Below are 119,328 nucleotides of genomic sequence, written 5' to 3'. Positions count from 1 at the left end.
TTTTGTGCAAGAAACTGTTTAGTTTCATGCAGCAAACCCATATCATTACTCGCAAGAAGAATATCATCTATATATAAGACTAAAAAAATATATTTTCTCCCATTTGTCTTAAGATATATGCACTAGTCAATGATATTCTCTACAAAATCAAGTGAAGAGGCAACATTGTGAAACTTAATATACCATTGATGGGAAGCCTATTTTAGTCCACATATAAATTTTTTTAACTTGCAAACAAGTTGATTGTTGTCATTTTTGACAATACCCTCAAGTTGACACATGTATACCCCTTTTTCAAGATCCCCATTAAGGAACGCCGTTTTCACATCCATTTGATGTAACTCCAAATCAAAGTGGGCTACTATTGCCATGATAACACATAATGAATCCTTTTTTGAAATAGGAGAGAAGGTTTCATGGTAGTCAATGCCTTCCTTTTGAGTGAAATCTTTTGCTACTAGTCTAGCTTTATATCGTTCGATATTACCCATTGAATCTTTTTTAATTTTGAAAATCAATTTGCAACCTATAATAGAGATCTTTTTGGGTAATTCAACGAGATTCCAGACTTTATTTTTAGCCATTGATTCCATTTCTTCTTTCATGGCATTATACCAAGATGTGGAGTTTTCTCCATTCATGGCTTGTGAAAATAAACTAGGGTCATCCTTATGTCCAACATCATAGTCAGACTCTTGGAGATATATTTCATAATCACTAGAAATTGCTGGCCTTCTAATTCTTGTGGATCTTCTAACTCCCATTGTTTCATGGGGAGTTTGATTAGTGGGATCAACTATTGTTGATTGTTCGTGTTGTGGTTGCTCAGGTGGAGGTTGCTCAATTGGTTGTTCTTCAATTCTTTGAATAACAACTAGATCATGTAAAGGTAACATAGGTGCATCCTTTACTTCTTCTAATTCCACCTTTTGAGAACTGCTCCCACTGATTTCGTGCCCCTCAAGAAACCTAGCATTTCTAGCTTCAACAATATTTAGAGTGTGTGAAGGACAGTAAAATCTAAACACTTTGGAGTTAACAGCATAGCCTATGAAAAAGCTGCTAACTATACGTTTCATCCAATTTTTTAATGTGTGGCTTATATACCCTCGCTTCAACTAGACAACCCCATACGTGTAAATGTTTTAAACTAGGTTTTCATCCATTCCAAATTTCAAAAATATCTTAAGAATAGCCTTGGATAATACCTTATTTAACATATACACAGCTGTTTTTAAAGGTTTGCTCCATAAGGATAAAGATAAACTAGTGTTGCTAATCATGCTTCTAACCATGTCCATGAGAGTTTGATTTCTCCTTTCGCCTACACCATTTTGTTGTGGTGTGCCAAGCATTGTATATTGAGCAACAATACCTTGTTATTGGAGAAACTTAGCAATTGGACCATATGCTTGTCTTTTATTGGTGTGCCTGCGCCACCCCTATCTGATCTAACAATTTTGATTTTTTTCTTTTGTTTCTCTACCTCTAGTTTGAAAATTTTAAAAGCATTAAGTGCTTTTGATTTATCAAACAAAAGATAAAGATACATAAATCTTGAATAATCATCTATAAATGAGATAAAATATCTCTGGCCATTCAAGTAAGGGGTAGGAAAAGATCCACAGATATCCATGTGTATAATCTCAAGTAATTGAGAACTTCTTTTGGCACCTTTTGAGGTCTTGTTAGTTTGATTACCCTTTATGTAGTCTATACAAGTACCAAAGTCAGTGAAATCTAAAGTCTCTAGGACTTCATCATTCACTATCCTTTTGATTCTATCATTGGAGATATGTCATAATCTCTTATACCAAGCTCTAGGGAGTTCTCATTGATAATACTACATTTAGTACCTGTACCATGCATAGTTAAAAGGCTATATTCGTATGTGGGGTCTAACTTAAGTTTAAATAACATTCCATCTAAATTGGTAGAACCAATAATTTTATTATTTTTCAAAAGATTCATGGTTGAAAGATGAGAATTAGAATCATACCCAATAATAGATAGTATAGAAAGAGAAATTAAATTTCTAAAAAAGGATGGAACATAAAAGGTATTTTCAAGATTTAATTAAAAGTCGGTCTTTAAAATGATAGGTCCCCACATCTTCAACAGATGAACGCATCCGATTTCCAGAATAGATGCTTTGTTCACTTCCCGACGACTTTCTTAGGCTCAGAAAGCCCTGCATGGTTTTGAAAATCTAAATTGTAGAACCACAATCAATCCACCAAGTATTATTAGAAACTTCAGTAAAGTTAGATTCATAACACACAAAACTAAGATTACCTTTTTTTTCGAGCTACTTCTCGTACTTGAGGCAATCTTTCTTCCTTGCAAAAATGGGATTTGTCTTTATTGCCATCTTTTTTGATAGGAACACTCTTGTCTCTTCCTTTCTTTGCATTTCCTTTACCATGAGTCACAAGATGAAAACTTTTTGGTATCTCATGTTTCAATCTCTCCTCCTTTTGAAAACACATGGTCAATGGTGGAGTATCCAAGTTTGTCTAAGTCAATCCTAGCACTTGAGTCGGGTCTGTGATAGTCTTGACGAGTCTGATTACGCAAGCTCGAGCCAATTGCCTCAATGAGTCATTACAATCCATGGTTCGAGTAGTCCAAGATTTAATTGGAGTGTCAAGCATGGGTTTAAGTCTTGTTAATTTGCTCCAAATCACAGTTGAAGATGAATCTTGAGGTCGAGGTTAGTTTGTAGCTAGGCATACTTTAATTCGTTACATTTGGGCTTGAATTAGTAGCTAAATAAAATGGTCCGGCCTTGAGCTTGGATCCGCGGGTAGTTGTTAGGGCTTTGGGCCAAGTGTCCATGTCCAATTAGTTGTGTCATTACTAGTCCAGTTTAGTTATGCATTGTATCAAGAAACATAAAACATCATTCGTCGTTCATGAATAATAAATTATGATATTTTTACAAAACCTGAGAGACTGCTTTCTTGGCTCCACGAGCTATCCTTGAACATCTAGTTTCGTTTAATATTCGCTCGGCTTATCAATCAAGAATATCATCCTTGATTGTGGCACCTTCTAACAATTCCTAAGGTTTACTAATTCATAGGATTGAGGGTCAAGATAGTATCAACGTTCCAATCACAGGGATTAGAAGGGTCCGGAGTAGGAAATTCCGTAAATTCCAAGCCTGTAACAATCGCCATCAATTCGGGGTTTGTTGTCACGAATTTCATCATCAACGGAATTCCTATCAGCTGGCATCAGAGTTAGTTGGTGATTTTTCAGGTTATATCCTTCATTTTTTTCCAATTCGTAGTCTTTTTGGTTTTTAAAAATCAATCCATTGCTATCTAGAAGAACCACTAGGGTTTCTTCATTCGTCGCGTCTTAGTTCTTTGTTTATCGTGAGTAAATTCCATTGTTTATAGTTGCAATTCTGTTGTGTCTTTGTGTTGCTTGTTTCTTCGTGTTTCTGGTCCAAAATTTAATGTTTATTTGTATTGTTTCTCATGGAATTCATTTCAGAAAATTGACAAAAAATAAATAAATACAGCCGCTAGGGTTATTTGTTCCATTGCGTCTTGTCCTTGTTCTAGGCGATTATTGTTGCAATCTATCCAGAACTTGTAGTCATTACTTTCTCTTGTTTTGTCCGGATTGTAGGGTTAATTTGTGCTATTAATCCATGTCAATTGTTTGTGAAACAATCCAACAAAAATTCAGAAAATTTTTTTCTAGCCGTTAGGTAATTATTGTCACGCCTAAATTAGGGTTTCGGTTGTATTGATTCTGTCCGAATTGTTCTTGCTATTTTCATCCATTTTCTTGTTCTAGAATTTCATAATATTATTGTTTCTTGATTATAGTTAGGGTTTCAAGTTAAAAAAAAGTCAATCTGTGAGACCCCGATTGCCCTATATTGTGATTTTATGTGAAAATAATAAGTTTTACTGTGATTATGATTCCAAATAATCCGAAAATCCCTAATTGGGAATTTGAGAAACCCTAATTGCTCAAAAATCAAAAATTTTTAAGCGAAACCCTAGATAGCCATTTCTATTGCCATTGCATGTTTGAATGAGTATTAGACATGTGTAGGTATGTGTTTGTATAGATTGATATAGGGTTAAGTGGGTTTAAAAGGTTAGAAAACCCTAAACGAGGAGAAACCCTAGTTAACCCTTGGTTTAAAGTGTTTAAGTTAGTTTATACTTTAATTTTGGCCTTGACATAAAAGTGGTTATGTGGTTAATTTTAAGTGTGATAAGGATTGTTTTAGAATAGGTAAGTAAAGTTTAAGGGTGATTAGTGCAATTGCTAAGTGAGATTAGGGCATTTGGATTAAGCTAAGATTAAGTCCTATGGAGTATAATGATAGGAAATGAAAGTTATTAGGGCAAGAGTGGAGAATTTGACAAGACAAGGTTGCAAGGACTTAAAGGCAATTCCTATGCTATTTTGTGATTGGTTGAGATAAGAAAATATCTTGAGTTGTTAGATGTGTTTGTCTTATAACCCTTAAGTCATAAGACATAAGGAACCATAAGTGATATGAGTCAAAACAACAAGAGAAAGAAAGAGAGAGTGAGCCGTGGGAGAGAGAAAAGAAAAGGAGAAGAAACTTTGCAAAATTCTTGCACTTGGAGCTTTCATCTTTGGTCTTGAAGCTTGCTAGGAGCACCTTGGAGCTTGGTGGAGGTTGTCCTACTCTTGTACTATATCTTGGTTGGAGGTAAGAAACTCCTCTTGAAAGTTGCTAGGAGGATTAAGGCTTGTAGCCTTTGAAATTGTTGATTCTTGTTGTTAGTGCTTTTGTTGATGATATGGTTGTAATTCTTGGTGGTTTTATGGTTTAATTTTGCTTAAATTGGATGTCTTCATTTTCGGTCAAGCTAAGACAAATTAGGGTTTCTATGGTTTATGTTAGATTAATGCTTTGGTGGTGAAATTAAGCTTATAAATGACTTGCTTAAGTTGTTAATTTTGTTTGTTGGGTGAGGTGTGATGATGTCCGAAATTTGGGTAAGAAACCCTAGGTTGAGGGGCTGATGTTTTGGGTTTGTTTAGGGCTTAAATGATTATGCCTTGGTTAGATATGGATTAGCTTTGGTTAGAGAGGTTAATGAATGTAGAACTTGCCTTTTGGTTAGAAAAGGTTAGGGTTAGGGGCTGTTTTCATGAGGTATTTCGGGAGTCTTGTTAGGGCAATTAGGGAGTGTTTTATATGTGTTAGAATGGTGTAGCCATGGCTTAGAATCTTGTGTGTGTGGTGCGAATTTGTTTCACGCGATTGCGCGCGTTGGTCCAGCAAAACAGCAAACCAGGACAGTTTACAACTGGAACTTTGGCTTCGAATTTGACCAGGTTACAAGCTGATCGGGCTCGTGACCAAAACACCAAACTTATAGCCCTATATCAGAGCTTTCCAACGCCTTTGGAATTTCATGAATCGGATTTATAAAACCTGAGATATAGCCAATCAAACAGGGCCTGTCCGCGAAAATGACCTTAAGCTGTCCGAACCTGTTTTGGTCTAGATGACCTATTTACGTTTGGATTCCGGTTTTCCAGCCTTCATAAAAGTTGTTCATCTTGGAATGAAATTTCTAACTGTCAAGTTTCAGATCAATTGGATAAGTGTAGCATATAAAACGGCCAGCACCCCTGAAACTGACCATTTGACCTTGGACAGCTTTCGTGACCCAATTTGTTTGGTTCGCTTGGTACTGAAGATCCCAGTTTCAGTTCTTGAGGTCTCCATAAAAGTTATAGTGTATCCTCTTAGCTTCGAAACGGCGCCTCATACGCCTTAAACGGACACTTGTAGCCCAACTTATGATGAAAATGAAAAGAGGTAGCAAATCTGCCGTTTTCGAACTAACGGCCGTTTCCGTACTAACGGCCGTTTCCGTTTCCGTCTGTCGTTTCCGCGCGCACACGCGTCGTTTTTGCCGTTTTGCTTATGATTTGCTATTTGATAACCGTTTATGGTCTTATGTGACGCAATCATCTATTGCAGACCGCGACGAGCTAGAGGCGGCTGCTGGGGCCCGCTAGCGGAGTGGACGACGCTTTTACTTAATTGTAGCTTTTTGTACTTTGGTAAGTATCTAGGGCTATGTGTCTAAGTCAACGCCTTTATGTGTTATGCTTTGAATGAAAGGAACTTTAGGCGAGGGTGTACTTTATCACACTCGACCTAAACTCTAAAATATACCCATACTTGTACTTGATATGTGTAAATAGCATGCTGTTGGGGCTGAACCCTAGAGCTTGTAGCTCGGGGTGACATTTGCGATATGTGTGACATGTGATATGTGTGGGGCCCGATCTCAGGACCTAGTTGGACTATTCGAGCCGGCAGGGGCTTGGTCGAAGCTAGTCTAACTTAGGCTTGAGATCATCAGGTTAACTAAATATATGAATTGGTTTATGAACCAAATATGTGAACCTGTGTGGATGAACCAACCTTGCTCGAGCTATTATGTGTGTGTGGGTGACTGGCCAGTGTGGGTGCTAAGGCGGACGGCGGGTTGACAAGTGGAGCTCTACGGACCATACTTTGCGGTCGACGGAGTGTCGGCAGGTGGTCAATCATGACAAACTACTTGGCTTTGAAGCCAATCTGTATCCTACATCTGTGTTATTATTTTGCTTTTAACTTGACACTATGTGACTTTAATTACTCCCACCATGTGAAATTTACGCTTTTACCCCTGCGTACTTACTAAGCGTTTAGCTTACCCCTTTCCTTTGTTTTCCTTACAAGGGTCGACGCGGGGACCACTTTTGGGCGTTCGACTAGTTTAGTTAGGTTTAATACCTTTCTTTGGGCAATTGATATGTGTGTAATAGTAATAGTGATAAGTGTTCGGACCCACCTTAGGGTCCACCTTATGGTTATAGTTGTAGTGATAGCATGAAGCAGTAGTTCGGACTTCTACTTTTGAACTGTACATAGAACACTTTTGCTGCTGTATATGATGTACATAGTGAACTTTTGAGCACGTATATAATGTGTATAGTAACCGTTTGGGTGTGACTAGTTGTTATTAGTTTTTGATTTCGAGTCCTGGCGCGAGTTAGGCAGACGGCCTGCTAAGCCCTTTGGTACGCCTCTGGGTACGGTGGGGTCGTTACACAATCTAGTTCTTGGAAAAAAATTTCTGGTGGTAACTTTCTTAAAGGACCGAAGTAGTTGCTAGGGTTCTTGATTGTTTGAGCTGTGAATTTGGAATAAAAGTGGACTAACCTGACATAATCTCTTGGAACTTTGAGTCGAAATTCCAGATTTCTTGAAGTTCATGATTGTTCAAACAACAATCTTGAAGTTCTTGAAATTTTTGTCTCAATTCTTGAAGCCTTGTATAACCCTAAACTTGTCTTGTTGCAAACCGAGAAACCTTGGCTGTTTGAGGGGAATTTTCCAGAAATTTCTTTGTTTCTTGAATTCTGGGATCACTTTTCTTGAATATTCATTAATTCTTGATACATTCTTGAAGTTTGTTTGGGGTTTGGGAATTGAAGCTTGTTCAAATCAAAGCTGCAAATTTTGTCAATCCACAACCTCTTGTTCATCCAAAGTTCTTGGCTGTAGTGTGAAAAAAAAAATCACAGGTTTTGTGCGTCGAGTCAAGTCATCAGCTTTCTTTGTGTCGTTAATTAGCTTTCTTTTCTAGTAGTTCTAGCCAAAAAATTCATCCTTAGAAGTCTAGAAATCTCGTCCAAAACTTCCAATAGTTAGGTCCTAAAGTGCAGGCAACATTACAGATTTCTGTCAAGCATCAAAATTTCAGCTTCTAGGTATCAATCTTACAAGTCTTTGTGTTGCAACATTGTTAGTGTTTGAGCTGTTAATTATTAGTTAATTCCAATAATCTCCAGCTTTGAATACATCTTCAAAGTTCTAGTGGTCTAATGTTAAAATTTTCAAAATTTTAGTCATCCTTTGAACTAATATGTTGAGTCGTGTTCACTAGTTGTTAACTCATTATTTCCCAGCTTTGCACAAATAGAATTTCAAGCATCATTGTTCTTTATCCAAATTTCCTTATCCAAATTTTCAGAATTCGTGTCTTTTCTTTGACTTACCAAGTACATTCATTAGTTCACCAATGGACTTGATCATAGAGTTTGAATTAGAACATTTTGAAGGGATTCTATGTTATTTAAGGGAAGCAGCCAAGAGTCATTAAAGAGTTTTGGTGAGATTATTAGAGGAAAATCTGAGTGTAAACATGAGTGTTGAGTGCATACACGTAATGGAACGAGAAAGGATATATTTTCTTTATACTAACTTTTCTTGCAGGGTATCTAAGCGATGAAGGGACATGAGTCTAAAGTTGACCTAACCCTTAAGTTAGAGGCCTTATTTGGAGATTTTTCTAGAAGAATATATAATGATATGAAGGCCTTGCATAAAAGAATGGATTGCATGGAGTTGTCTCAAATGCCATCTAAGGGGCGACTAGACAAGAGTAAAGTTGGAGAATTCGAAAGCTCTAATAACGAAAGGTCTAAACAAAAGTCAAGACCAATGAAGGAAGTGATCCTATAAAAGGGACCAAAATGAAGATTCCGGTGTTTCAAGGGAGGTTGGATCCCGAGGCATACCTCGAGTGGGAGTGAAAGGCAAAAATGATCTTCAAATGTCTCAACTACATCAAGGAGCAGAAGACCAAACTTGCAGTAATCGAATTTATTGATTATGCAATTGTTTGGTGGGACTAGTTAGGAGTGGAGAACCCGTCATCACTACTTGGGCCGAGTTTCGAGCAATTATGAGGAAGAGATTTGTCTTGAGCTACTACTACAGCGACTTGTATCAGAAGTTGCAGACCTTATCCCACGGAGGACTACAAGGAGATGGAGGTCACAATGTTGAGAGCAGATGGTCAAGAGGACTGTGAAGCCACCATGACTTGGTTTCTCAATGGACTACAATTCGACATAGTCGAGCGACTTGAGCTACAACCATACATGGATATTGGGGAGATGGTTGACAAGGCAGTGAAGACTGAGTAGAGACTCAAAAAAAGGGGTCAACCACAATGAACGAGCTACACATACTCGACCCCACCTTCCAGGCAGAGCTAACCCAGGAGAGATTTTACTGATCCTAAGTAGACGATCAAGCCATTTACCCAAAGGCCGAAGATAGAGCCACCCAACCAAGACACTAAAGCAACCCCTAAAGTGTCTTCAGAGCCACCAAAGAGAAGAAGTCAAGGCATTAGATGTTTCAAGTATCAGGGATGGGGACACATAACTAGTCAATGTCCCAACCAATAGGCAATGAATATGCTCCCTAATGGTGAGATAGTGTCAAACGATGAAGCTGAGTATAAGGGTATGCTACCACTTATAGATAAGGAGGAAAAATCGAGGGAAGAGTACATCATCGATGACCAAGTCGGGTTAGGACCTGTTGTCTGGAGAGTGTTCACCACCCAATTCAAGGACAACGAGGCACAATGCGACAATATCTTCTATACACGATATCTAATCAAAGATAACGTGTTTAGCTTGATAATCAACGAAGGGAGCAGTATTAACGTGGCGAGCACACTAATGATCAAGAAGTTGGAGCTCGCTACCTCAGACCACCCGCAAAACTACATGCTACATTGGCTCAATAGTAATAGTGAGATTCATGTCTCCAAATAGTTGCTTGTTTCATTTAAGATTGGTAGATACAAGGATGAGATTCTATGTGATGTAGTGCCTATTCATGCTAGTCATATTATACTTGGTAGACCCTGGTAATATCATAGAAAAATTTCTTTTAATGGGGTTAATAACAAATACACCTTCACACACAGGCGTAGGAAAGTCATATTTGTTCCTCTTACTCTTAAGCAAGTACATGAGGATTAACTTAGCTTACAAAGAGAGTTTCAAAAGGAAAGTGAGAGAAAAAAATCATTAACTAAGGCTGAAGTTAGTGAGTCTAAAAATCACAAAGGGGATTTGGCCAAAATAGGAAAATTAGGAAAGAAATCAAGTTTTTTTGTGAAAACCAAGATAGTGAAAAAGAGCTCCAAATGCAAAGCAGTGTTTCCTTGTACTTTTTAGTAAAGAGATTTTATTGTCTACTAATGAGCTAGATCCAACTTTTGTCGAGAGAGGTAGTATCTCTTTTGCAAGAGTTCGACGATATCTTCCTCCAAGAGATACCAAGTGGATTGCCACTTGTCAGAGGAATCAAACATCAATTTGACTTCATCCCTAGAGCAGCCACTCCTAACCGACCAGCCTACAAGAGCAATCTTGAAGACACAAAGGAGCTTGAACACCAAGTCAATGAGTTGCTGACCAAAGATTGGGTGAGGGAAAACTTGAGTCCGTGTGCAGTGCCAATCATTCTAGTGGTGAAGAAAGATAAGTCATGGAGAATGTGCACCGACTGTCGAGCAATCAATGCCATAATGAAAAAGTATCATCACCCTATTCCTAGGTTAGACGACATATTAGATACACTGCATGGTGCAATTGTGTTCACTAAGATAGATTTAAAAAATGGTTATCATCAAATTAAGATAAAGGAAGAAGATGAATAGAAAACTACATTTAAAACCAAGTATGGGTTGTATGAGTGGTTAGTTATACATTTTGGGTTGATTAACATACCTTGTACTTTCATGCACTTAATGAATCATATACTACATCCACTCTTAGGAAAATTTGTTGCAGTGTATTTTGATGATATCCTTGTCTACAGTCATAATTTAGATGAACACTTGGAGCACTTGAGGTCTGTTTTTTATGTATTTCAACGATAGAAGCTATATGTCAATCTTAAAAAGTGCACCTTTTGTACTAATAAACTTATATTTCTATCTTTTTACAGTTAGTGCACAAGGTATATAGGTGGATGAAAGCAAGATCCAGGCCATATAAGACTGGCCAACACCTACATCCGTGAGTGAGGTTCAAAGCTTCCATGGACTTGCGAATTTCTATTAGCGATTTGTGAAAGATTTTAGCATTTTGGCCGTATCATTGACTACAGTTGTCAAGAAGAATTAGAGATTCATCTAGGGAGAAGTTCAAGAACAGGCATTCCAAACCCTTAAGCACAAACTCACACACACACCTGTTTTGACTTTACCTGATTTCAACAAAATTTTTGAAATTGAATGTGATGCCTCAGGTATTGGAGTTGGTGCTATATTGATGTAAGTAGGGAAGCTGATCACCTATTTTAGTGAGAATTTTAGTGGGATAGCACTCAGTTACTCAACATATAATAAGGAGTTGTACGCCCTGATTCAAACATTAGAGATGTGGCAGCATTACTTGTAGTCCAAGGAATTCGTAATTCACCCTAATCATGAGTCTCTGAAATATCTAAAGGCGCAACACAAGCTGACCAAGAAGCATGTTCGATGGATCGCCTTTATTGAATCATCCCCATATGTCATCAAATACAAGTCTAGTAAGACAAATATTGTTGCTGATGCACTATCGCGTAGGTACACCCAAATCACCACTTTAGATACTAAGATACTATAGTTTGAGTTTATTAAGGACTTATATCAGAATGACAGAATTTGGGGTGATTTATGAGTCTTGTAGAATATCTCATAAGAGTAAGTTTTTCATTTCTGATGGATACCTTTATTATGTTGATAAGTTATGCATTCCCATCTGTTTGATCCGTAAATTGTTGTTACAGAAATCACATGATGAAAAATTAATGGTACATTTTGAGATATCTAAGACTTATTCTATTTTGCAAGAACACTTCTATTGGCTGCGTATGAAGTAAGATGTGAAGCGGTTTGTTAACAAGTGTATCACATGCCGACAAACTAAATCTATGGTACATCCACATGATATTTACACTCCTTTACCTATACCTAAGGAGCCATGGGTAGATCTTTCTATAGATTTCATATTAGGATTGCCTAGGTCTAGGAGGGACAATAATTCCATCTATGTTGTCGTCAATAGAGTTTCTAAAATGATGCATTTCATTGCTTGTCATAAGACTGATAATACATCTCATATAGCTAATTTGTTCTTCAAAAAGACAGTAAGATTGCATGGTGTTCTTAGATCCATAATGTCTGATAGGGACATTAAGTTCGTTAGCTATTTTTAGAAGACCTTGTGATCTAAGTTAAGCACTAAGTTGTTATTTTCAACAACTGGTCACCCACAAACTGATGATCAAACAGAAGTAGTTAATAGGACTCTCTCTACCTTGTTGTGTGCCATATTGCATAAGAATCTTAGGGCGTGGGAAGAGTGTTTACCTCATGTCGAATTTGCATATAATCGAATTGGTCATTTTGTTACACAATATTCGCCATTTGAGATAATTTATGGTTTTAATCCACTAAAGCCTTTGTATTTAGTGCCTTTACCTATTTCTGAGCAAGTGAACTTAAATGGTAAGAAAAGATAGAGTATGTCCACCAGCTCCATGAGAAAGTGCGAGCAAACATCGAGAAGTGGACGATGCAGTATGCTACATAGGCCAACAACGGGTGCAAGCATGTGGTGTTCAAATCAGGTGACTGGGTTTGGTTTCACCTCAGAAAGGAATTTTTTCCAGTCCAGTGTCGCAATAAGTTGCTACCACGTGGAGAAGGACCATTCCAAGTACTCGAACACATCAACGCTAATGCCTACGAACTCGAGTTATCAGATGAGTACAGAGTGAACCTTCAATGCATCTGACTTAAGCCCTTTTCTTGCAGGCGATGAGGCCAATTTGAGCACAAATCCTTTTCAAGAGGAGGGGACTAATAGAATATCCAAGACTGTTCAAGTTGATCCTAGCACTCAAGTCGGGTTCGTGATAGTTCCGAAGAGTCTGACTACGCTAGCTCGAGCCAAGCACTTCAACGAGTTATTACAAGCCATGGTTCGAGTAGTCCAAGATTCAATTGGAGCGCCAAGCATAGGTTCAAGTCTTGTTAATTTGCTCCAATTCAAGGTTGAAGATGAATGTTGTAGGCCAAGTTTAGTATGTAACTAGGCATACTTTAATTCGTTGCATTTGGGCTTGAATTCATAGCTAAATAAAACGGTCCAACCTTGAGATTGGATTTGTGGGTAGTTGTTAGGGCTTTGGGCCGACTGTCAAGGTCTAATTAGTTGTGTCATTACTAGTCCAGTTTGGTTATGCATTGTATCAAGAAACATATAACATCGTTCATCATGCATGAATAACAGATTACGATATTTTCACAAAACCTTTCTGAGAGACTGCTCTGTTGGCTCCACGAGCTATCCTTGAACATCTAGAATTCTCTAGTATTCGTTCAATTTATCAACCAAGAAGATCATCCTTGATTGTAGCGCTTTCTAACAATTCCTAGGGTTTGCTAATTTGTAAGATTAAGGATCAAGATAGTATCGAAATTCCAATCGCAGGGATTAGAGAGGTTCAGAGGAGGAAATTCAGCCATTTCCAAACCTATAACAATCGCCATCGATTCGGAATTTGTTGTCACGAATTTCATCATCAACGGAATTCGTATCAATCAAGAGTTCATTAATTGACCATTCTTCTTTATGTGTGTTATAAGAGATCTTAAACAGAGTATATTTCAATGGGAGAGAGTTGAGAATGAAATGCACAAGAAATGACACAGAAATCTCAACTTTAAGGGACTTTAGTTTAGCAGCAATATCCTTCATTTCCATAATGTGCTCACGCACACTCCCACTTTTGTCAAATGTCATGCGTGCAAATTTCTTCATAAGACTGCTAGCCAAAACCTTGTCAGAGCTTACAAATTGTTCATCAATTGCTTTCATGTAAGCTTTGACTGGGTCACAATCAGGGATTGAACCCTTAATGCTTTGATTGTTATGTGACTTAATGAGCTTCAAATTTAAGTGATTAGATCGCTCCCACCGCTCATAAGCAGCCTTTTCATTTGACAAACTAGAATCCATGGGAATGGGTGGTTCATTCTCATGAAGTGCCAAATCAAGATCCCTACACCTTAAGTCAGAAGAATCTTGTCCTTCCATTCAGTGTAGTTTTTACCAAATAGCATTGGAATATGAGATGAATCATTAAAAAGAGTAGTGGTAGAAAAAACTGCAATATCCAAGAATAAATATAAATTATTGCTATGAAATTTAAGACATAAGGATTGAATTAACCAATGTTAATTCAAATCTTCTTGTGGGTAGAGGTTGCCAAACATGCATTGACTTTACTTTCCTTATAACAAGATTGGTGAATTAAAACTATAAAAATAGAAATTTTCCATACCTGTGGGCCTAGGAAAATCTCTTAACACAATGTTAAATTTATTGTCTTAGTTCAACTAATCTTATTAAAACTACCATTTTCCTGTGGACCAAGTGATAATTGTAACAAGTTAATTGCTTACTTAATTATACATTATTCATTTAATCATTAGACACTTATGTGATTAAAATTCTAAGCATCTAGTATCTAAGATGCTGTGGCCACTTTTAAATATAAGATACAAAAATCTTTATGATAACATCTACATAGGTGATAAAAGAGAAAGGTTGAAAGATGTCACAATTTATATTTTTAAATAATTAGGCAAAGGTGTAGCAAACAAACAAACTGCTGATGCCAATTTTTAATCACAATTTCAAGAGGGATGAAGTTATTTAAATAGAATTCATAAAATGCCCCAAAAGCAAAGTTTAACCTTTTATGATATTTTAGTATACATGATGCAAAATCAAAAGGCATAAGTATACTAACCATAATTCATGTAAGATATAATTAGTTATATTGTCATATACAAGTATAACCAAATGAAGATCAAATATCATACTAATGATATAAGTATGATAGATACTTGCATGACCAAATAAATCATCACAAGAATGATACATACACATGGGATTAGCCATTAATTCTCAATAATTGAGATAATGGATACTTAGATCCCATGACAAATTGGATTTGATTCATTTAACATTCAATGAATCTATGTAGCTTTTCTCATATTGCCAACAAACCATGAAGTTATATGTTAAACAACATGGCTAGAGGGTGGCTCTGATACCACATGTTAAACCAAATAAGTACAAATGAGTTGTACAAAGCAGTGAAAATTTAAATGATTTACCTCCAACCATTGTTGTTGAACAAAGATTAGTCCTTACAGCTCCTTGTCTTCTTGCCTTCTTCTTGTCTATATTAACAAAGAAACTATGTAAATGTGTAGAAGAAAAAAAGTAGGAGAATTTAGAGCAAGGATCTTCTAACCTATACCAAACCAAAAGTGTACAATTGATGTAATACCACATGTTATTTATAGGTTAGGCTAGGGACCCTTACTGGAAAATACAAAAATCCCTTGGGTTTCCTTCCATCAAGGAAATCTTGCCAAAATTTATAATTGAAATAACATTTTCTGACTAATTGATCATTTGATTGATTTACTAATTGAATAAGATATCAATTAACAAAAGATACCAATCAATCATTAACAAATCAAAGATACTAATTAATTATTGATAAAATGTCAATCAATTAATCAGGATATCAATCACCAATCATTATCAAATGGGAGATGCTAATTAATTATTGACAAAATGTCAATCAATTAATTAGAATATCAATCACTTTAGAATCAATCATATGAGTCATAATTGCCTCTAAAGGATGCGAGTCATACAAATTGTTGCAATTATGATATACTCGGTGAGTGAATCATTTTGGTGTAAAGGATGCATGATCAGAAATATTTTTATAGTTTTATTCTATAATTGAGGGTGAGTACTCTGATTTTGAATATCTTTCTATATGTAAAGCATGAGGCATGATTTTTGGTGTTAAAATTTGTTGTCATTTTTTGTTATACCAATTTGATCCTCATATAAGTAAGAAACTGCACTTAACCACCACTAGAGGTGTTAAAATGGATGATTTGGGTGGGTTTAAGTTGGTTAAAATGGGTAATAGATATAAGTGAATCAACTCATTTATACCCATTTAATTAGATGATATAAATGGGTAAGTCAAAAAATGAATTGGGTAACCCAATTATCCATTTATAACTCATTTATTTTAATTTTTTGTAAACTCATTTAAACTCATTTTTACAAACTAAGTTATCAATTTATACCACCCTTTGCACCTATCATTAGTTTTAAACATTTACTTATAATGCTTAATAAGCCTAATTACCAATTTTTTTCCATTCCTACTCTATGTCATAAAATTACATACTATTTAATAATTGAACAATAAGAATATAAAAATTTGAACTAAGTACTATAAAAGTTAACATAAAAACTCAAAAAAAAGTTAATATAAAAACTTAATTCAAAAATTTTGAACCCCTAGCATTTTTTCGTGTGTAAATTTAAAATTTCATTTTAGAAAGATAGGAAAAGAGGATAAAACTTGTTATAAATTGGTAATGCTAAAAAATGAGCAAGTTAACAAACTAAGAGAAAATAAAATGATAAGATAAAACCAACAAATAATAATAAAAATGAAACAAAAGTAATTAACATCACGACAAAATGAAAAATCTAAAAAAAAATTGGGTGGGTGAAGAGAGGAAGCATGGGGGAAGACAATTCTAAGTTGGTTAATTGGGTTTGACGGGTTACCCATTTATACCCATATGCAAAAATTTATGAATTTCAATCCTTTAATTGCAATTTCCAGCCTAATTAAACCCTGTTATCAAGTTTAATAGCTACGCTGCTATTATAATCAATCTAATTACAAACTTACAGGCTACAACACCAAGTTGCTTTTAATAGTGAAAGCCAATACACTAATACATTGATTTGCAATTCATATGTATTCACTTAGACTGCTTGGTTGTCTTGTCTATGCTTAAAACCTTAAGATTAGTTAATAGAGAATATGAATTTTTATGTTAAATATGTAATGTAATTTTAGAGTACACTAATACTTGCAAATTACAAGTTACGCATTCAAATATCAATAATTCAAACATGAATGATATTCCAAATTACCAATATCTAAATTCTAATTACTAATTATGTTTATTGTTTAATATTTAGTATTATACCTCTACTTATTAATTATTATCTAATTCAAGTCATGTATAAAATAATAAGTATTAAAGTTATGTTATGTATTGTTGTATATTTGTATTATTATAATCATATAACAATTAACAAATACTAAAATAGTATATTGTACATCATTATATATTTTATTATCATAAATACATGATAATATCATATAGTAACTATTATTAATAGCATTTACCTATATGATATAATAATATATTAGTAGTATATACTAATACTAAATGGCATTTATCTAGATATTATATAATTTTATAAACTAATTTGATATTCGAATGCGATAATATGGTACCCTATTTCATTTTACCAAATTTGAATTCGAAATCGGTTATTATCAAATTCATAATCTTATTACCAATTTCATACCATATTAGAATTTGGTAAATTCGGTAAATACCGCTTTTGTACCAAATTACCAAATACCCGATTTCAAATTACCAAATTGAATTTGAATTCGGGTATGAATCCGGTACGTACCAAATTTGCTCACCCCTAGATTTGTTTGCCACCTATAACCACCCCAAACAAATTGTTCGTAGCTATTAAATTTCAATAACTTCTTCTATTTTTATTTTAAATTTTCAAATTTTTAAAATTAGATTTCTAACTATTTCTACTCTTTTATTATAAATATAATTATTTTTTAATGTGCACATCCCATTTGCCACAAGTTTAATATAATTTTGGGCACTTAGCTAAATTGTTATCCTTATCATTTGCTCAAACAATTCAAATATAGACTAAAGTATGTAAAATGGACAGTTTTGATCATTCAAGTGTAATTTGAGACTAAAAATAGATGAAGAATTAAAAGAAAGTATGAAATACATTTAGAACATAACTACTATTTAAGAAGTTTGTCATGTTAACTAGAATGATTTTTTCTATATAAGATCATAATTTCATTCATGAGATATGCATTAATGATAGAAAATGCATTAAATACACCATAAAAATGGAAAATATAAAGATCTATAGAAACACCAAATTTCAAAAATTAACAAAATTATGTTTTGGAACTTTAATATATTCTAAATTGATATTAATCGCTTTGAATCCAACGAACATCCATGCAACAATCAACTACTTAAAAAGAAAAAGAAAAAGCGTTCTACTTTTTCTCTTCTCTGACTTCTCTCTACTTAATATTTTTTTCTCTACCATCATGATCTTTCTCCCACGAATTTCATTTTTACTTTTTTTAAGGGTTTCCACCCAAATTTATTAATAATGAAGAAAAGGAGAAATTGTGACCCATAATTTTATTATTTCAAAATATTGTTAAATTGGTCATTTTAAAAATATTTCGTACTCGAGTTACCCAAAAAAAAAAAACTAAAGTACATGAATTTCTCGAAAATAAATTTTACCGATTGGTACTTTACGCGCATATTATTTTAATGCCCAAATTTATTCAAGATGAATTGCTTATCGTGATTTTTTTATTGTTATATATATATATATATACTTGGATTATCATATTTTAGAGTTTTAGAATCGAATAAGTCGAATTTCCAAGTTCAAACGAGAAAACCCTTAAGTTTGACCTTTATACGCGCGCGTGCCTAAAAGGCCCCGATAGGCACATTAATTTGATTAATTGGAGATTTTAAGAACATGATATTAGACTACTAGTAATGTACTATTAATGTACTAGGGAAATTACCTCAGAGGTTTAGTGCACAAAAGTTGCAAACGAGCGCGAAAATTGGACACGCGAAAACCCTAAACGGACCTAGCATGAGTTGACACTTAGACTTAACCATTAAGTCACCAATTCTCTCCACTTTCGTTACAAAATCTAATTTCACTCTCTCGCCTCTCTTCACTCCCTCTGTTTGGCCGAAAATAGGAAGAAGAAAAGGGAAGAAAAATCTAGCCAAAATCCTTACAAAATTACTTCAATCCACTTCCAAATTTCATCATCCATTAGAGGGCTTTGATCCTAGCTTGGAAGAGGGGGCTGTTCATCGGTTTTCTTGGAAGAATTTCGGTCAAGATTTCTGCCCTAAAGCTGTCCAACTAAGTTCTTGAGGTAACTCACTCACCCACACTTCAATCTTGCAAAATTATAGCTCAAATGGAGCAAAGGTAGCATGGGTTTGCAACCTATGGTAGAATTTGGATTGATTGGTTGAGTAATTATGTTCTTGAAATTCCATGACATGCTCGAGGGTTTGAGGATGTTTATTGGTGGCTGATGTGATGAATTAACATGTTGTGGTTGCTGATATTGTGCTATGTTGCATGTATATAGAATGATTGATGGAATGAAGTTGGAAGAAAGTTAGAAATTTGGAAAAGGTACTGTCTGAAATTTCTGACTTGCTGCCCGACTTTCTTGTTTGCTGCTGCCCTGTAATTTCGAAAATTTTCTGGTGTTAATTGAGCTTCCAAATTGGTGTAGATATGTTGTGCTATGTGTATTGTGGTTGTCTACCAAAAATCAACCCAAATGGTTGGTTAAATTTTGAGTTACAAGTAAAGAAGCAAAACTGGAACAAGCTCCAGAATTTTCTGACCAGCAACATTTGTGTATCTATAACGTTTTGCTCGTTGATCGAAATTGAGTACCGTTTGCGGCATTTGAAAGTAGACTCTTAGAGCTTTAAAACAGTACCAAGATCATTTTCTAGTTCGTCCTGAGCGATTCGTGGCGAGTTTTGAAAGTTGGCTGTCTGTTTATTACTGTTCATCCGAGACTGTCCAGAAAATCCATTTTGTTGCTTGATTTTGATCCGCTTATGTCTGGATTTTGGAAATGATTTCTTCTACATAAATATATCCTTGTGAACCTAGTTTCTAACACCACCAACCATTTTCAATATCACTGAGAATCGAGTAAGATACGGCCTAATTAGCGAAGTGCATTAAATCTGGAAAATTTCTGGAAAGGCCAACAGTCCAGGAATTTTAGCGAACTTCAACTTTTTATTTCTTGAGCTAGGAACATCGGAATCGAGTTCTGTTTTTTTCATTTGAAACCTGGATTGGTACTTTACATGCATATCAAATTTTAAAGGCTGGTTTTGATTCTATGATTTTTAGTGAAATTCCAAAATTATTGGAAAAACTTGGACTGTTTTGACCTATCTTCAATGAATAGTAAACTTTCTTGGAGAAATTGACTTGTTTCTGATTTGATTCTTGGAAAGTGACCTTCTACAAAGTTGTTATGCTTCAAATGAAGTTTTTGACGGTGTAAAATTTGCCATTTTTAGACTTTCCGAACTTTCGGACTGATATTTCCAAGAATGACTCGAAAAGTGAAAATTTCCAATTTGGACCTAAATGTTCTTTTAAGGGCCTAGGTTACATTTTTAGAACTCTTAGAGCATTTCAAACCTATTTTCATGGTGAACTTGAGTTCACCTATCACTTGAGACCTCATTTGAAAATCGGTTCCTTATGAACTAAAATACTTTGGAAACTTGAATTTTGGAGTCAAAATTGACTATTTCTTTTCTTTACACGAATACTGTATGGCCTAGAATTTGAGATACAATGCATTATTGCATACTTTCAGGATCTCAAGAGGACTTCGAGGGAACTCCCGGCGAAGCGTCTTAGAGCTAATTTCTCAAACTTTGACTTTTGATACTTGGTGAGTATCAAGTGCATGTGAAGTGTTTAAATGAAATGATTCTTGTACTTGCTAGTTAATGAGGTTAGGGCGTACTTTATCGCCCTTGTCCTCTCTTTCATGAAATTGCTTGCTTGATAAGTGATACGTGTTACATGTGAATGCAAATGAAAGTGTTTTTCGTGAGCATTGAGAGGCAGAATGTATCATGCCCTTTTAGGGTAGGAGGTACCGCTCATCCCGTCTCAATGCTATGATCAAATCTTGTCGATTGGAGCTTTGTCTCATCGACCTAAAAGTGAATGGGGGGGGACGCCCCAACCCATTGGCTAGCCTTGTAACTCGAGCCAGCAAGGGATTGGTCGAGAAACTTGGTGAATCTTGGGAAGTGTTATAGCTTGATCCAAATAAGGGGTCTTGCTAGGTATACTTGTTAAGTGATACCACCTACATGCTTGTTTGGTTACGGATCCAAGAGGGTGTCATGGTGGCTGGAGGTAGTAAGTGGAGTTCTACATGGATAACTGTGAAAGTTGACGGAGGGTCAACTACCTGAGCTTGGATCGCGCGTGGATTAGCTCCTGAGAGCTCCCGTATCCTTTTATTGTGATCAAATTCCCTACTTGCTTAATGTTTCGCAGTTACTTGTTACTTGAGTTATTGCTTTATATTGTGTCTTTGCTCGCATGCTTGTATGTTTTTCCCTTGGCCTCACTGAGCGTTAGCTCACCCCAATTTGTTTTCCTTAACAGGTTTGGAAGTGGAAGTTCTGAGGCTTAATTAGTGACCCCCAAAAATAATTTTTCCCCACAGGGATCGAGGCCAAAGAAAGCGCTTGTATTGAGTTATTAGTGCCTGAAGGGATATCTCATATATAATTTGAATTCGATTCACTTGATAAGTATTTGATGTAATTATTTGAGAACTGAGGACTTTTGTCTTATTCGGGGAATGATACCCTTACTTGAGATTTGTAATGTATCTTATCTCGTTCTAAGTTTGAAAAATGTTATTTCGTTTATTCTTGAGGTTGTACCCTATGTTATTGGATGTGATTGATGTATTTTATTTGAGGACTGTAGTGAGTCCCGGCGAGAGTTGGGTAGACGGTCCGCCGAGCCCTTTGATTCGCCTTAGGGGGAGGTGGGGCTGTCACAGAAATACAAGGAGGGGGGCTATACCTTACCTCCAAGAGCTTAAAAAAATAACTCCAAAGATCTTGGTGACCACTATGACCTAGGCACTCAAATAGACGGAATTCCTTAGTGAGAGTCTTCTATTTCTCTTAGAGGTTCCCAATGAGAATTTTTTGTTCTCTAAGGATTTTCTAATGAGATTTTTGTATAGTCTTTTCTCATTTTGTTATTAAATTTGAATCTATTTCAAATATGATTTTTTTAATTTTGGGTCTATATTGATGGACGTTATGATCATTATTAGAATTTAAAACAATTGCTTAGCGGATTTGAAGATTGCAACATGTATACAAGAGAGCTACAATGATTTATCTCATTAAAAAACTTTTTCAGATATATTTTTCATATTTTTTTATCTGTTAAATTGCATATTTGTTATTTCTAATGCAGGTTTATCATTCCAATAGTAGAGATTTTTATGATGGAAATCAAATTGTATGAACGATTTTCAACAATTTTGTTAATAAAATTCACTTTTTATCCAAAAAAAACAGAGAGAGAGAAAAGGAGAATGTCTGTGCATGTCTTCAACGCTAGATTTACTATTTAACTACTTCTTGTTCAAAAATCTGGTTGAGACTTGACAATATAGACATCAGAATTTCCACATCTGATAAATAGATATGAAAAAACTAAGATTTAACGAAGAAAAACACAAATTAAAAGAAAATTCTTGGTAGTTTACTCTAAAAGAGAAGAAAACTCTTATTATAAAGCTATAGGAAAGGTTAGGGATGGCAATGGGGCGGGGGTGGGGCGGGGGATCCTTCCCCCGTCCCCCGCCCCATTGCCTATTAGTTAACCCCATCCCCCGCTTCGACTTCCCCCGCCCCGCCCCGCATCCCCCGCGGGGGCATCCGCGGGGGTTAAAAAAAATTTATTATATAATTTATTATAATTAAATTTGAACAAATAATCAAGTACTAAAATATCAACATATCATCAAATTATTATTCATCGTAACTTTACAATTGAAACTCATAAAAATAATTAAACAAAAGTTATTTAAATACAATCTAATATGATAAAAAAGTATAACTAAAATAATCAAATTTTCACTTTTGATACAAATACATTCACTAAATTGTTATTATGCTTTTTTGGAAAAAAATGTTATTGTATTAAGTGTAGTTAGAAATTTAATATAAATGTATTAATAAAATTAGTATAAATAGTTAATAATTTTTATTAATAAACATGTATAATTAGTAATATAATTGATAATATCATTATATATATAATTATGTATATATATATTTTTTAAATTTTAAACGGGGGACGGGGCGGGGGTTGGGGCGGGGGAATATACCCCCGTCCCCCGCCCCGTTTCTAAACGGGGGGGAATTTTTTCCCCCCACCCCCGCCCCAAGCCCCGCCCCGGTAGTCCCCCGCGGGGCGGGTGCCCGCCGGGGACCCGCCCCATTGCCATCCCTAGGAAAGGTGAATACTCTCATTAGAAATCCTAGAAGAGACTTTGTTGTGTACCAAAACAAATTGAAAGATTCAATTAAAACGATTCTCAAATTAAGTGTAAAAAAATTCGGTTTGTTCAATTAAAAACTTGGGTTTGATACAATACTACGTTTAAGAAAACGATCAATGTACTAAATACATACATACATACATATATGTATATATATATATATACATATACATATACATTTACATTTACATACATACATACATACATATAAGAGTAAGAAGATTTTGAATTTGGACCAAGTTTGTTCCCGAAGCAAATAAATTCAAAAGGCCAAACTTTGTCTATAATGATTTGAGCCCAATTGAGAGCCAGATCCAGGTCTTTATCTAATGTTTTTCAATAGAGCCCCAATTTAGACTTGTAAAAACCTGATCCAGAAATCAAAATTGACACGCCTACCAGAGAGCAAACCTGGGACTTTAAATCCAAATACAATACTAAAATATTGTGGTATGTAACTAGCTTTTAATTTTTTTTTATTTTATCATTCTCTGATCGGATCTGTGAGATGCTATCTAGCTGTCTAATCCGTGCTACTTTAATAAACCGCAGTCTCATATTTTGAGGGATTTCACTGTATATAGATCCATTGCAGAATACAAATGAAATTTGGTGATTTTGCCTTTTAGCTGATAATCCACGTTGACTAGCCATCAGTTCATTCACCTAGTTTTCTTAAACCAAAAAAAGGGCAAAATGACATTAAACCTTCTAAGTCAAGAAACAATCATCAGATTGACAAATGGGATTAATGTGCAATACATCACTGCTCTACACCTCACCTTGATAATCAAACATCCAAACCATTGATTATTTTCGTAAATGATGAAGATGTGGCTTCAAAAGTCCTTCAAAAAAAAAAAGGCTTCAAAAGTATATCAGTTTTTAGGATGAGTTGTTTTGCTTACTTCTTATATTTTTGTCATGCCTGATTAGATACACTTATTTCTTATGTATCAAAGTAGTACATGCTTTATTTCACTTGGTTCATTACCATATATCTTTCACCATGAATTTTGAAGGCAATGACACAATTCATGGTACTATGCACCCCTTGACTATTTAGTTTAATTTGGACCTGAAAAACTTTAACCATTGACAGATTTATTGTGGTTTTTTTTTCGTTTTATACGCATATTTTTTCACTTAATTAAAAGATGTAAACTCTTTCGTGCTTTATAGCAGCAGGCTCACCTGTAAAATGACATGAAAAACTCACCATAAGGCAAACAATTTGCCGCCCTCATATCTAACAGCACTTTGTAGATTTTGGGATGCAACTTGATCATTCGATTCAATTCTTTATAGGGACAATACTAGAAACCTCCCTGAGATTTCTCCATGAGATTTCTGACTATTTCACTGGTCTCCTTTGAGGCTTTAAAAATTATACTAACTTCCTTTAAGGTTTATTATCTTGTAACATTTAAGTTTAACCAATAATTAAAAAATGATATTAGGAGAGAAAAGATAAACTAATTCTACCATTGTTTCTCATCTATTATAATCTAATACCAGTCCACACATTAACAAAAATATTAGAATTTGTTGTTTATCATCAGGCTCAAATCACATATAATATAAAAGAAATAGTATATCATTCTATATATTTCTTTTAATGTAAGATCCAAATTACCTTTTTCAATTATAGACTCATTGTCAAAATATGATCAACAACAAATAATCAAAAATCTATAACCAAAACATTACAATGAGTGAACTTTAATACCATAATAATCTTAGCAACCAATCTTAATATGTTGACAAGGATATTTATGATGTTAAAATTTGCTCTCTATAATGCTTCAACAGCAAATTCTTTTGATTATTTATTATTGATCATATTCGAGAATAGTATGTAATTAAAAAGAGTAATTTGGACCTTCCATTAAGTAAAAAATATAGAATGATATACTATTTTTTGATGTTATATGTGATTTGATCTCGAATGAGAAATAGCACATGTTAGTGTTTTTCTTTAATGTTTGGTTAGGTATTAAATTAACTACATAATGTAGTAGATAAGGAGCAATAGTGGAATCATGTTATCTTTCTCTCTTAATATCGCTTTTTAATTATTGATTGTGTCTAAATGTTATAAGATAATTAATTTCAAGAGATGTTAGTGTAATTTTCGAAAATTGAAGGGAGTTCAGTGAAATAGTTAAAACCTCAAGGGAGGTTTCTGAAATTATCCCTTCTCAATATCTTAGCGATTACTCCATAATAATTGACAAGAGAATTTGCGCATCAAGCTATATGAATTGCTAATGAGTAGTAAATGGCAATCATACTAAGTAAGTTGGGGTCTATAAAGTCCATTTTGATCCAAAGTCCAAACACACCAGCAGTGTGGGCAACAGAAAGCCAGCTGCACCCACACATTTTTCACCTGAGTCTATTGCTGCCTATTTCTGCATGCCCTTTCTCCAACACTTGTTAGTTGTTACACAATATTTTGCTCTGTCACCTGCTGGAAAATTGAAAAGTTCACAATTTTAACTTGTAAGAAATGGAGTTGTCCATAAAGTTCAATATAGGATCACTTACTGAGTTGAGCTGTCGCATTTCACTACTAGCTTTGCTTTGTGTTATGAGCTTTTCCTCAACAGGTTAGTCCCTTTGTCATCTCATGTCCTAATCCATTTTTATAGTGAAACTTTTTTGCACTCTTGGATACCTAGCGCTGTCATACTCTCAGAGTTTGGACTAAGTGCACTTACTGGCAATTGGTTTATATTGCTAAAGGGCATCTAGAAAAGTTGAAAATGAAACTGAATAATCTAGTCTGGGAACTTAGAAGACAATATTGTGAGAAGTTCAGAAATGCATATGGCTGCAGGACTTGGATCAGAAAGAAGGATGGTGCTTTGGAGGATTTGTAGGCAGCTAAATTCTTTCCTTCAATGGACTTGATTAGTTTCAACTTATTCAAGCTTCAAGAGTTTGTTTACCTGAGCATTATACTATAAAGCAACTAGGTTATTAGCCTTTCTCTTGTCTTTTGGTTCGAACCACAAGTCTGAGGAGACAGGTTTAAAGTACACTAGCACTTGCCTAACTGATAATATGACAATTTTTGCATGTTGCAGATGCATATGATGCTCTTGATCCCAGTGGCAATATTACAATCAAATGGGATATTATGAGCTGGACTTCAGATGGTTACATAGTGAGTAGCACATGAAACTTCTAAGAAATCGGTTATCCGCTCCTCTCCTTTCCCACGTTTCCTATTCCTAAGAAGCCTATGCTCTGGTCAATCAAAGTTGAGTCAAAAATGAAATTACTGAATTGTAATAGATACTGTAATACTAAAAGAATGGTACATGTTATTGATTTAGCAAATTCAATTTGTTCGTAGCTTATATATATCCTCTCTGGATTCTCATATATGAACAAAACAGTGAGAAACTATTGTCAATATGATGCAGAGAGGACAAGAATTACATATTACACAGACAAAAAGAAAATTAAGATTGTTTTGTCCTTTGCTGTCAATATTTCTTGAATACTGAAGATATTCTTCTATGCTAGAGACCCAATCTACTGCAGAATGATATTTTGTTCTATGAAATTTATTCGCGAAACTGACAGCTCTTCAGATTGGAAGTATAATGTCATATGGTGGTTGTTCTTCAACAGTTGAGAAAAATGAAGGATCTTTGATTAATTCTCTTCAAATTTGCAGGCCACTTTGAGCATTTTGAACTTCCAGAAGTATCGGCACATTGAAGCTCCAGGATGGAAATTAGGATGGACATGGGCTAAAAGTGAGGTAATATGGAGCATGTTGGGCGGTCAAACAGTAGAGCAAGGAGATTGTTCAAAATTCAAAGGCGACATTCCTCACTGTTGCAAGAAGAAACCCACAGTTGTTGATCTACTACCAGCAGCCCCATATACCCAGCGGATGGCAAACTGCTGCAGAGGTGGTGTTTTAAGCTCTTGGGTTCAGGACCCTGCCAATGCACTCTCCTCATTTCAACTCACGGTTGGTCAAGCTGGGACATCTAATAAAACGGTGAGAGCACCAAAGGACTTTACCCTGAAAACACCAGGCCCTGGATATACCTGCGGACCAACTCAATTTGTCAAACCAAGCAAATTCAAGACACCAGACAGGAGGAGGGTCACCCAAGCTTTGAGTAAGTTTTATTTGCTAGCTCTAATCTTCTTCCAGAAACTCTGTTTGGTTTGCAATTTTTGGGATAGTTTTTTGAACACCCTCACCAGTTACCAATAAACTTTTTGTGATTAATTGTATACTATCCTCAAGAAAGTGGTAAAGTCATATTCTTTTAAAAGTTCTTTACAAAAATGCAATCCAAAGAGGTTAAGATTTCAAATAATTGCAGAAAAATGACTAGTAGTACTTTCTAATTTGTTTCTTCATTTCACTGTACTTGGGAAGGATTTAGACCTATTGAATACTTTCTTTACAAGACATATGCAATGATCAACAGACTAAGCACAATGTCAAATCCAGTCAAGGACTCTAAATAGAAAAAAATCTGATCAGATTATTCAAAGTTATCGACAAAGAAGTTTCTAGATACAGAATATTTGAAGTGCATTTTGTCAGTTAATTCGTACTCTTTTCTGCAGTGTCATGGCAGGTAAGTTGCACATATTCACAATTCCTAGCCCAAAAGACTCCGACTTGCTGTGTCTCGCTCTCCTCCTTCTATAGTGAAACGATTGTCAACTGCCCTGCTTGCACTTGTGGTTGTCAAAACAAGGTACCTCAACCTGCAGCAGGAACCTGTGTTGGGTAAGACGGGAACAGTATTCGATCAGTCACTTGACAAAATAACATGATATAGTGTATAATCATGACCAAACTCTACTTCTTCATCTATCTTACAGATCGGTTTCTTCTTATCTGGCTTCAGCTCTTGCCATTCCGAGCAAGATCAATAGTTATACACCGGTTGTTCACTGCACTAGCCACATGTGTCCAATCCGAGTCCACTGGCATGTCAAGCAAAACTACAAAGAGTACTGGAGGGTGAAGATCACAATCACAAATTTCAATTACAAAATGAATTATACACAGTGGAATCTTGTCGTTCAGCATCCCAATTTTAATCATCTTACCGAGACTTTCAGCTTTAATTATAAGCCAATAATACCTTACGGTTTGATAAGTAAGCAACTAGAGAACAAGTCTGAAGTTTTGCAACACGCTAACTTATCTTCTATCATCCTACAATATATTTGATCATTGAACCATTCCCCTTTTCAGATGATACGGCAATGCTATGGGGAATCAAATACTACAACGACTGGCTTATGCAAGCTGGACCCGATGGATTTGTGCAATCAGAGCTTCTATTTAGGAAGGGCAAGTCTTTCACCTTCGACAAGGGATGGGCTTTCCCTCAGAGGATTTATTTTAATGGTGACGTCTGTGTGATGCCACCTCCAGATCAATATCCAAACCTGCCAAATGGTAGTAGTTCTGGAATAGCATCTTTGCTTGGCCTCCTGAAATTACCAATCCTGTCACTTTTACTCATATTTTTTAGTGCCCCCTAAGTAACAAGTCAGTATGAGGAGTTTTATTCCCTCCCTCATGCTTACACCCTCAAATGTTCTCGACAGTCAAGAGAATTTTTCTATAGCTGCATTCTGGTAGAAGGGCCCAATGTGTCCAACTGTCCATTGCTAAACTCCGAGCTACTACTTTTTGTTGGCAGCATTAGGCTGGATAGCCACTTCAAAGTTTTGCTTACACATGCTTTCATTATTAATGGCATTATCGTCATATATCCCTAGAAATGCATGTAGTCATGAAAGCAGGAATTTCCAAACAAAACTGTCAGCTAATCTAATTACCGTTATTCTAATTACCGTTATTCCGGCTGAGTAGTTTCTAAACACATGAAATGGAGAACAAGGAAACTTTCCATTTACATAACTGTATATTTAAAAGTACAAAAATATGCACAAGTTATTACAAAGAGACTATCTAGTTCTAATTGTTACAACAGATTAATTCAGACTTTAACTAATTAATCTAATACTCGTCACATCCTTGCAAGTTGTGGGGTTTCCCATTTAAAAAAAAAAACCATCAACTTGTCGTGTGAAAGATATTGTTTTAGTGAGAACATTGCCGATTTGGTTAGTAGTGGAGGTACATGATGTCTGAATTTCACTTTTAGCCATCATTAGGGATGGCAGCTAGAATATTATTTATATTTGTATGTATATATACTATTTAATTTAATTAGTTACAAACTTATAATAATGATATTATCAGTTATAATTATTATATAATGTATATTAGTATATATAATATAATAGATATTATTAATAATACTAATAATTATACATGTCTACTAATAGAAATTATTAATTACTTATACTAAATTTACTAATATATTTATACTAAATTCCTAATTACACATTACACAATAACACATTTTTTCTCAAAAAAAAAAATACAATAATGACTTAGTCATTGTATTTATTTCAAAAGTAAAAATTTGACTACTTTAATTTTATTTGTTTCATCATGTTGGATTGTATTCAAATAATTTTTGTTTGATTATTTTTATGAATTTCAATTGTGAAATTACAATGTATAATGATTTGATAATGTATTGATATTTTAGTACTTAATTATTTGTTAAAATTTAACTACAATAAAATTAAATGGCAAATTTTTATTCACCCCATAGGAGCACCCGCAGAGGAAACAGGGGACGGGGTGGGCGCGGGGGAAAGCAGTGGGCCGCCCCATTGCCATTCCTCGCCACCATTATCTTGCAGAAAGTCAAAGTCAACTTTCAAATACTTTGTCCATGAATGATACATTGGATTCATATTAAGATATGCGGCTTTAAAATATTTCATCCTAATGTTGGCATGGTTGTACCGTACTTGATCTCATGAAGCATAGATGCAATTTTTCGACATTTAGCTTCTACTAGAAAGTGCACCTGGTGCTTCGCATGTGTCTGAATTATGATTAACTTCAACATATGAAATTAAAATGCCATCGTGAGCAAAAGCAAAATCGTGAAATAAATGGATGATTAAGTGGACAATTATTTTCATATATCAAAGTCGTTAATAGTTGCAGAGATTGATATTTCAAAAGCCCACATATATTGAAAAAAAAATCGATTAGAAAGGAAAATTGAGCTTTCTTGAGTAACGTGTGCTCGTGGCTTCTCCTTTCTGATCCTCCTGCAAATCATTGCTAGCTTTCATTGCCTCGAGGATTCTAACTATATCATCATTCTTTTGTTGTTTTTGATTTATTATTCTATGTCTATTTTTCCTTGTTTTAAGGGTTGGTGACTTTGTGTGATCTATTCCAGAGTCAATCCTTTTTCTTCCTGGAACTTTTTGGCTATGAGTAACTGCAGTCCATACCTGATTATTTTGCTTTTGTGAGCCTACAAGAAGATGAAATCATATATATATATATAATAAAGTCGTATTCTCATTCTTATCCCTTCATGTTTTCGCTTTCCTACGTGGCTTAATGAGACGGCAAGTAGTTTCCTAATAGGATTCTTAATAAATCATATATATATATATATGTATATAATAAAGTCTTATTCTCATCCTTATCCTTTTAGTTTATCTCTTTCCTACGTGACTTATCGACATAGCAAGTAGGTGCAACGCGCTCTATGAGTTAACCTCCTAATAACCTACGCTATTCTATCTCTCTTTTTTCTCTTGACTTTACAATTCTAGATAATCCTTCCATAATTATCTCTTCCATTCTCTCACGTTTTTTCCCTTAACCCTAATCGTCAAGTCTAAATTTTCAGGGGATTAGTATAAATAATTTTGAATTATGTTTTTAACTCTCTCTCATCTTCAACTCAAAAGTTCGAAATATCAATTCAAATATTAGATTATCTTTATCAGATTATCGCTATCGAAGATACTCTACATTTTTACTCATATATATGGTTATTGATCTATTACTTATCACTTTACCAAGCAGTGCAGATGTTTACACTTTTCCACAATGTTTTTGGAAATTTTTTTTTCAATGCAAGGACCGGATTTGGAATTTCGTTTTTATTCCTTTCAATGCAAGGACCGCATTTGGACTTTGTTTGTGCTCGCTGTATGTGGTCTATAATTTCCTACACCTTTTTCATAACTAGGTCATTGAATTTGAATTTTCTAACTCTTCAAAAGTTACAGTTTGGTTTTTATTTCTGGCAAGGTTTTTGTAATTAATTGTTATTTCAATTTATGGATTCACTCTTCAATTTAAGTAGAACACATATTGCTTTTTTGGTTAGTGATTTAGAAGTGGCATTTTAAACTATGTGTTTTCACACGATTTTTTAATTGCCTTTGACAATTTATTAATTGTCTTCAACAACGTATTAATTTTTTTTATTTTCTGGGTTTCTGGGGTTAAAAAAATTTTGCGCAGTTTTCAATGTTTTTTTTTTTTAGACTTTGATAGAAAGCTTCTAAAGAACAAGAAGGTGTCATTGATTACATAAATGGCAAGGCATCAAGTTTATTGTCATACAGCAGTTCACGTCATGCAATATACATCAGACTATTTAGATTTTTTATATTTTTGACTTAATAGCAAAATACATCTTATGTTTTCGTTTTGGTTTCTATTAGCCATGATTAGATTTAGAAGGTTGCTATGTTCCTGTGACTTGATTGATTCTGAATTATTATCTTTTATTAATATTTCACTCGGCTTCTTTTCTTTTCACACTAACCTTTAAGTCATTTATATTAAGTACCAAAATTGATGTTTTGGTAACGGGTTGGCCATTCTTTTGTTTACAGAAGATCAGCCAAGATTTGATCTTCCCTATTTTCAAGTTTTTGAATGTCATCATATTGTCGATTTTTTTTTTTTTGCATTTCAAATTATTAATCACTGAATTAGGTGTTTAAATATACATTATAAGACTATTTTTTAATAACAATGTATTTACGAAAGGTTATAATAGATTATACAATAAGTTTGTATTTTATGAAAATATTTTTATGAACTATACTAAATAATTTATTATTTTTAGGCAATTCCCATTCACCGAATGGGTACAAAACTAGTTTGATTATGAATTTAGTAATAGAATGTGGTAGGAGATAATGGTAGTTGGTTGGTTCAAAAATGCACTTCCACCATTCCTACAGTTGGTCGTAATTTAGCCTGATTGGTTTTAACCATAACATGCTGAAAGCGTTTTATGTACAATATCTGTGGCTTCCAACCGTCTCGTAGCAGAAAAGGTTTTGTCAAGGTTTCTTTGTGTTAATGAAAGAAGTAATTATCTATTATTCATATTTGTCACGGTTTTACAGTTGTTGAATAACAGTCTCGAACTTTGTGGAGAATTCTGTTCGATTTGATTTCTGTGTAGAGTAGAGATATACATCTATATACACATTTTTTGTTGTCAATGAGAAAAGGAAATCATCTAGTGAAAACTGAATGATATTTGCATATCATTTCGTCACCCTTCATGTCAGCAATATCATTCTAACTAATGAAGTTGTGAGCAATAAATCATCTGTGAATGTTTTCTTTCGCTTGGATGACGTTATCTTTTTTCAAAAATTGAATTCAACAGATGAGATTGGCATTATCATATATTTTATTCATCTTATTAACCATTGGACTCAATATTATATAATGTTTTCTTTTTTAGTTTGGAACAGCCATATAAGTAGGAGTGATATCGGTTGAGTCGAACTCGAGTATCGCCATACTTGAGCTCAAACTTGATGCTCAAAAGCAGTACTCGAGCTCGACTCGAAGTAGTGGGAGGGCTCGAGCTCAACTTGATGGAGCTCGAGAACTTGGCAAGCTCAATATCGAGCTAAAGTACTCAAGCTCGACAAACGATTTCCGAGAATATGAAGCCCAGCAGCAGCACTAATTTGCACTAAACATTGACCTATCAGATAACATGGCCTATCAAAGTCCACTGCAGCTCTAGCATCTTGAACATTAAGGAGATTTCAGCAGGTCAAACACTTCTGTGGCTGTAAGGAAGCTGTCCAGCAGTCCAAGAGAGACCGTAAGGAAAGAGAAACAAGACTCAAGACTGTTCAGCAATCCAACATCATAAAATCATGACTATAAGGAAACAGAAACAACTCAAGCTAATGAAAATAGCAAAGTCAAGACTCGAGACCAAGATCCAGATTCCACGAAAATAGCAAAGTCGAGACTCAATCTCATCATCCTTTGATCAAAAAAAAAAGAAGAAAGTGGGGCATTTTGAAGACCCTCATTTGATCAAAATAGCACTATACAGAAAGGGCCATAATCCAGATTCCTATTTTCAGCAATATACACAAGTAAGAACGTATTGTCAACCTCATCATCATTTCATCAAAACATAAACAACAGTGCAGATTCCAAAAACGCACGCAACAAGAAACTCAGTGGCCATGGTCCAGATTCATATTTTCAGCAATATACATAAGCAAGAACCTGCTCTCAACCTCATCATTATTTCATCAAAACATAAACAAGAGTGCAGCAAATTATAAAGAAAAATTGAAGCAAATGGACAAGACTTAGAAGCATTTAGTTCCTTCTGACAAACATGATACTTAACAGTTATATAAATATAAATCAAGGTCAACTTGAATTTGACTGAAGAAATAACCAAAGAACCAAACTTCACAGCTAGTCATTTAATAGAGATGCTCCCCTACTCTAGCCCCTGGTGTGCCGACAACTGAATCACTTGTCCAAGGAATTGAGCTACCCTGCATTTTCTTGGCTGGTTCTTACCTCCCACTCCTCCCCCCCCCCCCCCCCCCCCCCCCCCCACCACGAAAAAAAAGTCAGACTCAGCTACCGAGCTCTCCTCTATGCTCAGAAAGTCCACTAAGGCCTCTAGGCCCTGTACGGTTGCGCCCCCCAATTTTAGGTGTTCGGGTTTCAGGCTTAACAAATTTTACCTAAATCAGAAATATTAAACTAACAATTCACATATTTGCTACAGAAATATATATTAAATATCTCAATTTGTAGAATGAAGGTGCCGTTACTTCACATTTTTAGCTGCAACCTCCAGTCCTCTATCTCCCCAATTTCTGCAATCTGCTGCTTCGTGTCAGTCGCAGGTCGCCGATGAAGCAGTGAAGCCAAGCAGTGGCCGTGGAAACGAGATTCGAGCAGAGCTCAACCAGTGAAGCTCGTTGGATGGAGCTCACTCAAAAAAGGGTTCAATCTGCTCGTAGCTCGAACGAAGAAGAAGAGGAAATGAAGGGGGAAGATTTCATCTCTCATTTCTTTTTATGCTAATTCTATTTTTTTTTTACCTAGGGAAATGACTCATTCACCCTTCACTAATATTAGAAGAAAGCTGGTTATGATCATAAATATTGCAAATAATCAACTTAAACGAATAATTTAATTATTTATAATATATTAATTAATTATTATGTCGAGTGTCGCGCCCCACTTTTTGATTGAATTGTTATGTGTGTGAAGTGTGGTGTGAACGTGTGCAACATGAAAAGTAAAAGGCCATGGGACTTTGGAAAGCGACGGTTTGGCCAAATGAAATTTAAAAAGGGTTTTTTAAATATGAAAACGAAGTCGCCACTTGGTATAGATTCGGGGTGTACCAAGTCACCCAAAAAAAATGTTTTTTTTAAAGACAAAGTAGTAAAACCCTTTTTAAAACGACTCCTAGTCCACGTAAGCCAAAGAAAAAGGTTCGGGGGTCACGTTTGATAAAGGGGAAGGCAAGGATAAAAATCCAATGCACCCCTTCGACCTAGCCAAGGCTAGTTGCGTGACTTAAACCAATTTTTCCTAATTTTTCTACCCATGGTATGTATCGCATATTGGATATGTCTACATGAATGCAAAAACCTAGACCTAGGGGAATTGGGGGAAATTTCTCTTCAAAGGTTGAGTGGTGCCAATCACATTAATTGTGAAGCCCAATAATGATCCTCTTGGAGAGGTCACACCTAAACCTAAATGACGTGAAAAATGAGTGGAATGCATGCCATGTGAAAGTGTGAGTTTGTATGAAATGAGAAAAATGATAAAAGTAATAAGATAAGAGTGAAGGCGTGCAAATGTAGATGAAAGTACTCGTGTGCGAGTGAAGATAAAAAGGGTTCGTGTGCAAGTGGAGACAAAAAAGTGTTCGTGTGCAAGTGAGGGTGATAAAAGGTGCATGTGTGCAAATGAGACAAAAGTGAAAGTGTAATGATAGAGTGGATTGAGAATGCATGAGCCTAGGGAATTCATGCATATTGGGACGGGGAGACCTAAATCGTGACTTGATTTTCCCTTTGATTAGAAGGCAAAACTAGCGTGCTAAGGCTATCGAGTAGCCACACTCGCTCGTTTCCCTTATCGGAAGGGGACCCTCAAGCAAATGGACCCTACAACTATCATGATATGCAAAAATCCTAAAATGAAGGGAAAGGGGGTTCAAGGAGCATGCCAAGTGATAAAACTAAGAAAAATGCATGATATGTGGTGAACAAGCAAAATGACATGCTAAATGAGGGGAAATCCCTAAGGGTCTAGCGTTGGACTAGCCCATTCTATGAATTCCGACTAGCGTTGGACTAGCGGAAACGTACATTCATCCATTCCATTCATTCATGGCTATGAAAGCAGGTAGACATGCCAAAATACTCGTAAACACATAGCACATAGCATTTAGCATGCTCGACTAGATGCAAGAGCCTAATAAAGCAATTAACACATAGCAACTAAGCATGCAAGCCACATAAGCTAATTAAAACCCTAACTATTACATTTGCTAGCTAGGCACATGACTTCGACAGGTCTCCATTGAATGCTCCTCCAAGCCCTATCTATTACATTAGGGAAACCCTACTACAATCTAAAAGGGGGAAAAGAATAAAATAATTAAATCCCTAACTATTACAAGCCAAGAGGTGTACACATACCCCATAATGAATAACTTAAATAAAAAGCAAAAGTAAATGAAGAAAATGAAAGGAATTAAAGAAAGGCAAAGAAAGCAAAGTAGACATGCATATTCACATAACACGTAGAAGCACGTAGGAAAAATAAACTCAAGAATATAGAAGTTACCTCCCTTGCAATGGAAATCGAGTAAATGAGATATTAGCTTCAAAACAATAAAAAGGTCAAGGTACCAATTTATTTGACAAATAATCACAAAGGATAAAACATAAACATGAATTTGAATCAATTAAATCATGTCAACAAACCACATTTAAGAAGTCAAAAGAAGAAAGGACTTGATTGCAAAAATTAATAAAGTCTTGGGGTCAAAATTAAAGAAAAATAAAGTTCAGGGACTCATTTGCAATTAAAGTAAGGACCGAATTGAAAGAAATTGAAGACATCCAGGGCCACAGTACAGTTAAGGAAAAGTCCGAGGACTGATTTGCAAATTCATTCTCTGATTTCTTAATGGATCAAGCTACTGGGCTATTCTGTTCATTTCTTGGGCCAAAAACCCTTACCAGCCCACGGAAGTCCAAAACAAATGGAAATGGGCCATCTTATTTATTTATTTGGGCCAAAACCTCCCTAGCCCAACAGAAATCCAAGCAAAACAAATGGGCTAGTCTAATATTCTGATCCCAAGAACGATCCAATTAAATTAATCACAAACCCAATTCTAAAACCCAACCAAAGGTGTTGGGCTCTATCTTCCTAAACCCAAGTCAGAAACCCAACAAAATAAACCAAATCCACTTCCTTGAGCCCAAACAAAATAACCCCTTAATCCAAAACACTTATTTCACTAAACTCAACAAGATAAACAAATCCACAAAATTATTAACCCACAATTATAATCTAACATTAAGAATTAATGTATCCAAAGGACTATTTAAACATTAAAAGATGATTACAATCTAAAAGAGTGAAATGAATTCAACTTTTCGATTCTTTGGGCTATGTCAGAATAAGAGGGAAACTTGAGAGGTTCAATCACAACAAAATAAGGACCCAATGGAAACAATTAAAGAAGTTAAAGGGGCCAATTTGATGGATTTGTCAATTGTTTGGGCCATAGTGGATCAAGGGGAAACCTGGGGGTTAAACTGTAATTTTATGAAGAATTTCATGCAACCTTCGAATGCAATCCGCGGTTCCTGGGTTTCTGAATGCCAAATCTTTTGTTCAAACGCAACTCATGACTGAACCATCTGAACTTGAACCAAAGTGAAAAAACGAGCACCAAAATTCTTTTCATTCTTTTAACCTTGTTTAAATAAGAAAATTCAGAAAAACAGATCATGTAAATTCTGGCAAATTGCTGCAACAAGCACGGAAGCTTCCTCCTACTTTTGACCAGGTTTTAGCTTTATAAAACTCAATGGTAATTTGCTCATAGGGAGAGGGAAGTGAGGGCGAGAATCCAAACTATCGGGAGACTATAGAAGACAGCAAATGAGCAACATAAAAACAAACGAATTTCCGCCCCATGCATTTGGAGGAATGAAAATCAACATGATAAAATGTTCATCGACCCAACTAACAAACACCCACTGGCTAGAGTCTCCTCCGTATGTATACATATAAACGCTGAAAATCTCTTCACTTTGGTTCAAGATTTTGGTTTAGGCATTTTAGCAAACAACAAATAGGCATTAAAATCCTATCAGATTTTTGCTCAAATTGAGGCATAACTAACCCAGAAATTTGTCAGAAAACAAAACAGAATATCCCAACCAATCCATAAAGCATGCTCGGTCAAAATTGTGGACAATCCACAAAGGAATTCAAGAAATGAACTTGAACAGGGAAATGAATTTCAAAGAAAAAGGATCTCTTACCGCATATATTTTCTTGGCGAAAATTTGCCGATGGCGGTGGACTCCGACGAGGTGGGGTGGCGGCTCCTCGCCACTTAGCCCAGTTCTCAGTTCTTTCCCTTTTTGCTCCGTCCGCCGCCCTTTTGCTTTCGCCCAGAAATTCCGCCGCCACTCTCTGGTTCTGTGTTTTCTTGCCGCGGCCCCCCCCTTTGTTTCCTTCTTTTTTGTTCTTTTTTCATTCTTCAATCCGTCCGCTGCTCCCTATTGCCTTGCCCTCTTTCTCCAGGCTAAGCCCTCTGTGTTTTTCGTTTTTAGCCGTAGCTTTCTGCTTTCTTTTCCATTGCTCTGTTTTTCCTTAGTTTCAGCCGTAGCTTCCCCCCCTCTGTTCTTTTCTTTTTCTGCCTTTTCCCCTGAAGCCTGTTTCTCTCCTTTTTTTTGCCTGCCGAGAGCCCCCTTTCCCCTTTCACTCTGTTTTTTCCTTGTTTTTTTCTGTTTTTCTTGCCTCCATGCCCGATAGCTCCTCTCCCCTGTTTTTCTTTTCCTTTTTGTTTCAAAAATTCCCTAAGCTCAACAAGTGTCCAAGACACCTACCCCTCTATACAATTGTCCTATAATTCCTTAGACACTTGTCTAATGATTATTTTATACACTTGTCCAACATGCACACTTCCACCTATCCACACATTTTCTTCCTTTTTCATTTTCATTTTTCTTCAAAAATCAATTAAAAATAAATTAACAATTTTCAAACCAAATTTTAAGAGAATTAAAGCTACTTTTAACATCTTACAAAAATGAAAATGAAGAATCTAACTCAATTAAATAAATAAAAAATAAATGATAGAAATTAAATTAAAAATACAAATTTGGTGTCTACAGTTTGCCCCTCTTTGTCTGAGTTTTGGAAAAACTTGAGACAAAGAAATAGACACCAAATACTTACCTGTGTTATTCGGCAGTGAGCGTCTCGAACGATGGACGCTTTAGAAATGGGGACTGACCCCTTTGACAAAATTTAACATGGGATTGACCCAAACAGAAAATTTAAAATCGGGACTGACCCGAACAGAAATTTAAAATTGGGATAGATCCACGGGATAGACTCGAACAGAATATTTAAAATTGGGATAGACCCACGGGATAGACCCGAACAGAAATTTAAAATTGGGATAGACCCGAACAGAACGGGATGTTGTGAAGTTGGCGGCACGAAATCCAGGCCCAACAGAATTTTTGGAATGTTGGCGGCACGAAATCCAGGCCCAACTTGATGTTTGAAATGTCGGCGGCACAAAAACCAGGCCCAACTCGATATTTGGAATGTTGGCGGCACGAAATCCAGGCCCAACTTGATATTTGGAATGTTGGCGGCACGAAATCCAGGCCCAACTTGATGTTTGGAATGTTGGCGGCACGAAATCCAGGCCCAACTTGATGTTTGGAATGTTGGCGGCACGAAATCCAGGCCCAACTCGATTTTTGTGATGTTGGTGGCACTAAATCCAAGCCCAACGTGGTGATGTGAAGTTGGTGGCACGAAAACCAAGCCCAACGTGACATTTGTGATGTTGGCGGCACCTAGTCAGGCCCAACGTGACATTTGAACTGTTGGCGGCACGAAACTCAGGCCCAACTTGACATTTGAACTGTTGGCGGCACGAAACTCAGGCCCAACGTGACATTTGAACTGTTGGCGGCACGAAACTCAGGCCCAACTTGACATTTGAACTGTTGGCGGCACGAAACTCAGGCCCAACTTGACATTTGAACTGTTGGCGGCACGAAATCCAGGCCCAACGTGATTTTTAGAATGGTCAGTGGGATAAGACCCAATCCTGCCATCCAATTGGTGAAGAAATTGAATTTGATTCGTCAAAATACAAAAGATTAAATTTGATTTTCCAAGAAACAAAATTTTGAACTTGATTTTTTGATTTTTGAATTTTTCTGATTTTTCGAGAGAATCTTTTTCACAAATAATTTGCCCCAGTGTAGGGCCCTTCTCCCTTCTTTCTCCTCTTTCTTCGGCATCGGCCTTCCACATCGCCAGATGCTTTTCGTCGACTTCAACTGTGAATACCTGCACAGGGCTTACGTGCACTCAAATGAGCGTGACTGATTTGAAAAAAATGCATTATTTTGATTCTTGGACGAAATCCTCAATTGGACTTACAAAAATATTTGCCCCTGTGTGGGCTTATTTTGCAAAATTTTGCAAATAAAAATTTTGCCCCAGTTTGGGCCCATTTGATTGCAAAAATTGGTTTAGATGATTTCCCATTTATTTGAACAAAGAAAAACCGCACTTTTGCCCATTTAGAAAAGAATGCACATATACAACAATGTGAAGAAACTTTAAGCGTCAAGTTTGAACTCATGCAGAAATTTCATGATGAATTCCTCGAAGTAACACCAAATTCAAGAAGATTTCTTCCTCACTTTTTAGCATTGGTGTTAGGGTAACGGGTCACCACTTTTGGTTGGCTCATCTTTTCAGAATCAATCAAGTGACTTTATTTTTGAAATGGCTAAGGAAATGGGAGATAAGAATTTGTCTCATTTTTGTGCCCCAGTTGTATGTAATCCATTCAATGTCACATCTTAGTGAAAGCAAAGAGTTTGTTACCCTTATTTTCAAGAAAACTTAGTCAACATACAAGCTTTCTAGGCTTGTAACGTATGGACAGAAGTGATAGCTAAACATGTGGAAACGGGTTATGCCCCTATGATCACAAATGATTTGATGAATTTCTTATGAGCATGATCCTCACTTTGGATTGTCATGAAAGAATAAGTCAACGATGGACTTTGTTAGCTTGTAATTTGGCTTGAAAACGATAGTTTAAGACTTTCAAGGATATTGCACCATAGATCGCATTTTTCCAAAATTGCCCCTATTTTGAAATCAAAAGACTTCAGCCTTTGTTTGCATTTTTCTCATCACTCACCAGAGACTTCAGCGTCGATTTTTCTGCATTTTCTTGCATTTACTTTTCTTTCTTCGCTTTTTGCCTCTTTTCCCTTTCCCTCGAGCTGATGGGTTTTCACATGGTGAGTAGCGTCAAACTCATACTCAAGCAATTCAGAAATACAGCTAAAATTTTCCGGCATCAGAAATTTTCTTGACAGGGCCATTGCAAAGAACAGAAGTCAGGACTTTCGGCTTTTGTAACGGGGTCAGGTGGGGTGCTTAGAAAAGTTAAGGCTTGAAAACGGATTTCGAAACAGGTTTGAAGGATCTGAGATCGCATCGTTGTGCCAACCCTACTTTAGGGTTAAATCAGAATTTGCCCCAATTTTTGCTCAATTGAGGCTTTTTCTCTTTCATTTTCTTTCTTTTTTTTGATTTTTCGGCTTTTGGCCATTCTTTTGAACTTTCACAAAATTTGCCCCAGTTTATTTTGAACTGAGGTTCTCTTTTCTTCTTTTGTTTTTGATTTTGTGGCTTTTCACTTTTCACTTCTTGAAATATTCCTTTTTCAACTCAGCTTGCCCCAGTGTGGGGTTTGCGATTCTCAGGGGTTGCCAAACGAAGTATTTTATTCTGAAGGCTCAAAAGGGATAACTAGGGATAGAATGCTTGATTGGAAAAGAAGACGGCCTGACTTGTATTCCGTTCCTTACAATAACTCTGAAAGGAAACTTTCGTTAATGCGAAATTTTTTGCATGTATCTGAATTAATTGACTGAGGAAAACCCTTGCTCATCCATATTTGTGAAACATAGACGATTCACATGGACAAAACCCTTCCTTTTCTTTTTTCAAACTTGGAACCCAAGTGGAATCAAATTTCCCCAATTTGCAGTTCCCTCCTTATTCTAGCATTTTTGCTTTTTCCCTTTTCCCTTTTTTCTTTTTTTGTTTTTTTTTTGAAAATTCTCCAATCTCCCTCCCCAATGTGGGGTACGACCATGAGTGCATTAGAAAAGAACCACCAATTTTAGCTCAAAATGGGGATGCAAGGGGTGATCAGTGTTTAGGTTGTAGAAACGACGGCCAAAGCATCATTCTTACACCTCATGACAACCAAAGTAACGAAACGGTTATTGAAAATCCATTCCCCTATTTGAAAATTTTCCAATATAGGGTAGAGATCATTAAGGCCTTTATTTGAAACGAAATTATTCTTTCATAGGCTCAAATGGGAGAGCAAGTGATAAAAATCTGTATAGGTAGTGAAACAAATGCTCAAAGTATCATTCCAAATTTTCAAAACAAACAAGAATAATGCACATTTTTGCTTTCACTTAGATGTGATTGAATCGATTAAACACAATGGATATTTTCAAGCAAAGATGGCCCCAATTTGCGATTTATCAATCAATGTGACTGATTTTATTTTGGGGTTCAGTGAAGGAAAAAAGATATCTCATTGGGCCTTCTGAATGACCTCTTTTAATTCTGAACACTCTTATTGTGAATTTTCAGGTCGGAGGTTGAAAAAAAAATCCCAATTTAGTCTTATTTCTTAAAATTCATCATGCAATCTCCAATGAATAAGAATAAAGAATGAAATGTACATAAATATACACAAAACAATGATTGTCCAAAAAGTTTATTGCTGAAAAAGTTTGAAACAAATTTTCTCATTCAATTACGATACAAGTGAGAAGAGAGAAACTTGTAAAGAGCTCCACATATACACTTTTTGTCTCCTTTTCAAATATACAAAATTTCCCTTTGGAAAACAATTACAACATCTCTCAGAGGGTTTTCATCGTAGGATTCGCCCAAGAATCAAATAACACTTGTAATCTTCAAACTTTATTAGATTAAAATTATCATCAGATATAGAAGAACATTTTCGTCTTATTGAAATATTTTTATGAATGCAGGGGAGGGGGGAAACAAAAGAAAAATACCCCGAGTTAGTAGGCAAAACTGCAAAATCGGTATGCATGTCCTATGGGAGAACCCTTTTATGCCAAGGGTAGGCCTAGCATGAAAATGCAATCCTCCAGAGCAGGCACTATACAATACCTGATGGATCCAATCAGCTCATGGAGTGAAAAATAATTTTGAAAGAATTTGGTCAATTGGGGTGACGAGAGATTTGTCAAAATGAGGACAACGTCCGAATAGATTGATCACCTTTGATTTGCAAAACGCATGGGTTTGACCTTGACGAACTCCTATCGAAGAGATTGGAATTCGTTGATAAAATTTCTCAGTGAATTACGGGTCAAAAACCCTAATTGATCAAGTGATTGGATGCAATGGACGGTTTTCTTCAAAATTGACTAGATTTCCCAATTTGGAATTCGACATTGAAATCCTAATTGGTCAAATGAAATTGACAATTTATTGAAAATCGACCGGATTACCCTAAAAGGGAAATAGGTCAAAAAACGGCTCGGTTGCCCTAAAAATGGGTAAATTGGCCAAATGAATGAAATTGAATTTGATTTATTCAAAAATCGGCCGAATGACCCTAAAAAGGGTAAATTGGTCAAAAGACCCTAAAAGGGTAAATTGGTCAAATGAATTGAATGAAATGAATTTATTCAAAAATGATTAGATTGAACTAAAATTGAATGAATTGGAAAAAAGTGGATTGGATAAGATGGATGATTTGTTCAAAAATCGATTGAATTATTCGCCCACTGGGTGGTTTCAAGAAATCATTACAATGCCTTGGTCTATGAGCCTCTAAAATCAAAATTTGGCCTCTATATTTATCGTCTCAACAATGAGGAATCATTTGTGAATTTTCTTCGAATTAATGTCCTTTTACGCAAGGGAATTTTACCAATTTTGAGAAAATGGCCAAAAAGTGATTATTAGATGCTCATATTCCAAAAATTGCTTCATGAAAATGATCGGATCTTTACCTTACCTTGTGCACTACCCCTTCGGATGATACGAGAAAGGTAAACGTGCAAGTCTCATTTGGATTAAGTATCCGAGACACAAGGTGGCTTATTTCTAGCACGGGATCGCCTAAATGGCATTCCCTTTTCTAGGGTTTATGCATGATGCCAGTTTATTAAAGCGATGTAAATATGTGACAAATATGGCCTAAAGGATACAAATAATGCATCGGGGGGAAAAGGTCTAAACATGAAATGTATTCACTGAAAAGTAAGTGCAAAGACTGAAATTTAGACATGTGAGCTATCTAGTGGGTGAGTCACTAAAAGAGTGCCCAAGAGGCCTCTTATTGCTAAGGCACATGAATGCAAGCCAAGAAAACAAAAGAAATGGTTAGTGCAGTTGATAGTACACATAACACATTGGGAGCATTTAAGAAGAAGAAATACAATAAAGCAAGTAAAAGGGGTGGAACCCCTTCCCTCGTGCCTAATGTGCTTAAAATAGGGTGAGGCCGACTCTACCCTAGGTCATTCTACTATGGATGCATGAGGCTGGGGTTCACTAATGCCTAAACTCGATAAAGCTTCGGCTCCCAAGCCTTCAGACCTAAAGGCGAAGGGTCATCACTCCCAGGGCCTTCGGTCGGTGGCTCGAGTGATCCCTTAGGTAGCGCTATGGGCGCAGAGCACACCAGCCGCCTACCCAAGGCAATCGGTTCTAGTCCTACAAGGCGGTGTGGGATGGCGCCCACGAAAAATAAAATAAAATGGGATAAAAGCAAGTAAACGTGCACGTATGAAGTGTTCCCCTATTTTGAGGGAAGGGGTTGAGAACCACGCAAGGCTCTAGAGGTGACACACCCCTCCCAAATGCAATGCAAGCGCGAGATAATCAAGTAAACAACATCCAATCAACCAATCACACATACGTGAGTGAGGGAATAGTTAGATATGCGCGCGAGGCAAAAGGCCCTAAAATAGAAAATGCAACCCTAATATCCAAATGCAATGCATAAAAAGGGTAGAAAAAGGAAACGAATGGCTAAGTCAAATGCTTGGACCCACTTAGGAAGTCCCCAGTGGAGTCGCCAACTGTCGCGCCCCACTTTTTGATTGAATTGTTATGTGTGTGAAGTGTGGTGTGAACGTGTGCAACATGAAAAGTAAAAGGCCATGGGACTTTGGAAAGCGACGGTTTGGCCAAATGAAATTTAAAAAGGGTTTTTTAAATATGAAAACGGAGTCGCCACTTGGTATAGATTCGGGGTGTACCAAGTCACCCAAAAAAAATGTTTTTTTTAAAGACAAAGTAGTAAAACCCTTTTTAAAACGACTCCTAGTCCACGTAAGCCAAAGAAAAAGGTTCGGGGGTCACGTTTGACAAAGGGGAAGGCAAGGATAAAAATCCAAGGCACCCCTTCGACCTAGCCAAGGCTAGTTGCGTGACTTAAACCAATTTTTCCTAATTTTTCTACCCATGGTATGTATCGCATATTGGATATGTCTACATGAATGCAAAAACCTAGACCTAGGGGAATTGGGGGAAATTTCTCTTCAAAGGTTGAGTGGTGCCAATCACATTAATTGTGAAGCCCAATAATGATCCTCTTGGAGAGGTCACACCTAAACCTAAATGACGTGAAAAATGAGTGGAATGCATGCCATGTGAAAGTGTGAGTTTGTATGAAATGAGAAAAATGATAAAAGTAATAAGATAAGAGTGAAGGCGTGCAAATGTAGATGAAAGTACTCGTGTGCGAGTGAAGATAAAAAGGGTTCGTGTGCAAGTGGAGACAAAAAAGTGTTCGTGTGCAAGTGAGGGTGATAAAAGGTGCATGTGTGCAAATGAGACAAAAGTGAAAGTGTAATGATAGAGTGGATTGAGAATGCATGAGCCTAGGGAATTCATGCATATTGGGACGGGGAGACCTAAATCGTGACTTGATTTTCCCTTTGATTAGAAGGCAAAACTAGCGTGCTAAGGCTATCGAGTAGCCACACTCGCTCGTTTCCCTTATCGGAAGGGGACCCTCAAGCAAATGGACCCTACAACTATCATGATATGCAAAAATCCTAAAATGAAGGGAAAGGGGGTTCAAGGAGCATGCCAAGTGATAAAACTAAGAAAAATGCATGATATGTGGTGAACAAGCAAAATGACATGCTAAATGAGGGGAAATCCCTAAGGGTCTAGCGTTGGACTAGCCCATTCTATGAATTCCGACTAGCGTTGGACTAGCGGAAACGTACATTCATCCATTCCATTCATTCATGGCTATGAAAGCAGGTAGACATGCCAAAATACTCGTAAACACATAGCACATAGCATTTAGCATGCTCGACTAGATGCAAGAGCCTAATAAAGCAATTAACACATAGCAACTAAGCATGCAAGCCACATAAGCTAATTAAAACCCTAACTATTACATTTGCTAGCTAGGCACATGACTTCGACAGGTCTCCATTGAATGCTCCTCCAAGCCCTATCTATTACATTAGGGAAACCCTACTACAATCTAAAAGGGGGAAAAGAATAAAATAATTAAATCCCTAACTATTACAAGCCAAGAGGTGTACACATACCCCATAATGAATAACTTAAATAAAAAGCAAAAGTAAATGAAGAAAATGAAAGGAATTAAAGAAAGGCAAAGAAAGCAAAGTAGACATGCATATTCACATAACACGTAGAAGCACGTAGGAAAAATAAACTCAAGAATATAGAAGTTACCTCCCTTGCAATGGAAATCGAGTAAATGAGATATTAGCTTCAAAACAATAAAAAGGTCAAGGTACCAATTTATTTGACAAATAATCACAAAGGATAAAACATAAACATGAATTTGAATCAATTAAATCATGTCAACAAACCACATTTAAGAAGTCAAAAGAAGAAAGGACTTGATTGCAAAAATTAATAAAGTCTTGGGGTCAAAATTAAAGAAAAATAAAGTTCAGGGACTCATTTGCAATTAAAGTAAGGACCGAATTGAAAGAAATTGAAGACATCCAGGGCCACAGTACAGTTAAGGAAAAGTCCGAGGACTGATTTGCAAATTCATTCTCTGATTTCTTAATGGATCAAGCTACTGGGCTATTCTGTTCATTTCTTGGGCCAAAAACCCTTACCAGCCCACGGAAGTCCAAAACAAATGGAAATGGGCCATCTTATTTATTTATTTGGGCCAAAACCTCCCTAGCCCAACAGAAATCCAAGCAAAACAAATGGGCTAGTCTAATATTCTGATCCCAAGAACGATCCAATTAAATTAATCACAAACCCAATTCTAAAACCCAACCAAAGGTGTTGGGCTCTATCTTCCTAAACCCAAGTCAGAAACCCAACAAAATAAACCAAATCCACTTCCTTGAGCCCAAACAAAATAACCCCTTAATCCAAAACACTTATTTCACTAAACTCAACAAGATAAACAAATCCACAAAATTATTAACCCACAATTATAATCTAACATTAAGAATTAATGTATCCAAAGGACTATTTAAACATTAAAAGATGATTACAATCTAAAAGAGTGAAATGAATTCAACTTTTCGATTCTTTGGGCTATGTCAGAATAAGAGGGAAACTTGAGAGGTTCAATCACAACAAAATAAGGACCCAATGGAAACAATTAAAGAAGTTAAAGGGGCCAATTTGATGGATTTGTCAATTGTTTGGGCCATAGTGGATCAAGGGGAAACCTGGGGGTTAAACTGTAATTTTATGAAGAATTTCATGCAACCTTCGAATGCAATCCGCGGTTCCTGGGTTTCTGAATGCCAAATCTTTTGTTCAAACGCAACTCATGACTGAACCATCTGAACTTGAACCAAAGTGAAAAAACGAGCACCAAAATTCTTTTCATTCTTTTAACCTTGTTTAAATAAGAAAATTCAGAAAAACAGATCATGTAAATTCTGGCAAATTGCTGCAACAAGCACGGAAGCTTCCTCCTACTTTTGACCAGGTTTTAGCTTTATAAAACTCAATGGTAATTTGCTCATAGGGAGAGGGAAGTGAGGGCGAGAATCCAAACTATCGGGAGACTATAGAAGACAGCAAATGAGCAACATAAAAACAAACGAATTTCCGCCCCATGCATTTGGAGGAATGAAAATCAACATGATAAAATGTTCATCGACCCAACTAACAAACACCCACTGGCTAGAGTCTCCTCCGTATGTATACATATAAACGCTGAAAATCTCTTCACTTTGGTTCAAGATTTTGGTTTAGGCATTTTAGCAAACAACAAATAGGCATTAAAATCCTATCAGATTTTTGCTCAAATTGAGGCATAACTAACCCAGAAATTTGTCAGAAAACAAAACAGAATATCCCAACCAATCCATAAAGCATGCTCGGTCAAAATTGTGGACAATCCACAAAGGAATTCAAGAAATGAACTTGAACAGGGAAATGAATTTCAAAGAAAAAGGATCTCTTACCGCATATATTTTCTTGGCGAAAATTTGCCGATGGCGGTGGACTCCGACGAGGTGGGGTGGCGGCTCCTCGCCACTTAGCCCAGTTCTCAGTTCTTTCCCTTTTTGCTCCGTCCGCCGCCCTTTTGCTTTCGCCCAGAAATTCCGCCGCCACTCTCTGGTTCTGTGTTTTCTTGCCGCGGCCCCCCCCTTTGTTTCCTTCTTTTTTGTTCTTTTTTCATTCTTCAATCCGTCCGCTGCTCCCTATTGCCTTGCCCTCTTTCTCCAGGCTAAGCCCTCTGTGTTTTTCGTTTTTAGCCGTAGCTTTCTGCTTTCTTTTCCATTGCTCTGTTTTTCCTTAGTTTCAGCCGTAGCTTCCCCCCCTCTGTTCTTTTCTTTTTCTGCCTTTTCCCCTGAAGCCTGTTTCTCTCCTTTTTTTTGCCTGCCGAGAGCCCCCTTTCCCCTTTCACTCTGTTTTTTCCTTGTTTTTTTCTGTTTTTCTTGCCTCCATGCCCGATAGCTCCTCTCCCCTGTTTTTCTTTTCCTTTTTGTTTCAAAAATTCCCTAAGCTCAACAAGTGTCCAAGACACCTACCCCTCTATACAATTGTCCTATAATTCCTTAGACACTTGTCTAATGATTATTTTATACACTTGTCCAACATGCACACTTCCACCTATCCACACATTTTCTTCCTTTTTCATTTTCATTTTTCTTCAAAAATCAATTAAAAATAAATTAACAATTTTCAAACCAAATTTTAAGAGAATTAAAGCTACTTTTAACATCTTACAAAAATGAAAATGAAGAATCTAACTCAATTAAATAAATAAAAAATAAATGATAGAAATTAAATTAAAAATACAAATTTGGTGTCTACAGTTTGCCCCTCTTTGTCTGAGTTTTGGAAAAACTTGAGACAAAGAAATAGACACCAAATACTTACCTGTGTTATTCGGCAGTGAGCGTCTCGAACGATGGACGCTTTAGAAATGGGGACTGACCCCTTTGACAAAATTTAACATGGGATTGACCCAAACAGAAAATTTAAAATCGGGACTGACCCGAACAGAAATTTAAAATTGGGATAGATCCACGGGATAGACTCGAACAGAATATTTAAAATTGGGATAGACCCACGGGATAGACCCGAACAGAAATTTAAAATTGGGATAGACCCGAACAGAACGGGATGTTGTGAAGTTGGCGGCACGAAATCCAGGCCCAACAGAATTTTTGGAATGTTGGCGGCACGAAATCCAGGCCCAACTTGATGTTTGAAATGTCGGCGGCACAAAAACCAGGCCCAACTCGATATTTGGAATGTTGGCGGCACGAAATCCAGGCCCAACTTGATATTTGGAATGTTGGCGGCACGAAATCCAGGCCCAACTTGATGTTTGGAATGTTGGCGGCACGAAATCCAGGCCCAACTCGATTTTTGTGATGTTGGTGGCACTAAATCCAAGCCCAACGTGGTGATGTGAAGTTGGTGGCACGAAAACCAAGCCCAACGTGACATTTGTGATGTTGGCGGCACCTAGTCCAGGCCCAACGTGACATTTGAACTGTTGGCGGCACGAAACTCAGGCCCAACGTGACATTTGAACTGTTGGCGGCACGAAACTCAGGCCCAACTTGACATTTGAACTGTTGGCGGCACGAAACTCAGGCCCAACGTGACATTTGAACTGTTGGCGGCACGAAACTCAGGCCCAACTTGACATTTGAACTGTTGGCGGCACGAAACTCAGGCCCAACTTGACATTTGAACTGTTGGCGGCACGAAATCCAGGCCCAACGTGATTTTTAGAATGGTCAGTGGGATAAGACCCAATCCTGCCATCCAATTGGTGAAGAAATTGAATTTGATTCGTCAAAATACAAAAGATTAAATTTGATTTTCCAAGAAACAAAATTTTGAACTTGATTTTTTGATTTTTGAATTTTTCTGATTTTTCGAGAGAATCTTTTTCACAAATAATTTGCCCCAGTGTAGGGCCCTTCTCCCTTCTTTCTCCTCTTTCTTCGGCATCGGCCTTCCACATCGCCAGATGCTTTTCGTCGACTTCAACTGTGAATACCTGCACAGGGCTTACGTGCACTCAAATGAGCGTGACTGATTTGAAAAAAATGCATTATTTTGATTCTTGGACGAAATCCTCAATTGGACTTACAAAAATATTTGCCCCTGTGTGGGCTTATTTTGCAAAATTTTGCAAATAAAAATTTTGCCCCAGTTTGGGCCCATTTGATTGCAAAAATTGGTTTAGATGATTTCCCATTTATTTGAACAAAGAAAAACCGCACTTTTGCCCATTTAGAAAAGAATGCACATATACAACAATGTGAAGAAACTTTAAGCGTCAAGTTTGAACTCATGCAGAAATTTCATGATGAATTCCTCGAAGTAACACCAAATTCAAGAAGATTTCTTCCTCACTTTTTAGCATTGGTGTTAGGGTAACGGGTCACCACTTTTGGTTGGCTCATCTTTTCAGAATCAATCAAGTGACTTTATTTTTGAAATGGCTAAGGAAATGGGAGATAAGAATTTGTCTCATTTTTGTGCCCCAGTTGTATGTAATCCATTCAATGTCACATCTTAGTGAAAGCAAAGAGTTTGTTACCCTTATTTTCAAGAAAACTTAGTCAACATACAAGCTTTCTAGGCTTGTAACGTATGGACAGAAGTGATAGCTAAACATGTGGAAACGGGTTATGCCCCTATGATCACAAATGATTTGATGAATTTCTTATGAGCATGATCCTCACTTTGGATTGTCATGAAAGAATAAGTCAACGATGGACTTTGTTAGCTTGTAATTTGGCTTGAAAACGATAGTTTAAGACTTTCAAGGATATTGCACCATAGATCGCATTTTTCCAAAATTGCCCCTATTTTGAAATCAAAAGACTTCAGCCTTTGTTTGCATTTTTCTCATCACTCACCAGAGACTTCAGCGTCGATTTTTCTGCATTTTCTTGCATTTACTTTTCTTTCTTCGCTTTTTGCCTCTTTTCCCTTTCCCTCGAGCTGATGGGTTTTCACATGGTGAGTAGCGTCAAACTCATACTCAAGCAATTCAGAAATACAGCTAAAATTTTCCGGCATCAGAAATTTTCTTGACAGGGCCATTGCAAAGAACAGAAGTCAGGACTTTCGGCTTTTGTAACGGGGTCAGGTGGGGTGCTTAGAAAAGTTAAGGCTTGAAAACGGATTTCGAAACAGGTTTGAAGGATCTGAGATCGCATCGTTGTGCCAACCCTACTTTAGGGTTAAATCAGAATTTGCCCCAATTTTTGCTCAATTGAGGCTTTTTCTCTTTCATTTTCTTTCTTTTTTTTGATTTTTCGGCTTTTGGCCATTCTTTTGAACTTTCACAAAATTTGCCCAAGTTTATTTTGAACTGAGGTTCTCTTTTCTTCTTTTGTTTTTGATTTTGTGGCTTTTCACTTTTCACTTCTTGAAATATTCCTTTTTCAACTCAGCTTGCCCCAGTGTGGGGTTTGCGATTCTCAGGGGTTGCCAAACGAAGTATTTTATTCTGAAGGCTCAAAAGGGATAACTAGGGATAGAATGCTTGATTGGAAAAGAAGACGGCCTGACTTGTATTCCGTTCCTTACAATAACTCTGAAAGGAAACTTTCGTTAATGCGAAATTTTTTGCATGTATCTGAATTAATTGACTGAGGAAAACCCTTGCTCATCCATATTTGTGAAACATAGACGATTCACATGGACAAAACCCTTCCTTTTCTTTTTTCAAACTTGGAACCCAAGTGGAATCAAATTTCCCCAATTTGCAGTTCCCTCCTTATTCTAGCATTTTTGCTTTTTCCCTTTTCCCTTTTTTCTTTTTTTGTTTTTTTTTTGAAAATTCTCCAATCTCCCTCCCCAATGTGGGGTACGACCATGAGTGCATTAGAAAAGAACCACCAATTTTAGCTCAAAATGGGGATGCAAGGGGTGATCAGTGTTTAGGTTGTAGAAACGACGGCCAAAGCATCATTCTTACACCTCATGACAACCAAAGTAACGAAACGGTTATTGAAAATCCATTCCCCTATTTGAAAATTTTCCAATATAGGGTAGAGATCATTAAGGCCTTTATTTGAAACGAAATTATTCTTTCATAGGCTCAAATGGGAGAGCAAGTGATAAAAATCTGTATAGGTAGTGAAACAAATGCTCAAAGTATCATTCCAAATTTTCAAAACAAACAAGAATAATGCACATTTTTGCTTTCACTTAGATGTGATTGAATCGATTAAACACAATGGATATTTTCAAGCAAAGATGGCCCCAATTTGCGATTTATCAATCAATGTGACTGATTTTATTTTGGGGTTCAGTGAAGGAAAAAAGATATCTCATTGGGCCTTCTGAATGACCTCTTTTAATTCTGAACACTCTTATTGTGAATTTTCAGGTCGGAGGTTGAAAAAAAAATCCCAATTTAGTCTTATTTCTTAAAATTCATCATGCAATCTCCAATGAATAAGAATAAAGAATGAAATGTACATAAATATACACAAAACAATGATTGTCCAAAAAGTTTATTGCTGAAAAAGTTTGAAACAAATTTTCTCATTCAATTACGATACAAGTGAGAAGAGAGAAACTTGTAAAGAGCTCCACATATACACTTTTTGTCTCCTTTTCAAATATACAAAATTTCCCTTTGGAAAACAATTACAACATCTCTCAGAGGGTTTTCATCGTAGGATTCGCCCAAGAATCAAATAACACTTGTAATCTTCAAACTTTATTAGATTAAAATTATCATCAGATATAGAAGAACATTTTCGTCTTATTGAAATATTTTTATGAATGCAGGGGAGGGGGGAAACAAAAGAAAAATACCCCGAGTTAGTAGGCAAAACTGCAAAATCGGTATGCATGTCCTATGGGAGAACCCTTTTATGCCAAGGGTAGGCCTAGCATGAAAATGCAATCCTCCAGAGCAGGCACTATACAATACCTGATGGATCCAATCAGCTCATGGAGTGAAAAATAATTTTGAAAGAATTTGGTCAATTGGGGTGACGAGAGATTTGTCAAAATGAGGACAACGTCCGAATAGATTGATCACCTTTGATTTGCAAAACGCATGGGTTTGACCTTGACGAACTCCTATCGAAGAGATTGGAATTCGTTGATAAAATTTCTCAGTGAATTACGGGTCAAAAACCCTAATTGATCAAGTGATTGGATGCAATGGACGGTTTTCTTCAAAATTGACTAGATTTCCCAATTTGGAATTCGACATTGAAATCCTAATTGGTCAAATGAAATTGACAATTTATTGAAAATCGACCGGATTACCCTAAAAGGGAAATAGGTCAAAAAACGGCTCGGTTGCCCTAAAAATGGGTAAATTGGCCAAATGAATGAAATTGAATTTGATTTATTCAAAAATCGGCCGAATGACCCTAAAAAGGGTAAATTGGTCAAAAGACCCTAAAAGGGTAAATTGGTCAAATGAATTGAATGAAATGAATTTATTCAAAAATGATTAGATTGAACTAAAATTGAATGAATTGGAAAAAAGTGGATTGGATAAGATGGATGATTTGTTCAAAAATCGATTGAATTATTCGCCCACTGGGTGGTTTCAAGAAATCATTACAATGCCTTGGTCTATGAGCCTCTAAAATCAAAATTTGGCCTCTATATTTATCGTCTCAACAATGAGGAATCATTTGTGAATTTTCTTCGAATTAATGTCCTTTTACGCAAGGGAATTTTACCAATTTTGAGAAAATGGCCAAAAAGTGATTATTAGATGCTCATATTCCAAAAATTGCTTCATGAAAATGATCGGATCTTTACCTTACCTTGTGCACTACCCCTTCGGATGATACGAGAAAGGTAAACGTGCAAGTCTCATTTGGATTAAGTATCCGAGACACAAGGTGGCTTATTTCTAGCACGGGATCGCCTAAATGGCATTCCCTTTTCTAGGGTTTATGCATGATGCCAGTTTATTAAAGCGATGTAAATATGTGACAAATATGGCCTAAAGGATACAAATAATGCATCGGGGGGAAAAGGTCTAAACATGAAATGTATTCACTGAAAAGTAAGTGCAAAGACTGAAATTTAGACATGTGAGCTATCTAGTGGGTGAGTCACTAAAAGAGTGCCCAAGAGGCCTCTTATTGCTAAGGCACATGAATGCAAGCCAAGAAAACAAAAGAAATGGTTAGTGCAGTTGATAGTACACATAACACATTGGGAGCATTTAAGAAGAAGAAATACAATAAAGCAAGTAAAAGGGGTGGAACCCCTTCCCTCGTGCCTAATGTGCTTAAAATAGGGTGAGGCCGACTCTACCCTAGGTCATTCTACTATGGATGCATGAGGCTGGGGTTCACTAATGCCTAAACTCGATAAAGCTTCGGCTCCCAAGCCTTCAGACCTAAAGGCGAAGGGTCATCACTCCCAGGGCCTTCGGTCGGTGGCTCGAGTGATCCCTTAGGTAGCGCTATGGGCGCAGAGCACACCAGCCGCCTACCCAAGGCAATCGGTTCTAGTCCTACAAGGCGGTGTGGGATGGCGCCCACGAAAAATAAAATAAAATGGGATAAAAGCAAGTAAACGTGCACGTATGAAGTGTTCCCCTATTTTGAGGGAAGGGGTTGAGAACCACGCAAGGCTCTAGAGGTGACACACCCCTCCCAAATGCAATGCAAGCGCGAGATAATCAAGTAAACAACATCCAATCAACCAATCACACATACGTGAGTGAGGGAATAGTTAGATATGCGCGCGAGGCAAAAGGCCCTAAAATAGAAAATGCAACCCTAATATCCAAATGCAATGCATAAAAAGGGTAGAAAAAGGAAACGAATGGCTAAGTCAAATGCTTGGACCCACTTAGGAAGTCCCCAGTGGAGTCGCCAACTGTCGCGCCCCACTTTTTGATTGAATTGTTATGTGTGTGAAGTGTGGTGTGAACGTGTGCAACATGAAAAGTAAAAGGCCATGGGACTTTGGAAAGCGACGGTTTGGCCAAATGAAATTTAAAAAGGGTTTTTTAAATATGAAAACGGAGTCGCCACTTGGTATAGATTCGGGGTGTACCAAGTCACCCAAAAAAAATGTTTTTTTTAAAGACAAAGTAGTAAAACCCTTTTTAAAACGACTCCTAGTCCACGTAAGCCAAAGAAAAAGGTTCGGGGGTCACGTTTGACAAAGGGGAAGGCAAGGATAAAAATCCAAGGCACCCCTTCGACCTAGCCAAGGCTAGTTGCGTGACTTAAACCAATTTTTCCTAATTTTTCTACCCATGGTATGTATCGCATATTGGATATGTCTACATGAATGCAAAAACCTAGACCTAGGGGAATTGGGGGAAATTTCTCTTCAAAGGTTGAGTGGTGCCAATCACATTAATTGTGAAGCCCAATAATGATCCTCTTGGAGAGGTCACACCTAAACCTAAATGACGTGAAAAATGAGTGGAATGCATGCCATGTGAAAGTGTGAGTTTGTATGAAATGAGAAAAATGATAAAAGTAATAAGATAAGAGTGAAGGCGTGCAAATGTAGATGAAAGTACTCGTGTGCGAGTGAAGATAAAAAGGGTTCGTGTGCAAGTGGAGACAAAAAAGTGTTCGTGTGCAAGTGAGGGTGATAAAAGGTGCATGTGTGCAAATGAGACAAAAGTGAAAGTGTAATGATAGAGTGGATTGAGAATGCATGAGCCTAGGGAATTCATGCATATTGGGACGGGGAGACCTAAATCGTGACTTGATTTTCCCTTTGATTAGAAGGCAAAACTAGCGTGCTAAGGCTATCGAGTAGCCACACTCGCTCGTTTCCCTTATCGGAAGGGGACCCTCAAGCAAATGGACCCTACAACTATCATGATATGCAAAAATCCTAAAATGAAGGGAAAGGGGGTTCAAGGAGCATGCCAAGTGATAAAACTAAGAAAAATGCATGATATGTGGTGAACAAGCAAAATGACATGCTAAATGAGGGGAAATCCCTAAGGGTCTAGCGTTGGACTAGCCCATTCTATGAATTCCGACTAGCGTTGGACTAGCGGAAACGTACATTCATCCATTCCATTCATTCATGGCTATGAAAGCAGGTAGACATGCCAAAATACTCGTAAACACATAGCACATAGCATTTAGCATGCTCGACTAGATGCAAGAGCCTAATAAAGCAATTAACACATAGCAACTAAGCATGCAAGCCACATAAGCTAATTAAAACCCTAACTATTACATTTGCTAGCTAGGCACATGACTTCGACAGGTCTCCATTGAATGCTCCTCCAAGCCCTATCTATTACATTAGGGAAACCCTACTACAATCTAAAAGGGGGAAAAGAATAAAATAATTAAATCCCTAACTATTACAAGCCAAGAGGTGTACACATACCCCATAATGAATAACTTAAATAAAAAGCAAAAGTAAATGAAGAAAATGAAAGGAATTAAAGAAAGGCAAAGAAAGCAAAGTAGACATGCATATTCACATAACACGTAGAAGCACGTAGGAAAAATAAACTCAAGAATATAGAAGTTACCTCCCTTGCAATGGAAATCGAGTAAATGAGATATTAGCTTCAAAACAATAAAAAGGTCAAGGTACCAATTTATTTGACAAATAATCACAAAGGATAAAACATAAACATGAATTTGAATCAATTAAATCATGTCAACAAACCACATTTAAGAAGTCAAAAGAAGAAAGGACTTGATTGCAAAAATTAATAAAGTCTTGGGGTCAAAATTAAAGAAAAATAAAGTTCAGGGACTCATTTGCAATTAAAGTAAGGACCGAATTGAAAGAAATTGAAGACATCCAGGGCCACAGTACAGTTAAGGAAAAGTCCGAGGACTGATTTGCAAATTCATTCTCTGATTTCTTAATGGATCAAGCTACTGGGCTATTCTGTTCATTTCTTGGGCCAAAAACCCTTACCAGCCCACGGAAGTCCAAAACAAATGGAAATGGGCCATCTTATTTATTTATTTGGGCCAAAACCTCCCTAGCCCAACAGAAATCCAAGCAAAACAAATGGGCTAGTCTAATATTCTGATCCCAAGAACGATCCAATTAAATTAATCACAAACCCAATTCTAAAACCCAACCAAAGGTGTTGGGCTCTATCTTCCTAAACCCAAGTCAGAAACCCAACAAAATAAACCAAATCCACTTCCTTGAGCCCAAACAAAATAACCCCTTAATCCAAAACACTTATTTCACTAAACTCAACAAGATAAACAAATCCACAAAATTATTAACCCACAATTATAATCTAACATTAAGAATTAATGTATCCAAAGGACTATTTAAACATTAAAAGATGATTACAATCTAAAAGAGTGAAATGAATTCAACTTTTCGATTCTTTGGGCTATGTCAGAATAAGAGGGAAACTTGAGAGGTTCAATCACAACAAAATAAGGACCCAATGGAAACAATTAAAGAAGTTAAAGGGGCCAATTTGATGGATTTGTCAATTGTTTGGGCCATAGTGGATCAAGGGGAAACCTGGGGGTTAAACTGTAATTTTATGAAGAATTTCATGCAACCTTCGAATGCAATCCGCGGTTCCTGGGTTTCTGAATGCCAAATCTTTTGTTCAAACGCAACTCATGACTGAACCATCTGAACTTGAACCAAAGTGAAAAAACGAGCACCAAAATTCTTTTCATTCTTTTAACCTTGTTTAAATAAGAAAATTCAGAAAAACAGATCATGTAAATTCTGGCAAATTGCTGCAACAAGCACGGAAGCTTCCTCCTACTTTTGACCAGGTTTTAGCTTTATAAAACTCAATGGTAATTTGCTCATAGGGAGAGGGAAGTGAGGGCGAGAATCCAAACTATCGGGAGACTATAGAAGACAGCAAATGAGCAACATAAAAACAAACGAATTTCCGCCCCATGCATTTGGAGGAATGAAAATCAACATGATAAAATGTTCATCGACCCAACTAACAAACACCCACTGGCTAGAGTCTCCTCCGTATGTATACATATAAACGCTGAAAATCTCTTCACTTTGGTTCAAGATTTTGGTTTAGGCATTTTAGCAAACAACAAATAGGCATTAAAATCCTATCAGATTTTTGCTCAAATTGAGGCATAACTAACCCAGAAATTTGTCAGAAAACAAAACAGAATATCCCAACCAATCCATAAAGCATGCTCGGTCAAAATTGTGGACAATCCACAAAGGAATTCAAGAAATGAACTTGAACAGGGAAATGAATTTCAAAGAAAAAGGATCTCTTACCGCATATATTTTCTTGGCGAAAATTTGCCGATGGCGGTGGACTCCGACGAGGTGGGGTGGCGGCTCCTCGCCACTTAGCCCAGTTCTCAGTTCTTTCCCTTTTTGCTCCGTCCGCCGCCCTTTTGCTTTCGCCCAGAAATTCCGCCGCCACTCTCTGGTTCTGTGTTTTCTTGCCGCGGCCCCCCCCTTTGTTTCCTTCTTTTTTGTTCTTTTTTCATTCTTCAATCCGTCCGCTGCTCCCTATTGCCTTGCCCTCTTTCTCCAGGCTAAGCCCTCTGTGTTTTTCGTTTTTAGCCGTAGCTTTCTGCTTTCTTTTCCATTGCTCTGTTTTTCCTTAGTTTCAGCCGTAGCTTCCCCCCCTCTGTTCTTTTCTTTTTCTGCCTTTTCCCCTGAAGCCTGTTTCTCTCCTTTTTTTTGCCTGCCGAGAGCCCCCTTTCCCCTTTCACTCTGTTTTTTCCTTGTTTTTTTCTGTTTTTCTTGCCTCCATGCCCGATAGCTCCTCTCCCCTGTTTTTCTTTTCCTTTTTGTTTCAAAAATTCCCTAAGCTCAACAAGTGTCCAAGACACCTACCCCTCTATACAATTGTCCTATAATTCCTTAGACACTTGTCTAATGATTATTTTATACACTTGTCCAACATGCACACTTCCACCTATCCACACATTTTCTTCCTTTTTCATTTTCATTTTTCTTCAAAAATCAATTAAAAATAAATTAACAATTTTCAAACCAAATTTTAAGAGAATTAAAGCTACTTTTAACATCTTACAAAAATGAAAATGAAGAATCTAACTCAATTAAATAAATAAAAAATAAATGATAGAAATTAAATTAAAAATACAAATTTGGTGTCTACATTTCGTACCTGGTACGAAGCCATGAACGGGGATTACAGCAAAAATTTGGCAGAGGCCATTTTTGGCCTCCAAATCCACTCGTTTTTTGTTTTTTTCTTCTCCTCAACCATTTGCCAGCTCACCCCTTTTGATTTCTATCAAGATTTCTCCAAAACAGAGGCCATCGGATGGCTCAGAAAATTGGAAGAAAAATGCAGCTCCAATCTCCTCCTTTAATTTTAGGTTGTGGGGGGATTTTATAGCTATAAAAGAATGAAAGGCAGCCAAGAAAGGGAGTGGCGGCGGAACAAGGAAGATAGGGAGAAAAAACAGGGAGAAAGGGGAGAAATTGAGAGAAAGAGGAGGAGAAAAATTTCTGCAAAAAATTTTCGTCGGCAAAGTTAGCGAAACGGCTTTATTTCCGGTCAAATTACAATCTAATCTCCAACTCTTAGAGCGAGATTTCTATTTCTTCACCTTCTACGTATACTTGGGAACAAATTTTGTTCAGAAATCGTTCAGTGAAAACGCCTTCGAGGTGACCAAATCGAAGCTCCAAAGTTGCAGCTTCAACACACGCGGCTCAACCCGCAACCTGGTGTAGAGCTCCGTCAGATCTGCTTCCATCGGTGTTTTTCCTGCTCAAATCTGGTTTTAAAGCTTCCTCAGGTAACCATAACAGTCTTTCTTGCTTGGTTTAACACATTTTATGAAGAACAAGACCCTTTGGACGTGAGTTTGGAACTTTGTCGCTGCTGGGTTTGCTTCATGTTTCTACTATGCCTGATTTCAGATTATCTTCTTGATTATGGCATGTTCCTGTTTATGTTTAGCATTAGGTTGTGAAATAAATTACATAAGTTATAAGTGCTAGTTTGTTTGGGAACTTGTTTCGTGCGTTTGGTGGAAATGGAACCCAGAAATGGTGAAAAGAGAGTTGCAGAAGGAAAATGTTGGAGAAGAAAGCTTCTTCGTACAGGCTGCATGTTCTCTTCAATAATTGCTTTTTGATCCCCAAATTTTAATTAATTTCATTATGGCCCAAATACTTTAGTAATTGAACCAATTTTGCCCTTTTAAAATTTAATTTTCTTCTGATTGTGATATGTGACTTGTTGTGTAGATTAATCTTGGAATTCAATGCATGATTAAGGTCCAGCAATTTTTTTTTAGATTTATTACCCTCTTGGATTGGTAAATAAATTAAGATTTGGGTTAATATTTTCTTAGGGCTTTTGGGCCAGATTAATGTTGAGAATCTGGTTGGGTTTAGTAAATGGGTTTGGTTTAATTTACTTGGGTTTTTCGTTTGGGCTTAGGAGGTAAAAGCCTACCCTTTTGATTGGATTTGTTGGGGTAAGATTACGGTCTGGCCCGTACATTTTGCTTGGATTTTGCCTTGGGCTAAGGGAGTTTCGGACTAAGAAAAGAAATAAAGTGGCCCAGTGGCCTGATTCACCAAGGAACCAGAAAACGTTTTGCATAATGGTCCCTTTACTTTTCATTAATTATGTTACGTCCCTAAAACTTTTTTTCTTTCGATTAGGTCCCTAATTTAATTTCAAATAGGTCCCTGGACTTTTATTTTCTTCAATTTTGACCCCTAATCTTTTCTGATAATTACAAATTAACCCCTAAAACTCTCTTCATTTTTGCAATTAGGTCTCTAATAGATTTGTTGTCTTAAATAGAAGTTGCTTTTCCTCTTTAATTATGAATTATGTTCCATTTAAACGCTTCAATTGACTGACTTCATGCTTATTTCCATTTTTATGAATTATTTGTTAATTAAATTGGTGCCTTGATGATTTTTGCTAATTTTGGAGTTAAATAGGGCAAATCCACACCCCAATTAGTTACTACGTCAAGAGAGGTATCTTCTTGTGTTATTTTAAATCTCTCTATGTGCTCTTATGTGATTTTATGTGTGTAATTGCATGATTTTTGAATTTTTTTTATTATCTTTATTTATTTCTATTTCATTTATTTATTTATTTGTTTTAATTTTGCGTATTAATTTTAAATTTAATTTTGATTATTTTGGGAGGCACTCGAATGCCAAAATTGTAATAGTTAGGGATTTAATTGTTTTATTCCCTTTTAGATTGTAGTAGGCTTCCCCATCCTAATGTAATAGTTAGGGTTTTCTTTGTTTTTTTTTCTTTGTGTGATTTGCATGCGTATGTGCTATGTGTTTAATTGCTTTCTTAGGGTTTGACATCTAGATATGCATGCTTATGTGTTATGTGTTATGTGAATTACGTGCTCACATGCCTACTCGCTTTAATTATGCATATTTACTTATATATGTATGATGGATGCAAATGCACGAAACCGTGGCTAGTCCAACGCTAGTCATGATCTTCCCCTCGAGCTCTTACAAGTCCAATGCTTGTGAGAGAGCGCTAGTGAAGACTAGTCCAATGCTAGATCCAATAGGACCGTCCCTCGCTAGTACATTCGCATGCCTTCATCTCATGTTCATGCACTTTTTTTCCTTTTTAGTATTTTTACATTTTTGCATGACCCTTCTCCCTTTTCCCACATTTGAAGTATGATCATAGGTTTTTTGCATTTCATTCTAGTTACTAAGCTCATTTGCGTGCATAGGTTAGGGAATAACCCTTTGAATATGGGATATGGACGAGTTTGGCCTTCTGGTCTTAGCACGCTCGTATTCCCTCTATTAAAAGGGAAAATTGAGTCACGAACATTAGTCCCCCGTACCCGACATGATGCATTCCTTTAAGACATGTATATTTCTATCATTATTTTATCCTTTTCTTTTCTTGGAGTCTCATTTTTTTTGCATTCTTCGTGACCTCTCCAAAGAGTCATTATTGGGCATCACAATTAATGTGATTGGCACCATTCAAGTTTTGAAGAGAAATTTTGCCCCTCGATGTCCCCCTAGGTCTAGGGTTTGCATTCATATAGTACATCCGAATGTGATAAATCTTTTGGTTAAAAATAAGAAAATCTTTGACTAAATCGCGCAACTAGCCTTGGCTAGGTTGAGAGGATGCCTTGGACCTCGTCCTTGCCTTCCCTCTCATCAAATGTGACTCTCGAACACTTTCTCTGATTTTTGTAGACTTAGAAGTCGTTTAAAAGGGTTTTCTATAATTTTACTCAAAAATTTATTTTTTAGGTGACTTGGTACACCTTAACTCAATACCAAGTGGCGACTCCAATTTTTATTCAAAACCCTTTTAAACTATTATTTTGGGTCGAATCGTCGCATTTTCAAGTCCCATTTAGACCCATATTTTTCTTCATTTTCTTTGTAAATTAAAATTCATTTTTCAAAACAAAAATTCACTTTGTTAAACCATTTATTTTATTTTTCTTATAAAAAATGGGGCGCGACAGCTGGCGACTCCACTGGGGAGTTAGAGAGTCCGAGCATTTGATTTAGTCGATTCTTTTCTTCTTTTAATCTTCTTATATATTACATTCGGATGCTTAGGATTGCATTTTTTCCTTTTTTAGGATTTTTTGCATTTCGCGCGTATCAACTTACTGCCTCACACATTCGCCTACGATTGTTTTGATGGATGGGTGGTTTATTTATGTGATTTCGCGCTTTGCATTGCATTTGGGTGGGGGATATTACCCTAGAACCTCGCGTTGGTTCTTGATCCCTCTTCTCCAAACGAGCACTAGCATACGTACATATGCTTTAATTTTTCACCCCTCATTTATTTTTCTTTTAGTGGCTTGTCACGCCACTCCACCCTATTAGGATTTTAGGCGACTCACTTGGACTTGTGATCGCGGCACGATGTGTGCGTAGCATGATCCGAAGGGTCACTCAATCTTCCATTTTAAGTTTTGGGTTCATAGCCTTTAGCTTTTAGTTGAAGGTTGAGGATTAATTATAGATTCACTCATGACATGTAGCCGTGACACGATGTGTGCGTAGCAATGTCTGGGGAATCGTTCGAGCCACCGACGAAGAACCTTGGGATTGATAACCCTTGGTTTCCAAATCTGAAGGATCGGGGACCTAAAATCTATCGAGTCTAGATGCATTAGTGAGCCAATACCTTATGCATCCATGATAGCTTGCCTAGGGTAGAGTTTGCCTTGCCTTATTAGGGACACTATTCACGAGGGGAGGGATCCAACCCCTTTTTCCCTTTTATTGCTTTATTTCTTTGCATTGATTTTATTGCTTTATCTCGTTGCTACAATGTGTTATGTGTATTCATCTGGCTGAACTAACTTTTCTTGGTTTTGTCTCCATCGCATTCATCAGCCCTAGAAAATAAGAGACCTGGCGTGGTACTCTCTAGGAGCCTACTCCATTTGATGTGACACATTTTCAATGCTTTGCATTTGTAACATGAACACATTTCATTTTAGACTCACCCTGGCAAATAAAGGGCTCCTTAGGTCATGTTTCATTTCGAATTGCATATTTTACTGCTTTAATAAATTGGCATCACGCATAAACCATAGAAAGAGAATGCCATTTAGGGGATCCCATGTTAGGACTAAACCGCCTTGTATCTCGGATATTTAATCCAAGGAGACTTGCACGTTTATATTTTTGTACCATCCAAAGGGGTAGTGCACAAGGTGAGGCAGGATCCGATCATTTTCATAGAGCGATCTTTGGAATATGAGCGTTTAAATAATCACTTTTTGGCCATTTTTATCAAGATTGGTAAAAATCCCTTGCATGAAGGACATTAATTTGAACAAATTCACCAATATTTCCTCACTGTTGAGATGATAAATAAATTGAGGCCAAATTTTGATATTAGAAGGCTCATAGACTAATGTATCGCAATAAAATTTTGAAACTACCAATAATCTGTCAATTCCATTCAATCCATTGGACCGTTTTATTCAGTCCATTTTATCAATTTGTTCAGGGCAACCTAGTCGACTTTGAATTTATTTGACTAGTTTACCCATTTTTGAATAGATCACCAATTTTATTCCATTCATTTGATTAGTTCTTAGGGCAATCTTATCGATTTTTGAATAAATCATCAATTTCATCCAACCCAGTCGATTAATTAGGGTTTTAATGTCAAATTTCAAATTAAGAAACCTAGTTGTTTTTAAGAAAATCACCCATTGCATTTATTTGATTTGGATGAATTAGGGTTTTGATCTGTGTTAGAAAATTTCAAATTTCTTCAATAACAAGCTCGTCAAAGTTAAATTAATTTGTATAAATTCTTGTGCCAACCAAAACCAATCGTTCATTCGGATTTGTCCTCATTTTGTTGGAGATCTCCCGCTGTTCAATTGTTCCAAAATTTTCAAACTACTTTCCAATCAAATGTCAATAAGTTGTAGACACCAAATTTTCAGTGAAATTTCATTTACTATGCTAGGTTTATTCACTTTTTAGTTTTTAGTTTTTATTTTATTATTTTATTTTTAAGTTTTAGCATAGAATTTCTCGGAAAAAAAGGAAAAGCATTCAAAAATTATGCTTTAGTTGTTTTGATTTAAATTCAATGTTTTCTTGGGAAAAATATGAAAAATGAAAAAAGGGGGAAACCCGATTGCGGGTTTTGGGCTATTTAAGAAAAAAAAAGGAAAAAAGAAGGAAAAAGAAAGAAAAATTAGCATTTCATTTTTATCTTTTTATGCCTAGTTCCGCTCATTTTATTCAATCTTTCTTCATTAGTTATTTTTTTTAATTAGTTATTTATATTGTGTTAAATTATTATTATAAAAAAAAAAGAAAAAAAAGAAAAATTCACGTTTCGGTTTCAGCCGCAGCAGAAAAATTGCAGCTGCATTTCTCGGCTATTTTGGCCTGGGGTTGGCTCCGTTCGATGGAGAGAGTACAAGCCATCTGGCTTCATCCAAACCATTGTTGATAGGGTTGAGTTTTGGGAGCCATATAAAAGAAAGGAAAACAGAAAGAGCGGAAGTCTAAGGAATGACGGCTGAGTGAGAGCAGGGAGTAAAAATCTGAAGGCTGAGGACGGCTGGGTGGAGAAAAGATTGAAAAATCAGGACGAAACTAGAGAGCTGGGTTTTGATAAAGGAAAGGAGGGCGATGGGATGATGGGCTAAGGTCTGAAAAGAGAGGGGCGGAGCGAGGGAGAAAACCAGAAAGGAAAAGAGAGAGATAGACAGAAACGAGGAAGCTCTCGGCTGAAAAAAAAAAGGAAAAGGAAAAGTGAGAAAGGCTACGGGATCAACCGGAAGAGAAAACCAGGAGGAGGAAAAAGAAATCTGGGATCCAAGAGAAGGAGAGGAGCTACTGGAGTCTTTCTTCTTTCTTCATCGCTACTAAATTCCATCGAAATAGCACTGTAAGGTCTCTTTTCAGAATAGATAGTTTCTATGAGAATCATGGGTTGTTTGGTGTTTCTAATGGTTACGTGTTTAGGTGGTTGTACTATCTTGTTTGGTTATGAGCCCGTGAATATGGCGAAAAGATTTGCAGTAGCTGTTTTCCTTATCATTGTAGCTTAAAGCTGTTGCCTTTTGCTGTTATTTTGCGTGACAAGTTTGTTAGGGTTCCAAATCTGGTTGGTGTTGTTTATTTCGTTCCCAAGCTGTAATTTAGTGGCAAAGACGTTAACTTTGAAAGGAAACATGATATTTACTTGGCCAGTTCATTTGAAAATGTGTCTGAAGTCATATGTTGGATAAGTTGTGAAGGTCCCAGTTTGTGCGTGTTTTCCATTCTGATTTTTGTATGCTGAAACCTCAAGGTGTCATGTTTCGAGGATCTTGTTGCTCGAATTTAGATGGTTTACTTGAGGTTGCTTGCGTGTAAAATCGCTGCGACAGGGTTGGAGTTCTTTGCAGCAATGCTGACAGATGGGAGCTCCATCCTTTGTTGCAGCAATGGTCATTTCATTGTTGCTGAATTTATTGCTTTGCATCTGTGCTGCATTTTCGTATGAAGAAGCATTATTGGACATGTTGAGAGTAGATATGTGCATTTGTGTATTGCTAACAATACTTTTGAGTGAGTTTCTGGTCGAACGAAGTTGCTGCTAATTCTTCGTTGCTTTGCTGCATTTTTGGTCTGGTTAATTCAATTGGATCTTCTAGGACAGGGGATCATGTTAATGACAATGGGATAAGATTCTAGCACTTGGGTTTGATCGTCCAATTAGTAGAGTTTGTTTTTGAGTTTCTTGCGCACAAATGCATCCGGGTAGAAGTAAATAAGAAGATACATGTCGCTCTCATGTTTGGCTGCATTCACTTCTTCCGTAACCGCCCGCAAATCTGGTTCAGTCATCTTGTTAGTTTGCTCAAACTTGTAACAATAATAGTGATAGATAATTTGACGAGGTTTGGGTTGTGTTTAAATTTTTGCCCTCTTTTCTGGTTTGCCAATAAGCTGCAAAGTTGCAGCAAGAAAATTGCAGAACATTTTCCAGATTTTTGCATGCTCTTTACCTCTATTTTTGCATTGAAACATGAGAGTTGGGTAGTTAAAAAGTGGAAGAAATGTGTGGTTATCTTCTCACTTTGATCCCTGGTTTAGTTGATTGGAGCCATTACTTGTGTTAGGATGGATGGGAAATTGCATTTGAGAAACCCAGCATGTTGCAGAGAAAGAAACCAGCCGAAACAAAGAAAGCTTCGTAGCTTTGCATGAAATCTTTTTCAACAATTGCCCTTTTGACCCCTGGATTTTGGTTTAATGCTATCATGGCTGAAAAATTGGAAAAGTGAATCATTCATGTCCCTTTAACATGATTTTTTTCTTTGGTATGCCTCAATATGCTTTTGGACAGATTATATGTGAGTTTTAGGAAGAAATTTGGAGTCTAATAATTTTTATAGATTTATAATTTTTTGATTTGGGTTTTTGCAAAAGATTTAGGTAATTCTTTTGTTATTTAATTTTAGCAAGTGGAACAAGTGGGTTTCGATTCATTTTTGTGTAGTTTAGCATTTGGTTTGGATTGGTTTCATCTTAAGCCTTAATTTTACAATTGTTATTGTTTGTTTGCTTCAAGTAATTACCATGCTTTGTTTGAATTGCACTTAATGCATGAATTTAAGAGCTTTATGACCAAATGAGCTCGTGTTGCATATTTTCTTTAATTTTTCTTAATTAAAGTGGTACCTTGACCCTTTTATTGTTTTGAAGCTATTTTTCCTTCATTTGATTACCATTGCAAGGGAGGTATAACTTCTTTTATCTTTTTTGTCTCTCTCCTATGTGATCCAACGTGCTAAGTGAAAATTGCATGTCTACTTTGCTTTCCTTACCTTTCCTTAATTCCTTTCATTTATTTCATTTACTTTTGCTTTCGTTAAGTTATTCTTTTATGGGGTATGTGTACACCTCTTGGCTTGTAATAGATAGGGCTTGGAGAGCATTTTTATTCACTTTTCCCTTTCCCCATTTGTTTTAGTTAGCCAATGTAATAGGTTTATTAGTGTGATTTGCATGCTTACGTGCTACGTGTTACTTGCTTTCTTAGGGTCTTGCATCTAGATACCATGCTTATATGTTATGTGCAATATGTGATTTATGTGTTTATTTGCTTTATTAGCCTTTACATGATCTATTTGGTTTACAATGAATGTGTGACGTCACCGTGGCTAGTCCAACACTGGTCATGGTTTTTCCCCTCGAGCTCTCGCAAGTCCAATGCTTGTGAGAGAATTTTAGAAAAATGGCTAGTCCAATGCTAGACCCAATAGGCCGTCCCCTCTCGTTAGTACATACTTGCATGTTTCACTACATTTCATACATTTTTCTTAGTTTTTTTTTAGCATTTGGCATGCTCCTCCAATCCTTTCCCCTTCATTTTAGATTTTTGCATCCTCATGCTAGTTATAGGGTACATTTGCTTGAGAGTCCCCTTTCGATAAGGGAAACGAGCGAGTGTGGCTACAAAATAGCCTTAGCACGCTAGTTCTTCCTTCTAATCAAAGGGAAAATTAAAGTAGTGAAATTAGGAGTCATTCCCGTACCCGACTTGATGCGTACCCCTAGGTTCATGCACCTCCATTTTACCATTTTACCATATCACTTTTTCATTTTTATCTACATTTTTCTCACTACTTATATTTTTCTCACTCCACATGCCATGTTTACATTTCTCTTCTCTCCCTATCATTCATTTATTTTCTACCTCACAAATTGCACCCAATTGCACTTATATGCATTTACTACTATTTATACCATATTTTCATCCACTTGCACACAAACACCTTCATTTTCTCAATTGGCACACATGCACTTTTCTTACATTTGCACACATTGCACTTTTTCTTACATTTGCACACTCGCACTTACATTTGTATTTCTATCTTATTTTGCATTCCTCTTACATTTTTCACACTTGCACTCATATTTGGTCTGCATTTGCATTACCCGTGACCTCTATGAGAGTTTTCCTTATTGGCCATCACAATTCATGTGATTGGGACCAAAAAACCTCATACGAGACATTTTAGATTTAGGATTGCATTTTTTTCATATCCATTAGTCATATCCAACATGCAAAACATACTTTGGGTAGAAGAATTAGGAAAAGAGGGGCTAGGTCACTCAACTAGCTTTGGTTAGGGTAAGGGAGTGCCTTAGGATTTGCCTTTGCCTTCTCCCTTATCAAATGTGACCCCCGATCCCTTGTTTTGGTTACGTAGACCTAAAATTCTTCAAAAAGGGTTTATTTACTTTTCTTTCCAAAAATCACTTTTTGGGTGACTTGGTACACCCTAACTCTATACCAAGTGGCGACTCCATTTTTCCATTCAAAAACCCTTTTTGAACTTTATTTGGCCAAACCGTCGCATTTCACAATCCCCCGGCCTTTTATTTTCATGTTTACACACGTTCACATACACACTATTTTCACACACTCAAAAAGTGGGGCGCGACATAAGTTGATCGAACCCCTCGGGTATGGTATAGTGCCTATCCTAGAGGATTGCATTTTCATGCTAGGCCTACCCTTGGCACAAAAAGGGTCCCCCAATAGGGCATGCATCCGAATTACTTTGATTGTTACTAACTCATGTCTTTTTCTTTTTTCTTTCTTTCTCTTTCTTTTAACAGCAGTTAATCAAAAGGGAAATTTAAATAGGATTTTTCCTAAATTTTCAGGAAATTGTAAACATAGTTACAAAAAGAAGCCCCATCATTACACGATCACATAATTGATTTTCATGAAATCGTGTAAACAAGAGTACACCTCCCGAATCATCCGATAAGGCTGCTACAACACCTCCAGCCGACGTTGCAAATCTGGGAGCTCAACTGAGCGAAGCATTAAACAAGTTTAATGAGTTAAGCAGGGAGATGGCTACACAACGACGCATGATTGATCAATTGGTCGCCGGTAGCAACAATGGTGTTCAGTCTAAACCCTTACCTGCTAGTCAACCAACCTATTCATACCCTTACCCATATAATCCACACCCTGTTTACCAAACTACTATCAATCACCTTCGACCTCAACCAAACTATGCAAACCTATCTATACTACCTGTCCCAATCTTTCAATCCAATCTTCAAACTCGACCTCGCCCTTCTTATAATCCAAGACCTTTTCGACCAAATGACCGAACTTATCATCTAAACCCAAAAATTCGAAACCCAATCCCATATCGAACCTTCACCAATCTGGGCCGACCCATTGATCAATTGTACGAACAACTCAAAGCTGCCGGAAAAATTGGTGTTATGCCTCCCAAAATCTATCATAAAGGGTTTCCCCATGATTATGATCCTCAAGCTGTCTGTGCTTATCATTCTGGAACTATCGGGCATTCCACCAGTGATTGTAGGGCATTGAAACATAAAATCCAGGATATGATCGATGCAGGAGATATAGTGTTCAGGAAAAGGGAAGAACAAGGACCGAGCACAAATGCGAATTCTCTTCCCGAACACAAGGACACCAATGAAGAAATTTGAAACTCCTGAAAGGGGCTGAGTTAGTGAGATCCCTCCCTCTTGAAGGGAAGTTTCGATAAATTTGGGGAATCGTCTTTGGTTCAAATCCAATGGAAAAATCGTTCATGCGTGTGTTTTTGTTTAACTGAATTTTGTAAATTGTTTTCAATCAAGTGACTTTTAAAGACACGTTTTGATCTTTTTCTTGAAATCCAATAAAATGTATAGTTTTCTATGTACTCTGTTACTTACGTATTCTTTTTAAATGGCAAAAATAAAGTAAAATCCCCCAACCCTTTGGGTATCACTATTCCGAAGTTTTGACGGTAGCAATATCTCACGAATGTGAATTTTGAATTTCAAAATGAGAGGGGTATCGAGAAGACATCCGAAAATGTTTCAAAAAGGCCCAAATGGTACAAGGAGAAATTCGCCGAATAAAGATCAAGATTAAGGAATGAAAATCAGTGGCCACTTGTTAAAGAAACAACTAAACGCCATTTGTCATGGCCAGTGCTATCAAAAGAGAATGGCCCGTGCTTACAACAAGAAAGGCGAACCGCGACTATTCGAAGAAGGAAATAAAGTGTTGAAACGGCTGTTGCTAGTACAAGAGGAGGCTAAGGGCAAATTTATACCAAATTGGCGGGCCCTTTTATTGTCAAAAGGTATTGCCTGGTGGAGCACTCGTACTCACAGAAGTGGAATAGACAAGTTTTTCCTCAACTGATCAATTCGAATATGTAAGAAATTTTTTTATCCGATAAAGGAAAGTTTTCTTTTTAGGGTTAATGCGAAGAATGGAATGAAAGTCAGGCTCTCTTCCTTTCCCATTGAGACATTATATCCCTAGTTATCCCTTTTGAGCCTTCAGAATAAATTATTTCGTTTGGCAACCCCTGAGAATCGCAAACCCCACACTGGGGCAAATTTAGTTTTTTTAAAAAAAAAGAGAAAAAGAAAAAGGAAAAAAGAGAGAAAACCCTGCACTGGGGCAAATTCAATTTTTGAACAAATGCTGAAAGAAAAGGAAATGAACAGAAAAAAATCTCAGTTAAAAAATAGACTGGGGCGAATTTTGAAAATTACAAAAAGATGGATGAAAAAAAAGAAGAAGAAGGAAAATGAAAGAAAAGAGAATCTCAGTTGAGAATAAATTAGGGCAAGTTTTGATTTAACCCTAAAGTAGGGTTAACATGAAAATGCGATCCCAGATCATTTAAACCACTCTCGAAAATCTGCCTTCAAACCTTAACCTTTTTTAAACACCTTACCAGACCCCATTACAAAAAATTTGAAGTCCTGACTTCCGTTCTTGGCATCACCTCTTTTAAGGAAATTTTCTAAATCACGTGGCAAATGATGTCAATCCATCTTCACCCGTTTTGCAAGAGGAGGATTGTCGTACTGATGCCACCATTTCTCAAAACATATTTCCGAATTGGTAAAGACTATTGATGGGATTTGTTGTCAAAAAGGAAAATCCAGAAAGGCACCTTTGAAAAGATTATCTCGGAAAAAAAGAAAAAAGGAAAAAGAGAAAGATTATCCAGAGAAAGATTAAGAAAAGAAGAAAAAAAGAAAAGCAACATGAAAGATGAGAAAAACAAAATAAAAAGTAGGGTGGTAGCCTTAGTGAAAACCCGGAAAGGGCACTAAGGTAGGGTTTCATAAGGAGAAATGAGTTTGGATTTGGAAAACTGGTGACTTAGTTCATTGGAATTTCTCTTCACTTTGTGGTTCAGTTGCCAACATTAAACTTCGGAGAAATGATATCCAAAGGGTTAAGTGTAGCAATTTGTTAGAGATCAAAGTGTTTATCCAACATAAATTGTTGAGTGCATAAGTTCATTTCTCTAAAATTAATTTCCTTTCCAATAACAATAAATGATTGTTTTCCCGTCATGTGGATTTCATCATTTTGTGTAAATAAAATATTTTTCTTAAATTTCATGGTCTCATTTATCTCTTTGGATTTATCAAATGGCAATCTCTCTGACTTATTGAAAATTCCAGGATACCAAATGTCATACCTCGTTAGCGTTAGAAGTCAACGAAACTTGATCAGATCACAGAACGAAGTTGAGTCTCGTTCCATCAGGGAAGAAAGCTCAAGTACTCATGTTTACACATTTCTTGAAGGAGGAATTGATCGAATGGTGGTGGCATTATTTGTTTCTTTCATTTGCAGGTCCGTACTCGTTTCACATAGCGAAACTGGGGCAAATTTTTGAACTGTGAGATGTCGTCCAAGAATTGAATATTCATGGTTCGAACCAAGAAGGAGGTGAATCAAATCTCTAAGGAGGAGCAATCATGCCGTAAGGCAAATCAAAGGATCATTGGCACAATAACTGACCAAAACTGAGGCAAATTATTTTGAAGGGATTCTCTCAAAAATCTCAAGAAAAAAAACAACAAGATCAAAAAATCAAAAATCAAAAATCCCAAAAAATCAAGTTTAAATTCATGTTTCCTGGATAATCAAATTTAATTTCAATTCTATTTCCAGTTGGTGAAGTCTCCACGCCCGCCACGCACCCTCCTATCCCTCCTTCTTGTAAATCACATTTAATTTCTCGATCAATAGAACGGTAGGCTTGGGAGTATCCCACTAACCGCTTTTATCGAGTTGGAATCTCAGATTGGAGTTGAAATTTCGGTAGGCTTAGGAGTATCCCACTAACCATTTTATGGAGTTGAATTCTAATTGATGGCAGGCTCGGGTATGGATCCCACTGACCAATGGAATGGCGGTTCGGATATTATCCACTGGCCGATACTATGGTAGGCTCGGGTATTTATCCCACTGATCAATAGTACGGTTGGTTCAGATATTATCTCACTGACCAAGTGAAGGCAGGCTCGGGTGTTGATCCCACTAACCAATTGATGGCAGGCTCGGGTATGGATCCCACTGACCAATGGAATGGCGGTTCGGATATTATCCACTGGTCGATGCTATGGTAGGTTCGGGTATTTATCCCACTGATCAATAGTACGGTTGGTTCAGATATTATCTCACTGACCAAGTGAAGGCAGGCTCGGGTGTTGATCCCACTGACCAATGGAATGGCGGTTCGGATATTATTCACTGGCCGATGCTATGGTAGGCTCGGGTATTTATCTCACTGATCAATAGTACGGTTGGTTCAGATATTATCTCACTGACCAAGTGAAGGCAGGCTCGGGTGGTGATCCCACTGACCAAGTGAATGACCGATTATCAAGGCAGGCTCGGGTTTAATCCCACTGACCGATTGTCAAGGCATTTCATTCATCATCGCCATTAAACATGGGTTAATCCCACTAATGCACATTACATCTTATCATTAGACATGGGTCAGTCCCACTAACACTTCATTTCACCATCACTTTATCACGTTGGGTTTGGATTTTGTGCCACCAACTTCACTTTATCACGTTGGGTCTGGAACATCCCAAACATCACGTTGGGCCTGCACGTTGGGCTTAGATTTTGTGCCACCAACTTCACTTTATCACGTTGGGCTTGGATTTTGTGTCACCAATTTCACTTTATCACGTTGGGTCTGGATTTTGTGCCGCCAACATCACAAATATCACGTTGGGCTTGGATTTTTGTGCCACCAACTGCACTTCTTCCCGTTGGGCTGAGATTTTGTGCCACCAACCTCGGTAGGCTTGGGTTTTATCCCACTGACCGTTTTTATCTTATTGGACTCGGGTTGTATCCCACCAACTTCGGCAGGTTTGGGTTTGATCCCACTAACCGTGCTTTTATCTCGTTGGGGTTGGGTTGTATCCCACTAACCCTTTTGGTTTTAAGGTTTAGATTTATCAATTCCTTAGATTTATCTAGTTGATTCTACTTTAGTGGAGATAGACGGACAGTTAAATTATTTGGTGTCTACGTTTTTGTCTCGAGTTTCTTCGAAACCCAGACAAAGAGGGGCAAGCTGTAGACACCAAAATTTTGGTTGTTTTTTATTTATTTGTTTCATTCTAGTGGATTTTGTTTAAATGTTTATTTATTTTATTTTTATTTCCATTTATTAAGAAAATCATTTTTTTAATTATTATTGATATCATTATTATTATTATTAATTAATTCTTTGAAAAGAAAAAAAAAGAAGAAGAACCAAAATCAGTTTTTGAAAAAAAAAAAAAAAAAGGGTTGCCGCTTCATCTTCATGGTTTCGTACCTGGTACGAAGCCATGAACGGGGATGACAGCAGAAATTTGGCAGAGGCCATTTTTGGCCTCCAAATCCACTCGTTTTTGTTTTTTTCTTCTCCTCAACCATTTGCCAGCTCACCCCTTTTGATTTCTATCAAGATTTCTCCAAAACAGAGGCCATCGGATGGCTCAGAAAATTGGAAGAAAAATGCAGCTCCAATCTCCTCCTTTAATTCTAGGTTGTGGGGGGATTTTATAGCTATAAAAGAATGAAAGGCAGCCAAGAAAGGGAGTGGCGGCGGAACAAGGAAGATAGGGAGAAAAAACAGGGAGAAAGGGGAGAAATTGAGAGAAAGAGAAGGAGAAAAATTTCTGCAAAAAATTTTCGTCGGCAAAGTTGGCGAAACGGCTTTATTTCCGGTCAAATTACAATCTAATCTCCAACTCTTAGAGCGAGATTTCTATTCCTTCACCTTCTACGTATACTTGGGAACAAATTTTGTTCAGAAATCGTTCAGTGAAAACGCCTTCGAGGTGACCAAATCGAAGCTCCAAAGTTGCAGCTTCAACACACGCGGCTCAACCCGCAACCTGGTGTAGAGCTCCGTCAGATCTGCTTCCATCGGTGTTTTTCCTGCTCAAATCTGGTTTTAAAGCTTCCTCAGGTAACCATAACAATCTTTCTTGCTTGGTTTAACACATTTTATGAAGAACAAGACCCTTTGGACGTGAGTTTGGAACTTTGTCGCTGCTGGGTTTGCTTCATGTTTCTACTATGCCTGATTTCAGATTATCTTCTTGATTATGGCATGTTCCTGTTTATGTTTAGCATTAGGTTGTGAAATAAATTACATAAGTTATAAGTGCTAGTTTGTTTGGGAACTTGTTTCGTGCGTTTGGTGGAAATGGAACCCAGAAATGGTGAAAAGAGAGTTGCAGAAGGAAAATGTTGGAGAAGAAAGCTTCTTCGTACAGGCTGCATGTTCTCTTCAATAATTGCTTTTTGATCCCCAAAGTTTAATCAATTTCATTATGGCCCAAATACTTTAGTAATTGAACCAATTTTGCCCTTTTAAAATTTTAATTTTCTTCTGATTGTGATATGTGACTTGTTGTGTAGATTAATCTTGGAATTCAATGCATGATTAAGGTCCGGCAATTTTTTTTAGATTTATTACCCTCTTGGATTGGTAAATAAATTAAGATTTGGGTTAATATTTTCTTAGGGCTTTTGGGCCAGATTAATGTTGAGAATCTGGTTGGGTTTAGTAAATGGGTTTGGTTTAATTTACTTGGGTTTTTCGTTTGGGCTTAGGAGGTAAAAGCCTACCATTTTGATTGGATTTGTTGGGGTAAGATTACGGTCTGGCCCGTACATTTTGCTTGGATTTTGCCTTGGGCTAAGGGAGTTTCGGACCAAGAAAAGAAATAAAGTGGCCCAGTGGCCTGATTCACCAAGGAACCAGAAAATGTTTTGCATAATGGTCCCTTTACTTTTCATTAATTATGTTACGGCCCTAAAACTTTTTTCTTTCGATTAGGTCCCTAATTTAATTTCAAATAGGTCCCTGGACTGTTATTTTCTTCAATTTTGACCCCTAATCTTTTATGATAATTACAAATTAACCCCTAAAACTATCTTAATTTTTGCAATTAGGTCTCTAATAGATTTGTTGTCTTAAATAGAAGTTGCTTTTCCTCTTTAATTATGAATTATGTTCCATTTAAACGCTTCAATTGACTGACTTCATGCTTATTTCCATTTTTATGAATTATTTGTTAATTAAATTGGTGCCTTGATGATTTTTGCTAATTTTGGAGTTAAATAGGGCAAATCCACACCCCAATTAGTTACTACGTCAAGAGAGGTATCTTCTTGTGTTATTTTAAATCTCTCTATGTGCTCTTATGTGATTTTATGTGTGTAATTGCATGATTTTTGAATTTTTTTATTATCTTTATTTATTTCTATTTCATTTATTTATTTATTTGTTTTAATTTTGCGTATTAATTTTAAATTTAATTTTGATTATTTTGGGAGGCACTCGAATGCCAAAATTGTAATAGTTAGGGATTTAATTGTTTTATTCCCTTTTAGATTGTAGTAGGCTTCCCCCTCCTAATGTAATAGTTAGGGTTTCCTTTGTTTTTTTTTTCTTTGTGTGATTTGCATGCGTATGTGCTATGTGTTTAATTGCTTTCTTAGGGTTTGGCATCTAGATATGCATGCTTATGTGTTATGTGTTATGTGAATTACGTGCTCACATGCCTACTCGCTTTAATTATGCATATTTACTTATATATGTATGATGGATGCAAATGCACGAAACCGTGGCTAGTCTAACGCTAGTCATGGTTTTCCCCTCGAGCTCTTACAAGTCCAATGCTTGTGCGAGAGCGCTAGTGAAGACTAGTCCAATGCTAGATCCAATAGGACCGTCCCTCGCTAGTACATTCGCATGCCTTCATCTCATGTTCATGCATTTTTTTTCCTTTTTAGTATTTTTACATTTTTGCATGACCCTTCTCCCTTTTCCCACATTTGAAGTATGATCATAGGTTTTTTGCATTCCATTCTAGTTACTAAGCTCATTTGCGTGCATAGGTTAGGGAATAACCCTTTGAATATGGGATATGGACGAATTTGGCCCTCTGGTCTTAGCACGCTCATATTTCCTCTATTAAAAGGAAAAATTGAGTCACGAACATTAGTCCCCCGTACCCGACATGATGCATTCCTTTAAGACATGTATATTTCTATCATTATTTTATCCTTTTCTTTTCCTGGAGTCTCATTTTTTTTTGCATTCTTCGTGACCTCTCCAAAGAGTCATTATTGGGCATCACAATTAATGTGATTGGCACCATTCAAGCTTTGAAGAGAAATTTTGCCCCTCGATGTCCCCTTAGATCTAGGGTTTGCATTCATATAGTACATTCGAATGTGATAAATCTTTTGGTTAAAAATAAGAAAATCTTTGACTAAATCGCGCAACTAGCCTTGGCTAGGTTGAGAGGGTGCCTTGGACCTCGTCCTTGCCTTCCCTCTCATCAAATGTGACTCCCGAACACTTTTTCTGATTTTTATAGACTTAGGAGTCGTTTAAAATGGTTTTCTATAATTTTACTCAAAAATTTATTTTTTAGGTGACTTGGTACACCTTAACTCAATACCAAGTGGCGACTCCAATTTTTATTCAAAACCCTTTTAAACTATTATTTTGGGTCGAATCGTTGCATTTTCAAGTCCCATTTAGACCCATATTTTTCTTCATTTTCTTTGTAAATTAAAATTCATTTTTCAAAACAAAAATTCAAATTCACTTTGTTAAACCATTTATTTTATTTTTCTTATAAAAAATGGGGCGCGGCACACGTAATATTTTGTTTGTATCGTAAACACATTTTTCAATTCATATTTTTATGTTATCAACTATCTTTTTATCTCACACATATCACATTACAAAAAGTGTTACAATAATTATTTCAAATAATACTTTATTCAAACACAATGAATTGTCCTTGCAACAATAAAATTGAAAAGAAGTTGAAAACTAAGAAATTGGAATTAGCAACTAAATGGGAAAAACTTGAAAAGATCTTAGAGTTTAACTTGAAATCTATCAATTTAAGTGCTGGTGGAATTAAATACTGACAATATTTAATCCTATACTCCAAATTTATAAGCCTAATATTTCATTTTTTTTCCAAGTATATAGATCACTTATCAAACTTAGGAGACATTAAGCGTTGATCCCATAAGAAAGATTGTCAATTACCGATAGATTTGAAACTCCTCTATTATATATGTATATGATCATAAATAAAGTAAATCTACGCTACTTAGGAGTGGGCAAAAATACCCGTTAACCCGAAAATTCGTGATATCCTATTCGATTTAATCCGAAAATTAGGATATCCTTTTTTTCCGGACACGATAGACCTACACTTACTTTATAGTAGGGGGAGGGGGGACCGGAAGAGACCCAAGGAGAATTTGGAGGGGACTGAACCACTACCGGTCCAAACGGGTGCCTATGCACCCACTAACAATATTTTCAAGAAAGTTTGGATTTTAGAATGTAGGCAAGGTGTCACGGCCCCACCTCCCCCTAAGGCGAACTAAAGGGTTTGGCGGACCGCCTGCCCGGCTCTCGCCGGGACTCAGTCGTTCACTAAAGTCCTCAAATGAATTACCATACAAATCTCCAATATACATCAAATTCTCCAAAATTTTTCATATCAAAAGCGAAGCGTCCACGCTTCCACTGCGCCACTCTGATCCTTGATACCAACTATTATACAGGAGGAAGTCCAAAACTAGACTATTACACATCCAATCAATTCTAAACGTTCAATACAATCCCAATATGAATGATTACACAAAAGGAAATCCAAGTTCAATCCATACATGAGATAATCCATGAATAAACACTACAAGCCCTTCCTTCGCCTTGAGCCCTGTGGAGGGGAATAAAACATTTTTGGGGTGAGTTAGAAGCTCAGCGAGTAACCAATAAAATCAGTTATCAAATCTGTTTAACAATGGTTCATTTCAATGATGATGTAAATCAAAGGATAAATCTAGAAACAATTACAACGTTTACAAAACATTAAATATGGAGTATCAATATTTCAAGAAACATTTACAATGGAAAGCGATAGTAACATTCATGAAAAGGATACGTTCGTTCTCCTGTCATTTCATTGCATTTGGTTTCATTTGTGCATTCATTCACCCCGTCCCTGGCTTTTGGCCAGGCTCCACCAACCTACAAGGTAATACTCGAGTATACCGAAACGTTCACCCAAGTTCCTAGTCGCCCGACCAAGTCCGCTTCTGGCTCGAGACGACCGGTAACAAGGGGCAATGGCCAGTTCAGCCCAAAAGGCTTACATTCATGCGCAAGTAGCATTTAAACATTAATCATTGAAAATTTCATATTTATTTAGGTCGAGTGCGATAAAGTACACACTCGCCTAGAAAACTCGTTTTAACAATCATTGAAAGTAAAATCAATAATAACAAGACACTAATTCAAGCACGCATGATATGTAAGAAACTGTTCCAAAAGTAACTTTGAAAACGGTTCAAAAGTAGATAATGCAGTAAAGCGGTTCAAAAGTAAATTTGGAAACAGTTTGAGGTCACTCACCTCCATGGCTCAGAAATAATCCATCATATAACATTGCCTTGCGCAAATCCAAGTCTTAGATCACAAACTCAATGCAATCAAGTCCTTTCAAAGTTCGGACAGCACTTCCCCTGAATTTGCTTACTTTTCCAGCCATCAAGGCTTCATTATCCTCAGCCAGTCCCAAAGGTACACACACAACAACAAGTTCATCCAATAGCCATTCAGCAAGCTCCAAGTAGTACTAGTACAAGTCAAGCTAGGGAAAAGTCCGGAAATGAAAGTTTAGCTCAAACCAGAAAAATAGTTTTGACGTCATTTTGCGGTAATGGTATCAAAGGCGTTACGATTGTCGGATGAAGGTGCAAGACCCACCGTTTCGAAGCTAAAAGACAGGGCTACAACAATGTAGAAGGCCACTCAGTCCAAATCCTAAAACAACTAGGTCAAATATGCAAAATACCAAACCAGAACCTTAATTGCAGGTTTACAAATCACACTATGCTGTAATCAGTACAACTCAGTCTATACAGGTCCGAATGCAGAAATTCCAAAGGCATATGATAGCTAGGACATCAAGCTACATTTCATCAGAAGATCTCAACACCCAAATCCAAAACAATTCCAGTCAAAACAGCCGATTACAGGCGCAGTTCGGCCATCCTGAAACCCAGAACAGCAATAGTAAATTCGACATATCTCATTCTACACTACTCCAAATGACCTGAATTTTACAGGCACCTCAAAAACATCAATACCTACAACTTTCATGTTTTAAGCAAAGGCCAATTCGGCCTCTAACCATATGATACAAAATCGGACAGAAAAGGGGGTTATGAAACCCTAACTTCCTCAAATTCCTTCCAAACCCAAAATTGGTTGCAATTACCAATCATTTACACCTACTAGAGTCATTACCCCTCATTACCAACCATCATAAATAACCACAACATCATGATCACATTAAACCAGAAAATTCATCAATAAATTGAAAACTTCACCAATTCATCTCAAACCAAGAAATAAGCCACAAATTCATCACTTTAGCTACCATTAAGCACAACTTAAGCTTCATTAAGTGTAGGAGGAAGTTCAATCACCACTCACCTAGTAAACAAGAGAGGGAACACCTTAGCTTCCTTAAACACTTCACCAAATCACTTTCTAGTACCAAATGGAGAGATTTTATGGAGTAGAAACAAGATCAAATGGTTGGATGATTACACTCAAGCAAGATGGAAGCAAGAATCTTGGAGAGTTTTTCTTTCTTCTTAGCTCAAGATGGCCGGCCAACATGGAGAAAGAAAGAGTGAATATTTGGTCAATTTTGAGATATTTAATCAAATGGTAAAGAAAGGTCAAAAAGGTGAATAGTTGTCTTAGGCTTCAACCACTCACAAAGTGACACGTGTCACTTCATTAAATGCATTTCTATCCTTCTTTTTCCCTCTCACATCAATCACTTCACCTCCTCTATTTATCTCTTAACACCCGATAAATTTCACCCAGTATCCGGAACTTAACCTAATTGGTTGAATTTTTCTGAACTTTTCGCCCTAGTGGGTCCCACATCCAAAATACGCTTTTAATTTCTCAAAAACTAACCGATACTAGAAAAATCATTTTAAAACTATTTTTGCTCATAAACTTTATCTGGGGAATTTTTCTAATCAAGAAAATGTAGAAAAGGCGGGTTTTTTTTTTTAAAAAAATAAACCCTAGAAAATTAGAAAATTTCCGGGTTCTCAAACTCATTTTTTTTTTCGGGGCGTCACACAAGGGAATTTAATCCCTTGACCTACACCAAAGTAAAGTTTTAAACCTCTCTTGGTGGCTAACTACTCTAGAAATAATTGGTTTCAAAAATTAGAATACTCGATCCGTATTATTTGATCGGATCAAAAAAGGGGTCGAGTACCCATTTAGATGCGGGGCAGGTTAGAATTACATAATTAAAAATTCACAGATACCCGACGCCCAACATACATATATTTTTTACATTTTTTTTCATTGAACAAGTTGTATTACAAATATGGGAGATTATAGTTTGTTTATAAAATTCATTTGTAGAGGTCATGATTTTATGTTTTTAAAAAGAGTTTAATTAATACAGAATATATATTTAAAAAATGCTACTTATTTCAAATTTTTGTTGTTTTTGAATTCTTTTAATTTTTTCTTTTTTCTTGTATTCTCTTCGCATGTTTGTTCCTTGGTGGGCGACTTTTTTTGAGAAAAAATATTTATTAAATCTGATGCGAACTCGACCCAGCAAGAACCTATCTTGAAGAACCAAGTTGATCGGGCAACAGAAGGATCTATCTTGATCAGGCTATGAACAAAATTGGGTGGATTCTAATCCAATCAAGGACAACTCGAGATTGATTAGAAGGGTAGAAAGTACCACAATTCAACGCGGTGTTGAATTGATAAACCAAAATTGAACAAAGGAGGCACGACTCACTTTGTATCAAGGGCGTTCACGAGGAACAAGAAAGAGATGAACTCTCAAGTTTCTTTCATAAAATCATTTCTCCTCCTATTGAATCGAAAGAGTTGCCTTTTTATAGGTTTACAAGGCTCAACTCCTTACCTAATTAGAACTTTCCAAACAAAAGAAACTCACGGCCTTAACTCATTTTAGTTGGTCACTATAGTTGGCCGGACCTAAGCTAAACTAGCTAACTAATCTACTAACTACATGACTAACTATTAGTCAAATCGAGCTTGTGCTCAACATGAGCTAGTTCGAACCAACCAAACAACGAAACAGTTACTAACATGGATTGAATAAACATATAAGAGACTTAAATTTAACCTTATTCATTGGACCTCAATGAACCATTGTTTGATTGTAAAGTAGGGCATGGGTAGCTCTTAGGACTTGCATCATTCCCCTCCTCTTGAAAAGATTTGCCCTCAAATTGTTAGATCGCTTGAATTGCAACAACGATGGAAACACGTGAATGATGACAATCCTAGTAGCATGGTGCATAGACAACCTCTTGATGCTCATGAACTCAATTGGCGCATAAAACTCAATTTTTGTTGGTAGCAACATGATAGAATCAGCATTAATATCTTATCAAACAATGAAGACGTCAAGGGTGAAGAAAGAATACTTATATCCACAGGCTGATTGGGACTGAAAAAGCCATGGATTGCAGCTGGTTTTTATCCTCATATGCGACTGGAACAAGCATAAAATCAGGTTGCACTCCTTTGATCAAAGCTGGAAGTTCACGGATAGCCTTACAACCTACAAAAATAAAATAAACCTTAACTTGATTTGAACCAAAACTTGGATATATAAGCAATGGAACATCATTAACTAAATGGTAAGAAGGTTTAGAACAAGATTTAAATGCAAAAACTCCCTTTGACACTTCATTATTCCTTCCATCACCCAATTCAACTAGATTAGTCATTGATGGTTCATCACATTCTCCTTCGAAATCTACATGAAAATGACAAAAATTAGGACTGGAATTACGCTCAAAACATAGTAAAAACGATGAATGATCCAAAGTTAAGAAACAAGAATCAAAATCATGAATTCTCTCTTCAAGATGAGCTCGGATTAACCCTCTATGGGTGCGGACAGATTTGAATTGTAATTGTTTCACAAATTGATGCCCAAGAGATTTAACTCCTAAAAGACAAACTCCTTGAAAGCTCGCAAAGTGTACAAGTGACTTAGGAATGGAACACGTCATGATCAACTCTACTAGACTTTGCTTGTGATAAGTGCATTTTATACATAGTTATTAGTAGCATTTCATGTGCATTTTTGGTATAAATTAGGATGATTTAAGACGTAACTTGCTCCGTAAGTCTCTCAATTTTGTGAACTTTATTTGAGGAACTTAATGTGCAAAACTTGGTGAGAATTGGAATTGGGTGAGATAGAGAGATTGAATTGGGTGAGGTCGCGTATTCTAAGGTCGCGTATCATAGCTGAGGTCGCGTATTGTAGCTAGAATTCTGCAACTTGCTTTACCACTTGCTCTATTTTCACACTACTTCTCAGCTCTATTTCAGACAAGAATTTTGGCTGCACATGTTCAAGGGACATTTTGGAAAGAGAAAGGGAGCTTTATATCTTATCATTAACAATTTTTTGACTCCTTTAACATTATTGGTATAAGAATCATTAGAAAAAGGAGACTTTTAGTCATAATAGGAGAAGAGGAGCCTTAGCGTTTGAAGAGTCTTGTCTTGTTCTCTCTAGCTAGAACATTGTGAGAACAATTGGAGACTTCATTGTACAACTCATTTTGTTGAAGAAATAGAATATCATTGGGAACTTCTTCATATTTTGGCTAAACTTTCTTTATCTATCTCTTTACTTGTGATTTAATTTGTGTTCATGCAATGAAGTTATGTTCTTTCTCGTCATATATCATATGAGTAACTAAATTTCTAGATCTAGGGAGTAGATGAAACTTATGCCTACTTGATATAAAGTGAATATGATTTACACTTCTTACATCTTGTATTAACTTGTGCATTTGTGTATGCTTATCACTTATTGTTGCTCGATCACCAATAACAAGCTTTTAGTTGTTATTATTCAATGAAAATTGGTAATAATAATGAAACAACATAAATGGAGCTTAAGGAGTAGACTTATGAGAATTGAGGTACACTTAAGTGGATTATCTTTACATTTCATGAAGAACAAAGAATAGGTCTAATTATTCACCATGAGAATAGGGAAAACTAGGCTATTCTATGCCATTACATCATGAGAATGAGTTTTGGTAAATATGAAAATGCATCTCTAGTTAAACAAGAGTTGTAACAAGAGATAAATCTATTTATTTGTATCTTTTATGCCATAAGTGGACTCTGTTTTCCTAGATCCAAGGTTTGGTGATATTCTCCAATGGTTACCTGCAAGTTCTCTAGTTAATTTAGATAGTTAGTATTGTTATTTTCATTGATAATATTGATAGTTAGTATAAATAATAGAGTAAGTTAAGGACGTAGTACTTGCAGAAATTGCTCCCTGTGAGATTGACCAGATTTATTGATAAGGATACGGGCGCACAACAACTCCAACCTTGGGTCAAGGACCCTTTGATCAACATTGGTGGTCCGATGACAAGATCAAGAACCAAGAAGGTGAAGGAAGCTTTACGAGCCTTGATCATTCACCGTACAAGCAAGGAGCAAGCTAGGTTTGATGATTCGATGGACCATGAAGTTACTTTGTTCACTTGTACGTTTGAAGCGAAGGAATGATCTCATACTTGACTGTCTAGTTTAGTAGTTGTTAGGCGTTTAGTATTTTATTGGGCCTTATCGGAAAGCCTTAAAGAGCTGGCTCTTTAAGCTCTTTGTGCGGACCGAATTTCTTCCAGGTTTATGTGGGCCGGATTTTTCCCTAGTTTTAGCCTATAAAAAGGCATCTCTTGTAAGATTAAAGGACAGAGAATATTACAACCAGAAATCGTGAGAAATTTTCCTTCAAGTTCTTAATCGAACTTACTCTTGAATTCTTGAGTTCATGGCTTAGGATTCAAATCAGACTTTATCGATTAGCTTGTTCCCTAATCGTGGTGTCGCTTCATCCATCCTTATTTGCTTAAGGTTGCTGATTACCTTTGTGTGTCAGAGGTCTTGAGTTCATGAGAACAATCGAGTTCAATTTCTGTTGGGAGAAAAGATCCAACTCTGATAATTACAAGGTTGGGAGGTTCTAGGAGGGTCTTCCCCTATGGTTGCCTATATCAGTTGGTAATCAGAGCATCAGGTTAATTCTCTTTTAATTGAAGTTGTTCATATCTTGTTAGTTTGTGTCTTTTGTCAAAAAAAAAAAAAAAAAACTGTAGCGATTACTGTTCATCGTTACTGTTCCGAATTCGGGTAGAGTTTTTCTAAGATTTGCAAAATTCTGCTTGGTGTCTTGTTACTTGCTTATAGAGTCATTAATTCTGGAATTTTTGAGAGTTTGAGTTGTTTTAAGAACTTCGAGAAGGAAAATTGAGAGTGAGTGTGTTTCCTTGAGTGATACACGAGTGCTTGCAAGGTAGACTAGGATACATTTGTTTTGCAGGTTGGACAATATGTCTCAAGAGGGGAACATGCCTGAGCCGTCTGAGACCGACGTGTCACTCAAACTGGTGCTCCAAACTCTTCAAAAACAAGCGGAGAGACATGAATTTACGATGGCACAAATATCCGACAGGTTGGCTGCCATTGAGATGCGAGGTACTGGAGATATTCCCAATAGGGCTTCAAGTGCTCAGAGTGTTGAGCATGATGCGGATGATGAGGGGTATCATTCTAACACCTCATTCCGATCAAGGAAAAGCCACAGGGAAGCGAGGGAAGGCCGAGACCGACCTAGGAGAACCGATGACAATCTTGGTTCCATCAAGACCAAGATGCCTACCTTTCATGGAAAAAATGATCCAGAAGCTTACTTGGATTGGGTTAGGCGAGTTGAGCAAGTGTTTGAAGTCCACAGTTACTCTGAAGAGAAAAAGGTGAAACTTGCGGCTATTGAATTTGAAGAATATGCATCCATAATGATGCGGATACGGGTGTGCAATAATTAACTTCAACCTTGGGTCAAGGATCCTTTGGTCCACATTGGCGGTCCAATGACAAGATCAAGATCCAAGAGGGTGAAGGAAGCTTTACGAGCCTTGATCATTCACCATACAAGCAAGGAACAAGTTAGGTTTGAAGATTTGATGGACCATGAAGTTACTTTGTTCACTTGTACGTTTGAAGTGAAGGAATGATCTCATACTTGTTAGCTTAGTTGGTAGTTGTTTTAAGACTGTCTAGTTTAGTAGTTGTTAGGCGTTTAGTATTTTATTACTTATTGGGCCTTATCGGAAAGCCTTAAAGAGCTGGCTCTTTAAGCTCTTTTATGCGGACCGAATCTTTTCCAGGTTTATGTGGGCCGGATTTTGCCCTAGTTTTAGCCTATAAAAGGCACCTCTTGTAAGAGTAAAAGACGGAGATTATTATAACCAGAAATCGTGAGGAATTTTCCTTCAAGTTCTTAATCGAACTTACTCTTGAATTCTTGAGTTCATGGCTTAGGATTCAAATCAGACTTTATCGATTAGCTTGTTCCCTAATCGTGGTGTCGCTTCATCCATCTTTATTTGCTTAAGGTTGCTGATTACCTTTGTGTGTCAGAGGTCTTGAGTTCATGAGAACAATCGAGTTCAATTTCTGTTGGGAGAAAAGATCCAACTCTGATAATTACAAGGTTGGGAGGTTCTAGGAGGGTCTTCCCCTAGGGTTGCCTATATCAGTTGGTAATCAGAGCATCAGGTTAATTCTCTTTTAATTGAAGTTGTTCATATCTTGTTAGTTGTGTCTTTTGTGAAAAAAAAAAAAAAAAACTGTAGCGATTACTGTTCATCGTTACTGTTCCGAATACTGTTAATCGTACTGTAGCGTACTGTTCACGTTACTGTTCATCCGAGTAAAAAAAAAAAAACTGTTTGGGTGTTGTCTTTTTGTGTTTTCTGTCCAAGTTCTTGGGTTTGTTATACTTGTGTTTGGGTTGTTAGGGTTTAAAGACAAAAAAAAAAAAAAAAAAGAGTCACGTACCTTATATTGTTTAGTGATCAAGTTGCTAGAGTATTGCTGGAATTTTCTTTTGAATATTGCTGAAATTCTGTTTTGCCTATTTCTTGAGAATTGGTTGTTTCTGCAAACTCTAGACACCGCAACATAATTTGGAAAATTTCTTGTGTTTCTTGAACAAATTCTTGAAGTTCTTGGACCACCAAGTCTTGTTTTGAAAGTTCTTGAACAATAAATCAAGAACTAGGGTCTTCTTGAAATTTGCATAACCTTTCATCCATTTTTCTTGAACTTGTTGGTGTGATCTGAATTTGTGTTCCTTGAAGAGCCGAAAAATAAAAGGAGAAAAAAAAATGAAAGAAAAAAAAAAAGGAAGAAGAGAAGGAATTGGCTCTCAAACAAAGGAAATCGAGTTTCAAAAAAAAAAAAAAAATCGTGAGTTTCCAATTCTTTGTGGGTTCCCAAATCTTGGTTAATCTCCAAATCTTGGTTGATTTCTCAAAACTTGAGTTTCCTAATCTTGATTGGTTTCCAACTCTTGAGTTCCAATCTTGATTGAATTCCAAAGACCCTAAACGACCTCACCAGCCCCAAACACACCAGATTCTGTTTTCAAAACCAAACCAAACACCTTAGCCCCAAACCGCCTTGGGAGTTCTTGAGTTTCTAAAATCGGTTGAGCTAGTTTTGCAATCCGATTTGACTGAAATTTGAGGACTGATTCATAGATTGTTTGAGCACTCCAGAAACACCATTTACCTTCCAACGTACTGACCAGAAACTCAGCAAAACAACAGCTCAAAAAAAAAAAATTAAAAAGTTCCAGCTTCGGGTAGAGTTTTCTAAGATTTGTAAAATTCTGCTTTGTGTCTTGTTAGTTGCTTATAGGGTAATTAATTCTGGAATTTTTGAGAGTTGAGTTGTTTTAAGAACTTCGAGAAGGAAAATTGAGAGTGAGTGTGTTTTCTTGAGTGATACACGAGTGTTTTGCAAGGTAGACTAGGATACATTTATTTTGCAGGTTTGACAATATGTCTTAAGAGGGGAACATGGCCGAGCCGTCTGAGACCGACGTGTCACTCAAATTGGTGCTCCAAACTCTCCAACAACTATCCGACAGGGTGGCTGCCATTGCGATGCGAGGTACCGGAGATACACACAATAGGGTTTCGAGTGTTCAGAGTGCTGATCATGATGCAGATGATGAGGGATATCATTCTAACATCTCCTTTCGATCAAGAAAAAGCCAGAGGGAAGCGAGGGAAGGTCGAGACCGACCTAGGAGAACCGATGACAATCTTGGTTCCATCAAAACCAAGATGCCTACCTTTCATGGGAAAAATGATCCTGAATCTTACTTGGATTGGGTTAGACGAGTTGAGCAAGTGTTTGAAGTCCACAACTACTCTGAAGAGAAAAAGGTGAAACTTGCAGCTATTGAATTTCAAGATTACGCATTTATTTGGTGGGAGCAAGTATGTGCCACAAGGAGGAGAAATAGGGAACAACCGATTGACACTTGGACTGAAATGAAGCAAGTGATGAGAAAACGATTTGTACCCTCCCATTATACTACGGACTTGTACGATCGGCTCCAACGAGAGAACGAATCTCTCAAGAGGAGTGGTTCCATGCAATCTACCTCTTTAAAGCCGGTTTATACAAGAGATGACAAGAAGGTTCATTCAACATTTTCTAGGACTAAACCTAGAGTTGAACCACCTCATGCGGAGTCATTTTGGGAGACATATCAACGTCTTCTATAGGGGTGGCAATCGGGTCGGGTTCGGGTTGGCGGGTCGGGTTGAGGCCTAAGTATAACAAAGAACCTGCTGACTCGAACCCGACCCGCCAACCCGAAACGGGTCAAGGTACCTGACACGAACCCGAAAATTTCGGGTTGGCGGGTCGACCCGAAATGACCCGAAACTTAATTTTAATTTATTAATTTATCACTGTAATTTCTAATAAAATCAATTTTTCACAAAATTAATTACATCATCAAGTAATAAAAATTTAAATAAATAATTTCAAACCAAATCTAAAATAAATTAAACACCATAAAAGTGTTTTATCCCAAACCAAATATAAAATAAATTAAAACAGCATAAAAGTAAAAAATAACATAATATGTTATTTGTCCAAATATAATAATTTTAACTTCATACAAGTTAAATAAATTCATTTAGGATTAAGTAATTAATGCCTTTGGGAAAAGAATGATTTAGTTTAGTTAGATAAAATAATTTTTATGTTTATTAAATTAGTTTTAATTCGTAAACGGGTCACATCGGGTCATATCAGGTCACCACGGGTTGACCCGAAATTGACCTGTTTTCTTTTCGGGTTCATCGGGTTCGACCCGATTCTGACCCGAACTCCCGAAACCTCAACCCAAACCCATTAATTTCGTGTTAGGTTCGTGTCGTGTTTTCAGGTCGTGTCAGGAATTGCCACCCCTAGTCTTCTACACCAAAAACAAATGGAGTCAAATGGATGCTATCAAAGTGAGTTTTCTAAGAAGGAGGTAGCTGACCCTATTCCCAACAAAGGAGTACCTCATCCTATTGAACCATTTGTTGAGGAGGTTGATAATGAGAAAACAATTGAGAGCGTTAAGCTAGATAAAGAGATGGAAAAATCTGATGAGATGAGTGGTAAAAAGGAAGAAAAGAGAGAAAGTGAGACGATTTTGAGCAAAAATGTGAGGGCTTATTGTTTTTCTAACGAACTTACCTTTGCTTTATTTAGTGTTTCTTCATTTGTGCAGGTTAAGCAAAGTCAAGTGAAGTTAGTCATGCCATGCTCCATTCCAAAGTCACTTGTACAATTCACTAGTTTCCATGGAGTTTGTCTTTTAGGAATTGAATCTATCTGGAATCATCTCATGGAACAATTTCAATTCAAATCTGTCCATACCAAAGGGGAATCACGTCAAATCCACCATGAAGGGAGAATTCCGAAATTTGACTCTCATTTGCTACCTATGGGTCATTCATCAACTTTACCTTCTTTTGAGTATAATCTCCATCCTAACACTTGTATTTCTTATCCAGATTTTGAAGAAAAGTGTAAAAGGCTAGCAATGCCTTCTCAAGTTGAATCAATTGGTGGAAGGAATAATGAAGTGGCAAAGGGAGTATTCACATTTAAAACTTGTTCTATACCTTCTTACCATTTAGTTGATGATGTACCATTACTTCTTTACCCAATTTCTAATTTGTTTCAAGTTGAAGGTTATTTTGTTTTTGTAGGTTGTAAAGCTGTCCAAAATTTTTCAGTTTTGATTAAAGACTTACAACCTGATTTCGTGCTTATTCCAACTAAAGGTGGTGATCTTTCATGCTTAGTCACACAACTAAAAGCTGGTGGCCAAGTGCTCAATTTGTCAACTTCAACTTGTGCTAGTTCGAGTAACCCTCATGAAGTGGAATTCAATTGTTTGCTACCTTATATGTTGGAAGAAGAGAAATTGCGTGTCACGCAAGATCCCAAAGCCGTCCTCCACGAGTTGTTTAGTGCTTCATCCATGCAACAACATGCTCACAATTTATCCATGCAAGATGATTCAAATCAATGTCAACTAGTGCTGGATTTTACACCTTTGCACAATCAAGGTGTCAATGTGAAGATCCATGACCAAAGACTAATTAGAGAGTTTTTCATTGCCACTTGGGATTTTCACATGCCTTACACAAGCTCTTTCCTACCTTGGCGCATGTTCTTGTTTGAGAGCTTCCCGAAGCTGACCAAACGACATGCAACATGGCTTGTAGTCATTCGTCTACTTCCAACATTGCTGTCCTTTAAGCGCAGCATCGATTTGTGGACAACTCACTTTCAAGAGGAGACTTTGAAGATTCGAGGACGAATCTTTTCGAGGAAAGAGGGAATGATGCGGATACGGGTGTGCAATAATTAACTTCAACCTTGGGTCAAGGATCCTTTGGTCCACATTGGCGGTCCAATGACAAGATCAAGATCCAAGAGGGTGAAGGAAGCTTTACGAGCCTTGATCATTCACCATACAAGCAAGGAACAAGTTAGGTTTGAAGATTTGATGGACCATGAAGTTACTTTGTTCACTTGTACGTTTGAAGTGAAGGAATGATCTCATACTTGTTAGCTTAGTTGGTAGTTGTTTTAAGACTGTCTAGTTTAGTAGTTGTTAGGCGTTTAGTATTTTATTACTTATTGGGCCTTATCGGAAAGCCTTAAAGAGCTGGCTCTTTAAGCTCTTTTATGCGGACCGAATCTTTTCCAGGTTTATGTGGGCCGGATTTTGCCCTAGTTTTAGCCTATAAAAGGCACCTCTTGTAAGAGTAAAAGACGGAGATTATTATAACCAGAAATCGTGAGGAATTTTCCTTCAAGTTCTTAATCGAACTTACTCTTGAATTCTTGAGTTCATGGCTTAGGATTCAAATCAGACTTTATCGATTAGCTTGTTCCCTAATCGTGGTGTCGCTTCATCCATCTTTATTTGCTTAAGGTTGCTGATTACCTTTGTGTGTCAGAGGTCTTGAGTTCATGAGAACAATCGAGTTCAATTTCTGTTGGGAGAAAAGATCCAACTCTGATAATTACAAGGTTGGGAGGTTCTAGGAGGGTCTTCCCCTAGGGTTGCCTAACATTGATTTGAATCATCTTGCATGGATAAATTGTGAGCATGTTGTTGCATGGATGAAGCACTAAACAACTCGTGGAGGATGGCTTTGGGATCTTGCGTGACACGCAATTTCTCTTCTTCCAACATATAAGGTAGCAAACAATTGAATTCCACTTCATGAGGGTTACTCGAACTAGCACAAGTTGAAGTTGACAAATTGAGCACTTGGCCACCAGCTTTTAGTTGTGTGACTAAGCATGAAAGATCACCACCTTTAGGTGGAATAAGCACGAAATCAGGTTGTAAGTCTTTAATCAAAACTGAAAAATTTTGGACAGCTTTACAACCTACAAAAACAAAATAACCTTCAACTTGAAACAAATTAAAAATTGGGTAAAGAAGTAATGGTACATCATCAACTAAATGGTAAGAAGGTATAGAATAAGTTTTAAATGTGAATACTCCCTTTGCCACTTTATTATTCCTTCCACCAATTGATTCAACTTGAGAAGGCATTGCTAGCCTTTTACACTTTTCTTCAAAATCTGGATAAGAAATACAAGTGTTAGGATGGAGATTATACTCAAAAGAAGGTAAAGATGATGAATGACCCATAGGTAGCAAATGAGAGTCAAATTTCGGAATTCTCCCTTCATGGTGGATTTGACGTGATTCCCCTTTGGTATGGACAGATTTGAATTGAAATTGTTCCATGAGATGATTCCAGATAGATTCAATTCCTAAAAGACAAACTCCATGGAAACTAGTGAATTGTACAAGTGACTTTGGAATGGAGCATGGCATGACTAACTTCACTTGACTTTGCTTAACCTGCACAAATGAAGAAACACTAAATAAAGCAAAGGTAAGTTCGTTAGAAAAACAATAAGCCCTCACATTTTTGCTCAAAATCGTCTCACTTTCTCTCTTTTCTTCCTTTTTACCACTCATCTCATCAGATTTTTCCATCTCTTTATCTAGCTTAACGCTCTCAATTGTTTTCTCATTATCAACCTCCTCAACAAATGGTTCAATAGGATGAGGTACTCCTTTGTTGGGAATAGGGTCAGCTACCTCCTTCTTAGAAAACTCACTTTGATAGCATCCATTTGACTCCATTTGTTTTTGGTGTAGAAGACGTTGATATGTCTCCCAAAATGACTCCGCATGAGGTGGTTCAACTCTAGGTTTAGTCCTAGAAAATGTTGAATGAACCTTCTTGTCATCTCTTGTATAAACCGGCTTTAAAGAGGTAGATTGCATGGAACCTCTCCTCTTGAGAGATTCGTTCTCTCGTTGGAGCCGATCGTACAAGTCCGTAGTATAATGGGAGGGTACAAATCGTTTTCTCATCACTTGCTTCATTTCAGTCCAAGTGTCAATCGGTTGTTCCCTATTTCTCCTCCTTGTGGCACATACTTGCTCCCACCAAATAAATGCATACTCTTGAAATTCAATAGCTGCAAGTTTCACCTTTTTCTCTTCAGAGTAGTTGTGGAATTCAAACACTTGCTCAACTCGTCTAACCCAATCCAAGTAAGATTCAGGATCATTTTTCCCATGAAAGGTAGGCATCTTGGTCTTGATGGAACCAAGATTGTCATCGGTTCTCCTAGGTCGGTCTCGACCTTCCCTCGCTTCTCTCTGGCTTTTTCTTGATCGAAAGGAGATGTTAGAATGATATCCCTCATCATCCGCATCATGATCAACACTCTGAGCACTTGAAGCCCTATTGGGAATATCTCCAGTACCTCGCATCTCAATGGCAGCCAACCTGTCGGATATTTGTGCCATCGTAAATTCATGTCTCTCCGCTTGTTTTTGAAGAGTTTGGAGCACCAGTTTGAGTGACACGTCGGTCTCAGACGGCTCAGGCATGTTCCCCTCTTGAGACATATTGTCCAACCTGCAAAACAAATGTATCCTAGTCTACCTTGCAAGCACTCGTGTATCACTCAAGGAAACACACTCACTCTCAATTTTCCTTCTCGAAGTTCTTAAAACAACTCAAACTCTCAAAAATTCCAGAATTAATGACTCTATAAGCAAGTAACAAGACACCAAGCAGAATTTTGCAAATCTTAGAAAAACTCTACCCGAAGCTGAAACTCTTTTTTTTTTTTTCTTTGAGCTGTTGCTTTGCTGAATTTCTGGTCAGTATTTTGGAGTATAAATGGTGCTTTTGGGGTGCTCAAATAATGTACGAACCAGTCCTCAAATTTCAGTCAAATCGGATCGCAAAACTAGCTCAACCGATTTTAGAAACTCAAGAACTCCCAAGGTGATTTGGGCTAAGGTGTTTGGTTTGGTTTTGAAAACGGAATTGGGTGTGTTTGGGGCTGGTTAGGTCGTTTGGGGTCTTTGGAATTCAATCAAGATTGGAACTCAAGAGTTGGAAACCAATCAAGATTAGGAAACTCAAGTTTTGGGAAATCAACCAAGATTTGGAGATTAATCAAGATTTGGAAACCCACCAAGAATTGGAGACTCACGATTTTTTTTGGAAACTTGATTTCCTTTGTATGAGAGCCAATTCCTTCTCTTCTTCCTTTTTTTTTCTCTTTCGTTTTTTTTTCTTTTTTTTTTCTTTTTTTTCTCAGCTCTTCAAGTTCCACAAATTCAGATCACACCAACAAGTTCAAGAAAACGGATGAAAGGTTATGCCAATTCCAAGAAAACCCTAGTTCTTGGTTTATTGTTCAAGAATTTTCAAATCAAGACTTGGTGGTCCAAGAACTTCAAGAATTTGTTCAAGAAACACAAGAAATTTCCCAAATTATGTTGCGGTGTCTAGAGTTTGCAGAAACAACCAATTCTCAAGAAATAGGCAAAACAGAATTTCAGCAATATTCAAAAGAAAATTCCAGCAATACTCTAGCAACTTGATCACTAAACAATATAAGGTACGTGACTCTTTTTTTTTTTTTTTTGTCTTTAAACCCTAACAACCCAAACACAAGTATAACAAACCCAAGAACTTGGACAACCCTAGGGGAACCACCCAGAAATCGGATCACACCAATAAGGTACGTGACTCTTTTTTTTGTTTGTCTTTAAACCCTAACAACCCAAACAAAAGTATAACAGACTCAAGAACAAAAGTTGGACAGAAAACACAAAAAGACAACACCAAACAGATTTTTTTTTTGACTCGGATGAACAGTAACGTGAACAGTACGCTACAGTACGATGAACAGTAATCGCTACAATTTGTTTTTTTTTTTGACAAAAGACACAAACTAACAAGATATGAACAACTTCAATTAAAAGAGAATTAACCTGATGCTCTGATTACCAACTGATATAGGCAACCCTAGGGGAAGACCCTCCTAGAACCTCCCAACCTTGTAATTATCAGAGTTGGATCTTTTCTCCCAACAGAAATTGAACTCGATTGTTCTCATGAACTCAAGGCCTCTGACACACAAAGGTAATCAACAACCTTAAGCAAATAAGGATGGATGAAACGACACCACGATTAGGGAACAAGCTAATCGATAAAGTCTGATTTGAATCCTAAGCCATAACTCAAGAATTCAAGAGTAAGTTCGATTAAGAACTTGAAAGAAAATTCCTCACGATTTCTGGTTGTAATAATCTCTGTCCTTTAATCTTACAAGAGATGCCTTTTTATAGGCTAAAACTAGGGCAAAATCCGGCCCACATAAACCTGGAAGAAATTCGGTCCGCACAAAGAGCTTAAAGAGCCAGCTCTTTAAGGCTTTCCGATAAGGCCCAATAAAATACTAAACGCCTAACAACTACTAAACTAGACAGTCAAGTATGAGATCATTCCTTCGCTTCAAACGTACAAGTGAACAATGTAACTTCATGGTCCATCGAATCATCAAACCTAGCTTGCTCCTTGCTTGTACGGTGAATGATCAAGGCTCGTAAAGCTTCCTTCACCTTCTTGGTTCTTGATCTTGTCATCGGACCACCAATGTTGATCAAAGGGTCCTTGACCCAAGGTTGGAGTTGTTGTGCGCCGTATCCTTATCATTTATACCCTAAACTACTAGTTGATCTATATACTTGCAGCAAAGTGGGTATATTTTGGAATTAAACTTGTACTAATATCTAAAACCCGTCAGCTTGATCTGCACAAAGGAAGAAATACTAAACAAAACACGTTAGATTGTTAGAAAATAAAACTCTCACACTCTCGACTTTTGCAAACATGCTCAATTTTTCCTTGTTATTTTGCACTAAAGCCAAATTATTTTTGCCTTTTTCCACTCTATTCTTTTCGGCACATTGCTCACTCATCTTACTTGACTCTTCATTTTTTTCTTCAATCAATGGCGGACTAGAAGGAACATCTCCTTTATTACCATTGGTTGTCACGTGATTAAGTTGCTTGAAGTATGAATTCAGTACTTGGCAAATTTCTCCCATCATAGAATCAACCAAGTCTTTAGTCGAACTCCGGAAGTCATCGTTTAGTTCATGCGGCTTTGACTCAATTCGAGACTTTTTCGGCTCCATGGCTCGATTGTCACGACATTCCTTAGATGAATCTCATTTGCTTGAGGATGTCCTTGACTTAGATGTTTGATGCAAACTTTTTTGCTCCTCCTCATATTGATGACAAGTACGCTTATATATTTCATATACACACAAAGCACGGAAATGATCCATTTCCTCTCGAAGTGTACGAAACTCATGTTGTGAATGCAACAATCTCGAAGAAGTTTTGGAGCTAGAGTGATCAAAACCCCTTCTCTTGGAAGGTTCTTACTCCAAGAATTCTTGATGGTGTGAACGAGATACAGCTCTATTTGGCATGGTTAAGTGACCTGCAAAATTAGTTAGCAAAGAAAAGAAATTCCTCACAAATACAAGCTCAAGTGTATGTGCCCGTCACTCGTGTATCACTCAAATTTACACACTCTAATAATTTTACCACTCTTTCAAGTCCTTGCTCACAATCCTTAAGACAATATGAATTACTCGCAATTGATCAAAATGGTTCAATAATTCAATTAACAAGTGGCAATGGGTAGAGCTTCAAGAAAATAGCTCGAATGTGACTCAATGAGACTTGACTCAAAATCTGAAAAATTTTAACGCTAGACAACTTGAACTTTGAAGATGTATTTTAGGTTGAAAATTGTTAGGACTGGCCCTAGGAAATTGACGAAAGGATTTTTGACAACCCCAAAAGACAAATAACAAAGCAGAAATAAATAAAACAAGAACACAGGAATTTATGTGGTTCGGTCAAATTGACCTACGTCCACAGGCGGAGCAGGAGCAATATTTTACTATAAAGAAGAGAGTACAAAAGTGCCTTAGGAAAGTGTTTTTAGGCCCAAAACACCTAATACTAAAATACAAGAGAGCCCAAAATATTTAACTGAACAAAAGACTTAATGACCCAAAGGCCCGAATAACCCACTAATGCTCTCTTGATTTGTGATCTTAATTCCAACACATGCCCCCTATATTTATAGGTAACAAAGGAAATTCTTTCCTTTGCTATTAGCGATATGGGACTAAAGCCACACTAACAAATCTCCACCTTGGCGTATCCCCAACATCGACAATAGCAAAAAACTGCTCCACCTTCTCCACATAAGTCTCAATGGGTCTAAATCACTAACAACGAATACCAACCCAATTCAAGCATTGTTTGAACTTGTAAACTGGAAAAGGTTTCGTGAACATGTCAGCACGATTCTCCTTGGTACTGATTTTCTGAATAAGGACTTTTCCCTCAGCAATAGTATCTCGAATGAAATGAAATTTCACGTCAATGTGTTTCGTTCTCTCATGATACATCTGGTCTTTAGTCAAATGAATGGCACTTTGACTATCACAATAAATAGTAGTAACACCTTGATGTAGACTAAGTTCACCAAACAGACTCTTCAACCACAAGACTTCTTGGATTGCCTCGGTCATGACCATATATTCTGCCTCTGTAGTAGATAAAGCTACAACAGGTTGTAAAGTAGCTTTCTAACTAATTGCACAACCGCCAATGCAAAATACATAACCTGAGAGTGATCTTCTCCTGTCAAGATCCTCGACATAGTCAGAATCTACAAAACCAACCAAAGTGTCATTATTTCTCCCAAACTCCAAACAACAGTTTGAAGTCCCTCACAAATATTTGAGAATCCACTTCACAGCCTGCCAATGTGCTTTTTCAGGACAAGACATATATCTGCTAACCACACTGACTGCTTGTGCAATATCTGGACGAGTGCAAACCATTGCATACATAATGCTGCCGACTACATTGGAATAAGGAGCTCGTACCATATACTCTTTCTCTTCAACTGACTATGGTGACTGAGTAGCAGATAGTCAAAAATGACTAGCAAGAGGAGTAGTCGCAGGTTTAGCATCTTTCATGCCAAACTTCTCCAAGACCTTCTCAAGATAATTTTCTTGAGTCAAGAATAATTTTCTAGCTCCTTGGTCCCTTTGATCTCCATGCCAAGAATTTTCTTAGTTGCTCCCAAATGTTTCATTTCAAATTTACTACTTAACTGCAACTTCAAAGTGTGAATTTTTGACAAATTCTTGGCAGCAATGAGCATGTCATCAACATAAAGCAACAAATAAATGAAGGAACCATCATCTAACTTCTGGAAGTAAACGCAACGATCATACATGCTCCTTGAATAACCATGACTCAACATAAAAGTATCAAATCTCTTATACCATTGTCTTGGAGACTATTTCAATCCATATAAGGATTTCTTTAGCAAACAAACATGGTCTTCCTTTCCTTCAACTTCAAATCCCTGAGGTTGTTTCATATAATTTTTTTTTTCAAGTTCACCATGTAAGAAAGCTGTCTTAACATCAAGCTGCTCCAACTCCAAATTATTCATGGCAACTAAAGCAAACAAAACACGAATAGAGCTATGTTTAACAACTGGTGAAAATACTTCATTAAAATCAACACCTTGTACCTGACTATATTCTTTGCAACCAATCGTGCTTTATACCTTGCATCTTCAACCCCTGGAATACCTAACTTTTTCTTGAAAATCCATTTGCATCCAATAATTTTCTTATCTGGAGGCGGCTTCACAAGAACTCAAGTAGCATTTCAATGGAGAGACTCAATTTCTTCATTCATCGCAACCAACCACTTAGCAGAATCATCACAAGAAATCGCATCTGAATAGGTAGTAGGCTCATCAACTACATCAGTTTCTTCTGCGACAGACAAAGCATATGCAACCAAATTTGTATATGTTTGTGGTTGTCGAATATCCCTCCTTGGTCTATCTCTGGTAATAGAATATTTTTTCTCTTCTGAATTATTTTCATCAGTGGATTCAGATGCATCTACTGGTACTTGTTGAATAGAAGAACCAGAACTACCAATCTCAAGCTCCACCTGCTTCTGCATACTATTATCTGTTTGACAAGAACTAGACGACTCCTTCTTGGAAGATAACATAGAGAATTTATCAAAAGTAACATCTCTACTGATTATAAATTTTGGAAATTTGGGATCAGGACACCATAATCTGTATCCTTTCACCTCAAAAGCAAACCCAAGAAAAATACACTTTTTAGCTCAAGATTCTAATTTTCCATCATTTACATGCATGTATGCTGTACACCCAAAAATTTTAAAATCAGAATAATCAGCAGGAGTACCTGACCAAACTTCCTCAGGAGTTTTGAATTTTAGAGCAGTAGAAGGAGCACGGTTGACAATCTAAGAGGCCATAGAAATTGCTCCAACCCAAAAATCCTTTGCCAACCCTGCGTTAGAGATCATGCACCTCGCTCTCTCCAAAAGTGTTCTGTTCATACGTTCGGCTACATCATTTTGTTGAGGCGTCATCCTGACAGTGTGATACCTAACAATTTCTTCATTCTTACAAAATTCATCAAATTCTCTTTTACAAAATTTCATGCCATTATCTGTTCTAAGCCGCTTGATCTATTTACCTGTTTGTTTCTCAATCAAAACTTTTCATTGCTTGAAAGTGAGGTAAACATCATTCTTATGTTTAAGAAAATAAACCCAAACTTTTCTTGAATAATCATCAATGAAATTCAACATATACCTGGCACTACCCTTAGACAGTACACGAGATAGACCCCATAAATTTGAATGAATATAATCAAGAGTACCTTTCGTCTAATGGATTGTTGGAGAACGGAAGCTAACTCTTTTTTGCTTCCCAAAGATACAGTGTTCACAGAATTCCAATGATCTAGTACTCTGACCACAAAGAAGTCCCCTTTTGCTTAGAATGCCCAAGCCTTTCTCGCTCATATATCCCAAACGCATATGCCACAATTTGGTAATGTCAGAATCAGACAAAGATGATGATGACGAAACTGCAACGTAGCCTGTGACAGTAGCTCCCTGCAAAACATATAAACTACCAACCCTGCAAGCTTTCATTACAACGAGAGCACCTTTAGAAACCTTTATAATGCCATTTTCAACTGTGTATTTGCACCAAGAGCCTCTAGGGTGCCCAAAGAGATGAAATTCTTTTTCAAATCAGGAACATGTCTAACATTAATGAGCTTCCTCACAATACCATCATGCATTTTAATTCGGATTGTACCCTTACCAACAACATTGCAAGCGGCATTATTGCTCATCAAAATAATTCCACCATTATAAGATTCATAAGTGGAAAATAAATCCCTATTGGGACACATGTGATAAGAACACCTCGAATCTAAAATCCATTCATTTTTAGACCTTGTCCTGTCATCAGTCACAAAGAAAATATTTCCTTCATTCTCATCAGCTGCAACACTAGTTTCGGCAATCTCAATATTTTGCTCACCAGGTTTCCCCTTTTGTTTCAATTTATTTTTCAATTTGAAACAATCTGCCTTAATATGCCCCATTTTATGACAATAATTGCACTCCACATTTCTATGTCTGGATTTAGATCTATTTTTGTCAAATTCTCTTCTCTCATTTCCTAACAACCAGACCTTCTGCCTGACCTGCACTAAATTTTCCAGTAATATCCCTATCTATCTGCTCCTTAGATTTTAATGCAAATTTAATTTTTCGATACGAAATTATTTTTTTTCCATAAATCATAGTATCGCGAAAATGTTTAAATGATTGGGGAAGGGAACACAAAAGTAACAGAGCCTGATCCTCATTATCAATATTCGAATCTATATTCTCCAAATTCATAATAATGGAATCAAATTTATCAAGATGTGAGAGTATAGATGTACCTTCAGTCATGCGAAGCATATATAGATTTTGCTTTAAATAAAGCCGATTCTCAACTGTCTTTTTCACATACAAGACTTTAATCTTGTCCCATATGGCCTTTGCTGAAGTCTCAGTGGCTATCTCCCGTAAAATCTTGTCAGAGAGATTTAAGATAATACTAGACCTTGCCTTCTTATCCATCTCAACAAATTTTGCATCTGTCACATGCTCTGACTTTTTCTCGATTCCGTGTATCACTAGATGAACTCTGTCTTGAACCAAAATGGTCTCCATCTTGAGCTGCCACATCCCGAAGTTGGCATTCCTGTCGAATTTCTCGACGACAGTCTTTGTTATTGTCATTGTTGCCACAAAATTCAAAATCTCCGAATAACAATGAGTAGGTCCCATAAGATGAGTGGACCCTACAGGCTGACCTCACAGACAAGTCCTACTGGCCCTACAGGAGTACCCTACTGACCCCACCAGTGGACTCCACGGGCAGGCCCTACTGGTCCCACAAGCGGACCCCACAAACAGACTCTACTGGTCCCACAGACGGATCCCACAGATGGATTAGAGTCCAAGGATATCTTTTCTGATGTGGAAGATCAGATTTAACTGTGACCACAGAGCATACTCAGAATAACCTCAAACTCTGATACCACTTTATTAGAACTGGCCCTAGGAAATTGACGAAAGGATTTTTGACAACCCCAAAAGACAAATAACAAAGCAGAAATAAATAAAACAGGAACATAGGAATTTATGTGGTTCAGTCAAATTGACCTACATCCACGGGCGGAGGAGGAGCAATATTTTACTATGAAGAAGAGGGTACATAAGTGCCTTAGGAAAATGTTACTAGGCCCAAAATACCTAATACTAAAACACAAGAGAGTCCAAAATATTTAACTGAACAAAAGACTTAATGACCCAAAGGCCCAAATAGCTCACTAATGCTCTCTTAGTTTGGTACTCTTAATTCCAACTCAAGCTCCCTATATTTATAGGTAACAAAGAAAAGAATTTCCTTTGCTATTAGTGATGTGGGACTAAAGCCACACTAACAGAAATTAGTATTAACTAATAATTATCGGCTCAAACAACAAGCAAAGTTGCAACACAAGACTAATAAGAATGACACCAAAAAAAACTAGAATTTCGACACTTGAGAAATCTGGAATTTTTTTGTTGCCGATCTTAGGACTAAAATTCTGGAAAATATGGACATGATTTCTGGACTCCAAGAATGAAATATTTGGTTGGATGCTACTGGAAAAAGGAAACTAACAAAGACACGAGGAAAATCTAAAGACTTGATGCAAGGCAATTGGAACAAGTGAAACAATTGTAGTTTCTTGACTTTGTTTGTGACTGGTGTGATTTGGAATGTAATTTGGACTTATTGACTTGGAACAACTCTGGAACTAACTCCATTTCCCAAAGAAATAGGGATTTCAAAGCTGGTTTCACCGAGCTTTCAACAAGAATTGGTCAAAACAGCTGTCGGATTAAGAAACTTGTAGTCCAAATTGGGATTGGATTGGTAGAAGCTAATGTTATGTTGTTTTCTGTTTAGGCGTATTGTCACTTTCAAAAGCACCAATCAGGGTGTGATTTCTGTGTCTAATGGTTCAAGCTTTGTGGCTATAACAATAAAATTTCGTGGCCCAAATTCTGGTTAAAATCAAACCAGTCAAGAACACAAGAACAAGAGGCTTAGCTGCTAGAAAATTTGTAGGTTTGGGTATGATCAGGTTTCAGCCCCCAAAACCTAGAAAATTTTTGAAATTTCGCACAAGGTTGTATGAAGATGTTTCCAGAATCAAGAAACAACAAAAACTTGAAGCTTCTCCCCCCCCCCAAACAACTCAAGGTACCTTGATTTTTCACAAAACATGTTTGAAAGTTGAACTTCAAGAATCAAGATTGTTGCTTCAAGAACTTAAAGATTGTTGCTTGAACAATTCAAGAACTTCAAGAAACCTAGAATTGTGATTCAAAGTTCCAAGAAATTATGCACGGTCTGTCCACCTTTCTTTACAAAATTCCAGAATCACAATGAAGACTAACAAGAATCCTAGAACAAGGAATCAAATTCTTCAGGAGAGTCGCGACCAGTGATTTGTTTCCCAAGAACTAATGATTGGTATACATTTTCTTGACTCAAACTTCAACAAAATCATGAAAAAACAATCAAACAAGGTGCTGGAAACAAGAAGTGAGGATAGTCATTCAAAACGATTGCAGACAGAAACAAGAAACACGAACTCTAACGGCTGGATTTTTGTCTTCGAATTTTTGTTGGACTAATTGTGACCAATTGACATGAATTAACAACAAGAATTAACACTATAATTTGGACAGAATCAATAGAGAATAGCAACTCCAAGTTTTGGCCAATTAGCAACAAACAACTTGACACAAGAACCAAAATGCGATGGAATACAATAAACCCTATCAGCTGGGATTTTTTTTCTTTTTTTGTGTCAAATTTTCTGGAACCAATACCAACCAAAAAACACCAGAATTTAACACAAAATTCTAGAGAAAAACTAACAAGAAACAACAACTTAAGATTCAGGCAAATTACACAAGAAACAAACATAATGAACAACAAGAAACTAGACTGGACACATGAAGAAACCCTCATGGTTCTTCTTGATAACCATGGATGGAATTTTTTTTTGTACAACCAAAAGATTGCAAATTGAATAAAAGCAAGACATAAACACAACTAGAAGCAAGAACATGAATAAAACTATGAAGATTCAAACCCTAGAACGATGAATAGAATTTTTTTTTTTCAAATAAGACAGTGTTTGGTAGAAGAACAAAGAGTAAAAAAAAAAAAGAAAAGAAAAGGGATATTAACCTAAATCAAGAGTCGAAACTCTGATACCAGATGATGTGAATTCGACCTAGCAAGAACCTGTCTTGAAAAATCCAGTTAATCAAGCAGCGAAAGGATCTATTTTAATCAAATTATGGACAAAATTGGGTGGATTCTAATCCAATCAAGGACAGCTCGAGATTGGTTAGAAGGGTAGAAGCCACCACAATTCAATGCGGTCTTGAATTGATAAGCCAAAACTTGAACAAAGAAAACATGACTCACTTTGTATCAAGGGTGCTCACAAGGAACAACAAAGAGATGAATTCTCAATTTTCTTTCATAACATCATCTCTCCTCCTATTGAATCGAAAGAGTTGCCTTTTTATAGGTTTACAAGACTCAACTCTTAACCTAATTAGAACTTTGTAAACAAAAGAAACTCACGGCCTTAACTCACTTTAGTTGGTCATTGTTGTGACGACCGCACCTCTCCCTAGGCGAACCCAAGGGTTTGGCGGACTGCCTGCCCAACTCTCGCCGGGACTCACTCACTGGCATTCTTGAAAATGGGTCTTTACACCTCTAGATTAACATAGAAGGTCCTCAAATCAACCATAATTTCATTTCATTTACAAGCCAAAAATGAAATGTAGCTTTGCATTGCCAAATATGCCAAATACATTCAATCCATAAAAGTATAAGTACAAGAAACTTATACACACTAGTTCACGCTTAGTTGCTCCAACCTCCACTCCTGTAAGGAAAACAAGCTAATGGAATGAACTAAAAATCCAGTGAGATTCCCAAACAAGCAATCAAGCAGACAAAACACAGAAATATTTACATTTAGCACTTTACACACTTGGCATAGTAATAAGCAGTTATTCAAGAATCAATCATTCATTCATTGAAAGGATACGTGCTCACTTGGAGCCATTCATTCAAATTATTCATTCATTCATTCACCAACCATTTTCCTTATCACTCCGACATTAGAAAACATTTGCAAGTGAAAACTCCTTCATTATTCATGTTATTCATTTATTGATTTCATTGCATTGAATTCATTGGCTAGTTCTCCACCAGATTTCGTGATAGTACTCAAGTATACCAAACAGTCCCAGGGTCATCAGCTACCCGACTGAATCCGCTTCTGGCTCGAGTCGACTGGCAATGAGGGATAAGGGCTCGGTTCAGCCAAAAGGCTTATGTTGACACCAAATTTTTGATTTTAAACTTTGTTTATTTAATTAATTTAATTTTAGATTTATTTGTTTCAATTTTAGGTTTTTTATTTTTATTTTATTTTATATTATATTATATTATTTGTGTTTCGTGTCTCTTATTTTATTTTAATTGTTTTAAAATCATCAATCAAAAAAAAAAGAAAAGAAAAAAAATGGAACAGACCAAGCTCATGCTTGTGCGAGCTGCATGTGATCCGAGCTCTATCTCCATATTTCATTGTCAAGCAGAAACATGAAGCTAAAATACGAGAAAGTGCAGCGCAATCTTATTTTCTTTTTCCCACCATTTTTTTTCATCACAACTGAATTACCTTTAACCCCATTCCACTTGGCTCTCATCCGAAAAGCTAAGGATGATCTAATGGTGTGAAAGAAAGAAAATGGAGCTGAGGTTTAGTGACAACCCTTGATATCAGGGTTTTGGATTTGGCCACTCGATATAAAAAGGGGACAGAAAAAGAAGAATTGGAGGAGATGACGGCGGAAAAAGAAAGGCAGTGGAAAGGATAGGAAAAAGGTGTGGGGGGAGAGAAACCGAGAGAGAGCTAGGAGAAAGGATCGGGTAGAGAAACTGGAGCAAGTGAGGAAGCTCGGCTGGAAAAAAGAAACTAGAGAACGAGGGACTGAGTGAGAACTTCAAAGGCTACCGAACAGGGGAGGAACGACTGAAAAGAAAAAGGGTAAGGTACAGCGGCTGGGGTTTTGGGAGTGAGGCTGAGAGTTTTGACGGCTAGGGAAGAGAGAAACCGAGAGAGAGCGAGGGAGAGAGTAACGGCTGATGAAAATAAGAGGCGGTTAGGGTTAGAGAGATAGAAGAGAGATAGAAACCAGAGGGAAAAAATAGCAAAAGGAAACAGAGAAATCCAAGAGCGGAATTAGAGCTGTCTTCCTTGCTGTCACCATTGCTGCCGTCTAACTTTGCCGAACAAACCGCTCCCAAAGCTGTCCCTTTTGTTGTTCATCTGCGTTTAGGTACGTTGGGGTTACTTACTCTCCACAGAATTCGTTTAGTTGCCTTTCCTAGAGTTTGTTCTTATGATGTACTGTGCTTGTTGGTTGTTCGATTGACACATTATGGCATGAATTCATTGCAAGTTTCTTTCTTTATGTCTCCGTAGCATTTCTTATCTTCTATTGTATGTTGCAGCCGTAGGTAATTAGTGGTTGCGCTGAGATAATCTTAATAACATTAGATAGCTATAACATCTGGGTTTCTGGGTTTTGGGTAATGAATCAATAGGTTTTGTGGGAGTTATTGCACAAATATGTTTAGCCGAGTGAGAGAATGTAGAAAGTTTCCAACTTTACAAGTTTTTATTCTGTCTTTTCTTGGGCATGATTAGATATAGGGATGGGTCCTGTTTCAATTTGATTCTCAGGCCAAAACATGGGAATTTTTTTTTCTATCTTGACACATTAGTAGAAAGTTTGGATTGGGTTCATGATTCACGGTTAATTGCTCTATTTTGCTTAACTTGTGTGACGTTTGCTGAGTTTGAACTCAGAAAAACAGCGGAGCTTCACGAGTTTGCCGTCTTTTGTTGTTGTCCATGCTACTTTAGTTTTTGGTTGTACAGATTGCATGCTCTTTGTTAGTTTGGAGACTGTTTTGTGTAGCCTGTGAACCTGTTAAAGTAAACCCAGGAGTAACAGAAGAATAGAATTGTTGCCTAAGAATTGTTTGCTTGAATGTCGAGTTTCGGTGGTTTTGATGCTTGAGATCATAGCTTTGTTGTTTGGTAGAGAAGCTAGTTAATCTGACTTTTTTGAAAAGAGGTAATTGAATGATTGGTAGTGAACTCGTTTGTTTTGGTCTAAACTATAGATGTTTTGGTTTGAGTGCCACGCGAATTGAAGCTGCAAAATTTGCAGCAGAACAAAAGCCGCTGCGTCCTCTTTGCTGTTTTTCCTTTTCGCGACTGTTCACCAAATTTTGACACCTAACTTGCTTGTAGATATTACGTTGGAAAGAAAAAAAATGGATGAGTAAAGTTGAGTTTGCATGATAGGGTCTAAAACATTTGAATCATGTTAGAATACATGTTGGAAAATAAACAATCAGTTTTGCCGAACCATTTTTCCATGTTTTTCCAGATTTTTTTTGCGCCAGATCTTGCTAAGTTTCCTGCTTGTTTGAATGGTGGTGACTATGAAGTTGGTTGCTTAGTTTGAATTTGTGATGTTGGTTTGGAAATATCTAATCAAAGTTATGCTCAAGAAATCTGGGTTTGAGGGAAATGTGCAGCAGATTTTCATTTTCGGTTTATGAAGTAGTTGCAGAAGCTTGATTTCATTCGTAGTTTGCATGGACTTGCATGAAAATTTTCTGAAAAATTGCACTTTTGCCCTCCAAGTCTCCCTTTGTTCTACTATGGCTCGAGTAATTGGAAACACCAATCAAATTGACCCTCCCTTAAACTTTTTTTTTCCATTCAATTGGATCCTAGTGTTGTGAATATGGACTGTTTAGTTACTTAAAGGCTTTAACATTTATGTGGTTATTTGTGATTACTTGACTTTTTCATTACTTATGGGCCTTTGAAATTCCCAAAAATGTTCAATTGGACTTAAATGATTGGTTAAGGGTTGCTATTGGGTCTTTAGTAGTTGCTATTTTAGAAATTTGATCAATAATTTACTTTTTTTTGGAAAATATGCATTATTTGATTTCATTTAAGTTGCAATTGGGATGGATTTGGCGATTTTGTTTATACTTTACTATTTAATTGGTGCCTTGACCCTTTTATTGTTTTGAAGCTATTTTTCCTTCGTTTGATTACCATTGCAAGGGAGGTACACTCTATCCCTTATTTTGACTTTATTTGACCCTACGTGCCCTATGTGATTTTACGTGTTTAATTGCATGCCTCTTAAATGTTTTTATTATTACTTATTTATTTATTTCATTTATTTTCTTTGGTGGCTTTAGTTTGTATATTTATTTTTAGTTCAATTTTGATCATTTGAAAGGCACTTGAATGCCAAAGTTATAATAGTTATGTTATTATTTTATTTATTTTACTCCGTTTCCCCCTCTTAGATTGTAGTAGGCTCCCCCCTTTTGTAATAGTTAGGGCTTGTTTGCTTTAGTTGCTTGGTGTGATTTACATGCTTACGTGCTATGTGTTACCGCTTTCTTAGGGTCTTGCATCTAGATATCATGATTATGTGTTATGTGTTTATGTGATATTATGTGTTTACATGCTTTTATTAGGTTTTACATGATTTATTTGATATTTATTTGATTGTAACAAATGCATATCGTCACCACACTAGTCCAACGCTAGTTGTGACCCCTTTTCTCGAATCCACACTAGTCCAATGCTAGTTGTGACTCTTTGTTCCGATTTTCCACTAGTCCAACGCTAGTGAGAACTTGTAGATGTGGTCTAATCCAACGCTAGACCCTTAGGAGCCTTTCGAACGTTAGATCATGGTTGTGTGATAAAATCATTCATCTCATGCATGTTTTCACTTTTTAGGGTCTTTTCCATGTTGCATGACACTTTTCTTCTATATGTACATCCTTTATCCCATATTCCTTTCTATTTATATCCCCTATTCCGTATTTCCCCTTATATATGTATATTCCTTACCCCTATGTGTGATACATAACATTAGATTTGCATTTCATTTAAGAATTAGAATTAGAATAGTACATTTGTTTGATTAGATTAGGGATAACCCCTTGAATATGGGATATGGACGAGTTTGGCTTTCTAGTATTAGCACGCTCGTATTCCCTCTATTAAAGGAAAAATTGAATCACGAACATTAGTCCCCCGTACCCGACATGATGCACTCCTTTAAGACATGTATATTTGTATAATTATTTTATTCCTTTTCTTTTCTTAGAGTCTCATATTTTTGCATTATTCGTGACTTCTTCGAAGAGTCTTCATTGGGCATCACAATTAATGTGATTGGTACCAAATAAGCTTTGAAGATACATTTCGACCCCCCGACACCCTCTTAGATCTAGGGTTTGCATTCATATAGTACGTCCAAATGTGATAAATTTTTAGATTAAGAATAAGAAATCTTTGACTAAATCACGCAACTAGTCTTGGCTAGGTCGAAAGGGTGCCTCGGATTTTTATCCTTACCTTCCCTTTCTTCAAATGTGACTCCCGAACCTTTTTTTTTGATTTACGTAGACTTGGAGTCGTTTAATTGGGGTTTTTCTATTTTTTTCTTTAAAAAATTTATTTTTAGGTTACTTGGTACACCTTAACTCAATACCAAGTGGCGACTCCGATTTTTATTTCAAAAACCCTTTTTAAACTATAATTTGGGCCCAAATCGTCGCATTACAAACCCCATTTAGGCCCATTTTCTTTTTAAATCAAAAATCCTTTTTCAAATAAAAAATCAAACCAAAATTCACTTTTTAAACCATTTATTTTTCTTTTCAAAAAATGGGGCGCGACAGCTGGCGACTCCACTGGGGACTTACAGAGTCCGAGCATTTAATTTAGTCGATTCTTTTTCTTCTTTTATCCTTCTTATATATTACATTTGGATATTTAGGATTGCATTTTTTTCCTTTTTAGGATTTTTGTGTTTCGCGCGTATCAACTCACTTCCTCACCCATTCGCCTACGTTTGATTTGATGGATGGAGAGTTTATTTTATCCCGCGCTTTGCATTGCATTGGGATGGGGGGACATTACTCTAGAGCCTCGCATTGGCTCCCGATCTCTCCCCTCTAAACCGAGCACTAGCATACGTGCATACGCTTTACTTTTTATCCCGCATTTATTTTTCTTTTAGTGGCTTGTCACGCCACTCCACCCTATTAGGATTAGGCGACCCATTTGGACGTGTGATCGTGACACGACGTGTGCGTAGCATGATCCGAGGGGTCACTCAATCTTCCGCTTTAAGCTTTGGGTTAATAGCCTTTAGCTTTTAGTCGAAGGTTGAGGATTTTTGATAGATTCACTCAGATATGTAGCCGTGACACGACGTGTGCGTAGCAATGTCTGGGAAATCGCTCGAGCCACCGACAAAGAACCTTGGGATTGATGACCCTTGGTTTCCAAGTCTGAAGGCTCGGGGACCTAAAACCTGTCGAGTCTAGATGCATTAGTGAGCCAATACCTCATGCATCCATGATAGTTTTCCTAGGGTAGAGTTTGCCTTACCCTATTAAGGACACTATTCACGAGGGGTGGGATCCAACCCCTTTTTTCCTTTTATTACTTTATCTCTTTGTATTGCTTTGCTACAATGTGTTATGTGTATTTATCCGATTGAACTAACTTTTCTTGGTTTTTGTCTCTATTGCATTCATCAGCCCTAGAAAATAAGAGTCCTGGCATGGTACTCTCTAGGAGCCTACCCCGTTTGATGTGACACGTTTAAATTCAATGCTTCGCATTTGTAACATGAATACATTTCATTTTAGGCTCACCCCGGCATACAAAAAGGGGGTTCCTTTAGGTCACGTTTCATTTGGTGTACTGCATATTTAGTCGCTTTGATAAATTGGCATCATGCATGAGCCATAGAGGGAATGCCATTTAGGGGATCTTGTATTAGGAATAAACTGCCCTGTGTCTTGGATACTTAATCCAATGAGACTTGCACGTTTACATTTTGTACCATCCAAATGGGTAGTGCACAAGGTAAGGTAGGATCCGATCATTTTCATAGAGTGATCTTTGGAATATGAGCGTCTAATAATCACTTTTTGGCCATTTTATCAAAATTGGTAAAAATCCCTTGCGTAAAGGACATTAATTTGAAGAAATTCACCAATATTTCCTCACTGTTGAGACGATAAATAAATTGAGGCCAAAATTTGATATTAAAAGGCTCATAGACTAATGCATCGCAATAAATTTTTGAAACTACCAATGGATAGATTGATTTTTAAGTAAGCTGTCAATTCCATTCAATCCATTGGACCATTTTATTCATCAATTTCATCCAGTCCATTTTATCAATTTGTTTATTTTTAGGGCAACCTAGTCGATTTTGAATTCATTTGACTAGTTTACCCATTTTAGGGCAATTTAGTTGATTTTGAATAGATCACCAATTTCATTCAATTCATTTGATTAGTTCTTATGGCAATCTTATCGATTTTGAATAAATCATCAATTTCGTCCGATCCATTTGACCAGTTTGCCTATTTTTAGGACAATTCGGTTGATTTTGAATAAATCATCATTTCACTCGATCTGTTTGATCAATTGATTTCATTCATTTTCAGGGTTATCCATTCAATTTTGAATAAATAATCAAATTTCATTCAATGTATTTGACCATTTTACCCTTTTTAAGGGAATCTAGTCAATTTTGAATAAATCACCAATTTCATCCTATCCTCTTGACCCGCTTATTCCTTTTTAGTGTTTAAGTCTAAGGTTCACAGAATAAATTAGTCGAGACATTGCAATCCTTTCAAGAGTAGGTTCTTTTACACATCATTTTATATGTTGATCAAAGCAAGCAATCCATTCGGACTTTGTCCTCATTTTTAGGACAAATGTCTCTTCTCACTCCAATTGGTCAAATTTTTCAAATTATTTTTCGCCCGTCAGTTGATCGGATTCATCAGGTATTGTATAGTGCCTACCCCAGAGGATTGCATTTTCATGCTAGGTCTACCCTTGGCATAAAAGGGCTCCCCCATAGGACATGCATACCGATTTTATAGTCTTACTTACTAACTCGGGATATTTTTTTCTTTTCTTTTTTTCCCCCTCCCCTGCATTCATAAAAAATAAAATGTTTCAATAAGGTGAAAATATTTTTCTATATCTGATAACAATTTTTGATCTAATAAAGTTTGAAAATTACAAGTATTACTTGATTCTTGGGCAGACCTTGCAATGAAAGCATGAAAGATCTATTTGGAAGCGTTAGGCTAAGGCCTCTAAGAGACTTCATAATTGTTTTTCAAAGAAAAATTCTGTTTATTGGATTTGTTAATATATTCTTGTTCCAAGAGAAAATGAGGCAAAAAAAATGTATATGTGGAGCTCTTTAGAAGTTTTTCTCTTCTCATTTGTATTATAATTGAACAAGAAATTTTGTTTTAAACTTCTTTTAGCAATAAAGTTTTTTATTTATACAATTATTATTTTGTATATAATCATGTACATTTCATTCTTTCTTTTGCTCATTGGAGATTTCAGGATGAATTTCAAGAAATAAGACCAAAATGAGATTTTGCCACCTCTTGCTTGAAAACTCACAAGTGTATACACTAGATTGGTGATCCAAACTGTACAATATGAGTGCTCGAAATTAAAAGAAGCCACTCAAATTGATTGGTTGGTTTCGGAAGACCCAATACAATATCCTTTTCTCCTCCACTGTACAATTCATATTTTACCCATTTCTGTTAACCCCAAAATAAAATCAGTCACATTGATTGATAAATTGTAAATTGGGGCAATCTTTGCTTGAAAATGGCCACTGTGTCTAATCAGATTCAATCCACATCTAAGTGAAAGCAAAAATATACATTATTCTTATTTGTTTTGAAAACTTGGAATGATACTTTAAATATTCGTTTCTCTATCCATACAGATTTTATCATTTGCTCTCCCATTTGAGCATTTAAAAGAATAATTTCGTTTCAAATAAGCGCCTTAATGATCACTACCATACATTGGGAAAATTTTCAAAAGGGAATGGGTTCTCAATGGGCTATTCTTTACTTTGGTTGTCATGAGGCGTAAGAATGATGCTTTGGCCATCGTTTCTACGACCTAGACACTGATTACCCTTTGCATCCTCATTTGAGCCAAAATAGATGGTTCTTTTTGAATGCACTTATGATCGCACCCCACATTGGGGAAGGAGATTGGGGAAATTTGCAAAAAAAAAAAAAAAAAAAAAGCTAAATTTTGTAAAAAAAAAAAAAAAAGGAACCGCAAATTGGGAAAATTTGATTCTACCTGGGTTTCAATTTTGAAAAGAAAAGAAAAGAAAAGAGAAAAAGGACGAGTTTTGTCCGGCGGATAACTTATGTTTCACAAATATGGATGAACAAGAGTCTTCCTCAGTCAATTAATTCAGATACATGCAAGAAATTTCGCATTAATGAAAGTTTCCTTTCAGGGTCAATGTGAGGAATGGAGCGAAAGTCAGGCCGTCTTACTTTCCAATCAAACATTCTATTCCTAGTTATCCCTTTTGAACATTCAGATAAATTATTTCGTTTGGCAAACCCTGAGAATCGCAAACCCCACATTGGGGTAAATTGAGTTTTGGAAAAGAAGGGAAAAGAAAAACCCCAAACTGGGGCAAATTTAATTTTTGAAGGAAGGCCGAAAGAAAAGAAAATGAAAGAAAAGAAAACCTCGGTGAATGAAACGACCGAAGGCCAGAAAAGAGAAGAAAGAAAAGAAAAGAAAAGAAAAGAATGAAAATGAAAGGAAAAGCCTCAATGGAGAATGAACTGGGGCAAACTTTGATTTAACCCTAAATGGGGTTGGCGCAACAATGCGATCTCATATTACTTAAACCACTTTTGAAATCTGCCTTCAAGCCTTAACTTTTCTAAACACCCTACCAGACCCCATTACAAAAGCTGAAAGTCCTGATTTCTTTTCTTTGCAATGGCCCTGTCAAGAAAATCTCTGATGCCAGAAAATTTTAGCTGTATTTCTGAATTGTTTGGGTATGGGGTTGACACTACTCACCATGTGAAAACCCACCAGGTCAAGAAAAAGAAAAAAAGAAAAAAAGAAAAAAGAAGCAAAAAGTAAATGCAAGAAAAATGCAAAAAAAACAAAGATCCGATGCTGAAAGTCCCTATTGAGTGATTATAAAAGTCAAACAAAGGTCGAGATCTTTGAGTACGAAATGAGAGCAATTTTGAGAAAAATGCGACCTTCGGTGCAATACCCTCGAAATTTTTTTCTTTAACTATCGTTTTCCAGCCGCATTACAAGCTTGTAAAGTTCATCGCTGACTTATCCCTCATGATAATTCAAAGCAAGGGTTACGCTCCTAAGAAATCTACTTGTCACTCATGATCATAAGATTATAACCTGTTTCCGCATGTTTTGGTATCGTTTCTACCCCTCTGTTGCAAGCTTACAAAGCTTATGTGTTGACTAAGTTTTCTTAAGAAATAAGGGTGATAAACTATTTGCTTTCACTAAGATGTGATTTTGAATGGACACAAAAATAAAACAAAATCTTGACCTCCCATTTCCTTTAGCCACTTCCAAATCAGAAATAACGCCCACTTGATTGGTCCTGAAAGATGAGCCAGCAAGAAGTGGTGACCCGTTACCCTAAGCACCGATGCTAAAAGTGAGGAAGAAATCTTCTTGAATTTGGTGTTACTTTGAGGGATTCATCATGAAATTTCTGCATGAGTTCAAACTCGACGTTTAAGTTTCTTCACATTGTATATATGATTATTTTCTAAATTTTAGAAAGTGCGGTTTCTCTTTGTTCAAGTAAATGGGGAATCATCTGAACAAAATTTTTTGCAATCGAATGGGCCCACACTGAGGCAAATTTTTATTTGTGAGATTTTACAAAAGAAGCCCACACTGGGGCAAATTTTTATAACACTTTTGAGGATTTCGTTCAAGAGTCAAGCAAGACATTTTCGAATCAATCACGCTGCTCTTTTAATGAAATTTAAATGCATGTTATACTTTAATAAGCCCCCTGTGTAGGTATTTATGACTGAAATCAACGAAAAAGCAGCTAGTGATGTGGAAGGCTGATACCGAAAAAAGTGAAGAAAGAAGAAGGAAAAAGGGCCCTACATTGGGACGAATTATTTTTGAAAAGATTCTCTCAAAAAAAAAATGAAAAAAAAAGAAAAAAAAATCAGAAAAGTCAAAAATAAAAAAAAATCAAGTTTAATTTCTTGTTTTTTGACAAATCAAATTTAATTTCTTATTTTTTGAAACATCACGTTGGGCCTGGATTTTGTGCCGCCAACTTCACAAACATCATGTTGGGTTTGGATTTTGTACCACCAACTAAGGCAGACTCGGGTTTAATCCCACTGACCAATTCATCACACTGGGGCAAATCTTTGGATAATTTTTTGAGCAAGTTTTATACAGTTTCTTCATACATACCAGCATTTCATTTGCACTGCCACTAGCCGTTGGGTCAGTCCCACTAGTGAGCATTTCATTTTGCACCGCCACTAGCCGTTGGGTCAGTTCCACTAGTGAGCATTTCATTTTGCACCGCCACTAGCCGTTGGGTCAGCCCACTAGTGAGCATTTTTTTTGCACCGCCACTAGCCGTTGGGTCAGTCCCACTAGTGCGCCTTTCATTTACACTGCCACTAGCCGTTGGGTCAGTCCCACTAGTGAGCCTTTCATTTACATTGCGTTTCATGTTTTATTGCCGCTAAACATGGGTCAGTCCCACTAGCGTGCATTTCATTTTCATTGCCGCTAAACATGGGTGAGTCCCACTAGCGTGCATTTCATTTTCATTGCCGCTAAACATGGGTCAGTCCCACTAGCGTGCATTTCATTTTCTTTGCCGTTAAACAAGGGTTAGTCCCACTAGCGTGCATTTCATTTTTATTGTCGCTAAACATGGGTCAGACCCACTAGCGTGCATTTCATTTTCATTGCCAATAAACATGGGTTAGTCCCACTAGCGTGCATTTCATTTTCATTGCCGCTAAACATGGGTGAGTCCCACTAGCGTGCATTTCATTTTCATTGCCGCTAAACATGGGTCAGTCCCACTAGCGTGCATTTCATTTTCTTTGCCGTTAAACATGGGTTAGTGTGAGAACCCTGAAAATGCTTACATAAATAACATTTCGTATGTAAATTGCATTCTTTTTATTCTTTAACATTTCCTAGTACTACTTTTACTTGTTTGCAATTAAGTACGTAAAACATGTTTATGTGGAAATTTATATAATTTTTTCTAAGTTATGAATTCCTTGGTTTCGCTAAACTAAGTTAAGACGTGTAGAGCTAGATTAAATTTTCTTTTCGAATTAACATAAAATGTTAGATTTTTATATATTGGTCAAACTTGATTTTAATAAGTTTAATTAACCAAACAAGAATGTTAAACGTTAAAGGAAGCTTAATATTAATTTGTAATCAATAAATTCTAGATCAAAATAATACAAGCACCCTAACCATATTTAGGACCTAAATTGGTGATAACCAAAGTCTTGCAAGATTAGCGATTCAATTAGGCGTTCAAATCAATCTTGGGGACAAATTTTGGAGCTAAGCTAGGACCAAGGACTTAAGTGGCTAATTGGAGAAGTAGTGAAAAGTCTGCAATACCCTCACAGCTTCACAACATCACCCACGGCCATGACCATTTTCTGCAAAGCCAAACAACTCCCGGACATCATGATCACCAGCCACTCCATTCAGCCAACCGCAGCTCCACCACCCCAGCCGGCCAATCACAACCTTCACCACTGCCGTACACAAGCTCTGCTAACACTCAACCATCCTCCAAAAACCGCAGCACCACCTCACAACATCAGTCCATAACCTCTGCACACCTTCTACCACAGATAGCATTCTACTCCCACTTTGTTATCATCGACCGAGAGAAAGTGAGAGACCGAGCTGCACATCTTCCATTTCTGTTCGTGAGTTAGAGAAAAGAAAGAGGAGAGCTAGTGGAGGGCGTAGGAGCTGCTGACCATCATCATCTTCGACCAACAAACCACCAGCTGCAACCAGATTCTGCTTCGTGAGTGAGAGCCGAGAGGGAGGAACTTTTCAAATTTTCTGTCCGAGAATCTAGTAGCTGTGAGGTGATTTCTGAGCTCCATTTAAATTGGTTATAAGGTTGATTAAGCTATTGCATGATAATCTTGAGCATCCAACTCCACGGATAACCCAAGGAAGAACTAGAACCCAAGCTACTGGAATTTTTTTTCTTGATTATGCAGACTGCCGAGGATTGATTTGGACAATGCAGCCTCACTTGGCTCCAGTTTGTTGTTCTGGAACTTATAGTTCTGATTATCTAATAGGGGATGAAGTTAGTTATCGATTTGCATGTTGGCTAGGTGCGAATAGATGATGAAATAAAATTTGGAAAATTTCTGGTTTAAGGAAAACAGAATGTCCGTGGGCTGAATTTGATAATGCAACTTTGATCTGCTAAACTGTCATAAACCGAGCTTGTGTTGGGAATTAATGAACTAATTACTAGCTAATGAAACTGTTTACCACTTTGCATGTCCATGTTAGACCCTCGGATAATGAATTTAGGAAGAAAGAAATTCTGTTTTGAGGAAAAATGATTTTGCCGAGAAAATGACTTGGAAGTGCATTTATAATTTTGTGTTTCTGTGATAATTTGATCACTCAAGAGTAATTAGCTGAGTGAATCTCAATGTTCATGATGTCTAAGACCCTGCATGTTAATTCTATGAAGTTAATTGATGAATTAAAGAACCTAAGAAATTCTGGTTTGATGTCAATCTTCTGCCGAGCATGACTAAGGACTGATTTGTTTAATTAGCCCAATTTTGATGAGCAGTGGTTATTATCTTAACTAACCAAGGGAAGGTAAAAGACTTAAGGGCCTGCATGTTGAGTTGCACGAGTGGATAATGAAATTGGGAACTTGGAAAAAATTCTGGTTTAAGTGGATTGGGAATTCGTATGACCTGAAATTTCCGAGACCTGGAATTGGATTTTTAGTTCTCAATCTGTGATTATGGGGCTTTTACGAGTTAATGTATATGATTAACTAGTTAACAACATGTTAATTGAAGTTTGCATAAGGTTTTGTAGCTTGGCTAACCAGGAAAATAAAAATGAAAACAGAAAATTATTTCATGAACTATCATCCGAGCTTAGTTGATATAAATCCTGGATTGTGTTTGATGAATACAGTTATAGTATGAACCTGGATTTGATTTGGAAATCTTTACTAGCTAGCTACATGTTTTCAAGAGCTAATAGAATACCAAAAATCCTGTTTTAACCAAAGAAAAATTCTGTTTTGAAATCATTGCTATTGCTGGAATTCCTTTGTGAATTACCGTTAACTTGAACCTGGAAATCTTGAAGATTATAACAGTGGTTTAGCTTCAACTCCTGAATGGAAATTGTGCATTGTTTAGCTAAGTCATTGCATGAGAAAGTGAGAGTTTAATAGCCTACTTCATCCGAGTAAATAAGGTGAAAACAGAAAATTCCTCCATACAAGGTTCATCCGTAGTTTGCTAGATAGATTTTTGAATTGTTTTGGGATGTTAAGAACCTGAGATGCATGATAAAGAATGCACACGTAGGCTGTGAAATCTGTTTGACAATGAATCATTTGATACCTTGGGAATTCGATTTGGAAATAAGTAAAGTGTAGCTATGGAAAAGCTGGAAAATTTTCCAGCCTTGGTCTTGAGTGATAAATAGTTACGTATTGATTTCTTTATATATTTTGGGGCTGTGGAAAAATTGTACTACTTATTGAATTCGTTTTATAATACCTCGAGATGGTCATGCATTTGATTATCGGGGTGACAATGTGATATTGTGGATAGTATTTCTTGGCTTTGGATCAAATACTTGAATAGGAGGCTGCTGCAAATGTGATCTTTGGTTCTAAATAACTGTTAGCAGATTTAAATATTTGATATGTTAGCTTGGTTGTCACAAGAATTACTGGTTGAGTGCTAAGGGCTAATGATTGATGAAGCCCTTAGCCATTGAAATGATTTCTTTTTATAAAGTATTACTGGATGACGGAAAATGATTGCTGGAATGTCTTGGGACTTCACTTTTATTTTATTTGCTTATATTGGGTTGCTGAAACCAAGTGCTAATGATTGATGAAGCCTTGGTTGACTATTTTATTTTATTCGGAAATGCAATTGTTGAAAGCTAGGGCTAATGATTGACGAAGCCCTAGTAACGTGCTATGTGATTTTTGCTATATTTTGATCTATATTGTGATTTCGAAACGGAATCGGAGCGGGGAAATTGTATAGACCTTACGAACTCGAGTAGCTGCGTTCAAAAATTAACCAAAAATATTCTCCAGCTAGGATTATATTATAAAACTCTATATCTAGCGTTTTGCCTAAAACTTTCCAATTCAATAATTTCCTTCCGCTCAAACTAGCCTTGATAGTTCTAGAAAATAAGTTGTATAGCTTTCGGAAACTCTAAGTCTTGTTTTAATTCTTTTCTTTCTCTAAACTTTGCGCTTGGATAGTCAACTACAAGAAAGTTTCAAAATTCGAGTTCTACCAACTTTAGTGAAAAGCGTGGGAGGCTTGCTCGGCAAGAAACCCTATTCTAGGAGAAATAGTTTTAATAGTAATTTTTATAAAAGCCGTAGCTTTAAAGAAATATTCAAAGTAACCTTCTAACTATGATTTTGAGAAGTTTGTCGACTTGTTTCTAGTAAATAATACCGGTTACCTTCTCT

General features: G+C 36.8%; 2 protein-coding genes and 6 long non-coding RNA genes across 9 annotated transcripts; 2 read left to right on the top strand and 6 right to left on the bottom strand.

The window, feature by feature from the left end:
• Window positions 1-13,392: 13,392 nt before the first annotated feature.
• Window positions 13,393-13,971, bottom strand: LOC113740891 (uncharacterized). Its single transcript, XM_027268405.2, has one exon. It carries the CDS (start codon window positions 13,969-13,971, stop codon window positions 13,393-13,395), a length of 579 nt encoding a protein of 192 aa, XP_027124206.1.
• Window positions 13,972-18,779: 4,808 nt separating this feature from the next.
• Window positions 18,780-21,611, top strand: LOC113741189 (uncharacterized). The gene is made up of 3 exons (XR_003460557.2): window positions 18,780-19,042; window positions 20,534-20,611; window positions 21,343-21,611. It is a non-coding gene; the product is annotated as an uncharacterized lncRNA (long non-coding RNA).
• Window positions 21,612-25,624: 4,013 nt separating this feature from the next.
• LOC113741849 (COBRA-like protein 2) lies at window positions 25,625-29,025 on the top strand. The gene is made up of 6 exons (XM_027269497.2): window positions 25,625-25,881; window positions 26,362-26,441; window positions 26,961-27,417; window positions 27,878-28,043; window positions 28,139-28,419; window positions 28,518-29,025. The coding sequence occupies exons 1-6, from the start codon at window positions 25,782-25,784 to the stop codon at window positions 28,808-28,810; spliced, it is 1,377 nt and encodes a 458-aa protein (XP_027125298.1). The 5' UTR covers window positions 25,625-25,781; the 3' UTR covers window positions 28,811-29,025.
• On the bottom strand, window positions 26,582-28,521 carry LOC113741851 (uncharacterized). Of its 2 annotated transcripts, XR_011813688.1 has the most exons (4): window positions 28,370-28,521; window positions 28,137-28,261; window positions 27,866-28,034; window positions 26,582-27,343 (listed from the first exon to the last, which is right to left on the bottom strand). It is a non-coding gene; the product is annotated as an uncharacterized lncRNA (long non-coding RNA). The 2 variants fall into 2 exon arrangements; XR_003460737.2 differs by lacking the exon at window positions 28,370-28,521 and having other exon boundaries at window positions 28,137-28,274.
• A 3,832-nt stretch (window positions 29,026-32,857) lies between the features above and the next one.
• On the bottom strand, window positions 32,858-34,547 carry LOC140006084 (uncharacterized). Its single transcript, XR_011813687.1, has 2 exons — window positions 34,297-34,547; window positions 32,858-33,282 (listed from the first exon to the last, which is right to left on the bottom strand). It is a non-coding gene; the product is annotated as an uncharacterized lncRNA (long non-coding RNA).
• Window positions 34,548-35,136: 589 nt separating this feature from the next.
• LOC140006083 (uncharacterized) lies at window positions 35,137-38,590 on the bottom strand. The gene is made up of 2 exons (XR_011813686.1): window positions 38,051-38,590; window positions 35,137-37,420 (listed from the first exon to the last, which is right to left on the bottom strand). It is a non-coding gene; the product is annotated as an uncharacterized lncRNA (long non-coding RNA).
• A 4,241-nt stretch (window positions 38,591-42,831) lies between these two features.
• LOC140006082 (uncharacterized) lies at window positions 42,832-48,832 on the bottom strand. Its single transcript, XR_011813685.1, has 2 exons — window positions 48,293-48,832; window positions 42,832-47,662 (listed from the first exon to the last, which is right to left on the bottom strand). It is a non-coding gene; the product is annotated as an uncharacterized lncRNA (long non-coding RNA).
• A 4,242-nt stretch (window positions 48,833-53,074) lies between these two features.
• Window positions 53,075-59,075, bottom strand: LOC140006081 (uncharacterized). The gene is made up of 2 exons (XR_011813684.1): window positions 58,536-59,075; window positions 53,075-57,905 (listed from the first exon to the last, which is right to left on the bottom strand). It is a non-coding gene; the product is annotated as an uncharacterized lncRNA (long non-coding RNA).
• Between the last annotated feature and the right edge of the window lie 60,253 nt (window positions 59,076-119,328).

The sequence above is a fragment of the Coffea arabica genome, chromosome 4e, assembly GCF_036785885.1.
Source record: "Coffea arabica cultivar ET-39 chromosome 4e, Coffea Arabica ET-39 HiFi, whole genome shotgun sequence".
Lineage (NCBI taxonomy): Eukaryota > Viridiplantae > Streptophyta > Magnoliopsida > Gentianales > Rubiaceae > Coffea > Coffea arabica.
This window is presented reverse-complemented; position numbering and strand designations above follow the sequence as displayed.

Coding starts and splice junctions, on each gene's coding strand:
- LOC113740891 (XM_027268405.2), bottom strand. CDS start 13,971: ATGGAAGGACAAGATTCTTCTGACTTAAGGTGTAGGGATCTTGATTTG.
- LOC113741849 (XM_027269497.2), top strand. CDS start 25,782: ATGGAGTTGTCCATAAAGTTCAATATAGGATCACTTACTGAGTTGAGC. Junction 27,418..27,877: donor GAGGGTCACCCAAGCTTTGA/GTAAGTTTTATT, acceptor TCTTTTCTGCAG/TGTCATGGCAGGTAAGTTGC. Junction 28,044..28,138: donor GCAGCAGGAACCTGTGTTGG/GTAAGACGGGAA, acceptor TCTATCTTACAG/ATCGGTTTCTTCTTATCTGG.